Source organism: Panthera tigris, chromosome B4, assembly GCF_018350195.1.
Source record: "Panthera tigris isolate Pti1 chromosome B4, P.tigris_Pti1_mat1.1, whole genome shotgun sequence".
In the NCBI taxonomy this organism is placed as follows: domain Eukaryota; kingdom Metazoa; phylum Chordata; class Mammalia; order Carnivora; family Felidae; genus Panthera; species Panthera tigris.
The window spans coordinates 133,273,364-133,380,017 of NC_056666.1; the positions used below are offsets into that span (position 1 = coordinate 133,273,364).

At 53.1% G+C, this 106,654-nt stretch overlaps 2 protein-coding genes across 12 annotated transcripts; both read left to right on the plus strand.

The window, feature by feature from the left end:
- The first annotated feature begins 8,994 nt into the window (after positions 1 to 8,994).
- On the plus strand, positions 8,995 to 70,713 carry ZC3H7B (zinc finger CCCH-type containing 7B). 5 transcript variants are annotated; one of them, XM_042993369.1, is made up of 23 exons: positions 8,995 to 9,241; positions 35,067 to 35,125; positions 38,920 to 38,953; positions 39,088 to 39,285; positions 40,240 to 40,398; positions 43,285 to 43,365; positions 44,184 to 44,240; positions 50,663 to 50,705; positions 51,248 to 51,441; positions 51,790 to 52,111; positions 53,127 to 53,185; positions 54,013 to 54,112; positions 55,555 to 55,716; positions 57,769 to 57,974; positions 59,047 to 59,147; positions 60,111 to 60,292; positions 62,453 to 62,538; positions 66,034 to 66,167; positions 66,338 to 66,443; positions 66,586 to 66,694; positions 66,959 to 67,092; positions 67,211 to 67,374; positions 67,748 to 70,713. In XM_042993369.1, the coding sequence occupies exons 2-23, from the start codon at positions 35,073 to 35,075 to the stop codon at positions 67,992 to 67,994; spliced, it is 2,931 nt and encodes a 976-aa protein (XP_042849303.1). In that variant the 5' UTR covers positions 8,995 to 9,241; positions 35,067 to 35,072; the 3' UTR covers positions 67,995 to 70,713. The 5 variants fall into 5 exon arrangements, with proteins under 5 accessions (XP_042849303.1, XP_042849304.1, XP_042849302.1 ...); XM_042993370.1 differs by lacking the exon at positions 8,995 to 9,241 and adding an exon at positions 19,231 to 19,504; XM_042993368.1 differs by lacking the exon at positions 8,995 to 9,241 and adding an exon at positions 21,979 to 23,559.
- A 4,254-nt stretch (positions 70,714 to 74,967) lies between these two features.
- TEF (TEF transcription factor, PAR bZIP family member) lies at positions 74,968 to 96,064 on the plus strand. Of its 7 annotated transcripts, XM_042993376.1 has the most exons (6): positions 81,058 to 81,259; positions 82,692 to 83,012; positions 83,354 to 83,482; positions 88,226 to 88,543; positions 93,325 to 93,545; positions 94,757 to 96,064. In XM_042993376.1, exons 3-6 carry the CDS (start codon positions 83,440 to 83,442, stop codon positions 94,970 to 94,972), a joined length of 798 nt encoding a protein of 265 aa, XP_042849310.1. In that variant the 5' UTR covers positions 81,058 to 81,259; positions 82,692 to 83,012; positions 83,354 to 83,439; the 3' UTR covers positions 94,973 to 96,064. The 7 variants fall into 7 exon arrangements, with proteins under 7 accessions (XP_007079508.1, XP_042849310.1, XP_042849312.1 ...); XM_042993378.1 differs by lacking the exon at positions 83,354 to 83,482 and having other exon boundaries at positions 81,067 to 81,259; XM_007079446.3 differs by lacking the exons at positions 81,058 to 81,259; positions 82,692 to 83,012; positions 83,354 to 83,482 and adding an exon at positions 74,968 to 75,098.
- The last annotated feature ends 10,590 nt before the right edge of the window (positions 96,065 to 106,654 follow it).

Here is a 106,654-nt window from a genome sequence, read left to right on the forward strand (position 1 = left end):
AGCAGCCTCAGCCCTTCCGGAAAGGATCCTGTGCACGTAACTTTATTGACAAAGGCTGGAACTGCCGAAGGCAAGCTGGTATATCTGTTCTGCAAGAAATAGGTATCCGTTCCCTCAGAGGAAAGCCTCGCCTTTTTTGTCCCATGAAATTGAGAAGTCATTCGAAACCTTTCACATGAATAACCGCAAATTGTTTGATAATTAAAAAGGGGAAATAATTATCCTATGGTAGAGAAGCTGCGACACCCATCTTAACCAAATGGTTCACGTTAACATCAGTAACTGGACAAACTGACATCCGTCGCACGCCTGCTGATGTGATGCACCGAGAAGGACACGGCATCACCATCCAGTCATCAGTGCATAAAATTAATCTGATCATGAGAAAGCAGCAGACAAACCCAAACTGAGTTACAGTTTATTCTACAACAGAATAACTGGTCTGTACTCTTGCAAAAATGTCTGTGTCACGAAAGACAGAAAAGCTGAGGAACTGTTGCAGATTAAAGGAGACTAAGAAACATGACAACAAAATGCAATCTATGGTCGTGGACTGGATCCCAGGCTGGGGAGGAAGTTACTGCTCAGGGCAGTATGGAGACAATTAGCAAGACTTGTAATAGTATTACAATAGATTGTAATAGTATACAATAGATGATAGTATTGTATCAGTGTTACATTTATTGATTCTTATTATTGTGCTGGGTTATGTAAGAGACTGCCCTTGTTCTTGGAAATACATGCTGAAATAATTAGGGGTGTGACATCAGCAACTGACTCGCCAGTGGTTCAAAAAAATGTGTATATGCATATAGAGAGTGCAAATGTGGCCAGACGTTCACAATATGCGAATCTGGCTGAGGGGTATACGGGGAGTTCTTTGAACACTTTTGCCACTTCTCTGTAGGTTTGAATTTTTTAGGTATCAGAACACAAATAGCTTTTTTATCTTTTCGCAAAGAACATTTTATCCATTATATAAATAACGTGTTTGCTATAAATACTTTAGCCAACATAGAATAGGATAAAGAGAAAAGTAAACATTACCCGAGAAACTCTAGCACCCAGAGATAATCACCATCAACATATGCAGCCTTCTGCAAAGTTACCTCTCACAACTTGGCCCACGCACATGCTTTTGCTTTACCTGCAATTGAAAGTTAAATATATTGTGTGCCAGATCCTTTCACACACAGTTCATTTACTCTTTACAACCACAAAGGAAGCGGGCATCATCGCCACCCCTTCCAGCACAGAGATGAGAAAGCGAGCTCCATACCCTGGTTCGGTTCGCACTGCTGCTGAGATGTGGGTCCTCTTTCCATCCTCCCTCTCCTCTGCATACAAGGCCCATATCAAAGGCCACCTCCTCTGGGAGGCTTGTCTACAGCACTCCGTCCAGAATGAGTCACCTTCCTCTGGGCCCCACAGCAAGCTGCAAGCCCCCACAGCAGTTGATCTGAAGCTCTAAGGGCTTTTCCCACACAGTTAATAGTATTATTGGCAGCTTCCTCAACCTGCAAGAGCCTTGGGGCGGGTACTCTACCCATCCTGACAGCATCTTTTCCGGGATTAGGCTATCACAGGTGCTTCATTTTCCTCATTTGAACTGGATTCCCATCAGAGTTCCCGGATATGTGCTTAAAATGAGTCATCATTTGAGAAGGCCGAGATGCTCCCAATTAGGCCTGGTGCTATTCCTGTGCTGATTACAACTAGGGCTGATCAAATCAGTCTGGATTTCCCTTGGGGTGATTTCCCAGCCTCTTTTTTTTCCAGTTTTACTTCCTGTGGCCTTCCTTGGCCTTCTGACAAAGACTTCCTAAAGGGAAGAGGAAGGTGGAGGTAGAACATCTTAGGTGATCTTTCCTGCCCTCGCCTAGCTGATGGATCATAGGATTTTCAGGACTGGAAGGGATTTTTTTTTTCCCCCTAAGGACTGGAAGGGAATTCTTAGCAGAAACAATAGCCTTCAGGGTGCCTGGCTGGCTCAGTTGGTAGAACATGTGACTGGATCCCAGGGTCGTGAATTCAAGCCCCACATAGGGTATGGAGCCTCCCTAATGAAAGAAAGAAAGAAAGAGAGAAAGAGAGAAAGAGAGAAAGAAAGAAAAGAGAGGTATTAGAAGATAGTGGGGCCTAGTGGAGCTTGTGGAGAGCCAGAGAGTAGATGTTCTGCCGGAACATCTTCACATTAAACCTAAAATCGCAAAACAATCCAGATTCTGTTTAACAATCCAGATTCTGTTTGCTACTCCTGAATCTAGATTCTATGTCAAACCACTTTAAAATGGGAAAACTGGGGGTGCCTGGGTGGCTCAGTGGGTTAAATGTCTGACTTCGTTTGGCTCAGGTCATGATCTCAGCTGTCATGAGTTCTAGCCCCGCATCTAGTTTCTCTGCTGTCAGTGCCTGTTTTGGATTCTCTGCCCTCCCATGCTCATGCTCTTGCTCTCTCTCTCTCTCTCTCAAAAATAAACATGTACACCTAAAAACGATAATAAAATAAAATGGGAAGACGGGTTTAAAAAGGAGGAGGAGGTTACCTGACGGTTCACAGTGAGTCAGAGGAGTCCAGAGCCATCATTGTTTCCAAACAGCAAATTTCTCATCTCTCCTCTCTCTCCAACTCTCTCTTTCCCTTTCAAGTTATCACCTGAGAGCTAGTTTGTTTTCCAGGCTCAGCAAATGGCATCATAGCCTTTGGCAGATGGATAGAGCCATCTTGGGCCACCCCTTTCTTCTTTTCAGCAGACAAGAATTGAGATGTTAAATAATCTGCTCTAATTACACAGTAATTTAGACAAGAGACAGTGGATTTTTTTTTTTTTAATAAACTGTGCCCATCATGGGGCTTGAACTCACGCCCCTGTGATCAAGAGTAGCATGCTCTTGGGCTCAGTCAGTTAAGTGTCTGACTTCAGCTCAGGTCATGATCTCGCTGCTCCGTGAGTTCCAGCCCCACATCAGACTCTGTATTGACAGGTTCAGAGGCTGGAGCCTGCTTCAGATTCTGTCTCTGTCTCTTTGCCCCTCTCCTGCGTGCTCTTTCTCTCTCTCTCTCTCTCTCTCTCTCCCTCCCTCTCTCTCAAATATAAAATAAAACATTAAAAAATTTAAAAAAAAAGTAGCATGCTCTACCAATTGAGACAGCCAGGCACCCCAAGATAAGAGACTGCAGAAGCCAGATTGCTGGGGTCCATTTCAACACACATGCAAAACGAGTCATTTTGTGAGTATGAAGCGGGGATAAGGGGAAGGGGAATGTTTTCGATCTTTCTGTCTCTGTTGTGCAGCTTCCCCCCCCCCTTTTTTTTAAAGAATGTTTTGAAGAGAAAAGCAGGCTGCCTCTGATTAGTTTGGTTTACTTTAACTGAGTGTTTTAAATTCCACTGTGGAGCCTGAAAACAATCTTAATTGCCAATTGTAAATGGAATAAATAACAATATTTATACTGGTTTCCTGAAGAGCAAACCAAGGCTGCAGACTTGCCATTTAGTGAGATCAAAAACAAATGGCTGAATTATGCCAGACATGTGAGGAATGTGGAGAGACATTCCCAAGATCCAACCGGTGCGGGTGCTCCCAAGGCCGCTAGAGAAAGATGGTCCCTCAAGGGTCACCTCCCCTGGTGGGAGGGCTTTGCTAGATCATCTGTTAAAGACCACTCAAACCACATTCTCCCCTGGGTTCAAGCCCAGGGCTCCCCATCAGAATACATGACCTTTTCAAACTTTGATGACTAACCATAATTAAAATAATTCATTCACCCCCACAAATCCTTATTAAGCATCTACTATGTACCAGGCACCATTCCAGCTCTGGGAATCCAATGGTGAATGAGATAGAAACGGATGGCATCTGTAGGGGAGCTGAAATTTGGGTCTAATGTTTACGGAGATTTTCCTGATACCAAATGCTTTCTGTGGATTATTTTCTCTTTTAAGAATTCTTTTGTTCCAAAATGAAAATAATGTTTTAAATGAATACTGACAGAAAATTTTAAAAATAGTATAAATGCAAGAGAGTCTTCAGAATAAAGTTAAGGGTGGGGTGCCTAGGTGGCTCGGTGAAGCACGGGACTTTGACCCAAGTCATGATCTCATGGTTCATGAGTTTGAGCCCCGTGTGGCGTGATATCGAACCCTGCTTCAGGTGAGCCCCTCTTCTCTCTCTCCCTCTGTCTCCCTCTTTGCCCCTTGTGGGATTCTCTCTCCCTCACTCACTTGTGCCCTCTGTCCCTCAAAAAAAAAAAAAAAAAAAAAAGTCAAGGGGCACCTGACTGACTTAATTGGTAGAGCCTGAGACTCTAAACCTCAACCTCGGGGTTGGGGTGGAACCCCATGTTGGGGGTAGAGTTTATTAAAAAGAAAAGAAAAGAAAAAATTAAAAATTACCTGTTTTAGGGGTGTCTAGGTGGCTCAGTCGGTTAAGCATCTGCCTTCGACAGGTCATGATCTCACGGTTTATGAGTTCGAGTCCCACATCAGGCTCTCTGCTGTCAGCATAGAGCCCACTTTGGATCCTCTGTCCCCCCAACTCCCCGTCCCTCCCCCGTTTGTGCGCTTTCTCTCTCTCTCTCTCTCTCCAAAATAAATATTTTTTTAATCTTAAAAAAAAATTGTTACCCGTTCTGTTTTAATGTTTATTTATTTATTTTGAGACAGAATGCTACAGCACAAGCAGGGGAGGGGCAGAGAGAGGAAGAGGGAGGGGGAGAGATAATCCCAAGCAGGCTCCATTCTGTCAACACAGGGGCTGGATCTCATGAACTGTGAGATCATGGCCTGAGTCAAAACCAAGAGTTGGATGCTTAACCGACTCAGCCACCAAGGTGCCCGCCCCTGTTTTGTTTTGTTTTTAACAAAAATGTCATGTAGATTGTTAGGTGGATGGATGGATGGATGGATGAATAGGTGATAAAGTAACATAGCAAACTGTCAACAATTTAGCATAAACTAGGGCATGTGAGTATTCACTTACAGTCCTTTCAGCAATGTGACCATGTTTTTTATTTTAATTTAATTTAATTTAATTTAATTTAATTTTATTTTATTTTATTAACGTTTATTTATTTTTGAGACAGAGAGAGACAGAGCACGAACGGGGGAGGGTCAGAGAGAGAGGGAGACACAGAATCTGAAACAGGCTCCAGGCTCTGAGCAGTCAGCACAGAGCCCGACATGGGCCTCGAACTCACATACCGCGAGATCATGACCTGAGCCGAAGTCGGACCCTCAACCAACTGAGCCACCCAGGCGCCCCTATTTTTATTTTTTTTAAGTAGGCTCCATGGCCAGTGCGAAGCCCAATGTGGGGCTTGAACTCACAACCCTGAGATCAACACCCAAACGGAGATGAAGAGTCAGCCACTTAACCGACTGAGCCACCCTGGAGGCCCGTGGCCTTGTTTTATTGCCTGCATTTCATCTCCTGTATACTAGTCTGGTGGGTAGCCTCTAGGTTCATGGGTCCCTCCCCTTCTCTCTCCCTCTTTTTAAAAATGTTTATTTATTTTTGAGAGAGAGCGAGCGAGCATGTGCACAAGTGGGGGATGGGCAGAGAGAGGGGGACAGAGGATCCGAAGTGGGCTCTGCACTAATAGCAGTGAACCAGATATGGGGGTCATGGGGGTCGAACTCAGGAACCACGAGATCATGACCTGAGCCAAAGTCAGATGCTTAACCGACTGAGCCACCCAGGATCCCCCACTTCTCTCTTTTTAAGTCACTCTCATCTCTGAGAATCTGAATTCTATGATTAGTTCCTAGAAGAACATATTACTTAGTTTTAGTTAGTCGCACATTTATCAATGTTTTGCACGCAAACACTCATTTAATCCTCAGAGTGACCCTATGGGGAAAGTACTCTTATTATCACCAACCTAAGCCTCAAGTTGTACTTCCCTTGCCCCAAGTTAAGATTCCCTGCTGGAGGGCTGGGATCTGGGACTTTCCTGGAGCTGTGGGGACATGGGGTTTCTCTGTAGTCTAGGACCCAGTGTGGGGCCTGGCAATGAACCTTTGTGTTTGTTGAGTGAAGGAATAAACTTTGCACATGGTTGTGGCAAAGGTTGCCATGCACTCAGACTCTCCTCAGTCCTCTCTGGCGGCCAGACCATGGCAGGCCTAAGCTTGGTACAGGAGGTGATCCCTGGAGAAGGGATAAGTGAAAGACATAACTGTCATTTCCTGAAAGGTGAGACCATGAGTGTCTGACTCTCCTTCTCTAGCAACCCTCTCCAGTGATTGGTCCTCAGATGTTATAAAGGATGCATCCAGACTTAAGTTGTCTCCATCATGGCGCAGTGGTCAGGCTTTCTTGGGAGACAGGCCAGGGACTAAATTCTGTTTCTGCCTCTTTCTTAGCTGTGTGACCTCAACCAAATCACTTAACTGCTCCGTGTGTTTTTTCACCTCAAAATAGGTAAAAACAGTCCCCACCTGATAGGGTTTTTTGGGGGGGGGAGGGGATAAGAGAATCAACATGTACAAAGTACTTGGCCCACAGTAAGTAAGCGGTGGTCTACTGCTACTTAGGCTGCCCCATAATTTTGGCAGAGCATTTGCTGCCCCATAATTTTGGGGCTTCCCAGAAAACAGCCTGCTGGTGCCAGCCTCGAGAGTTTTCTTTCAAAAACACCACCACATAGGGTTGACAAGTTGTAAAGGCCATTTACCATCTCAGGCGGTTTAGATAGTTTAGTTGATCTCCAATTGAAAGGGGGAGCTGATGTCCAGCTGAATCCCCTTTAAATGACGGACAGTCTTTTAAGAATGTTATTGTCCTGGCAGATTGGGATGGTGGAATTATATCATTTACCAGCTAGTTCATTTGAAGCAAGATGTGGTGGTCCAACTGGCCTCAGCATTCTCCTCCGTAACATGGGAGTGATAAAAAATAGTGGTGTCTAATCTCATCAACTGTCAAGAGTGTTTCACTGTAAGTTGTAAAGGGGTTATGTTTATTAGGTGTTCTTATCCTTATTTTTAAATTTTTAAAAAAGTTTATTTATTTGCTTTGAGACAGAGAGAGCAGAAGCTTGAGCAGGAGGAGTAAAGAGAGGGGGAGAGAAAGAATCCCAAGGAGGCTCTGAGTTGTCAGTACAGAGCCCGACGCGGGGCTTGAACCCACGAACCGTGAGATCATGACCTGAGCCAAAGTTGGACGCTTAACTGAGCCAGCCGGGCAACCCTGTTCTTGTCCTTATTTTACAAATGAGAAGACTGAAGCTGTGAGACTGTCTAGGGTCCCCCAGCTAGCAAGTGGTGGGAGCTGGGACTCTGACCCACCTTGGCCTTCCTAATGCCAACATACCACCCCACCTCCCTAAATTGCCAGGCTATACATGTGGCTGCCTTCAACCCATCATCTTGGGGACACCTAGGTGGCTCAGGTCATGATCTCACGGTTCGTGGGTTCAAGCCCTGTGTCGGGCTCTGTGCTGACAGCTCAGAGCCTGGAGCCTGCTTCAGATTCTGTGTCTCCCTCTCTCTCTTCCCCTCCCATACTCACACTCCGTCTCTCTCTCTCTCAAAAATAAATAAACCTTAAAAAATTAAAACAAAAGCAAATATGTGGTTTCTGTAAAAAAAAAAAAAAGTTTCATTTTAAACGAACCCCACTCTGAAGGTCTCTGGACACTGCTTTTCATTTTTTAAAATTACATTTATTTGTTTAATTTACATCCAAGTTAGCATATAGTGCAACAATGGTTTCAGGAGTATCTCAGCTTTTCATTTCTGAATAAAAAATCCCCATCCTCTTCATGCCAGAAGCTACCTTTTATGTTCTTTAATCTTAGAGTATCTAGGAGACAGAAAGCACACGCAGAAAAGAGTCTGAGAAATTTCGGATGGTGCAGGTGCATTCCCCACCCCCCCCTTTCAAGGCTACCTTAAGGCAAATAGTAGAAATCGTAGGAGTATGTGTAGAACACACAGGCTCTGGAGTCAGAACTGCCACCTTGGATGGGTCACTCTCCCAGCCTTAGTTTTCCATCTGTAAAATGGGCATGCCAAAACCAACCTTCCAGGATCATTATGAGAATGAAGTAAACAGACACAGCCCCAGGTTCTTGTCCCACCTAGCACTTACCACAGTGTGTTTAAATGTTTAAAATTTGTTCCACCGCTGTATCCCAGCTTCTAAGATGTGTCTGGTACAAATGTTTGGGGAAAAGATAACATTTATAAAAGTCCACCAGGCTCACAGCTGATCTTCAATAAATTAAATGCACACATACACACGTGTATATACACACACATAGTATATATATATATATATATATATATATACACATATATATATATACATACACATACGTATACATATGTGTAAATATATGTGCATATATATGTGTGCACAAAATTAAGAGGTGGAAAGAAGGAAATCTCTCACAGAGATGTGGGAGTCCTCCGGAATCAATGGAACAGGTAGTAAAAGCGTGGATGACATTGTATTGGGATCAGAGGCTCTGGGTTCAAATCCAGTCTGGTCCTGACCAGCTCTGAGGCAGTACCAAGGGTGCAAGAAATACAGCCAGTCTCTCTGGTTAATCTCCCTTCACCTATTGGATCTTCCAAGCAGCCTCAAATCCTTTCTGGAAAGATCTCACACATAAAACACCAGCCGACTGAGGGTCTGATTCCTCTCTGAGCCTCCAGTCGTCATCCGGGAAAAGGGCACAAGCAGCTAAGGTTTGGGGGAGCCTGCAGTGAAAGCACCTGGCAACCCGGGGGGCCTTTTACACCCAGGGGGAAGGGCCGTGGCGCGGAGTCTGACCAGCATCAGTCCAGAAATGCAGACTTGCCCAACGAAAAAGCCCTGAAAGGGCAGGCCACGTTTAAAGAAAATAAAGGTGGATTCCAGGCATGAGCTTACCACGGGGCAGGGGGACTTCCCCGCCCCCAGGTGCGCCGCCCGCGCCGCCCACCCCGGGCGCCAGGCGAGGGAAGCCGCGCTCTAGGACCCGAGGAGGAAGAGCTGCGGGGAGACGGTGCCTCCAGCGGGTGCTGCCGCGAGCGGCCGGCCGAAGGGGCTGGAAATGAAAGTAAAGCGCTCCGGAGCCACATGGACGGAGCTGCCGGGGCGGCGGCGCCGGGAGCAGGATGCGGCCGCCCGTAATTAAATAGCATTTACTCTTATTATTACTAATAATAATAACGTAATCATACCTCTAGTCATAGCATACCATTTATCGGGCTCGGCGCAGGCCCGCGGGGAGCGCAGCCCGGCCGAGGTGAGTGCTGCGCGGGGCCCGAGCCCGGAGGGGCAGAGGCCGGGGCCCGACCGCGTCCCGGCGGCCGGCGGCGGGAGGGCTCGAGGGCGCCCGGGGGCCGGGCCGGGCGGAGGCGCGGGGGATCCGGGCCAGGCCGGAGCCGCGCGGGGCCACCTGGAAAGTGCATTTTGCAGAAATAAAGCAAGAGCCGCCAAATCCTCATTTCCTCCTTTTTGGGGCTTCCCCTCCCCTTCCCCGTGCCTTGCCCCAAAGTTTCAAAGTTGTGCGGCCGGGGGCACCTGCCGCTGGGTGATTTGGCTGTCCCTGCAGCTCCCGGAGGGGGGGGGGTGCTTTGGAATTTTGTGTCGTGGGGGGCTCCCGCCCCGGCGTCCGGAGCTTTGGGGTGCGCGGATGCTTTGCCGGCCCCCGCGAAGGGGGCCGAGGAGGCTGGCAGGGGCGTCTCTGGCAGCGCGCCCCTTCCTTTTGTGTGCGTAGCGCCAAGAGTTGGAGGGACCGCAGCAAGGGCCGTGGACCGCGGCCGCCGACGGGTCGCCTCTGCCGGCTGCCGCGGCCACGCGAGCCCGGGGATCCGGGGCCTGCGGCCCGGCCCGGGGGGAGGGGGTGGCAGGAAAGGGGGGCGCGGTCTGGGTAGGGGGGAATTTCCGGTCGCAGGATTCATCTCTGGGCTCGAAGGAGTGATCCGGCCCGGCCGCCGGGCGGGGAGTGCGCGGGGATTGCGGGGTGGGGGTGGGGGACGCAGCTCCAGCACCTGGGGGGCGCCCCGCGGGGATGGGCGCCCCGGAGCCGCGGACCCCGGTCTCGGACCCTCCTCCCACTCTCAGAGGGCCTCAGGGACCCCTTCGGGCCAGCTCCCTCCTACCCTGCCCCCCCCCTTTCCCCTTAAAATCTGTCTGGCTCGGATGTTTATAAGATGTCTGGTTTGGGGGTCTTTCACACAGACAAAGCAGTTTTCCCAGGAAGAAAAAAAAATCGTAGGAACGATTTACTCTGACCCCGATGGCTGGGGTGCCAACAGGGGATCAACGGGGAAGAGAAGGGGCTGGGGGCCGGAAAGGGGGGCTGGGGAGTCTGGGGTAGAAAAGCATATTGGGCCTGGAGTGGGGGCCTGGGGGCCCACAGCAGCTTTGTTAGGGATTTCATTTCTCTTAGGTTGCACACACAGACTTTGGTGCCTAGGTACCAGACTTTGAACCCCAACTTCTTACCATTTTCCTCAGCGTCTGCAATTCATCCAGCCCCATGAAAATAGCAGAATGCAGATCCTTGGCTTTTCATACAAACACGATAATTATAGTACATTTAGCAACTGTTTAACCCAAAATTCCGGCAGAATCTTTCCGTCTACTACCAAGACTACTACAACCCCTCTCCCCACATACAACCAACCATACCCCCCAAGGTCTTCTTTCCCCATTTTGACATCCCATAGAAATTAGACTGCATACAAGTGATGCATGGCCAAAATGCTATTGGAACAGGTTTGAGGCATGGGATACCTTAAGCTGGGAAGGAGAAACCTATGCTCAGGAGGGATGAGATCTGAGCATGGGAGAGAGATTTTTGTTGGTCCTTGAGCTGGGATGAGGTTTGTGTTCTGTGGATGCTGTGAATTACACGCTGTTGGCTTTTTGTTTGCGATGGACAGTTAAGAATGTGGGTGTGGGTGGATTATTTGGGGCTAAGAAGCTCTGTGGGATGAGCTAGTCTCTAGGTATAAGAAAGTTAAGGCGTCAGTAGGTTTGGCTTGGAGAATCTGAAAATAAGAATCCCTTAAATAGCACTTTTTGGTTTATAACAAAAGGGCTTTCACATATGCTGGCTCATCTGTCCTCCATAGCAACCACATCAGGTGGGCATTTTTCAATCCTCGTTTTCCAGGTGGGAAACCTGAGGCTTATAGAATCAAAGGTCTCTCTGTCACATAGCAGAGCTAGGATTCCCACTTAGTTGTCTGGCTCCAGATCTTCAGTCTTTCCCAGAGTCCTGGGCCACCGTAACAAGTTAGTTTTCAAATGTCTCCTGTGAGCATGGTGAGGTGCTAAAGGGCAGGCTTGGGGTTGAGTTTGTCACTGAGAGCCCGACCGGAACCCACGATAGGACCAGGAAATGCTCTAATACCAGAGTCAATGCAGTGGGAGTGAACAGGAGAGAGAGCTCTCAGGGTAACCCGGAAAAGTTAGGAGAGGCTTCCTCCAGGAAGTGGATCTTGAGCTTGAAAGAATGGGGAGGCTTGGCTGGGGGACAGAAGAGGAAGGAATTCCTGAGCTCACCATGGTTGCTTCTGTGCTGGGAGGTTGACGTACATTCTCTCTGATTCTTACAGTGGTACCATGAGGAGTGGGCATTCTTCTTTTTTTTTTTTTAAGTTTATTTATTTATTTTGAGAGAGAGGGAGAGAGAGAGCGAGAGAGAGAGAGAGAGAATCCCAAGCAGGCTCCACACTGTCAGCACAGAACCTGACGGGGGCTCAAACTCACAAACCATGAGATCATGACTCGAACTGAAGAGGGGTGGGCATTATTATCTCCATTTCACAGATGAAGAAACTGAAGAACACAGGATTAATGCGGCTGGCTCGATGTCACCCAGTTGGATTTGAACCCAGGCCTTTGTGACTGTTGAGTGTGCTACGTTGGAATCGATGTCACAATTGGACCACCTCCATTTCGAATATGTAGAGGCCAGGATAGTGTGACTGGGCAGATGCAGTGGGGATGGGGGCTTAGCCCAAGGCTTAGCCAGCAGGCTCTCCAAAAGGCCAGGGAGTTGTACTGAACTACCGTATGTCCCAGGGCCTGGTCCTGTGAAAGTATTTAGGAGATTTCTGGGGCGCTTGGGTAGCTCAGTCGGTTAAGCATCCGACTCTTGGTTTTGGCTCAGGTCATAGTCTTGCAGTTTGTGGGATCAAGCCCTGCATTGGGCTCCACACAGTCAGCATAGAGCCTGCTTGGATTCTCTCTTTCCCTCTCTTCCTCTTCCTGCTTGTACTGTTTCTCTCTCTCTCTCTCTAAATAAACCTAAAAAAGAAAGAAAGTACTTAGGAGATTTCTGGAAGCATGCCTCGAGAAGGCAGGATGAATGGTGGTGAAGAAGGTCTGGGCCCTGAGTGTGGAATCTTAGTCCATTTCCCTAATGCCCATGGGTGTCTGGCTTGACACCTTGAAGTAGCTTGTAGATTGGAAAGGACGAAGATATGGTTGATTAACCCGAGCTTCCCAAGAGCAGAACTGGGTCTGATTCACCCCCTGTGCCCCAGGCACAAGTGGAGGTGCCAGGAGGACGCTTTCGGCCAGTGTGTTGTCATGTTGAATTATACCCCAAGTGTAGAGGAGGGAGGTTTATTTTGCCCCAGGGTGGAGGGTCTTTGTAGAAGTGCCATTCGAACATTTGAGAGATGGGTTCAGAAAGGCCAGAGAAGGCTTTCTGAGAAGAGGCACTGAGTCGGGCAAAGGCAGCGTAAACGACGGGGCAGGTCACCTGGTGCGGCCACCATGTGGGTGGCAGGCATGAGATCAAGTTCAAGTCAGGCTCTACCGCTGTGGTCCCTTGGGCTCTCTGGGCCTAAATTTCCCTTTCTGAAAGCAAGCCTTGAGGTTTGATAGTGTGTGTGATGGTAAGCTGTGGGAGACGCCCAGTGCCTGGGGATCGGGGCAGGAGAGTCGATGAGAGGAACTGGAAGTGGAGGGGTTTTTAAGTTTGTCATCACTTAGCCATTAACCAATCCAGCAATTACTGATAGTCAAGCCCTGTTGTGAGTGTTTTTTTCCTAGATGAGCTTACTTAATCTTTGTAACAGCCCTGAAGGTAGGCACTGTGATTGTCCCCATTTTACAGATGAAGAAACTGTCAAGGGAGGTTAAGTGGCAGAACTGGAGAGCAGACCCGGACGACCAGGCAGCCTGGCTCTTGACTTGGCCCAGCGTGGGACGAGGGGTGGCTGGGAGAGGTGGGGCAGGGAGGGGAGAGCGACAGGGCCCCCCCCCACAGTGGTAACTTCAGGTGGAAGAGGAGGAGGTGTCCTCTGAGGAGGTCCTACTGCAACCCGAAGCCGGAGCCTTGGCCCAGGCTGATGAAGTGACTGCTACGTGTCTGCTCCCAGGAGCCTCCGCAGAAGCCAGCTCCTTTCATCACATTTAATGGCCCATAGAAAACGGGCTCGGTTTCCTCTTCTCTGTCATCACCAGCTCCGGGGCTCCTTCCCGTCTTATTTATTTCCCTAGGAAGTCTGTTCCCCTGCGAGTACCCTGATGGCTTCTGCAGGTGTACGAGCACTGTGTCTGCGTCAGGCTGTGGGGACCACTGCTGCGTTCCAGAACCCAGCTGTAGCCGACTTCAGTTCGGCCGCACATCCCAAGCCCCGAATCCGAGGTTGACAACGCAGGCTTGATGGCAGCATCGGCAGTAGTGACACCAGCCACCGCGTATTTAAGGCTGCTGTGTGTGGCCTGGCGCTCTCTGGGCCTTCTCTTATTGACTCCGCTTCACAGCTCTTGGAGGCAGGAACACGTATTAGCAGCCCCATCTTGCAGATGAGGAGATTGATGTTCCAGGATCCCATGGCTGTGGTAGAGCAGGGAGTCGGCGGGGAGGGGTCAGACAATGCCAGGCATATGACACCCCTGAGCCCAAGGTCTTTGCTGCTATGCAGGAGAAGTGCCTTCAAGTTATTTTGTCAGTTAGTTAGTAGTCTGTACACCCAACGTGGGGCTTGAACTCATGATCTCAAGATCAAGGGTCGCATGCTCTGCTGACTGAGCCAGGCAGGCACCCCTCAAGTTATTTTAGTCTCCATGAAGGTCTTTTCTTATCCTTCCGGAAATCCCAATTATCTGTTGTTTGTATTGTGCTTTTGGCCATATTCTCATTAATCCTCTTGATGCCCCTTTACGGTAAGAAGTCCCTCTTTTGCAGAAGAAAATCGAGGGGTCCAGCCTCCAGCTCTTGCTACCCTGTCCCTGCTATGACTTTGGAAAGGGGACAGGGTGTCACGTTCCCTTGGACCGAGAGCCACGTCTTCCTAAGTGCTGGGGCCGGCCAGCGAGCATCCACTGAGCACTTCCTGTGAAGGCTGCAGGGGGAAGTTGAGGCTGTGACCCTTCTGGGGTTAACAGAGGTCCATCTGTGCTCTTGTTCTCTGGCGCATTCCGTGTCATGCCCTGTCCCCCTGCAGCCAGAAGAACTTAGGGCAGGGAGTCCAGAGTCCTGAGTTTCACTCCCAGCTGCAGCACATACTAGCTGCATGTTCAGGGGCACAATCATATTATCACTCTTGGCCTCAGTTTCTTGTTCTGTGAAATGGCCTCACTGATTCAGTCCTACCTTCCTTGAGTTTGCTGTGAGGCTCAAATGAAGAGGATTTGAAAACTATAAAGGCCACTGGTGTGACAGCGTGGTTGTGGTGGCCATAACCTCCAGAATGTTCCTGAATCTTCTCCACTGCCTACCTCGATCCAGGCCTGGACCACTGCCGTAGCCTGCTAACTGACCTTCCAGCCTCACCTCTTGTCATCTGTCTTCAGTGCAGCAGCCTAAGTAAGGGATCTTCTCAAGATTTAAGTGGGACCTTGGGGCGCCTGGGTGGCTCGGTCGGTTAAGCGTCCGACTTCGGCTCAGGTCATGATCTCACAGTTCGTGAGTTCCAGCCCCGCGTCGGGCTCTGTGCTGACAGCTCAGAGCCTGGAGCCTGTTTCGGATTCTGTGTCTCCCTCTCTCTCTGCACCCCCCCCCCCCCCCCCGTTCATGCTCTGTCTCTCTCTGTCTCAAAAATAAATAAACGTTTAAAAAAATTAAAAAAAAAAAAAAAAAAGATTTAGGTGGGACCTTGTCACTCCTCTGCTGAAAACCTCCCAGTAGCTTCCTGACTCAGAACACAGTGCTGGCTCCCCAGTGTGGCTTGCATGCAGCCTTCTAACCAGCCTTACTCTGCCCCTCGAAACTTGCTTCCTGCTTGGCTTGCCCTCACTCCAGCGCTGCAGTCACACTGGCCTTCTGTCTTTTCCTTGAACATTCTGAACTTGTTCCCACCTCAGGGCCATTGCCGTTGCCGTACCTTCTGCCGGTGCACGCTTAACCTACCTTCTGTGTTCCCATGGTGGGCTCCATCTTATTTCTCTTAAATGCCACCTTCCTGATGGGCCATCCCTCAACTCCCAGCACCGCTACCCCCTGCCCCCCATCACTCCCTGCCACATTTCCTATTTCAGCGTGTTTGTCACTCTCTGTAGCTTTGTCTTGTGCATTTAACATTGCCCTATTTGTCTTCCCACGCCTGGACCACATGCTCCACGAGGTCAGGGACATTATTAACCCTGTTCCCCCAGCATCTGGCATATAAAGGTGTTCTTTGGTTATTTGTTGGATAAATGAATAATAGTAGCAGGGTGGTCCAGATCAGCCCTTGCCAAAAAGTGGCCTAGATAGATAAACTGCAAAGGAATTGGTGTTGACTGATCAAAAAGCGCTTACAGGGTAATTTTGCAAGTTGCCAGCGCTCTCTGACAGTACAGGTTCAGCAGAAACACAAATTTCTGATCTCCTCTTGGACGTGGGGGTTAGGGGCCCACGATATAAACCTGCAAAGCAGCCTTGCAAGTTGGGTATCATTAGCTCCCTCTTCCAAATGACAAAACGGAGGTTCAGAGAGGTGCCCTGAAAGCCAGCTTGGGGCTGTGGCGGACTCCCGGGCTCAGAGTCCTTTGCACTGCCCCAGCCTGCCTCTCTGTCTTCAGACAGTGAAGCGGGCTGAGCAATCCATGGAACACTCTTGGTGCCCAAGTGGTATGACCACAAGGACTCCTGAGCTTCTGTGCACAGGGCCAGTGACTTCTCAATTGCTCAAAAGAAAAAGCACTCCACAATAGTAAGTGATCACTCTGAGCTATGGGACTCTGGATGATTTCTCCCCGCCCCACCCCCCGTGTATTATATTTGCCCATAATTCCCAAGCCTTTTGCAATAAGCTTCTGTTTCTTTATTTTCTTCCTTCCTTCCACTCTCCCCAGAGCCTGACCATGCTGGTGCCAGCAGTGTGAGAAATATAGAAATGCATCTCTCTTGTTTTTTAAAATTTTTTAAGGTTTATTTATTATTTATTTATTTATTTATTTATTTATTTTTGAGAGAGAGAGAGAGAGAGACAGAGCACAGTGGGGAGGGGCAGAGAGAGGGGGAGACACAGAATCCGAAGCAAGCTCCAGGCTCCAAGCTGTCAGTGCAGGGCCTGATGGCAGAGCTCGAACTCACGAACCGGGAGATCATGACCTGAGCCGAAGTCGAAGTTGGATGCTCAGCTGACTGAGCCACCCAGGTGCCCCGAGCTTCTGTTACCTTTCTTTGAAAGAGAAGTTAGTTCAAACATCTCATCTCCCTTGATAGCTGGGAAGTTGTGAAGAAGCTGGAGCCCGGACCCCTGGAGACACAGATGTGGGATTGAACCCTTCCTGTGCAGTTTGGCCCCCAAGTAGCTGGGAGGGTAAGGCAAGAGAGTAAAAGCCCTTTGTAACTGCTGACTCTTAGTTTGGCTTATGGTGGTGCCGTGGGGGAGGCCTGAGGGAGGTTTCCTGAACTTTGGTTTCTGTTCAAGGCAGTTAAAAGAAAACAAACTGCAAGTTGCTGAGGCCTGTGGGTGGTCCTTTTCTCTCCGTCATTCCTTGACAGGTGGTTTCTGGTGGAGCCTGAGGTGGTACCTATGCTTCTTCTGGCTTTCTTCCTCAGCTGCTGGGTGGCCTTGGGCAAGTCGTGGACTCTCCAACCCTCACCTCTTTTTAAAAGATTATTTTTTTCTTTTCTTTTCTTTCCTTTTTTTCTCCACCCCCCCATCCCCATCCCCATCCCCACCCCCCGTCCCTTAAGTAGACTTCATGTCCAGTGTGGAGCCCAACCCGGAGCTTGGACTCACAACCCTGAGATCAAGACCTGGGCTGAGATCAAGAGTTGGATGCTTAACTTACTGAGCCACCCAGGTGCCCCAAGACTCTATTTTATTTTTTTCAAGCCTAGCTTTTCTGTGGAGAGTGGACATGGTGGCACCTACCTTTGAGATTATTGTAGGGATAAACATGATTCCTTAGGACAGGGCTTCTAGATCATCTCTGTCCTGCAGACCCATTGGGCAGCCTGGGGAAGCCTGTGAACACCTTCTCAGAATACCGTTTTTAACCGCATAAAGTAAAATATGCAGGATTGCAAAGGAAACCCAATTCTCTCGAACCGTAGCTGGGCTTTTTATCAGTGCACTGAGAACCAGATCTGGCAGTGAGTCTAACATAAGCGCCATAATTCTGAAGTTGTGATGAGTGTGAACAATATTTTGTTGTGCCTGCAGTAGCTGAAATGTGAAAGAGCTGGGATTCCTAGCGCGACACTATTGCGGCGTGTTGCCTGCCTTTGTAATTGAAGGGAATGCTAAATACCAGGTAGGGGGTAGTGAAAAAAACTTCTAAATGTTTGCCCATCCAAGTTCATGGACTCCTGAGTTCTCTCTGGGGGCCGCAGGCCTAAAACCCTTGGCATAAAAGGTGGATGACACCCAGCACGTAACTTCCAGAAATGAGCCAAGACCCCTGCTCGGCCTCTTTGGAGCAGAGGGGCCTCAGGTGGACAGACAGGGTGCACGGGGACCGTGGGGAAGGGATTCGTGCAGACCCGGAATTCTGACTGGTGAGGTCGAGGATGGCGAAATTGAACCTTTGCTGGTCTCTGAGTAAGCTGTCCAGGGCCTGGTGAGTCAGGAGAAGTGCCAGGCATCTTTGGAGATGACGTAACCTCAGGTAGTGTTCATGCAGTATACGAGGCCAATCTGCGATACGCGGCCAATCTGGCACCGACCGCTCGCCTTTCATGAAACCTGGGGTAGGTGAGGGCCAGGCTGGCGGAGTGTGAGATGAGGCTGGAGGCAGCCTGCGGGGATGGGAGAGGAGCACCTTTGAGCCGGGAGGTCAGAGCGTGTGGGCTCCAGAGCCCAACTGCCGGGGTTCAAGTCGCCGCTCTGTCCCTTATAGCCTGGGTAACTCTTGCAGGTTAGTTCACCTCCTTGTGCCTCGGTTTCCTCATCTGTAAAATGGGGATGATGATAGTATTTTCTTATGGCGTGTTGTGAGAATTATGTGTCCTATTTAAAGCTCTTTGAACAATATCTGGTAGGCGAGAGCGCTTACTAAAGGACTGAAATCAGCACCTTTGCTGTTATTCGAGGGCCTGTGAGATTCCGCTCACATAGCTGGAGAATAGGTTGGAGAGCGCGGCTTCTCTGTGCTGCCCAGAGATGAATCAGATGCAGCGTCTGCCTTCAGGAAGCTCAGGGTTTAGGGAGAGGGGGACATAAGCGCACGCTGTCCTTTAGCTAGGGTGAGTGCAATGGTTGTGCCGAGCTGGGGTGCTGTGTTAGCTGGGGGTTGGGGAGAGGGTCTTCCCGGTAGAGGAGCCACCTCAGCTGAGCTTTAAAGAGGCGCCGGGCACTAGCCAGGGTGGGAAGGAAGCAGTGGGCGTGAAGGCTGTTCCACACAGAGCGGGCAGCTTGGGTTTGACACTGTCGGAGTGTGACATTCCAGGCCAGTCATGGGGCCGGAGGGGAGGCGAGGTACGTCCTATGGTGTGGTGTGCCTGGGGGGAGCCGCTTGGCCTTCGTCCTCCTGGTAGTGGGTGTCGTGAAGGTTTTGTTTGTTTTTCGATTTTTTATTCACAGGAAGTAGCAAAAACAGTACAAAGAATTCCCTTCACCCAGCCTCGCCTGCTGATGGCATATGGTGGTTGTACATTATCAGAATCAGAAAATCGGCATTGTTTCATTGTGAGACTACCGAGCTTATTCACCTTCCATCTTTAAAAAAAGGTTTTTTTTTTACGTTTATTTATCTTGAGAGAGAGAGAGAGAGAGAACCAGCAGGGGAGGGGCAGAGAGAGAGAGGGGACAGAGGATCCGCACTGACAGCGGAGAGCCTGATGCGGGGCTGGAACTCACAAACTGTGAGATCATGAGCTGAGCTGAAGTCGGATGCTTAACCACAAAGCCACCCGGGTGCCCCACCTTTCATCTTTAAAAAAAACAAACAAAACTGCATTCATCTGTGCGCGCGCCTATGTGCACCTGTTAAGGGTTTTGAGCAGGGGAGTGACGTTGACATGTGTGTTAGGCAAATATCCTCAACCACCAAATGGTAGACTGGAGGGGGCTCGTTGGAGGCTGTTAGCAGGAGATGCTGAGGGCCTGAGACCCGTGGTCATGGAGATGGCAGGAGGAGCTGCAGGGTGGAGGATGTTTCAGAGGTAAGGGTGGAAGGAACTGGGGACTGAGAACTGGATGGCAGTTGGAGCTATGAATGGAGTTTGGGGAAAATCGAGGAGGAGCGGGAGCAGGGGAGGTGCTGCGGAGTTTGGATTGTGGCAAGTTGGAGGAGCACCCGACTGGGATGGGCACCAGGGAGGACTTTGTGGACACATGGGCATCCGAGCTGGGTCTTAACGGATGAATAGGAGTTGGCTAGGTGTGTGTGTAGGGAGAGGGCATTCCAGGTAGAGCGCCTAGGATTAAGAAAGGCATGGAGGTCATGAGCGGCCTGGGTGTTGGACATCTAGGTGGCACTGCCCAGGGGTTAAGAGACATGAATCTGAAATATTGGGGAGGGGGTGAGCCTGGCAGGAGGAATAGATTTGTGAGTCGTCGACGTGACTCACGAGATCATGACATGCAAGAGCTCCTCCGGGGAGAGCATGTAGAGGGAGGAGGACAGAAGTGCTGTCCCTTAAATGGAAGCTCGGGTGCGTTGGTCTTGAGACCTGGGCAGAGGAAGAGGAGCCCCTGACAGAGCAGGAGTGGTCAGAGAGGTGTGAGGAGGACGTGGCAGACGCAGCCGAGAATATACTGAAAAAGGCAAGTGAAGAACTGTCCCTCTACGGGACTCAGCAACTAGAAGGTTCCTGGAATGGGGAGGACCCTTGGCAAGCACCTTCGGTGGAGCGGGACCGGGGCTGCTGAGATTTGGGGGGTGCAGGGGGAGGTAAGGCTCTAGAGACAGTGTGGACAAGAAATGTTGCCAAGGAGGGGCGTCTGGGTGGTTCAGTCGGCTAAGCGGCCGACTTTGGCTCAGGTCATGACCCCGCGGTTCATGAGTTCGAGCCCCACTTCGGGCTCTGTGCTGACAGCTCAGAGCCTGGAGCCTGCTTTGGATTCTGGGTCTCCCTCTCTCTCTGCCCCTCCCCTGCTCATGCTCGCTCGCTCTCTCTCTCTCTCTCTCTCTCTCTCTCAAAAATAAATAATAAAAACATTTTAAAAAGTTAAAAAAAAAAAAGAAAAACAAAGAAACAGAAATGTGACCAAGGAAAGGAGGAGAGGTCGTGTATGATCCAGAAGGGGAGGGAGTTACTTGGAGGTGGCAGAGACACCAGCATGCTGACAGGCTGCGGGGTCCTGGGACTGGGTCCTGTTGCCTCATGGGCAACAGAGATGGTGATATGTGTGGGCCCTGGGGCCAGGCTGCCAGAATTTGAATCCCAGCTCTATCGCGTACCAGCTGTGTGACCTGGGGCAAGTCACTTCACTTCTTTGTGCCTCTCTTTTCTCCTCTGCAAAGTGAGACTAATAGTCTATCTCACAGGGGGTGCTAGAAGATATTATGTATAAAGAGATCTTGACGTGCATAAAAAAAAAAAAAAAAAAAAAAAAAGAGAGGGAGATCACGACAGCCTCTGGCATGAGGTAACCACTCAGAAAATGTTATTACTTGATTATTTCAAGTATTTCTGTTTTTGTCATTTATTTAACACTCATTGGTTCTTTTTTTTTTTTTTTTTTTTTTAACGTTTATTTATTTTTGAGACAGAGAGAGACAGAGCATGAACGGGGGAGGGTCAGAGAGAGGGAGACACAGAATCCGAAACAGGCTCCGGGCTCTGAGCTGTCAGCACAGAGCCCGACGCGGGGCCCGAACTCACTGACCGTGAGATCATGACCTGAGCCGAAGTCGGCCGCCTAACCGACTGAGCCACCCAGGCGCCCCTCATTGGTTCTTTTTAAAAAAATTTTTAAAATATCCATTTATTTTTGAGGGAGAGACAGAGTGCAAGCGGGGAGAGGGGGAGAGAGAGGCAGAGAGAGAGAGAGAGAGAGAGAAGGAGACACAGAATCTGAAGCAGGCTCCAGGCTCTGAGCTGTCAGCACAGAGCCTGACAAAGGGCTGGAACCCATGAACCAAGAGACCATGACCTGAGCCGAAGTCAGATGCTTAACCGACTGGGCCACCCAGGCGCTCCAACACTCATTCATTCTTATCTATATAATGCCTGGGTTGGATGAGTTAATATTCATTCATCCATTTCTTTTGAATTTCTGAGTCTTTCATCTTCAAACTCTTCTCCAAAGTGGGTGGGGGGGGGGGGCGAGGGGGGAGAAACACAAAAAGCAAACAAACAAAAAACCCCTTCATGGTTCTCAGGTCAATGGTTTGGTCTTTTTCTTGGGAAGAACAGCCCATGGACATTCGGGCAGACCTGCAACACTGGGTTTAAAACCAGGCTGCTGGGGCGCCTGGGTGGCTCAGTCGGTTAAGCGGCCGACTTCAGCTCAGGTCATGATCTCGCGGTCCGTGAGGGCTGTGAGTTCGAGCCCCGCGTCGGGCTCTGTGCTGACAGCTCAGAGCCTGGAGCCTGTTTCAGATTCTGTGTCTCCCTCTCTCTGACCCTCCCCCGTTCATGCTCTGTCTCTCTCTGTCTCAAAAATAAATAAATGTTTAAAAAAAAAATTTTTTTTAAAACCAGGCTGCTGGTTCCCACTTGGGCTCTGCCCTACTGGGTTGATCTCAAGTCAGTCATCTCATTTTGCGTTTTAGATTCAAGGTGAATACTTACTCTGTGGGGAAAAAAAATCTAAATTATTCTAAGGTGTACAAAGCAGAGTGTTCTGTGTCCTGTTGCCCCTTGGCGGGTCCCAGTCCCCAGAGAGAACCAGTTAAATTGGAGAATATCTTGCAACCTTCTCGATGTAAACACACATTGCACACAGATGTGATCATACGACACACAGTGTTCTGGAATCTGCTGCTTTTTTTCTTTCTCAATGTTGTATGGCGGCATCTCCATGACGATGCACGTAGATTCAATAGCTGCACTGTAAGGGGTATTGTGTAATTTAACGGATTAAGCTAATTCTCTACTGGTGGACATTAAAGTTCCTTCTAGCTTTTCACTCTGTAAAAAAAAGACATCCTGTGCAAATATAATTGAGTGCTTGTACAAGGATTTGGGTAGATTAAGTTCGCGGAAGTGAAGTTTCTGGGTCGAAAGGGCGCTTTATCATTTAGAAGGAGTTTGGCTGCAAGTAACAATTCCTACCTCAAACCCGGAGTTTATTATAATCTCACGTGATTAATGAGGCGGAGCAGTTCCAGGATCAGCTAATTTATTGGGCCGGACACGTCATTCAACAGCTTTGCTGTGTCTTTGCGCTCTGCCGTCCCAGCGTGTGCATCTTCTCGATACTCCCCGTCCTACAGCAGCAAGTAACAGATCATTGCTGCAGCCCTGTACTAAGTGTGAAGAAAACCGTTCCTTGGCTGACTTCCCCTCCTTTCTCATTGGCCAGGACGATGTCACATGCCCTTACCTAAGCCAATCACTGGCATCCAAAGGGACGGTTGTGATTGGCTTAATCCAGTGCAGGTTCACCTGAGTGACTGGGAAAGGAACAGCCTTTGGGCTGTGCAGGGAGGAAGAGGGGCAAACCCGCCGGCTTCCTGGTTTTGGTAGATGTTGCTACGCCGCTTCTTCGCAGCGATGCTGCCATTTCGCCCTCTCAGTGTATTTGCAGTGTTGGAAAGTGCCCATTCCTGCACCTGCATCAGCTAGGCTCTCTTCTCACCGTGCTCTCAGAGGTGAAAAGTTGTTGCTTATTGTGTGGTTCTTTTATCAGTGAGTTTGAGTGTCTCTTCTTCATGATTCATGTTTCCTGTTTATGTTCTCTGCCCCTCTTTTTAAGTAATCATAATGATTATAAAATAGTAATGGTTGACATTAAATGCTTATCCTGCCCCTGGCATCTCATTGAACCTTCACAACAACCCTGTAAAGAAGGTATTAGTAAAAAAAAAAAAAAAAAAAAAAAAAAAAAAAAAAAAAAGAAGAAGAAGGTATTAGTATCCCTGTTCTAGAGATGCGGCGACGTGAAACACAAAGAACTCAAGCAGCTTGTATACAGTTAATAAGGAACAGGTCTCGAATTTGAACCCAGGTGTGAACCTGGGTATGTGGTCACAGACTGTGCTGACATGTTGGAATTGTTTCCTGTTGGTTCCTTAATTCACGGCTATTTCTGCGAAGAGCCGTTTGAGGTAGGTCCCGCTTGAAATTCCCAAATTGTAAGAACATGGACCTAGAGTAGGGGGGAGGGGACTTCCCCACCTGGCAGTGGGGTCCTGGGGAGACTTGGGCCTGTTTTCTCCTTTGACATTTTTTATCCCTTGCACTTTTTTTCTTTAAAAAGATACAAGATTTGGGGTGCCTGGGTGGCTTAGTCAGTTGAGCATCCGACTTCGGTTCAGGTCATGATCTCACAGTTTGTGAGTTTGAGCCTTGCATGGGGCTGTGTGCTGACAGCTGGGAGCTCAGAGCTTGGAGCCTGCTTCAGATTCTGTCTCCCTCTCTCTCCACCACTCCCCCACTTGCTCTCTGTCTCTGTCTCTCAAAAACAAGCATTAAAAAAAAAAAAAAAAAGACAAGATTTGGGGAGCTGGGCGGCTCAGTCAGTTAAGCATCCTACTCTTGGTTTCAGCTCAGGGCATGATCTCACAGTTTGTGGGTTTGAGCCCCATGTCGGGCTCTGTGCTGACAGCATGGGGACTGCCTGGGATTCTCTCTCTGCCCCTCCCCTGCTCGCTCTATCTCCTTTTCTCAAAATAAATATTACAAAAAAATAAAATAAACTCGTTTAAAAAAAAAAAAGACAAGATTTGGGGAGCTGGGCGGCTCAGTCAGTTAAGCATCCTACTCTTGGTTTCAGCTCAGGGCATGATCTCACAGTTTGTGGGTTTGAGCCCCATGTCGGGCTCTGTGCTGACAGCATGGGGACTGCCTGGGATTCTCTCTCTGCCCCTCCCCTGCTCGCTCTATCTCCTTTTCTCAAAATAAATATTACAAAAAAATAAAATAAACTCGTTTAAAAAAAAAAAAAGACAAGATTTGGGGAGCCTGGGAGGTTCAGTTGGTTGAGTGTCTGAGTCTTGATTTTGGCTCAGGTCACGAGCCCCACGTTGGAATCTGCACTGAGAATGGAGCCTACTTGAGATTCTCTCTCCCTCCCTCCCTCTCTCTCTCTCTCCCTCTCTCCCTCTCTCCCTCTGCCCCTCTCCCCTAGACACACACAGTCTCTCTCTTTCAAAAAAAAAAAAAAAAGACAAGATCCATTTGGCCCATGTGCTCCTTGCTCTTCTAGCAAGTGCCCTGAGCATGTCTCACCCCTATCCTCACCAACCATGCCCTACCCCTACCCTCATCATCAAGGAACTCACCTCCCTCTTCAGCTGAGAACAAATGATCTTTGAACCACTGTCTCAGTCTGCTGGGGATGCTGTAACAAAATACCATAGACTGAGTGGCCTCAACCACAGAAATCTATTTTCTCACAGTTCAGGAAACTAGAAGGCCCAGGTCAAGGGGCTGGTGGATTCAGTTTCTGATGAGAACCCTCTTCCTGGCTTGCATATGTCTGCCTTCTCATTGTGGCCTTATCTGGCCTTTCCTCTGGGTGTGGACAGGGAGAGAGAGGGAGTGCTCTTTAGTGTCTCTTCTAATAAAAACACTAACCCTGTCAGGCCAGGGCCCCCACCTTATGACCTCTGTGGAGGCCCTATTTCCAAACAGTCATATTGGGGATTAGGGCTTCAACATGTAATTTTGGGGGGATACAAGCATTCAGTATATAAATTCTGCCCCTTACCCTCCTCCCAATTCATGTTCTTATCATGTGCAAAATGCATTCATTCTGTCCCAACAGCCCCCAAAGTCTTAACTCATTCCGGCATCCACTCTAAGTCCCAAGTCTCATCTAAATATCTAAATCAGGTCTGAGTGAGACTGGAGGTAGATTCATCCAGAGTAAATTCCTCTCTGGCTGTGATCCTGTGAAACCAGACAGGTTATGTGCTCCCAAAAAACAATGGTGGGACAGGCGTAGGAAAGACATTCCCATTCCAAACGGAATCGGTCGCAAAGAAGAAAGAGGTGAGGTGCTCCAAGGAAGTCTAAAACCTGGTGGGGGCAAATTCCATTTGCTTTGAAGGCTTGAGAATCCGCTTTGGCTTGCTGTGCCTTCTTGCTGGCTCACTGGGGCACAGCACCAGCCCCCCCGACGGCTCTTGCAGTGGGTCACCCCCTGCAGCTCTAAAAAACGAATTGGTGGCCCCACCCAGGCAGCTCTGATGATCTGTGGATCGGGGTCAGACTTCCTTTTTTTTGAAGGATAGAGCGTGTTTGCATCCAGATAGCTCTATGGTCCGGTCCTGTAGAATTCAAAAAGTCCAGCAGCCTTCCTGCATTCTGCTGTCCACTTTTCTCTGACCCCTTTGGTTCTAACGGGCAGAGTTTCTGTTGATATAACCCCATCTCTATTTCTGACTTCTGCCGCTAGCTGATTAAGTCTGTGGTTCACACCCATACTCACCTCATCAAGTGGCTGTTCAGCCACATCCTTACTGTTCTCTTCAGAACACATGTTCCTTTTTTTTTTTTTTTTTTTTTTTGCGATATGAATAGGCTGAGAATTTTCCAGCTCTTCGAATTCTGGTTCCTTTTGTTTAACAAATTGAATTCTTCAATTCATCTCTCATCTCTCAAATTTTACTATAAGTAGGGAGGACCCATGCCACACCTTCCATACTTTGCATAGAAGTCTCTTCTGCTAAATATCCATTTTCGTTGCTTGCAGATTCTACCTCTCAGAAGAAACTGGAACACAATTTATCTATCTATCTATCTATCTATCTATCTATCTATCTAAAGTTTATTTATTTATAATCTCTGCACCCAACATGGGGCTCAAACTCACAACCCTGAGATCAAGGATCGTGTGCTCATCCTGCTGAGCCAGCCAGGCTCTCCACTAGAACACAATTTAGCCAAGTTCTTTGCCACTTTGGGACAAGGATCACCTTTTCCTGAGTTTCCAAGAACTTATTCTTCATTTCCATCCAAGGCCTCACCAGAATTGCCTTTAACACCCTTATTTCTACCGGCCATCCCTTCGTGGCAATCGGGGGTTTTTCTAGCTGCACCTCAAAGCTCCCTGAACCTCCTCCATATGTTTAGGTATTTGTTACAGCAGCACCCCCACCTCTTGGTACCAACATTTGTACTCGCCTACTCAGGCTGTGGGAATAAAGTACTGGCTCAGAGCTCTACCCTAATGACCTCACTTAACTTGAATGATTTCTTAGAGGCCCCATCTCCAATACAGTCCTCCTGGGGATAGGGTTTCAACGTACGTATTTGGTGGGGCCACAAACATTCAGTTCATAGCAACCACCCATACAAAGGTTCTCCCAGAGGAAAGACATTGGGAAGGAGGGAGGGGTGTGGGGACTCAGGTGTTTGCTGGGGCTTGGGGGCTTTTGCTTACTTGGCACTTTAACAAGGCTGTCCAATGCCCATCTCTCCAGGCCCTTTGAACCCAGGCTGTAGGGTCACTGTGTGGCCTTGAGCAACTTTCCTGGCTTCTTGGAACACTTTTTCCCTCCCTGATGGGGTTGTAGTGAAACTTAAAAAAGAAAAAAAAAAAAATCACATTTATTTAACGATGTCTCATTTTCAGGTACGGTAAAGCCAGACACAGAGCTGCTTTTTTGTTCAAAACCTGTGACTTCTCATCTTACTTTAGGGTGAAGCCACGGCCCTTGCTCTGCTGGTGGAGACCTCACATATGGTCAGACCTTCCCATACACCACTCTTCCCACTGCCCACTCTGCTCCATCCACACTGGCCTCCTTGCTCTTCCTCAAATACACTGATCAGTCTCTACCTCAGGACCTTTGCACTCACCATTCTTTCTGCTTGAACACGTTTCCCCATGTGGCTTGCTCCCTTCCATCATTTTGATCTCTGTTCAAATTTCAAAGTTCAAACTTCCCTGAGTCTGCTGTATAATTATAGCACCCTGTCACTCTATCACCTTATTTTTTTCCTTTCCTATGTGTATCCTTCCTGTGTGACGTTATACATTTATTTCTTCTATCTCTCCTCCACCTGCACATATACTCTAAAAGAGGACTTTGTCACTGTTGTTAATTGCTAAATCCCCAGGGCCTAGAACATTTTAGCAATCCCTTAAGGGCTCATCGCACAGGTGGCTGGCTGGCTGCCTCCAGTGAAGCTCCTTTTTCTTCATGTTGTGGCTGTGGCCCTGCAGCCTGGTTTCCCCACTAAACTGTGAGGGGCAGGGGTTTCGTTTCTGTCATGGCTGAGTCCCCTGCCTCCAGAGCAGAGCTTGGCACAATGGAGGAGCCACTCACATTTAATGGCGGACTGAGGTCCTGATTGTTGCTCTGCCCACTTCCCCCTGCTCGCACAGGGCCGCTGCCTGGCAGCTGCTGTGGTTTTCCTTTCCAGGTGGTATGCTTCATACTTTACTTGCCCCTTCCATCTGGGTGTCTGGCACTTAGCAGGTGCTCTTTAGCTTACTTTCTGAGAGGCGCACGACCGGGCAAACCCAGACGTAGTACCCGACCACGCAGCTCTTGGGGTGGTCTGTCCCCCTCCTCGTTAGCAGGGCCCACGAGAGCGACCAGCAGAAGGTCCTTCAATCAGGGAGAGGTGAACCCCGTATCTGGTACGTGGTAGGCACCCGGGAGACGTGGGTTTCCTTCCCTTCCTGCCACCTGACCTTCCGGCTTTCTCCTAGTTGTGGGCCAGGCCTGCTGGCTGACCCCTGTTGGCAGCCTCGAGGCGGGTTGGGGCCTGGGCTTCCCCATCCTCGTGTCTGTGCAGATTGAGGGGTGCCACAGGGACTTGTTGGGGGTGGGGGGAGGCTCGAGCCAGTCTCAGTGTGAGTGTTTCTGGACAGGTGTCCTGTAAGGAATGTCCATTCTCTCCCAGTCTTCTCAAGAAACTTGTCATTCTCCTTCACATCCAGCTCGGGAACCACCTCCTGCAGAGCCTTCCCCGGTTCCCCCAGTGGACCCACCGCTCCTTCCTCTCAGGTCCCAGGCCCTTTGCACCCACAGCCAGCCTGCATCACAGCTGACGGCCCACCTGTCTTTCCCCCTGCCCCCCCGGCACTGGACCAGGAGGTCCTGGTGGGCGGGACTGGGCCTCAGCCACCAATTCATTTTGTGTCTCCCCTGCCCCCACGCCTAGCACCAAGTAGGGAGGGCATAAATGTTGGTTAGACTGAACTGTACCCTCACTCTCCAGGGCTCTCTCAGAGGATACTAACTCATCAATGTGTCGGGGGAGTCAGAAAATCTTCCCGAAGGAGGGGGATTCCCTCCTCATCCTGGGCCCCAGTAAGACCTGGGCCTCCAGCTTGGTGTTAGTTTGTATTACTCTGAATTTTAGCAGTGGTTATACTCTCACTGGAGAGGGGGTGTCTGAAGGCCCAAGCCATATGCATCTCCCCCAAGCATACCTGGTTTCTGGCTGATCTTGCGTATGGTGGCACTTTTTTAACGTTTATTTATTTTTGGGACAGAGAGAGACAGAGCATGAACGGGGGAGGGGCAGAAAGAGAGGGAGACACAGAATCCGAAACAGGCTCCAGGCTCTGAGCCATCGGCCCAGAGCCCGACGCGGGGCTCGAACTCACGGACCGCGAGATCGTGACCTGAGCTGAAGTCGGACGCCCAACCGACTGAGCCACCCAGGCGCCCCTGGTGGCACTTTTTTTAAGCACTGCAAGGGCCCAGCCCCTTGGGACAGCCCTACCAGCCTCTACCAGCCTGGCAACATTGCTTATGAAATAAAATCGGTTTGCCAGCCCTGGCCTAGGGTCTATACTCTCAGCTGAATGACCCTAGAGTGGTCGATAATAGATCCTAGGACAGGACATTGGAAGAAGCATAATATTTTCACACAGAAGTCTTCCCCCAAATTGCCCCAGAGACCTCTGCCTTTCCTGGGCCATGAGTATTCAACACCAAACACGGGCTGAGGTGCCTAGGAAGGTTCCTAAGTGGTTCTACCTCTACTGTACCCTCGAGGAGGGAGAGCAGCAGCCTCTTTCCTGACCTAAAGTCAGCATTTCCAGGCCTGGCCCCCACTTGCTGGCTGCAGGCCTTGTGACCTCTCCGAGCCTCACTTTCTCCATCTCTCAAATGTGGGTCCCAGATCGGCTGAGCCCCGAGGGTCATCAGTCAAGATCAGATAAAATGTGAGAGATGTCAGGGATTTCATGAACTATTGGATGCAGCCTGACAGAAGGCCTTCCCTTCCCTGACACCAATGAGCCAACTCCTATTCACCCTTCAAAGCCCAGTTCAAATGTCGCCCCCTTTGTTTCCCAAATGTTTCAACTTTTTTGTGCCTCATCCCAGCCTGCGTTTACCACAGAAGTCTGGTTTGGGGTGGGGTTGGTGGGATGTTCTTGCCATGTCTCTAATTAGGTTATAAGACCTGGGTGCAGGTGGCCACGCTGGCCTCACCTTATAAAATGGGCCTGTGGCAAATGTTGAATGCCCCCCATAGAAATCCTGACCTACAAGCTACCACTTGAAAAGTGTCTGCTATGTGCCAGGCTCTGAAATGAGGACCCTCGTCTGTATTCAGCCCACCAGGAGGTGCTGTTTGTAATCCTCGTTGTACAAAGCGGGAAGCTGCTAATCAGGGAGGTAGAGTAGCCTGCTCTGGGATTTGAACCCTTCTCCGTGGTGCGGGCACACAGCAGTGCTGCTGCTCTGGGTTTTTGGTGGTCAGAGAGGAGGATCCGCCCGAGGCTGTGTGCGGAACCTCCTTCATAACCACCTGGGGCAGGGAGTATTTTTTTCCTTGGCATTGGATGCAGACTTAGGAATTCTCACTTGGGATGGATCTGGGCAGTGCTTGTTTCTGGTAGGTCTGCTCAGACTCCAGGGCTGGGAGGAGACTGGACAGCACTCCCCTCTGACTGCTGCAGTTTTCTGAGAGAACTACAGGCTGAACAGGGCTGGGGGAGGGCAGGGGGGCAGCCGCTCCCACCTGGTGTGAGCTGGTGTGGGGGTGTGGGGAAATGTGACCAGTGGGAGAGAGTCCGTGAAAGAGACTCGGAATTAAAGAGAGTCATCAGACACTCTAGGTAGGGGAGGGCAGGGTCGGGTTTGTGGGCCTGAAAGCAACCCCCCCCCCCCAGCCGTGATGACCTCAAGGAGGTGGGGGGGGGCAATAAGGCAGCTGGTCCCCTTGGTTGGGGGCAGGAAACAGCCCAGGTGGTAGGGAGGGATGGGGGCTGGATTCTGACCTAGGGCAAAGTGACAGGGCTTGGTGGTCATGGCCGTGACCAAGCCCTGTAGTGCTGGTTGTCTAGGCCCATGGGGGTCTGCTCCCCTGCCGCAGGTCTGCTGCCCACGCTGGGCCACACTGTGTGGTGACGGGTGCACCCTTGCTTCTCCCACCAGGTGAACCTCTCTTCCAGGGCCAGGACTGGTCTCACCCATCTGTGGTTCCCCAGGCTCCCAGGAAACAGGACAAATGGGTATATGATGGTCCCATCAAAGGGAGGGAGAGAGGGGCGCCTGGGTGACTTAGTCGGTTAAGCATCCGACTTCGGTTCAGGTCATGATCTCGCAGTTAGTGGGTTCACACCCCGCGTTGGGCTCTGTGCTGACAGCTCAGCGCCTGGAGCCTGCTTCAGAGTCTGTGTCTCCCTCTCTTTCTGCCCCTTCCTCCTTCCTTTCTCTCTCTCTCTCTCTCTCTCTCTCTCTCTCTCTCATGAAAAAAATAAATTAAAAAGAAAGGGAAGGAGAGAGACTCCATGGAGGAGCTAGGCTTTGAAGGAGGAATGGGATTTCCTTCACAGGATGGCTGCCCAGGTGGAAAGAAGTGCAATGGCAAAAGTTGGGGGACAGGACGACCACCACAGACCGTTCTGGCTGGAGGCCTGGAGGGGAGCTTGAGTGTGGGCGCGTTGAGCACTGGTTTCCTAGACAGGGAAGCTGAGGACAGAAAGACTGACCAAGAGGTGTGCTTGGCAAGGCAAGGTGGTCCAGACCCATCACTGCCTGCCTCCTGCAGGAGAACAGGGTCATCCCAGGAAACACCTGAAGTTTTTTTGCAGGAGGGAGGAACAGGGTTGGATAACACATATCCCCAAGGTTGTTGGACTTTATTTATTTATTCATTCATTCATTCATCCATTATTTTTTTTTTATGTTTACTTTTGAGAGAGAGAGAGCACGAGCAGGGGAGGGGCAGAGAGAGAGGGAGAGAGAGACTCCCAGGCAGGCTCCGCACTGTCAGCGCAGAGCCCGATGAGGGGCTCAATCCTGCAAACCCTGAGATCATGACCTGAACCGAAATCAGGAGTTGGTTGCTTAACCGACTGATCCACCCAGGTGCCCTGTGGTTGTTGGACTTGTCCTGCTCCAAGCGCTCTGCACGTGCTGTCTCCTGAGCCCTCCTGACAGCCAGTGGTGCAGGAGCTGCCTTCAGCCCCATTCTCCCCATTAGGAGACCGTGGCCCAAAGTCACACGGCAGGTGTAAATGCTGGCATTCACACTCCCATCTGTCTGAGTCCAGAGCCCTGACTCATGGCCCTGGCAGGGCAAGCAGATGTCTAGTGGGCACATGGGCCCTGGCCCTGCCCAGTGTGAGGATCTGATGCGGAGTCTGAAGACTCGTGTGGCTTCACCCCTCCCTGGGAAGGACACATGGGAGGAGCGAGATCCAGGGAACCGAGATTCCCGATCTCACACTCTTAGAGCCTCACAGCCACCCTGCCAGGCAGGGCTTATCAGCTGACAAGTTACATGAGGAGGAAAGTGAGGCACAGAGAAGTGAGATGGCCTGCCCTGGCCACACGGTGTCTCACAGCTGTGGGCGTGGCCAAGGATGTGGCGTTTGGTCTAATAGAGCTGTTTGCCTGCTCATTGGTTGAGTGGCCTTGGCAAAGAAATTTCATTCTTTGTGCCTCCCTGTCCTTATCTGTAAAATGGGTTAGTGACACCTGCCCCTCTTACTGGACAGGATTGTGAGGATGTGGTTGACCAGATGGAAATAAAGAACAAGGTAAGGAAGTTTTAGAAGGTATTAACACACTTGCTCCCTCCCCAAAGTATCTGGGTGTTTTTATACCTGTTTTTTTTTTTTTTAAGTATCTTTTTTAAAAAATTATTTATTTATTTTTTAATTTACACCCAAGTTAGTTAGCATATGGATTCTTTAATGCCCCTTACCCATTTAGCCCATCTCCCTTCCCACAATCCCTCCCTTAACCCCGTGTTTGTTCTCTATATTTAAGTCTCTTACATTTTGTCCCCCTCCCTGTTTTTATATTATTTTTGCTTCCCTTCCCTTATGTTCATCTGTTTTGTATCTTAAAGTCCTCATGAGTGAAGTCATATGATATTTGTCTTCCTCTGACTAATTTCACCCAGCATAATACCCTCCAGTTCCATCCACATAGTTGCAAATGGCAAAATTTCATTCCTTTTGATTGCTGAGTAATACTCCATTGTATAGATATACCACATCTTCTTTATCCATTCATCCACCGAGGGACATTGGGCTCTTTCCATATTTTGGCTATTGTCGACAGCGCATGCTATAAACATGGAGGTGCATGTGTCCCTTCGAAACAGCACCCCATATCCCTTTGATAAATACCTAGTAGTGCAATTGCTGGGTTGTAGAGTAGGTCTATTTTTAGATTTTTGAGGAACCTCCGTACTGTTTTCGAGAGTGGCTGCACCAGCTTGCATTCCCACAAACAATGCAAAAAGGATCCTCTTTCTCCGCATCCTCGCCAACATTTGTCGTTGCCTGAGTTGTTAATGTTAGCCATTCTGACAGCTGTGAGGTGGTATCTCATTGTGGTTTTGATTTGTATTTCCCTGATGATGAGTGATGTGGAGCATTTTTTCATGTGCCAGTTGGCCATCTGGATGTCTTCTTTGGAGAAGTGTCTATTCATGTCTTTTGCCCATTTCTTCACTGGATTATTTGTTTTTTGGGTGTTGAGTTTGAGAAGTTCTTTGTAGATTTTGGATACTAACCCTTTATCTGATGTGTCATTTGCAAATCTTCTCCCATTCCGTTGGTTGCCTTTTAGTTTTGATGATTGTTTCCTTCTCTGTGCAGAAGCTTTTTCTTTTGATGAGGTCCCAATAGTTCATTTCTGCTTTTGTTTCCCTTGCCTCTGGACACATGTTGAGTAAGAAGTTGCTGTGGCTGAGGTCAAAGAGGTTTTTGCCTGCTTTTTCCTCGAGGATTTTAATGGCTTCCTGTCTTACCCATTTTGAGTTTCTTTTTGTGTATGGTGTAAGAAAGTGGTCCAGGTTCATTCTTCTGCATGTCGCTGTCCAGTTTTCCCAGCACCACTTGCTGAAGAGACTGTCTTTATTCCATTGGGTATTCTTTCCTGCTTTGTCAAAGATTAGCTGGCCATACGTTTGTGGGTCCATTTCTGGGTTCTCTATTCTGTTCCGTTGATCTGAGTGTCTGTTTTTGTGCCATGTTTTTATGCCTTTTTACACCTTGGTGCCCCTGCTCATGCCTTCGTACCAGCCTTCTGCTGATGCAGGCCCACCTTCCCGGCTGCCCACCATCCTCTCTCTGTAACTACTTGATGGGGGGAGAGTGAGGGCCACACTGTGGGGCAGAGCGTGGAAGAGGCCCGTGAGTGGCCTGGACGGAAAATGCTGGCTTGAGACCAGGCAGCTTCCAGCCCCTTTCCCGCAGGGTGATGGAGCCCCAGGCTCAGGTTCTGACTCAGGAGGAGGCCCACCCCACTCTGGGCTGCCACCAGCTGATCCCAACTGATCTTCTAGCCCATATATAGTGCCACGGAAGCCAGCTGGGCCATCGGTCTGGCGGGGAGCTCCCAGCCCCTGGGGGCTTTGCCCTAAAGACCAAACCTCTAGCTCTACTGCCGAGCCTCCCTTCTCCTTAAGCAGTTTCCACTCGCTGCCTCTCTGGAGCAGGCCCCCTGCGCGTGCTCAGTGCCATTCAATTGTTGTGCAACTTCAGGCCTGTCCTCAGCCTTGCAGAGCCTCTGTCTTCCTCATCCAGAACATGGGCGATTCCCTCCCTTGCCAAGACAGGGCACACACCATGCCACCTGGCCTGCTCCAGGCCAGGCTGGTTCAAAGTGCAGAGGGGCTGCTGGTGGTAAAAGAGGATGGCCTGGGTTCAAATCCTGCCTCAGCTATGAGCGGGCTCAAGACTGGGGCTCCCTGAACTTGTTTCCTCCTTGATAAAATGGAGACAAAATGACACCTGCCTCGTGGCACTGTTGAATGATTCAAAGAAACCCTTATACAAAGTGTGTGGTGCTGCATTGTAGCTATAGTCATTGGCATCGTTTTGCATTTTCCCTGTCTCTTCTCCCTGGACTGAGTTTGCTGTTCAAACAAGGTGTTCTCCTGGGACTTGAGGGTGTCTGGTGCAGCACTGCAGCCCAAGCCATGTGTGAGAAAGGGCAGGAGGCCTCCATGCAGCTCCCTGCCCATCAAAGGAACAGCACAGAACCAGAGTCCAGCGGGGCCTGGGCGTGCAGGGCAGGAGCTGCGTGGTCTGGTTCAGACGGTCTCTATAGGTCACTGCCCCTCAGCGTCACCTGTGAAATGGGATGAGTGCAGGAATGAGAGGGAGTGCACAGTGGGATGGGGACTGCGACCAGCCACCGGCCCCTGCTAACTGATGGACTGTTCTCTCCCCCAGAGACTGATGGAGAGGCAGAGACGGAAGGCGGACATCGAGAAGGGGCTGCAGTTCATTCAGTGAGTGTGGGGCTGGCTGGGCGGGCGGGGGGGCCAGGGACGGCCATGCCCGGGCTCTCTCCAGCTCTCCCTTTTCTTCTCGCTCATCCTTTGCTGCTCAGGCTCCCTTGTGTGCTGGGGAGTGAGGAGGTGGGTTGTGCTTGGAAGGGGCTGGCATGGCAGGGGCTGGGCGGCTGGGGGGCGGTCTGTGAAACCACCCCCATGCACACACACTCCCTGACCCTGGTCACCCTTCAGTCCCACTCAGCATACCACTGTACCTTCGCCCTCCTTACACACTGGCACGCTCCCTGTTAATTCTTCCGCTTGCCTGTGCACAGCTTATAATCAATCAATAAATCAGTTTCCACTTATTAAGCACACCTCTCAGGCTCTGTGCTGGGCCCTTCATGTCCATCATCTTCTTAATCCTCACAACAGCCCAGTGAAGTAGGTGGTCTTTTCTCCATTTTGCTCAGAGACGTTAAGAAACCCGTTTATGGTCACACAGCTATTAAGTAATAGGATTCTTTTTTTTTTTTTTTATGTTTATTTATTTTGAGAGAGAGCACAAGCAGGGGAGAGGCAGAGAGAGAGAGGGAGAATCCCAAGCAGGTTTAGCACTGTCAGTGCAGAGCCTAAGGTGAGACTCAAACTCACGAACTGTGAGATCATGACCTGAGCTGAAATCAAGAGTTAGACACTTAACCGACTGAGCCGTCCCGGCGCCCCCAGTGATAGGATCCTAACCCAGGTCTAGCTGACCCCAAACCCACATTTTTTTCCATTATTTGTCCCTCAAACACATGCCATGTTGGTTTTTAATTTTTTTCTTTACACACAAAATATTTTCAGTAAATTTTTTTTACCTCTTAAATAGATCTCCAGAGGCGTATTTATCACGACACTAATGAAGTGTAAGCTGCAGGGCCCCTGATTTGTGTGGGTCCTTTCCAAAGCCCTGGAAGGCTCCCTTAGCAATTCTTAGTTTCTAATTTTGTGTTCTTTTTCTCTTCTCTCTCTTTTTTTTAATGTTTAATTATTTACTTTGAGAGAGAGAGAGAGCAGGGGAGGGGCAGAGAGAGAGGGAGACAGAGAATCCCAAGCAGGCTCCTTGCTCAGCAAAGAGCCCACCATGGGGCTCGATCCCAGCACTGAGAGATCACAACCTGAACGGATATCAAAAATTGGACCAGGAAAAAAAAAAAGTTGGACCGATATCAAAAGTCGGATACGGGCACCTGGTTGGCTCAGTTGATTGAACCCCCGACTTTGGCTTGGGTCATGATCTCATGGTTTGTGAGTTGAAGCCCTGTGTCGGGATCACTGTTGTCAGCGCAGAACCCATTTCCAGTCCTCTGTCTCCCTCTCTCTCTGCCCCTTCCCCCCGCTTGTACTTTCTCTCAAAAATAAACGAACATTTTAAAAAAAGAAGAAAATATTTTTTTAAAAAGTTGGATGATTGGGGCGCTTGGGTGGCTCAGTCGGTTAAGTGTCCGATCCAGATTTCCGCTCAGGTCATGACTTCGCAGTTCGTGAATCTGAGGGCGCGTGGGGCTCCACGGCAGAGCCTGCTTGGGATTCTCTCCCTTCTTCTCTCTCTCCCCCTCTCCCCCCTCCCCCGTTCACTCACTCGCGTGTGTGCACACGCTCGCTCTCTCTTTCTCTCAAAATAAATAAAGTTAAAAAAAAAAAAAGTTGGGTGATCAACCGACTGAGCCGCCCTGATGCCCCTTGTGTTTCTTTTCTTAAATAGGAATCCCCACAAAACTAGGATTTATGTCTATAAACTCCCCAATTTTGTTCTCTCACACAGACCTCTAAAACACCACCTGCCTCTTCACCACAGACTGGGTCCCTTGTCACACACACGGTGTTCCCATCGCTCTGATGGTGCTTGTGTTGACATTCACATGCTGTCCTTCCTCACCTTGCAACACGGTCACTTTGTCTTGCTCAGGCCACTGCGAGGGCTGTTGGCCCACCTTTCCCTCTTCTCTAGGCCAGTCTTCGTTTGGGGGAGGGATTTTTTTTTTTTTTAAGTTTATTTATTTATTGTGAGAGTGAAAGAAAGTGCAAGCGGGGGAGGGGGAGAGAGAGAGAGAGAGAGAGAGGGAGGCAGAGGGAATCCCAAGCAGGCTCCTCACTGTCAGTGCAGAGCCCGATGCGGGGCTCAAACTCACAGATCGGGAGATCATGATCTGACCCGAGATTAAGAGTCTGTTGCTTAACGAACTGAGCCACCCAGGCGCTCCTAGGGAGGGCTTTGATTTGGGGGGAGTGTTCAAATTTTATTCAGAGGCCAGTCTTGCAGATACAGTGTTTTGTAAGAACTCTGTCTTTAACTTAAGTCACTGATTTCTCTGGAGCTGGACCTTTGAGCCCTGCCTTCTGAGTGCCCCCCCCCCCCCACCTCCCTGGGTGAAGTCCATACCTGCGAAATGAGACAAGGCCCCTTCCCTCACAGAGGCATTGTGCTGGAGGTAAATGGTAGGTCGCTCTGTGTCCTCCTTCCCCTTTCCAGAGAGGAGCTCCTAGAAGGTTCAGCAATAGGACAGCCTCCCGGGAACCCCTATGTTAGTCTCCTAAGAGTTTGCTTTACAGGGTAACACAGTAGGACCTGCTGGTTTTAAAATTAACTTTTATCACATGTAGATTTTGTGTGCTTAGCATTTATTAGGCACCTCTGGGCACGGAGCACTGTAGGAGCTGTGAAGCAGCTTGCATGGGTGGGGTGGCACTGGCTTATGTGGATGAGGTGACCTTCAGGTCAGAGTGTGCCCTACTGACCCGGGAGCTGGGGCTGGAGGGGAGAGGCTGGAGGTGGGAAGCCAGGCAGGCAGGAGGGTAGCCGTGGGGCCTGGCTGGGCAGTACAGGGAACAGAGATGGGCCCTGGTCCCTGACGGTGGAGAAGCAAGGAGGGCAGGATGGGAGCCCCATTGTCACAATCAGGGACACCACCTCCCTCACACACACAGGGGAGGGACCTCGGTGTCTTCTCTCACCCCTTTGGCTGACTGGCTCAGGCTGCTCTCTCTTGCCCAGGTGCCAGCAGCAGCTCTGGGCAAAGGAAAGAGCCCCAGCCCTGTGCTTTAGTCCCGGCTCTGATGCCGACCTGCTGTGTGACCTTGGCTGAGTCACTGTCCACTCTGAGTGTCTGTTTTCACCTCTGTGACATGAAGGACCAGGAGACAAACCCCAGGTGCTCTTCTAGCTTAGCCCTTTAGCCTGACAGATGTGGCTCTGTTCTCCTGGACTGATGCTTTCTTCTATACTGAGCTGGCATTTTGTGGGCCACAGGGGAGGAGAGGGTGCCCACAGCCCCATCTGCTGGGCTGGAATGAGGAGTCAGGCTCTGACCTGGCGTTGGCCAAGGTCATGTGTGTTTGGGGGGCTGGGATGGGAGAAGGGCAGAAGCTGTCCAACTGGGGGGACCTGAGATGGACTTTTCCTGCTGCCTGGGGCCTGCATTTACAAGTTTAGCGTGTCGGGGGCACGGTCATTCCCAGAGAACTGGTTTCTCAGGAAGAGGCCAGCTGGCTGGCCTTCTCAGCATCTGCACCCGGAAAGCCTGGGGCAAACACAAGGCCTTCCTCCCTCCCTTCCAGCAGAAACGGAAGACCAGCATGTGTTGGTCTGGGGAGAAAAAGCTGCTGTTCCCTTACCCCAATCCACCAGGTGACATCTGAGGTCTGAGGTAGAGGAGCCCACTCCTGGAATGATCTGTGGCCTTTGGCTCTGGCTCCTGGGGCCTCCATGAGGCTGAGACCCCTGGGCTCACCCAGACTCTGTGTCTCTCTCCTTTTCCTGCTAGGTCGACACTACCCCTAAAGCAAGAAGAATATGAGGTGAGCATCGGCGGCGGGGCCGGGGGAAGGCAAAGGGCAGGGGTGCCCAGGAGAAGGAGGGTGTAGAGGCCGGGTGCCAGGGCTGGGGCCGCATGCAGACCCCTGAGCCCCCTCTGCACCCCACTCCCTGGTAGGCCTTTCTGCTCAAGCTGGTGCAGAACCTGTTTGCTGAGGGCAATGACCTGTTCCGGGAGAAGGACTACAAGCAGGCCTTGGTACAGTACATGGAGGGGCTGAACGTGGCCGACTACGCTGCCTCCGACCAGGTGGCCCTACCCCAGGAGCTGCTGTGCAAGCTGCATGTCAACAGGGCCGCCTGCTACTTCACCATGGTGAGCCCGCACCCCCCTCCCCTCTTCACCCTGCCCGCCGTTTCCCGCAGATGCCCAGCCAAGCTGGGCCCGCACCCCAGTGAGCCTCTGCAGGCCCGGCTCCTCCACCCCCTCCTGTGGGAGTGTCACCGCCTGCTTCCGTGGCTCTCAGCCCCAGCTGCACCACAGACTCACCTGGAGAGCCCTTAAAGTGCTAACACATGGTACAAAAAGTGGTTTGTAAGGATACGGACGCCTGAGCCCCACCCCTGATGAATTAAGTTAGATGTTAGACTGTTAGACGCTCATCAGGCTGGCCTGGGCATGGATAGGAGTCTGTAGGGAGTCAGGGCTGAAAACCGCTACCCTCATCGTGCACTGCCTCTTTCTGCAAACCCCTGGCCACTCCTGCTCCTTCCTCCTGGGCTCCCTCCCATCTCCCCCCATCCTCCCGAAAGCTCTGGCCTCCTCCTCTTCCCTGTCCTGCTTGCTCACTGACTCGGTCACTCACCAGATCCTTAGGGATGCTCTGCCGTGAGCTCTTTAGAGGACCCCCTAACACCTCTGCAATCCAGAGTGGACTATTCTGGATAAGGTGCCAGGTACCTGTTCACACCGTGTTCTGTACCCTGAGCTGCCTTCTTGATTTCACTTCCTCTCAGAGGTACCTTGATTACTCTTGGGCCGTGAAGTTCTCAGCTGAAGGCAGATATGGAAGTAGGTGTGTCTGAATGGCCAGGCTCATTGCTGCAGAATTTGAAGGCCATCCCCCCACCTCCAGTGGCCTGCCAGTGCCCATTGCAGCCCCCTGAGCTGGACGTACGGTTGCCCTTGACCAGAGTATGAATGTCAGAGGTGTTTCCTGGAGCTCTGGAGCCCCCTCCCCGATCCTCTAGCCTCCCCCGTCTCTGCAGGGAAAGGGGTGGGAGGGAGGTAACCAGAGCTGACTGTGTGGCCTCCCACTCCTCTCCGCAGGGCCTGTATGAGAAGGCACTGGAGGACAGTGAGAAAGCGCTGGGCCTGGACGGCGAGAACATCCGGGCGCTGTTCCGCAAGGCACGTGCCCTCAGCGAGCTGGGGCGTCACAAGGAGGCATATGAATGCAGCAGCCGGTGCTCCCTCGCGCGGCCCCACGTGAGTGCCCTGAGTCCTGGTGCAGGGCTGGGCTCTGCTGAGCCTGTGTCCCCCCCTGTGCCGTGGACCGGCAGATACTGATATTTACACTGAGCTCTGGTTGTGTTTCAGGCACTGCTGAAAATACACAGTGTGTATTAACTCACTTAATCCTTGCATCAGCCCTTTGAGTTAGACGGGGGAACTTACCCGGGAATCACAGCTGTGGGCTGCAGAGCTCACACTTGAACCCAGGCAGTCTGATTCTAGAGTTGGCATTCCTTTTTTTTTTTTTTATTTTTTTATTTTTTTTTAATGTTTATTTTTGAGAGAGAGAGCATAAGCAGGGGAGGGGCAGAGAGAGAGGGAGACACAGAATCCAAAGCAGGTTCCAGGCTCTGAGCTGTCAGCACAGAGCCCAACGTGGGCTGAAACCCACGAACCGTAAGATCATGACCTGAGCCGAAGTCAGACGCTTAACTGACTGAGCCACCCAGGAGCCCCTAGAGTTGGCACTCTTAACCTCTAGGGTTGCAATAAGGACACAAAGGGGTGTCACATGTGTGGGGGTCCTGATGTCCAAGCTGTCACTAGGTGGGAGAGAGGCAGGGAATTGACCAGTAGTGAGCCTTGCTTGCCCTGGCCCACACACAGCTGGGCGCATGCCCCCTCCTCCTTTATTCACCCACTTCTTAAGTACTTAAGTATTTACTAAGTACCCACGAACTACCCAGATCTGTGCCCTTCAGGGACCCACAGTCTGCTGGGAGACGTGGAAACATCCCTGGGGTTTAGGTCTGACTCCACCACCTGACCCCCAGCATGACCTTGGAGAAAACACTTCCCCCGTCTGCACATCAGCTCCTTGTCTATGAAGCACCCCTCCTATTTTATCCCTGAAACAATGAGTGTCAAAGGGCTCATAAAAGGCTCAATTCTGCCCAGGAGTGATCAGGATCTTGGAGGGCTCCCTAGAGGAAGGTGGGCTTGAGTGGGACCAGAAGAAGCAGGAAGGATCTGGTGGTCAGAACAGAGAGTGGGAGGCCATGTGCATAGTGGTCAAGGATGTTGGTGTCAGAGGGCTGGCCTGGGTTTGAATTCTAATCTTGGGTTAGCCACCTACTAGCTGTGTGACTTTGGACCCACAGCTTAGTCTCTCTGAGCCTCGGTTTGCACCCCTGTCAAATGGGGGTGGTAATATACCAGGCATCATAGAGCTATGAGGATGGAATCTGAAAATCATACAGTAGGTTCAGAAAACATTCGCTGTTACTGTCCTTTTGTTTATTATTCATGCTTCTCCGATTCAGCTTAGTTCACAATTGAGAACCTTTCTTATGACAATAGTCCCTGGTCCTACAGCGTTTCCTAGTGTCCCCAGCAGGTCCATATCCAAGTCTCATGTCTGCCATTCCTTGGCAGGCAGGGTGGTGCTTACCTCACTGTACAGGTGAGGACTCCGGGGCCCAGTTAGGGCCTCTGACTCTGAGTTGGGGGATCCCCCCGTGCTCCAGTCTTTGTTGGCAAATACTGGCTGAGCCCTGCTCCGTGCTGGGTACTGGGGACCGGAGATGACTCAGACTCTGGCCCTGGGTTCCAGGAGCTCGTCAGGTAGGGAGGTGGACAAATGCACGGGGTATTACAACATCCCTGTTGCCCCTTTGCTGCCTCGACCACAGTCACGGTTTCTTTTTTACTGGTTAGTCTCTCCCACTAGACTGGAGCCTCCTCGAGGCCTGGGCCCCACCTGCCCTCTGCTAGTGGCATCTCTGGTCCTAGCCCTTGCCTGGCACTTAATGCATGTACAGTAACACAGCCTTGGAGGGAGGAAGGGATGCTGGGTGCTGTTATCGAGCGCTAACTGTGGGCCGGCTGGCTGTGTTCCAAACTTCCCACATTCTCGCTCCCGTGGGCCCGGGCACGACCCACATGTCCTTCCTTGCAAAGAGTTCGGGGACATCGTGTGGTGAAAGCAGCAAGTTGTAAGTCGTAGAGCGATAGGTGTAATGTGATCTCACTTATGTTAAAAAAAAGAAAAAAAATCCTCACAAAACAAAACTGAGCATCCTTTATATCCTTTATAGCGTCCTGAGCATCCTTTATAGCATCCTTTTATATCCTATATAAAGGATAAAGATATATCCTTTATCTGTAGGCACGTTATGCACATTCCTGGAAAAGAGCTGCAGGGCAGCACGTCAGACCACAAGGCATGTTCCTTCCGGGGAGGAGCCTAGTGTGAGGATGGGGAAGGGGGTGATCCAGGGGAGCTCTTGCTCTCCCTGCAACATTTCAACCGTCTACAGTAGAGTGACACTACGCCTTGCTGAATTTTAGAAATAGAAAGATAATTTAATTTTGCCTCTTTTTCAAAAAATTTTTTAAAGTTTATTTCTTTTGAGAGAGAGAGAGAGGGAGTGCAAGTGAGGAGGGACAGAGAGAGAGAGAGAGAAGAGAGAGAATCCCAAGCCAGCCTAGCACTGTCAGTGCAGAGCCCGACGCAGGGCTCAAACTCATGACCCCGTGAGATCCTGATCTGAGCTGAAGTCGGATGCTTAACCGGCTGAGCCACCTAGGTGCCCCTAGAAATAAAAAGATAATTTTAAAATCCAAAGCAAAAATTATTCCTTTCCCCTCCCCACAGTGGAAGGGAAAAAGGGAAGCGTGGGTTCTGGTTCAGCCCCACCACATGCTAGTCGTGTGACCTGGGCAGCCAGTGACCCCTCTTAGGGCCTCGCCTCCTTGTCAGTAACATGGGGTGGGGCGCTCGGCTGGTTCCATCTGTAGAACTTGGGGTAACAGCAGACCCCCCCACCCCTTCCCTGCAGTGCTGTTCAAGGTCTCTGGAGCACAGCTGCATGAGCTAGGGCAGACTAACCCCCTCCACCCTGTGTCTTGCTGTTGCAGGATGAGAGCGTAACTCAGCTTGGTCAGGAGCTGGCTCAGAAGCTTGGGCTTCGAGTTCGGAAAGCGTATAAGAGGCCCCAGGTAGGTGGGCTCTGGGTGCTGGGAGTCCACGGGGGTGGAGATGGGGAGGTCTGAAGGGAGCCCAGGCACCTTTGGGGAGGAGTGGGGGAGGGTGGCCAGGGCCAGGCCAGGACAGAGAGGAATGATAACAGGTGATCTTCCCTCTCTGTTGGCCGAAAGCCCTGGACTGACTTCCAGAACCTTTTGGAAAAAGGAGAGAACAGTCAAAGCTTCCAATTCACCTTAGACACCAGCTGCTAACACCTCCTCCTTCCCCTGCCCTGGCCGACTTAAGCACCCCCGAGATGGCCTGAGATGACACCGGTGTCTTTTCCGCCTCATGTTCTCACATAACCTCTGTATAGTGCAGATATCTATTTGGCTCGTTTAGATCCACACTTATTCACTTGGCACCTATTGTATATGCCAGGAAGCTGCATGTAGGAGAGGGTACGGCTCTAGAGTCTGCTGTGACCTTGAGCAAGTTAGTTCTTTCCCCCCTGTGGTTTTTACATCTGGAACATGGGGATGATTATGCCCATCTCAGGGGGTTCCTGGGCGGATCATCAAAATCAAAGAATGTTTGATGTGGCACCTGGCACACAGTAGGAGCATGTATGTGGAGGTCCGTCCTCTGCCAGGTCACAGTTACAGGAAGAAAACGTCCAAATCTGCTCCAGAGAGAGAACAGGTAACTTCTGACAGGCCTTGGGGCAGGGAGCCTTAGGGCACTATGGACGCCAGCTGCGTGTGTTGGGGCCCCTCAGCTGCCCTAATTGATGGGACCCTGAGCATCTTTCCCGAACCTTCATCTCTTCCCACCTCTCTATTCCCTGCAGGAATTGGAAACATTTTCTCTGCTCAGTAATGGCACTGCAGCTGGCCTGGCGGATCAGGTAGGATGGGGGCTGGGACCCCAGGCCTCCCTCCCTGCCCCCAGTATCAACCTATCTTGGTTCATCCCTCATGAGAGCTTTGGATTCACTCTCTGGGGTATCATGCCCCCAGCAGTGGATCCTGGGCCATTAGACTGAAGGGCTGGGTTCAATCTGTCCCGGCCCCCACTGATGTGAGCCATACACCTGGGTGATAGCCTGGGCCTGGACCAGACTAATAACACCTCTGGGATGCACAGCACCTCCACCTCTTAAGAGGGGCCTCCTGTGACCACAGGGACAAAGTGTGGGGACAGGCCGCGGCCACTATGGGCAGGGAAGTCTCACCCCCACCCTTCTTTTGCTGTTTTCCTCCTCACTGGCCATTCTGCATCTAGGCCTCTGGGTCTCAAATGTCTCCCCTCCTCCATACCCTGCTTTCTCTGCCTTTTCATTTTCAAGGCCCAGCTCAAGTATACACCCCCCACTGAGACCCTTCCCGATACCCCTGCTTAAGCAACTGCCAGGGAGATGCACAGAAGTGGGGGTCAGAGCTCACACCTGAGACTCCTTCACTTGAGCAGAACCTTCACTTCTGAGCCTCAGTTTTTAAAGCTGTGAAACGGGGGTGTTGTCCCTCGCCCAGAACGGGAGTATACCTGGAGGAGTGTGGCACCGAGGGAGCTGAGGAGCAATAATTGCTGAGACTACAGCATTACCCTGGGTTTGGGACGTCCCCACTCCTCGGGGCCAAGACCCTTGTGGCACCACCAACAGACCCGGCTCACCCTCGGGGCGGTGCCAGGGCCCAGCACACACACTGGACTCTCCCACTGCTCACCACACATGCTGAGGTAGACTTCGACGCCTTTTGGAAGACCAGGGACGGGCTCTAAGAGCGCTGGTGGAGGCTGGTGTCCTGCCTTCTTGTACGTAAGGGGAGACTGAGGCACAGAGTGAGGAAGGGACTTGGCCAACATCCCATAGCAAAGCAGCAGCAGGCCCGCCTGCCTTCTTAGCGTTAAGGGTTTTCATTCACTCACTCAGCAAACTCCCAGGGAACCCCTTCTTGGCCCTGGGCTGGGAGCTGGAACATAGCTGAGTTAGGCACATCCTTGCCCTTGGGACTCCTGGGTGCTGAGGGAGACCAGTGTGGATCTGCCCGTACAGCCCTCCTTGTGGATCGTAACCAGATATTATTGAGCCTGGCACATGCTGGATGCTCAAAAAAAAGCTATAGCATTTTGCTCTAACAAATTGCCGTGAACTACGTGGCTTATAAACAACAGTAATTCATTTCTCACAGTTTTGGAGACTGGGGAGTCCAAGATCAAGGTGCTGGCAAATTCAGTTTCTGGTGAGGACCCACTTCCTGGTTCACAGATGGCACCTTCTAGCTGGAACCTCACATGGCAGAAGGGGCAAGGGAGATTTCTGGTGTCTCTTTTATAAGGGCACTAATGCCATCCATGAGGGCTTCACCCTCAAGCTAATCACTTCCCAAAGACCACACTTCCTAATACTATCACTTTGGGGCGTAGGATTTCAGCATATGAACTTGACATTCGTTGAACATATCACAAACATCCAGACTATAGCACTGACTGACTGAGTGAACAATTGCAAATAATTTCACACTGCTTGAGGGAGGTACTGCCTACCCCTATTACCAAGGAGAAACCAAGAAGTTGGGTGACTTGTCTGAGTCCACTGAGCCTGGACTAGGTACATGGAAAAGAAAACAATCGTGGTTCCTGCTGTCAAAGAGCTCACAGTCCAGAGTGAATGGACACTAGCCTGATTATTTCTGGTTACAAACCATCATGAAAGCTGTAAAGACAACGCGTGGGGAGCCATGGGCCATTGGAATAGGGAGGCCTGATTTAGACTGGGCATCAGTGACCTTTAAAATGAGACCGGAAGTTTGCGGAGTAGGCAGCGCATGGGGTGCTGGTAAAACAACATTTCAGATGGGGCGGTATATGCAAAGGCCCCGAGGCTTGGAGGAGCTCAGAGTATGGGAGGAACCCAGAGGAAGGGAGGCAGGGCACTAGTGAGGCTGGAACATTAGATAGAAGTCAGACCACCTACCCCCTGGTGAGGTGAGTCTTTGTCACAGGAGTGTTGGGAAGGTATTGGAGGGGAAGAGTATTGATTCAGTTCATTGATTCAGAAGGGTGGTTTTTTTGGTTTTTTTTTTTTGTAAATGATACTTTGCTTCCTTTCCTTTCCTTTTTTTTTTTTTTTTTTTTTTTTAAGTTTATTTCTTTATTTTGAGAGAGAGAGCAAGGAGAGGCAGAGAGAGAGGGAGAGAGAGAGAGAATCCCAAGCAGGCTCTGCTCTGTTGATACAAACAGATCCCACAAACAGGGAAATCATGACCTGAGCCAAAATCAAAGTTGGATGCTTAACTAAGGGAGCCACTCGGGTGCTCCTGATTCAGAAGGGATTTATTGAGGGCTCCTATGTGCCCAGCATAGAATTGACTGAGGCACTGGAGATACAGCTGAGAAAGAAATAGTCAAGGAGCCCCACCCTTGTAGAACTTACAGTCTAACTAGAGGAGACAACAAATAAAAAGTGATAAGTGCGGTGGAGAAGGGGGCTGGGGAATGCTGGGGCAATTGGGAGGGGTTGCAGTTTTAAACAGTGAGCAGGGAAGACCTCAGTGAGGAGACACTGGAGCAAAAACCTGAAGGTGAGGGATGTGCCTTGAGGAGGTCTGGGGGACCAGGCAGACGGAATGGCTAGTGCAAAGGTCCTGAGGCAGGAGTGTGCCCAGTGTGTGGGGAGAACAGCCAGGAGGCCATATTGGCTAGAGGGGACTGTGCAGGGCTCCTCGTTCCTCTTTCTAGAGGGTTTAGGGAGGCAGGGAGTTATTCAGGCAGATCTTTTTTTTTCTTTTTCTTTTTTTTTTAAAGCTAGCTTCCTTCCTTCCTCCCTCCCTTCCTCCCTCCCTTCCTTCCTCCCTTCCTCCCTCCCTTCCTTCCTTCCTTCCTTCCTTCCTTCCTTCCTTCCTTCCTTCCTTCCTTCTATACAAATAGGGGAGGGGCAGAGCGAGAATCCCAAGCAGGCTCTGCGCTGATCAGTGTAGAGCCCAATGTGGATTCAGATTCGCAAACTATGAAGAGATCATGACCTGAGCTGAAACCAGGAGTCAGCCACTTAGCCAATTGAGGCACCCAGGAGCCCCCAGGCAAATCCGATTCAGAGTTTCTGGGTATCAACAGCTCCTGCCCCATTCCTAGAGCTCAAGCAATGGGGGCTCCCTTCTGTTTTCTGCTGATAGTGACATGTTGTACCTTAAAGGACTACTCTGGGGTGATCCTGGCTAGGTACGTGATGGGGTACCCCTGCTCCTTCCTTCTCTTCCCACGGTGACTGCCCTGGTTAAGGCCACATCCCAGTCTTGGAGGTTGGGCTAGCCTCCCCTTCTTGTCCCCCAGGGTGAACTCTGACAGCCAGGCCTCATGAGTCTCTCCCCAGCATGGAGACCCTCGGTGGTTATTAATTAAAGCATCTGTTTAGAAGTAAAAACTCCGGATACTCTTGCTTGGCGTTCAGGGCCCCCTGCAGTCTAGATCTGCCATCCCTCTCCTTCCTCACCTCCTCCTCACGCACCAGATGGTGTGTGTGTGTGTGTGTGTGTGTGTGTGTGTGTGTGTCCTCGGCTCCTTGACAAGCTCATCTGAGAGCAGGACCATGGCTTCCTCTGTTCAGTGCCTCTGCCTGGCGCCACTTCGGAGTCAGGTCAGGGATGCCCGGCTCCACAAGGGCCCGCCCTCAGTGCCCACTGAGTCTGCAGCCAGGGGACCACAGAGGGTGCCACTCATGGCATTGGGCACCCCAGCCCCTGCCAAACCATCCCCGCATCCCCGCAACCGTGCTGGGGCCCCCACCACATGCATAGGGGCCAGGGCTGGCCATGGGGGTCGGGGTCTGTGAGGAGCCCAAGCAGAGTGGACTCCACAGATCCTGCCTCTGTGGGCCACGTGGTGCTGCGCGTGTCCACATGCACGCACGCACGTGCATACGCCCAGTCACATCCACACGCTTCTGTGTCCACATACTACGCACACACAGCCACATACTTCCATGCATACGTACACACACAGAGGCCTAAGGCTCCGCAGAGTAGTGAGGGAGGAACGTTCCAGCCAGATCCCCTGACCCGGAAGCTTGACACACACACCGTGTGTGAGCCTGGCTGCGGGGATCCTGGCAGGGATCCCCAGCACAGGAGTCGCAGTCATTCAGCCGGTCAGTCATTCCACGTGTGTGACCGGCAGTGGGGACTCACGAGCTGCAGCCACCGGGAGCTTCTTACGACCTGGAGGTGACACGGGCAGGCACGGGGTCCGTGCCAGCGCTCCCGTCGGCAGCGTGAGGGGCGAGACACAAGGGAGGCCGTGAGTTCTAGGAACAGATTAGAACCCGAGGCAGCCTTGGTTGGGGAGGAGAGAGCCAAACGCAAAGACAGAGACACAGCTCGAGCACAGGCCTAGCGGCAGGAGAGAGAAACGCGTATCCCAGGCCACAAGACTAGTTCTGGTTCGGAAGAAGCCAGGCGCTACAGGTCTTGAGCGCACCCTTATCTGAGGTGGCCACTCCACCTCCCGGAGAGCTGCTAGGGCCTGCCATTTTGTGACAGCCACGGGCACAAGGCTCGCCGGGGCGGAGGCGCTCCATACTCGTTGCTACCTGAGTGTCCCTAGCAGGAAGGGGCAGGGAGAGATGATGGGCTGGAGCTGGGTGGCTGGCGGGGGCCCCGGCGAGCCGTGGACAGCACCGAGCAGGGAGACGCCCGGCCGTCCCTAGAGACGTTCCTCTGGCACCTCTGTCCCCACCTCACGTGTTTCATATGCTTCCCGTGGGAGTAGCAGCTCTGACCCAGCACGGCAGCTCTGCTTTGTGCAGCCAACGCCCGCCCCGGACGTTGAACGGCACAACTTCTCCGTGCAGGGCCGGGCTCCAGGGCACAAGAAGGAGGTATTCTGTGCAGGTGCCCGGGCTGGGGTCAGACAGCCCCTCTCTGGCCCCGGAGTGGCCGCGTCCCTGGACCAATGTCTCCTCTGTGTGGGGGAGAACACCTCTCAGGGCACCTGGACCTAGGGCTGCGCTTGTCTGGCTGTAAAGTGCGGGCCCGGCCTGGCGTGAGGCAGGGTCCTGGGTAAGTCTTGTTGCTGTTGGTGCCACTGTAGATCCACGGGGCCACGTGGCTAGCAGTGAGGCTCTGGTCCCCCTGCTTCCCTCGGTGGGTGCACAGAGAACGTGGGGTCGCCCAGGGGCCCCGCTGGGGAAGGGGAGGATGTACCAGGCTCGAGAAACGACTCGGGCCGCAGCCAGAGGGGGACGCCAGGCAGGGACGATGCGGCAGGCGAGTCTGTGGGGACAGAAAGTGGAGGCTGGTGAGCGAAAACACCCAGGCCCCCCAGGCCAGCCTCCTGACAGACACAGAGAGCACTTCCTGTGTGTCAGGCACTGTTCTGGGTTCTATGCAAATGTCAAGTGATTTCAAACTTTTAACTGTCCTAGAAGGTGGGCGACTGTATTATCCTTACTCCACAGAAAAAGGAACAGGCCTAGAGAGGCTGAGGAACTTGGCAAGGCCACAGAGCAAGCTCAGGCCCAGCTTTCCCTCCAACAGCAGGTCCACCAGTGGCAGTGGAATCTCACCAGGGCTCATTCGGCCTGGGGCTGTAATTGGGGGAGTGACACTGGTGATTCGAGGGGTGGCACTTTTGCCATAGAGCTGCAAACTGTCCACGCAGGGCACAGGTGTAGGAGGGCTCAGTAAAATCCTAGCCACCCGGCCCGGGGTATGGACCCTATGCTGTGACGGGTAAGGAAACCGAGGCTCAGAGGTTATATCTCTCCCCGCCCGGGGCTCTCCTCCAGCAAAGGGCAGATGTGAGACTTGTGTGACTCCTGCCTCCTGACTCTTGCCTGTCCAGACCCGAGCTTAATTCCAGCAATAGGGCAACTGGGTGGCTCAGTCGGTTGAGCATCCAACTCTTGATCTCAGCTCAAGTCTCGATCTCAGGGCTGTGAGTTCAAGCCCCACGTTGGGTTCTGCACTGGGTGTGAAGCCTACTTAAAAAAAAAAATACCAGGGCGCCTGGGTGGCTCAGTCGGTTAAGTGCCCAACTTTGGCTCAGGTCATGATCTCACAATTCTTGAGTTTGAGTCCCGTGTCGGGCTCTGTGCTGACGGCTCAGAGCCTAGAGCCTGCTGCGGATTCTGTGTCTCCCTCTCTCTCTGCCCCTCCCCAACTCGTGCTCTGTCTCTGTCTCTGTCTCTGTCTCTGTCTCTCTCTCTCTGTCTCAAAAATAAGTAAACTTAAAAACTACCAACAATGGTCACTGAGGTGGGGTACCGTGGAGGAGGTACCATGGCCTTCCCAGCCCATGTCTGCCTGACCCTCTGTGTCTTTCTTCCCACAGGGAACTTCCAATGGATTGGGGTCCATAGATGACATCGAAACAGGTAGTGTCCCTGATTTGAGGGGACAGGGTGGAGATGGGACCCCAGGGAAGGCTCAGATGCTCCCAGCCTGGGCCTGAGGGCTCCCTGCCCTGGGGTTTCCCCCTCAGGGAGAGGAGGGTGGGGGGTCTGCCACACAGTAAAGTAACACTGGTCTCATGTCCTCCACTCCAGGCCAGCCCCTCTCCCAACTGAGAGTCCCCTTCTCTTCCTCACTGGCTTCCAGGAAGAGTCACGTTTAAAAAGTGTCCCTTAGAGAGGGCATTGCTTAGCCCAGAGGGACAATATTCAGGCACTGGGCCAGGCCCATTGGAGAGATATTGTAGGACTGAAGGACCCTCTCCTGTTTTGTAGAGGCCTTCTTTCACTATGACTGAGCCTCCAGGCATGGGGTCAGGTGGGCGGGACAGGCAGGATTCCTGACAGGAGCTAGGGAAAGGAGGGAAGGTATTGCAGGAGAACCCTAGGGCCCTGGATCACCTCCCCATCCCACCCCCGACCAAGCAGGACCCCTGCAGCTACTGAACCCTCCCTCCCATCCACAGACTGCTACGTGGACCTGCGAGGCTCCCCGGCCCCCCTCCCCTCTACCCCCACAATGCCCCTGTTCCCTCATGTTCTGGACCTGCTGGCCCCCCTGGACAGCAGCAGCAGGGCCCTCCCTGGCACTGAGAGCCTGGACGACTTCTCCGACGGGGATGTCTTTGGTCCGGAGCTGGACACCCTCCTGGACTCACTGGTGAGCCATGCTGCCACCATTCTTCTGTTCCCCTGATCCCCTCCCCCTCCCCAGGGCCCCAACACCTTCATCACCTGTCCCACAAGGGGTGGAGGGAGGGTCCCATTCCCATGTCACAGTTGGGGAAACTGAGGCCTGGGGAGGGAAAGGGACCTGCTTGGGGTACAAACCTGAAGCTCTAGAATACACAACCAGAGGGACCACAGAGATCCTTAGCTCCACTCGTGGGATGGCTCTGGGCTGAGGCACAGAGGAGTTGGCTTGCCTGGGGTCCACAGTGCCTGTCTCTGCCCAGGCCTGGGTGGTCGAGTTCTCCTCCAACCCCTCCCTCTGTTCCCCACCTCGCAGTCCCTGGTCCAGGGAGGCCTGCCTGGCAGCGGCGTGCCCAGCGAGTTGCCCCAGCTGATACCCGTGTTTCCCGGTGGGACCCCACTGCTGCCACCTGTAGTGGGTGGCTCCATTCCCGTCTCCAGCCCACTGCCCCCTGCCTCCTTTGGCCTCGTCATGGACCCCTCCAAGAAGCTGGCCGCCTCTGTGCTGGATGCCCTCGACCCCCCAGGCTCCGCACTGGACTCCCTCGACCTGCTGCCATACTCGGATACCCGGTTGGATGCCCTCGACAGCTTTGGGTCGACCCGTGGCTCCCTGGACAAGCCCAACTCCTTTGTGGGTGAGACCTGGGTGGGCACATTCACCCCCACCCCCTTGACTGTTCAAGTGCCACCACATCGCCAATCTCTGGAGACTGGAGTCAGGATTATGGCTCTATTCGGCCAAAGCCCAGGCCCTCTCACCCCATTGTGGTCCAGAGCCACAATGGCCTCTGAGTTGCTGTGTCTCCTGCAGTGCTCAGCACAGTGTGGGGCTGAGGCCAGAGGGGTTGGGTGTCTTGTTCAAGATCAAACAGCAGAGCTGGGATAATCCAGGACTCCAGACTTGCAGTATGTTGCTCTCTGCCCAGACTTCTGGGGCAGGCTGGTAGGATCCCATGGGGATGTTCCTGAGGCTGGGGAAAGCAGTGCGAGCCTGCAAGCTCCTTCATCACCACTCTGAGCTGGGTGCCAGGGACCCAGAGAGGAAGCAGGTGCCAGGGACCCAGAGAGGAAGCAGGTGCCAGGGACCCAGAGAGGAAGCAGACCTGTCTGGGCCCTTACTGGACCAGCTTTCTGACAGTTGGACCTAGCCCAGGGGATGAATCCCTCGGGGATCCATGAGGCTGCAGGAGCACAGATGTGCTTCACTCAACTCTGGGGTCAGAGGAGACTTCCTGGAGGAGGTAATGGCTGAGCGAGGTCTTGAAGGAGAAGGTCTTAAAAGAGCAGTAGGATATAGGCCTGCCTGATGGACAGACTCTCTGACAAGCAGAGTAGTCAACCAGAGGGGAAGGGCCTTGAAGACCTGAGGCTGGTGTCAGAGGACCTTTGAGCCAAGCTGAGAGCTTGGGCTTTCTCCCAGGGGCAGTGGGGACCACAGCAGGTAAGCACAGGATAGACATGTGCAGGCTGGGACACTTCTCTGTTCCTGGGCAGTGGTCTTGAGAGTAGAGTCAGGGGATCAACACAAATTAGGAGTGGATGTGTGGCCTGGGGGGTTCCTACAAGTTAGAAATGCATACAAAGAAGTCCTCAGAGGGCTTCTCACGCCCTTCAGAGCAGAATAGGTGACCCCTGTGTTTTCTTGCCCAGAGGAAACCAAGTCCCAGGACCATCGTCCCCCAAGTGGTACTCAGAAACCAGCCCCCTCGGTGAGTACTTGGCCCAGATCCACGACCAGGCACTTTGGGCCCTCCCAGGGGCGGCAGGGAAGTGGTTGTGGGCTTGAAAGTAGGGGTGAGCCTTCTGCATGAGATGGGGTACTGCATCTCCCAAGGAGAGGCACCCTCAGAATGGATGGGCCAGAGATGGTCTCTTCCTAGCCCTTCTGGACTGAGCCGCCTGCTGGCAGGGTGAGCTGAGGGCACGGCCCAACCCTTGTCCAACAGAAGAGGACGTTGAGGCCAAGAGGGGTTAAGTAACTTCTCCGGGGTTCGTAACACCCCTGTTCTCGGGACTCAGCCAGGTTCTGAGTTTAGGAGAGCACTTGAGCAGGTGTCAGGCAGCCTGTGCTCTGCACTCTGGCCTCAGCCTAGACACGAGCTGTGTGGCCCTGGGGAAGTAACCTAACCTCTCTGAGTCTTGCCTCCTCCCCCATCTGCTGATGTGTTGGGGGCTTGGGAGATAGAGGCTGGGAGTGGGGAGGGCATGTGCACAGGTCCCAGTCAGGCCATTCCTGTTTCTCTGCTTTCATGTTGGGCTTTTGCTCAAAGGAAGATTCTGGGCCAAGGTCACGGTCACCCGTGTACCCCCACTAGGGTATTCTGATCCCTATGTTATAGATTCTTGGATCATGTTACAAGGAATTCCTTGCCCGGGAGGGTAGGAGAAAGAGGAGGGTAGCACTGAGCTACAGTTCTGATCTTGGGTGGGTTGCGGGGGGCGGTCACGGAGTCCCCCAGCCTCTGGTGCCCAGGCTGGCCCTGGTGGCTCTGGCCATGGTCCAGTGCCCAAGATGGCCACCCTCCTCCCATCCCAGCCAGAGCCCTCCATGCCCAACACCGCCTTGCTCATCAAGAACCCCTTGGCTGCCACCCACGAGTTCAAGCAGGCCTGCCAACTCTGTTACCCTAAAACAGGTAATGTCACTCCTCTGTCCAGAGATATTGGGAACCTGGAGAGTATCACATCCCCAAATAACAGAACCCTCGTGTACCCGTCAGAAGCATGGGAAAACAGAATCCCCGCCGGGTATTTCAAGCAGGTGGGCGGGGGAGTTTGGATGGTATAGAACATGGGAGTTTGGGCTTTCGAAACTGCTAGAAGGGCTGGAGGAGCGGAAGCTGGGAGGCTCCACTGGCCTCTAGGCTGCTCTTCCACAGGCTGAGGACCAGAGTCGGGTTGTGCTGCTCCACACAGCGATCGGGGGGCCGCTGGACCTTCTGGCCTGAACCACAGCCGCCCACAGCCCGGAGGCTGGTTCCTGGCCATGGAGTGGAGGCCCGCCGGCTGCTGCAGGGACACCTTGGCCCACACCTCACTCCACCTCCACCTCTTGGTCCGCTTCTCACGACTGCATCTCCTTGGCGAATGCAAACTTTGCCTGGAACCCAGGTGGCAAAGGAGTCTGGGAAATGTGGTTCCTAAATCCCCAGCTCCCAAATCCAAGGGAGGCTACAGAAGTTTGGAATAGATGCCCAATGCCTAGAGACCATTTTCAGCACACCTGGAATCTCAGAATTCTAGACTAAGACTCATTTGCCAGAAGCCCTGAAGTTTTCATGGGATACTCTCTTGGGATGCCAGGGTTAAAAATCTTAGCAGTCTAGAATTCTCTGTCTCAGGGGTATTAGGGTGAACAGGACCTTAGAGGTTGTCTAGTTGCTGTCGTCTATCCCCTACAAGACCTCCCCCTTCATCCCCCTGCCACGTACATGTCACCCATGAGAGTCATCTCACCGAAGTTCCCAGGGGCTTGCGGGGGTGGGGAACAGAGCGCCATCTTGTCGGATGGCTATGCCCACGCCGAAGTTCTTCCTCACAAGGACCTCGGACTGCCTCCCCAGTCCACACGCCCGCTGCCCCTGCGCTGAGAAGCTGACAAACGCCCCATGAACTGCTATGCACCTGGTGCTGGCACAGCCAGGTCATTCGGGGTCCCCACAAGGGCTGATTCCTCACTGTCGGGGCAGAGGAGGCTCTGCGTCAGAAGACTTGGCAGGAGCAGGGCGGGGGAGGGTGAATCGGGGCAGTGCCACGCTGGGCAGGACCAGAAAGGGGCTGGCCTGCTCTCTGCCAGGTACTGTCTTCACGATACCTTCTAGGGAAACACAAAATGTCTGGCTCACTGGAGGGTCAGGAAGGGGGCTGGGTGCCTTAGAAAGGGTGCTTTGGAGGGGGCCTCCCCTCAACCTGCCTGCAGGGAACGTGTGGCCAGGAAGAGTGTGGCAGGAACTGGCAGGAAGCCCAGGTGAAGGAGGTGTGCTTTTAGGCAGGAGTCCAGTTCCCATGGCTTGGGCCCGTCCACTGTCACCCTTCATTTCTACATCTGAAGTTCGTCTCTGTCCACGTGTACCCACAGGCCCGAGGGCGGGTGACTATACCTACCGGGAGGGCCTCGAGCACAAGTGCAAGCGCGATATCCTGCTTGGCCGGCTCCGCAGCTCCGAGGACCAGACCTGGAAGCGGATCCGGCCCCGGCCCACCAAGACCAGCTTTGTGGGCTCCTACTACCTGTGCAAAGGTGGGTGGGCTGCGGCAGGGGTGGGCGGCACAGCCGGGGCCTCGCTCCTCTCACGCCCACCTGGGCTCTGCCCCTCATCACGGGTAGACGGGTGGCCATTCCCCGAGGATGAATCCCACACCAGAGTGAGCATCTAGCTCCCCACCCCGACAGCTCCACAGACTGGTGGGAATATTCGGGATGTTCCGTTCCAGCTGGAGCCCCTGCTGAGTGGGAGGGTCAAGCAGTTCACAGAGAGTGGTGGTTGTCCCTGCGGGGTCGCAAAGGCTGTTGGAGAGATGTGGAGAGAATCCACATAAAGCATCTAAGACTGGCACATAGTAAAGGGCTTGATGAATAATAGCTTTTATTTATTTGGTTATTTATTTTAAGTTTATTTATTTGTGTGAGAGAGAGAGAGAGAGCACAAGCAGGGGAGGGGCAGAGAGAGCGGAAGATACAGAATACAAAGCAGGCTCCAGGCTCCGAGCTGTCAGCACAGAGCCCGATGCGGGGCTTGAACCCACGAACCATGAGATGATGACCTGAGCTGAAGTCGGACTCTTAACCGACTGAGCCACCCAGGTGCCCCTCTTTTTTTTTTTTTTTTTTTCAGTATCACTTTTAGGTTTTTATTTACATGCTAGTCAGTTAACATAGAGTGGATAATAGTAGCTTTTAAAGCTGCTTATGTTGTCATTTTCCTCACTTCTGGCTCATGTGGATTTGGCCAGTATTTGACGGACGTTTGTCACATACCTTATTCGGGGTCTTCTGTTTCCCGACCAAGCATCTTGGCACAGTCTACGTGGCACTGCGTGAACAGTCATGACCTTGTAAAGCGCTTTATCGTGCCACCCTTCTGTACGCACCATCACGCTCCTCACAACTCCACGTGAGGAAACTGAGACTTTGGGAGGCTCTGCCTTTGTCCCCCCACCCAGCTCATGGCAGTAGCCCCAGGCTTTCTGGACCAGCTCGCTGTCCTCCCAGCAGGATCTTGAGGACATGTCACTCCTGGGCTCAAAGGCCTCAGCTGTCCCCTGGCCAGTGTGGGTGAAGTCCAAATTCTGTGAGCCTTACAAGTCCCCCCCTCTGCCCTAACCACCCCCCAAATACACTGAATCCTGACTCCTTTGCACACTCCTTTGAACTTGGTCAAGCGGCACCCAGATCTTAGGAAGCCACTCCCTGCAGGGCTCCCCAAGGGGTGCAGGACTGGTTCCAGCACAGAGCAGCCAGTGGTGATCGTCTGTGCACCGGCTCACTTGTCCTCGTGTGTCTGCAGCCTGGCAGCAGGATGGGGCAGCGCAGACTTAGAAAGAGCGTGAGCAGGGGAGAGGAAGGAAGAAAAGCAGTTCCTGCCCCCAGGAAATGGCAGGGCTCTGGGTTGTGAGCCTGCTGCCCTCCCAGCTCCCTGGTCCCCAGGAGTTTTTTGGTTTTTTGTTTTTTGTTTTAAAGTAGGCTCCACACCCAACGTAGGGCTTGGGCTCACAACCCCAAGATCAAGAGTCGCACGCTCTACCGCCTGAGCCCGCCAGGCCCTCCTGGTCCCCAGGGGTTTTATTTATTATTTCACTTAACCCTCACAACAGCCCAGTTCTCTGTTTATGGGACCAACAGCTGAGGAATCCCAGGGAATCCCAGCCCAATCTGCCTAGGCCCTTAACCAATGGTATTTTCCTGGTGAATAGTAAGAGAAACACCCCTCCTGTTTATGTAGAGGCTTGTATTCCTCTCCAAAGCCCTTTATCCTACCTTTCATCCTGCCCGACCCACATAAGGCGGCTTTGTGAGGTGGTGGGGTGGGGTAACTGCATGCTTTGTAGATGGAAAAACAGGTCCTCCCCCCAACACAGGTGCAGAGCAAAGAAGGGACCTGGCCTGAGAAGGGCTTCCCCCAGCTCTGCTGCCAGACCCCTCCCCAGTCCTGTGATGAGCAGGCCAACCCCCCCCCCCACCCCCGCCGTGGCGGAGATGAACCTGGGCCCGGCCTGCCGCAGTGGCGGTCCCAGGAGCTCTGCAGGCTGCCGTCCCGCCTGGCAGAACGTGTGTCCTGTTGCCTCTTTGCAGACATGATTAACAAGCAGGACTGTAAGTACGGGGATAACTGCACCTTCGCCTACCATCAGGAGGAGATCGACGTGTGGACAGAGGAGCGGAAGGGCACCCTCAACCGTGACCTGCTCTTTGACCCGCTGGGGGGCGTCAAGCGTGGCAGCCTCACCATCGCCAAGCTCCTTAAGGAGCACCAGGGCATCTTCACTTTCCTCTGTGAGGTATCTGCCCACTCGCCTGCCACTTCCACGGTCAATGGCGCACATGGGGCTGGGGGAGGGGCTCCCCAGTGCACTCCATTATAAAATGTCCGTCTTGGGACCGTGGCTTTGGGAGGCCTGACTTTAGAATCAGTAAGTCCTTGGACTGTCAGAAAGGCCCATTGGACCCTAGCATGCTAGAGCCCAGATCCTATCCAGTCCCTTCATTTGGGGGAGGCTGAAACTGAGCCCAGGAAGAGAGATAATCGTACCCCCTCTTTCCTTGTGACCATCAAAGGCCAGGCTCGGCGCCGGGGGCTTTCAGTACTCATCTTCCCCACACCTCCTTGTCTCACTGTGCTGACTCCAATGCCCATCACAGCTTCCTACCCACTCCCCTGCCTGTGTCCAGGCTGCCTCCTGTCCTGGGAGTACCCTTCCTGTGTTTCTGCATCTCAGACCCTCCGAGGCTCCACTCTGATCCCACCAGCGCCACCAAGTTGTTGTTAGTTCCTTCCCCGAGTTGCCCCAGATGACCCTGCTGGCCCCCTGCTTCCCCCCGCCCGATCAGAGCATGATGAGGGCAGTGACAGTGTCAGGCCCACGTCCGTGGAGTGAGAGCTCCGGATCCAGGCTGCTGGTCCAGCTCAGCCCAACCCCGACCCTTTGCATGGCCGGCCCTTCCCCCCAGCTCTTCGAGCAGGTGGACCAGCTGCTCCCTTCAGAGCAGTCAGCCTGGAATCACCGCTCCCAGCTGGCAGCTGCATGTGCTCTCAAAGCACTCGCCATTCTGTTATGTCCTTTCTGAGCTTCACAGTGAACCCATGGGAGAGCGGGCATGGTTACCCCAGCTTACAGTTGAGGAAACTCGGGCTCAGAGAATTGGAGTTACACCCCCCCGCCCCAGGCATTTGGGGTGGGGGGACCAGAGAGAGCCACAGTCCAGGCTGTGAGCTAGAGCCAGAGAGATAGGGGCCACAGATCCTGGGGTTCCCTTTCTCACTCCCCTGACTCAGGGCAGGGCTTGCAGGGACCCAGTCTGTCCCTCCCCGGGTGGCCATGCCAGGTCCCAGCCCACCCTCTCCCCGGACAGATCTGCTTTGACAGTAAGCCCCGGATCATCAGCAAAGGCACCAAGGACTCCCCGTCTGTCTGCTCCAACCTGGCTGCCAAGCACAGCTTCCACAACAACAAGTGAGTGGGACTCACAGCCCGGGCCTGGGAGCAGGGGCACACAGAGGCTTGGGGTAGTTCAGGTGCCTGGGGAGCAACTGAGGCCAGAGGGTTGACTTAGGGCATCAAGGCAAGGGGCAGAATCCAGCATCCACCTGGAAAGGACGAAACCCCATTTATTGAGATCTATATTCCAGGCATTCTCTCGGGTATTTGAATGGTCTCCTCTGTCTTGCGAGGGAGGAGACACAGTCTCTGTTGTACTGATGAGGCTTGGGAGTAGCTCACGCAACAGGCACGTGGGAAGCCACATCTCCGACTCCCATCTGGTGCCCTCCACTGTCGTGACATTGGCCTTGGACAGTGAGTGGTAGGGGCTGAGTCAGGTCTGGCACCCAACCTTCGCTCCCTCTGACTTCCCTTGGCTCTGCCCCAGCATGGATGATAAAGTCCAGGCCCTGGGGTCAGATAAACCTGGGTTCAGATCCCAGCCTGATCAATGCCTGTTTTATGCCCTGCGTGCAACCCTTGGTTTCCCTGTCTGTAAAGTTGCTAGGGTTGCTGTGAGCGTAATTAAAATTCCTGTCCCAGAGGAGATGCTCCATGATCGTTCCCCTGGCCGCAGGAGTGGCTCTGGAGCACTGAGCTGGGGAACCTGCCCCTTCCCCCATCCACGGGCCCTCCCTTCTCCCAGCCTCATAGCAGGTGGCATCTGTGCCCTCCTGCTGGCGGCTCCACCTTTGAGCTGACCCTGCCTTGAGGCCAGGGGAGAAGCGTACAGCCGAGTGTAGGATCCCCATGTCTTGCCTATTGTGGTGGTGTGTTCTAGAAGTGGTTACTAGGGCAGGAACACCCAGGGGGAAGCCTCTCCCCGCAGGCTTGCCCGGCACCGGGGAGACTGGCCCTGTCCAGAATAGTGGCAATGGGGGTAGGGGGTGTTGGGGCTGCAGACTGCATTGTGCCTTCCGCCCCCATGCCCGCCAGGTGCCTGGTGCACATCGTCCGCTCCACCTCCCTCAAGTACTCCAAGATCCGCCAGTTCCAGGAGCACTTCCAGTTCGACGTGTGCCGCCATGAGGTGCGCTACGGCTGCCTGCGGGAGGACAGCTGCCACTTCGCCCACAGCTTCATCGAGCTCAAAGTCTGGCTGCTGCAGCAGTACTCTGGTGAGCGGGCTGGGCAGGGGCGGGCAGAGGGCGGCGACAATTGGCTGAGGGTGGATGGGCCGGCCCGTGGCAGGCGGCAGAGGGGGACTCGAGTTCAGGAGGGGCAGTTAGCGGGGGAAGGGGTGCCTCTGCAGGAGCCAGTGCTCCCCAGACATCACAGAGGACACAAAGCCTTGCTCTCGGGGAGCTTCCAGGCTTGGAGGGTCCTGGGTTGATCCCTATCCAAGCCGTGCCGGGGGAAACACACATGGAAAAGGGAGAGGGGGCAGAGCCGGGCTGCCTGATTGGTCATCAGCAAGGTCACTTCCCCCTCACTGAGCCTCCGATTGCTCATCCGTGAACTGGTGATCCTAATCTCCACCTCAGAGCTGAGGAGATGAAAAGATATCACTCCCTCCCTCATTCATCTAATAGGATGACGAGCGCACCTGCTCTGTGTCAGGGACCGAGCAAGACTACTCGAGGTCCTTGCTCTCAGAGAACATCTGATATCTGTAAGCGGGGGCAAGGCAGGCAGTGCAACAAGTAGGTAATAAATCCCGTATTCCATCTGTTCGAGGATGCACATACCCCCCCATCCCCCACTGCATGTGGTAATCTAATTAGCATTTGGGGGGGGTGTAACATAAAATAATGGCGCATCTAACAATTGATGTCTTCTTAGAGTTGATGAAATAGGGTTATGTAATTTCAGATGTGCTCAGTGCTGTGAGGAAAGTAAGGCAGAGCAATGGGATGGGGAGGGACTCAGGCTGGGGCATTTGGGATAAGAAGGTCGGGGAAAGCCTCTCTGAGGAGAGTGGCATTTGAGCAAGGAAGGGTAAAGGGAGCATGCCTGGCAGAGGGAATGGCAAAGCTGGAGGCCCTGAGGCCGGAGCAAGCTTGGTACAGAAAGGCTGGCTGTGACAGCCGAGTGGCTGAGCATATGGGGGGAGGAGGGCCTGAGAGGTAGGTAAGGACCCACGTGTGTACAAGTCTCTAGGCCGTACGTAGAGTTAGGATTGTTCTAGATAGGATGTGCAGGGTCTGGAGGGTTTAAGAGGGTAGATAGCGTCTGATCAGTATTTTTAAAAACTCGCTCTGGCTACTGGGTAGAGAATAGAGGGGTGAGGGTGGACAGAGGGGGCCCAGGGAAGGTGTGGCTCAGGCCAGGGTGACAGCAGCAGGGTGGAAGGAGTGATCAGATTCTGGGGATACGTGGACGGTAGAGCCAGTGGAGTTGTTGACGGACCGGATACGAAGCATGAGACAAAGGACGGCATCAAGCAACTGCAAGAACGGAGTGGCCAGAAGGGGAGGCTGTAGGGGGAGCAGGTTTGGGGGGGTCACAGCAGGGCTCGGTGTGGGAAGTGGAGATGTTGAGCAGGCAGCTGGATGTGGAGGTCTGGAAGTTCACCACCGAGGTCTGGGCTGGAATATTTGGGACTCATCAGCCAGCAAGTGTGTGTCAGGGACAGTGCCTGATCCAGACTAAGCCCCAGTGACAAGCAGCCACCATGGAGCAGGAGGCCTAGGACAAGGTCGAAAGGAAATCAGTCTGAGAAAGAGACTGGAGGGGATGGGAGCAGGGTATGCTTCACGAAGAGGCTCCACGCTGTACCTCAGAGGGTGGGCTCGGCGTCAACAGTCAGAGTGGGAGGGTCTGGGCCACCAGGGGATGTCTGCCCTTTGCTGACCTGCAGGGGTCCCTCCATGAGCTAGGGAGCCAGGCTGGGCCAGGCACGGAGCCCTAAGAGCCACTGGGCTAGCGGCTGCCAAGCAGGAGTGAGGCCTGAGGCCCCACTGAGCGAGGTAGAGGCGCTACCTCAAGTCGAGGAAGGGTGCTGAGCAGCTGCCCCAAGAGACGGAGCAGCATGAGGGCAGGAGAGCCCCCACACCATGCCGCAGGGCCAGCCTCTCTCTTGCATTTTCCCACTCTTGGCTGCATTTTCTGCTCCTGCTCCCTGGGAGGGCTTCGAGCAGGTCCCCCATTCCCAATTGCACGTGAACCAACAGGCCCAGAGAGCATGAGTGCTCTCCCCGTACCCCACGTCTTTCTGTGGCAGGGCCCATCTGGGGGGTGGGGGCCTGGGCCTGGGCCTGGGCGTGGCACCTGGAGATGCCCCGCCTTTCTCCTCACTGAGCTTCACGGACGCCTGCACGTGGTCCCGCCCTCCACAGGCATGACCCACGAAGACATTGTCCAGGAATCCAAGAAATACTGGCAGCAGACGGAGGCCCATGCAGGGAAGGCCAGCAGCAGCTTGGTAAGGCCCTGGGTCGGCGCTGGGCGGGGGGGTGGCATCAGGCCCCTGAGGGCCACTCCCCATTCCTTCAATTGAACATTTCAGACTTACCAGAAATTTGTAAGAATAGTACAAAGAATTCATGTATACCCATTTCTCGATTCCCCAGACATGAACCATTTGACCACATTCCACTCTCACTTTGTCCTGGTGTGTGTGTACATCCACACAGAGACACTTATCTACAATTATAACCTACCTTTTTCTGAATCACTTGAGAATGAGTTGTAGCCATGATGCCTCATCATCCCCCAAAACTTCAGTGTGTATTTCCTAAAAATAAGGACACTGTCTTACATAATGACCGCAGTACAATTATCAGCATCACAGAACTAACATCGATGTAATTATTCAGATTATGATGTCCTATTTATTCAGATTTTGTGAATTGTCCCCAAGTCCCAAGTGACACTGCATTTATTTGTTGTGCTGTCTGGTCTCTTTTAATCTAGAGCAGTCCCCCAGTCTTTCTTGTCTTGCATGACATTGATGGTTTGGAGGAGCGGCTGTCTTATAAAAGGTCCAGCCGGGAGCACCCGGGTGGTTCGGTTGGTTAAGTGTCCGACTCGTGATTTCGGCTCAGGTCACGATCTCACAGTTCGTGAGATCAAGTCCCGTGTTGGGCTCTATGCAGACAGCTCGGAGTATACTTGAGATTCTCTCTCTCCCTCTCTCTCTGCCACTCTTTCTCTCTCTCTCTCTCTCAAAATAAATAAGCATTTGGGATTATCTGATGGTTCCTCAAACCCCAGAGGTGATGTTCTTCTCAGTTCACTCATCAGGAAGCACATCATTTCAATTTGTCCCATTACTGGTGATCGCTTGATTAAAGGTGCCTCTACTATATGGGTTTCTCTCCTGTGAAGTTACATTTTTCCCCCTTTGTAATTAATAAGTACATTCTGGGGAGATACCTTGAGACCAGGTAAATATCCTGGTATTCCTCAAACTTTTCACCTACTGATTATATCATTTCTATCTCTTTTGATCCTCATCCTGCTCCTGAGGAAGTGAGCTGTGGCATTTGCAGATGGGGAAACTGAGTCTTAGAACATGCTAGAGACTCACCCAGGGGCACACTTAGTGGAGTAAATGCCTGGTTCTCTGACATCTTGTCCTGAGCTCACTCTGCCCTCCCATAATTGTGCACCATTCCTGCCACCCCTGAGGATTCCTAACCCATAAAATGGGGTCATAATCCTGCCTCCCATCTCCCAGGGTAGGTGTGAGGGTACAGAAGCTGACCAAGCTATAGCTTGCTGGGTCCCTGCTCTGCACCAGGCCCTGTGCCATCCCGATCCTCATATGCTTCCCTAAGAGGTAGGGATCGTTATAGCCGTAGATGACAGTGGGGACAGAAGGGGTGATCTCAGGCCCAATAGATAGCGTGAGCTGAGGCCCCTGTGCCATCCAAGAGGACCCCCTCCCCAGGCCAGCTACTAGTCAGCTTGGGAGAAGGCCGGGCCCCTAGCCCCTCCTGAGGCCAGCATGGGTGTGGCAGTGAGCCAGGGAGCAGGGCAGGCTGGTTGACAGGGCTGCCTGGCCCCCTTGGGACTTCCCTCCTCTCTCTCCCTAGTCCTTCTTTCTGTTCCTTTTTCTTTCTTTCTCTCTCATCTTCTTGGCTGTTTCCCTCCTCCGCCCCTTCCTGTGCAATCCTCTTTTCCCCTCCCTCTCCCCCTCCCTGCCGTGTGGTTTATTTTTTGCTCCTGGCCAGGATCCCGGCTGGAAAACAGTGAGGGGCTTAGGTTGGATCTGCAGTGTTATCTTCTAAGAGAACTCGGAGTCCTCACCGCCTCTACCCCTTCTTCCTACTCAGGGCTGCTGCAAGGGTCCCCAGAGATGGGGGCAGGCCCGGCTGCCCAAAGGTGCCATGACTGACTTCAACCCACTCTTGCTGCCAAGGCCCACCCCGGATACCACCCTTGGGCCTGGCTCAGGAACAGGGCTTCTGTGCCAGTCCTGGCCGTGACCAGGGCATGAGGGGTCTTGGCTGCCATCAGAGGGCAGGGCCAGTAGCACCGTGAGGCCGAGAATGAGATGCCAGGGTGGGAACTGCTGAGGCCCAGTGCCCACGGTGCCATAGCGGCGCCATCCCACAAAGAAGCATGAGCACCCGCCTCTTGCCAGGTCCCTGTCCTCAAGCCACTTACCTGTGGGGGGATTAGTAACCTCTCTGAGCCTCTGCTTCTATCCAGTCAAGTGGGAACAGACCCACCTACCCCCCAGGGCTGCAGCAAGGAGCTGGTGAGGCTGTGCGGTTGTGGAAGGGGAAGGCCAGTGAACTGGCGTGGCTGTTCATTAGAGCAGTCCCCACTTACCCCACCTGTGAAATGAGTTCCCTCAGGCTTCTGGAAGAATCCAGTGGAACACCTAGAAATCAGTAGTGACATGGAGAACCTACTGTCCGCTCTGGCACCGGCCATGCCCCAGCTACAAACATGCCTCTACCTTGTTACCAAGGTGACGTGTGGGTTGTCCTGGGGCCGAGCCAGGCTGCGAGTGTTCCAGCACCAGGCCAGGGTTCAGTTCACACACACGGACAGAGCCCCTTCCTGCTCAAAGACAGGCCCTGAGCTAGGTAGTGCCAGGGACACAGAGTACTCCCATGGGAAGGGACATGTGCCCTCTAGCCTAGAGGAGTGAAGGCTGCCCGGAGGGGTAACCCTACATCTAAGGCTCCAGGGAGGACAGGGAAGCTCAAGGTGACAGGAGAGCTCATAGGTTAGCCAATATAGCTGGGTGAGGGGGTTCAAAGTGGCAGAAGACAAGGCTGGGTGGCCACTTCCCCCACCTCTCCCCCTACCCCCACCCCAGACGTGCAGAAGACCAGGCCCTCCTGTCTGCAAAGGAAGGGCTAGGAGCAGAGGATGGGGAGTGAACAGGGTGGGGCCGGAGGGAATCCAAGGCTGCCCAGAAGTCTGTTCCACGGCCGGCTCCTGTGCAAGTGGCTTCCCACCTGGGCCCTGCTGTCCACAGGCCCGGCCCTTGTAACTAGATAAGTTGATCAACATGAGGTAGTTCGGGTTCTGTGGGAGCCCCTAGGATGGGCAGCTGCCACTTAGCAGAGCCCCGGGGAAGGTGTGGTGGTTGAGCTGAGGTTTGAAAGTTTCCAGAATAAGCCTGAAGCAAAAAGGAAGGGCATTCCAGGCAGAGGGAACAGCATGTGCAAAAGCATGCCACGCTCAGGGAAATGCCAGCAGCTGCAAAGAGCAGACCCACGGGGACTAGCTGGATAAGGCAGAGAGTATTGAGTCAGGAATCTGGAGCCCTGTCCCAGGCCTGGCTCCCACACTGAGAGGCCATGAGCCCTGGGGTGGGGAGGTAACTTCCCTCTGGCAGTGGACTGGCTCATTCTAAGGCTCTAGGTGGCTCTAACGTGGTTGGAGGCCACCTGCGTGACAGACCCCAGGCCTCAGCCCTGGTACCTGTGGATTCACCAGCCCCTTTCCCCAACAGGGTGCCCCTCGGACACACGGGCCCAGCACCTTCGACCTGCAGATGAAGTTTGTGTGTGGCCAGTGCTGGAGGAATGGGCAAGTGGTGGAGCCTGACAAAGACCTCAAGTACTGCAGTGCCAAGGCCCGGCACTGGTGAGCCAGGCGCCACTCGGGGGCCGGGGTGGGGGGTGGAGAGCCCACCCAAGCGCCGTGAGTCGGGAGTTAGGAGGCCGGGGCTCTCTGTGGAGTTCACACAGCCCGAGGCTCTGCCCTGAGCTCTCCCAACCATCTCCCCCCCCCCCCCACCCTGCTCTGCCCTACAGCTGGACCAAGGAGCGGCGGGTCCTTCTGGTGATGTCAAAGGCCAAGAGGAAATGGGTGTCGGTGAGGCCGCTGCCATCCATTCGCAACTTCCCACAGCAATACGATGTGAGCGCCAGGAGTGGGGTGCAGGGTGGTGGTGGGAACTCAGACGTGGGGGCTGAGGGGCCTTCCGAGGGCTTGCCTGCCGGCTGGGGCTGTAACACAATCCAGGGGAGCTCAGCAGGCTCTCCCCGCGCCCACCCGGCAGCTCTGCATCCACGCGCAGAACGGCCGCAAGTGCCAGTACGTGGGGAACTGCTCCTTCGCACACAGCCCGGAGGAGAGGGACATGTGGACATTCATGAAGGAGAACAAGAGTGAGTGGGAAGACTGGGCAGGGTGGGGGCCTGGCCCAGTGTCCCCTCACTGCCAGACACCCCGAGTCATCAGTCGGCCCAAGAGTACCTGCTGTCTCTCCCTTTGCCACCACCCAGGCCCTCCTCCTGCCCCCCGCCCCCGACCGTGCCCGCCCAACCGCAAGGCCTGGGATGCCCCCAGCTCCCAAGTCCAGGGGGTGTCGTGGGGCAGAACGGATGAAGAATCCCCTCTCACCAAGCACTCTGGCCTCCATTGCCCACCAGTCCTGGACATGCAACAGACCTATGACATGTGGCTAAAGAAACACAACCCAGGGAAACCAGGGGAAGGGACCCCAATCAGTTCTCGGGAAGGGGAGAAGCAGATCCAGATGCCCACAGACTACGCCGACATCATGGTAACCCCCTCACGCGTGCGCGGGCCCGGGTCTGAGCCGGACCTGGGAGGGCGTGGGGTGGGAGAGCGGTCCAGGCGGAGGTGCGAGGAACGGGCACCCACGGCGGTTGTGCCCCCAGATGGGCTACCACTGCTGGCTCTGCGGCAAAAACAGCAACAGCAAGAAGCAGTGGCAGCAGCACATCCAGTCTGAGAAGCACAAGGAGAAGGTCTTCACGTCCGACAGCGACGCCAGTGGCTGGGCCTACCGCTTCCCCATGGGCGAGTTCCGGCTCTGCGACAGGTGCTCCGGGGAGGGCGGGACCCGTGGGGCGGGCATGGCGGGCCTGAAGGAGCCTGGCAGGCTGCAGGGTGGGCCTGAGATGAGCCTGGGGTCTGGAGACAGCGCGCAGAGGGTGGTGTCCTGAAACAGCTGCTCCTGGATGTGAGGAGCAGGGGGAGCAGGAGCGGGGTGGGCTCAGAACTGCCAGACCCCTGCCTGCAGCCCTGAGGCAGATCCTCGAGGAGGCTAGGACGTGCCAGCTTTCACCAGGACCGAGGCTGCCCAGGGGAAGGCTTGTCTTGCGAGGGGAGGTTGAGCCGCCGGCCCGAGGTCCACAGCCCGTGGTGGACAGGGCTCGGGCTTGGGCAGTGAGCCTCCTGCTGCCTGCCCGCAGGCTCCAGAAGGGCAAGGCCTGCCCAGATGGGGACAAGTGCCGCTGCGCTCACGGGCAGGAGGAGCTCACCGAGTGGCTGGACCGGCGTGAGGTGCTGAAGCAGAAGCTGGCCAAGGCCCGCAAGGATATGCTTCTGTGCCCGCGGGACGACGACTTTGGCAAATACAACTTCCTGCTGCAAGAGGATGGGAACACCGCCGGTGCCGCCCCAGAAGCCCCTGTTGCTGCCGCTGTCACTGGGGAATAGGGCCATTTGTGGGCCTCGGGTGAAGTCCTAGGGTCAGGGGGCGGGGGTGGGGACAGAGGTCCTGATAGGAGGGCCAGGGCAGGCCAGGGCTGGGGGCGGGGGGCCGCCCTCGTCAGGCAGCCCCCGGCCCCCTGGGGCCCCGTCCGTCCTCCGTCCTCTCTGCCCCCACCACCTGTGTGCATACCCAGGTGCGTGTGCTGTAGCCCTAAGCGGTCCCAGGGTCCTCGTCCTGCTGGAACACCCTGGGCAGACACCCCCAGCCCCCGCTCTCCTGGTTGGGGAGGGAGGGGCCTGGCTGACCCCTCCAGCTTCAGCCTACAGCTTTAACTTCTGTCTGCTCCTAAAGGGGGCCCAAAGCTCAGGGCTGGGGAGCCTGGGGTCCCCACTTGAATCTGCAGCAGGAGGGTCCTTTTCCCTGCCCCACCCTCACCTCATCCCCACCTCCCTGGGGGCAGATCAGTACACAACAGAGGGCTGGCGGCCCCAATTAGCTTTAAAATGCAGCCCCAGGGTGGAGCTGGGAACACAATACTGGTCGCTTGCCCTCTGGGGCCTCAGTTTCCCCTTTGGTTGGAAGAGTGGGAGGGGCTGGGCTAGATGATCTCTAGAGCCTCTCCAGTCCGGCCACCAGCCCAGCCCTCCCCTCCTCCCTTGTGAGGCACCAAATGTAGACTTTAGGTCCTAAGAGTCCTCAGAGATGACTCAGCTCAAGCCCCCCCTATTGCAGATAGGAAGACTGAGGCCTGGAAGGGAGGGGTGATCTGCTCAGGGTCTCCCGCCCACGGCACAAGGTAAAGCCAGAGGCAAACTAGTCAAAAGGCTCAGGGCCAGTTGTCTGCTGGAGCCTCCAGGCTCTTGGCAGGGATATGACAGTCTCTGAATCAGTGTGCCACGGGGGGCTCCAGGCAGTGGAACTTGTTGGCTGAAGAAGGGAGGCTCAGGGGATTGGTCATGGCAGCACCCTGTAGAGGGACGGTCCCCTCCTGAGGATGGTCGTAGCGAGTGTAGCAGCAAGTTGCTTCCCACGCCAACTCAGGGCGGTGGTAACAGGCAGGGCACCCATGGGCTCGGCTCCTGCATGATGCACTGGGAAGAAGGGGAAGGGTGGGGGTCAGGGAACGTGGAGAGAAGGGAGATGAATGCCATGGGCCACTCTAGGATCGCTGAGCACCATGGGTCACTTTAGGATGGGACACAGCTCCTCTTTCTTGAGGACCCAACATGGCCCTCATCCCTTTCTCCCCAGACCCAGACATACAGTCACGCCTGTCTGTCCCAGCCCTCCCTGATTCCCGGCCCTGCCAGCTGCCTGGGACCTCAGCTGACCCCCAGCCCCTACCTCCAGCCACCAAGCCCTTTCCCATGCCTCTCGTCTGACCTGTCTGCGTGCACCCCCTCCTCTCCATCCCACCCTCTGTGGGCAGACCCGGCCTCCCCTGGTTCCTGAGACATTCCAGAACGCCCCACACTGTTGGCACAAGAAGTGGGGCCCCCCGGAAGGAACCGGGGACCACAGCTGGAGTCAGGGGTGGGGGGTGAGACAAAGAGAATGGAATCCCCCTCATTTCTCCTCAAGCAAGGATCGATAGTGAGCAATGATGTGATTATGGGCACCCCAGACGCAGAGAACCTTGTTCCTCCTGCTGTCACTGCCCAGCCTTTCCCAGTAATCGTGGCATGCATCCTTTCTTCTCCCTGCCCCCTTCCCCCAGCAGGCCAGCAGAGTCGTGCTGGTGGCGTGGCTGGAGGGGAGGAGAGACCACACCCGAGGTGGGGGCCGTGGCTGTGAATGTCGATGACACTTGTTTTCCCTGATCCGTGGTGTTGCAGTCTGTCGTCACCAGCCTCGTTTTTAGTGTGTATATATGTCGCCCCCGTGATGCATATATACACAGGTATTAAATATATCGCTCTATATAATATTATATATGTGTGTGGTATCCAAGGAATCACTTCTAATGAGGGCTAAAGATAAAGAATTTGGCCAGAAAATGCAGCCATCCTGGTGTGTAATTAAGAGGGAGTTTTCAGATTCGGGGACTTGGAGCCATGGGTTGGAGGTGATTTCTCAGCAAGGGCAGGAGTGGCCTCGCCTGGGCCCGGTTTCCAGACCACTCCAGCCTTGCCGGGAGAGAGCAGTGGTGCTCCAGGAAAGAAAATGATTGGTGTTTGTCTCCTGCCCAGAAGAATAGGATTAGTGTCCAGATTTTTCTTCTTCAACATGTTACCCATCCAGGGGCCCCTGGGATCTGGGGCTCCCTGGCCTGGCCAAAGCTGGATCCCCCACAGGGTTGGGAAGAGGGCCAGAGGTGGGGGGCCTGGGGACAGGAGTACACTTTGAAGGATGAGGGAGATTATTTCAGTCATGACCCTGACTGGGAGGCTTGGAGAGTTGAATCAGGGGCCCGTGCCTACTGCCAGCAGGCAGGAACAATACTTTAAACATAGTGATCGGGGGGCAGGCGCCCCCAATGTGAGTATCCCTTTGGAGTAGGGCGAAGGAGGGACGCTGCATTTCTCAGCTGGGCAGTAATCAATTTAATGGTCCTTTTAAAATGTCTGTGTATTAAAAATTTAAGAATACCACACTTTAATATTAAATATTCATAAGGTCTAGTATCTTGATAATAATGTAGATGTTTTAATAACAATTTTTGTCCTTCTTAAAATAAAATGAAAGAAACTTGATTCTTTTAGCCTTTGTTCTAGAAAATAAACGTGTGCACTTTGACCTCTGTTCCCGACCTCTGTCACTCCTGTTCCTCCCTGCCTGGAGCTTGTGCCCAGGGGCCTGGGCTGCTCTGTCCACATGGGGCAGAGCTGCCTGGTGCTGGGCATGCCTAAAGGCAGAAATTCCGAGGGGTGAGGGGCAGAAGGTCTGTGTCCCTGTGTAAACAGGGCCACCCAGCTGACCCCAGCTCAGGCAGCGCCTCGGCTGGCAAGGACGAGCTGTGCTGTGTACAAGAGGCCCCAGCAGCCACCCTTCACTGGCTCTCCTGCAGCCTGCCTGCTCACAGCCTTCCACATGGGGGTCCCGAGGTATCCACACCTCCCTGCCTTTATCAAGGACACCGTCCTGAATTCCAGAGGGTCGGCTCTGTGCCCTTTCTGGGTGTGGTTTTTCCAGAATAGCGAGGAGGCGCGCCATGCTTTGGAATATGATTCTGACTGCAGCCTGGACTCCTCGAGACCCAGATTTCTCATCTTTAAAAGGAGAGAGTATATTAGATTGGGAATTCTCAATTCGGGGAAGTCCACATCTGCTGGGATGGGAGGTACTTTCTCAAATCTCTTGGGTTGTGTGTGTTGCAAGGGATGGAGGGGGACCCTGATGGGAGGGGCCGCATATGTTCAAGAGCAAGCTCTCACCAGATAGCTGTCAACCGCAGTGTGGAGTGACACCAGGAACAGGGGGCCAAAGGTGCATAGGGGCTCAGGGGCTTGATAAATGACCGGATGAGCAAGAGAAACCAGCAGCTTGATTGAGCACCTGTGCACCAGACCCTGGATGCAGCACGTCTATTCCCCACGACAACGCTGCACATCTGGTGTCCACATCTTAGAGACATTCAGCAAAGGTTCCAAGGACCTTCAGGAGACAGTAAAACAAGAAACACTGGGAACTGGGTGATTGGCAAAGGTCCCTTCAGCGCTGACGGTCTGGGGTTCTCAGCACCCCTGGTAGCACCGTGAAAAACCAAAGTGGCGTGGCAAAGTACAGGCCCCCAAAGGAAACCTCCAGACCCATCCTCAAGCTGGAGAGATCATGAACCTGCATCCAGACCTCCCATGCGTTCAGAAAATCAAAGACCGTAAGATAAGCAGGACTTCAATGTGCCTGGTGGACTAAACTCTTAAATTCTCTACATTCCCCTAAATTCTCTTCTGGGCCTCCTTCAGCTCAAGTTGGTAAACATTCACTGAGCACCCACTCTCAGATCCTGGGAGCAAGGTTGCTGAAGAAATGTGGCTTCCCTTGAACCCAAGTCCGCCAGGGGATACAGACCTACATGGGAGAGGGCAGGATGGTTTGACAGGCACTGCGGTGGGAGGCATTGCAGGTGCCAGATCGAGGGAGGGCTTCCTGGAGGAGGTGAAACTGGGATAGAGGCTTCAAAAGATGGCTGTCCCATTGTTGTCAATGCTCACTCACTGTCCCGCATCTTTCTTTTTCTCTCAATTGTATTTCATGCGTGTCTCCAAGCCCTGATGTAACTTAGGTATTATGATCAGTGGCCGACACTTTATTCATCAAGGGACCGGAGCTGACTTGAGCAGCCCCCAGTTATTGAACGAACACACGTCTGTTTCTGGTCTTCCTTCCTGTGAGTAAGGGTCACAGTGAGCACCACCACCATCACCACCACGGAGCCCCAGCAGGCTTCTCCCTGCCTCTGAGGAAGCTGCTTCTGAGGGAGGCCCTGGGCAGGTGGGGTGGCTGTCAGGGACCTGCAGATGGTGAAGGGGCTCTGCACCTCTCTAGAGAAAGCCCTTGAGGGCTTTGCCAGAAACTGCATCCACATATACCCCCTCCCAGGGCGGCCATCTCTAGTAGGCATCAGACCTCTGAGCCAGGAAACCCAAGAAATGCAGACAATCCCAACACGCCTGCCATGCGGCCCCTTCCAAGTGTCTCCGGGTTTCTATGCGGCCTCCCCTTTCCCCATCTCTACCCTCTCCAGCCTCTTGACCCAGCAACCTGCTGCTGTGGCCTCTGTGAGAGCACAGGTGACACTGCCAACTGGGCCCCCCGGAGTAGGGGTGCCACCTGGACTGACTTGCAGTGGCATGAAAATTCCCTAAGGGCGGGGACCTGCCCGGCCGGGTTTCTTACTTAACTTTGAATCTCTCACAAAGTCTTGGCTGGTGCCAGGTATGCAGCAAGTAGTCACGTATGGTCTTAGATGCCTAGCACATCTGTACATCGGAAGGGTTCCGCAGAGAGTTCATAGGGACAAATGTCCGAGGACGGAATGTCACTTATCGGGTGGGTATTTTTGCGACACAGGGCGTTTCCTGTTGCCTCTGGAATCATGCTCCGTGGGCACCTACCCACCGCACCTTTGTGGTAAGCCAGTCTAGCACACGAGAGAGTTCTTGGGCCAGGGAGCGGTTCAGTCCGCTCCAGCCTGCAAATCCCAGGTCAACCTGAGGCAACCTGAATGCGAGGCCCACCTCACCCTCGCTGCCCAGGGTCTCGGAAGCACAGGGCACTAGAAGGATAAATAGGAAACTAAATTTGTTATGAGGTAGAGGAATGGGGAGGAAGGACAGGGATAGAAATGACATATGTGCATATAATGTTTATGTATTTTTGAGAGAGACTGGGAGTGGGGGAGGGGCAGAGAGAGACAGGGACAGAGGACCCAAAGAAGCAGGCTCTGAGCGGACAGTAGAGAGCCCGATGCAGGGCTCGAACTCATGAACTGTGAGATCATGACCTGAGCTGAAGCCAGGGGCCCAACCGACTGAGCCACCCAGGCACCCCTGACATTGTATTTCTAAAGTATACCTTTATCAAAAGTGTTGAGCTTCGAGCCATATAATGTTCTTTGTCTTCAAAACTTGAAATTAACTTTTAATTAATTTGGGGAAAGAGCATAGTTTGGGGAAGGCTGTTAGGGAGGAGGGGAGGGTAAGTAGAGGACAGGCTGAGGGCTGTTGGAGAGGCCAGGGGGATTCCTGGAGTATTTTTGCTTCTGTACAAAATATTTTTGGAAAACAGTGAAGAACTGCATAGAAATCATCTATGCGCAGGGAACCAAATGCTTATTGCGTCTACTTGGATCGTCAGAGACATAGAACCAGAGCTGAGAGGAACCTTAGAGGTCACAACACTGAGTAGTTTTGGAACCGAGACCCAGAAGGGCCATGCAACTTGTTCAAGATCCCATGTCCGTGTGCGGCCTGACACCATCCCCCCCACCCCCACCCCCACCCCGCCGGCCGAGTTTGATGTGGGTCTTCAATGGAGGGAGGCATACAAAATCTTGGCTTTGACCACACATTCAAGTGGCCTGGGGACCACAGAGGCCAATGTCCCGGTGAGAGGGCCAGAGAGGGGGGTGGCTACAACAAACAGCCAGTTGCCACGCAAGTCCCCAGGATGGGCTGGGCAGCAGGACATCACCCGAGACCAGCCTCCACCAGGTTGGCAGAGCTTGCTCCCTTTCAGTGGTGCCTGCTCTGCCTGCCCTCCCAGGGCTTGTCTGCTGGGCACCTGCCTCTTTCCCCTCCCCGGAAGACCAAAGGAATCCCAGGCTGCAGATTCTCTCACTTCTTTTAGGAGCGCAGACTTCAGGCTCTGCAGACGGCACAAAGCCGCAATCGCACACACCGCACGCAAACCTGTGTGCCTTGCAGGACACGTGTGCGGAGCATACAGATACCTGCCTCAAAACATGCCAACAAACCTCTCTGGGCTCACGAGCTTGCAGGTGAACGTGTGATGCCCCTTCCCGTGCTAGTGTGTGCCAACACAGAGTATGTCCTCTGTCCTGAGCTGCCCGGGGTGCCAGGGTCTCAGGTTCCAGCCCAAACTGATCTCCGTGGCCGGCCCTGCCCTCTGCTGCACTTGGCCCCCGGGGCCCCTCGGCCGAGCGTGCCTGAGTGTGCAGGGCACACTTGCTGTGGGCGTGGAGCCATCTCCCTGTTCTCACCTGGCAGGCCCCGGTTATGGCTCCCAGCCTGGGGGAGAACTTCCCTTTGCAAAGTTAGATAACAGCCCGGGCTCTCTGTCAGAGGATTGGCGCGGCGGCTCCACGTGCTGCGCCTGGCGCAGAGCCAGGCCCGCCCTGCCAGGCAGCGGGAAGGGAAGGCCTGGCTGCAGCCGGAGCTGGCGGGTGGCCGAGCTGGGGGCGGACGGGTGGGCCGGGGCCCCTACTGCCCATTGGCTGCCTCGGGCTCCCGCCCCGCCCGCCTCCAGAGCCTGCGGCTCCCGGGCCAGCTCCTGTCTCTCTAGCTGCTTCTGAACTCCCGGAGCAAGCACCTCCTGCCGGGCCATGTCGAGCTGTGACCGGATTGGAGTGGCCCCTGCCATGGACATGCCTGAGGTCCTCAAGTCCCTGCTGGAGCACTCTCTGCCTTGGCCAGAGAAGAGGACAGGTAGGAACAGAGGTGGCCTGCGTTGGCTGGCTGCCCATGTGCCCGAGGGGTGGGGGCAGTCACAGGCACCAGTGGCAGGACAGGCGTCTCCGGGCAAGGGAGGGTCCTCGGTGGGGGTCTGCCCTTGGCCCCTTCCCGGGCAGGCGGAGGGCTGGGTGCAGAGAGGGACACAGTGGGGGGGGAGCGCCACTGCAACCCGGGGGCTGCCTCCGAGGCCTGCTAGCTTTGGGAAGCCACGGCCAGTGTGTGGCCGCTGACAGGTGCTGTGCTCACGTGGGACGAGGGCAGGACCGGAGCGCCCTGCCCAGAGAATGCACTGAATGCTGACTGCTTATCTGGTTCCTTCCCTCCGCACGTTGGGATGGCAGCGGGCTGGCAGAGACTGTAGATGTGGGCAGCCTCCCGTGTCTGGAGAAGAGGCTTTCCTCCTTTCGCCTGCTTCAGCTCCCGCTCGCTGGAGGGCTGAACCCCTGGATGGGATGGAAGCCGTTATGTAACAGGACCACAGGCTCGCAGCCCCGGTTCCTAGGATACACAGGCAAACACGGGGCCAGGGAGCCAGCAGAGAGGGCGTGGACCGAGGGGCAGCGCCAGCAGCCAGCGCCAGGTGTCTCCTGAGTTCTGCCTGAGACACCGAAGCCCACGGCTAGATTTGGGGGCCAGGGTGCTCGGAGTGCGCCCTCCTGATACATCTCTCTCCAAATCTCTTCTAAGGTGTCCGGGGCTCACACCCAGGTCCTCGGTGCTCAAAATCCACATGTGCCTTTAAAGGAGCCCAGCAGTCCTCTGCTGCCGGTGTCTGACTTAGGAGCCCCGGGTGTCCCCTCAGGGGACCTTTCTTAGGCTCTCCCTCATCCTGCTGTGCTGGCGCCAGATCTGTCTCACCACCAGAGCCCTGGTTGTCCCCACAGGACTTCCTTACAAAGGACTCTTAGCTATTCCCAAACTCTGGAGCCTGAAGACAGAAGCCACAGCCCCTGCCCTCTTTCTCACCCCACTGGGGAGTGAGGAGACGCTGCCCAAGGCGGGGAAGGTGGCTCCCAGAGGTCAGGGCACGGTCCCTGTGGGCTCTCTCACAGAGCTCTGGGCCCAGGCCCCTCAGACCACTCCCCGGTGGTTTTGAACGCTGAGGCAGTCGGGGCCACCCCCAGAGGTGGGTATCATAGAAGGAGTTGGCTCAGGCCCCCAGCTGTTAACCAGGAGAGGCCCATCTTCCCTGGAAACCCTCAACTCAGCCTGGGCGATAAAGCTGCAGCTGACTTTTTCTTGACATCTCTGAAGGGCCGTGTGGGTGGATGAAGCTAGAAGTCCTTGCAAAAGCTAGATGTAGGTCCAGGCACCCAAGGAAGGTAGGGTGTCCCCGGATGGCCCAGTGCACGCACAGGGAGCACCTGGGCGACCAGCAGCCCTGCAGGGACAGCTGTCAGCTGGGCAGGGAAGGGTTCTCGGGGCAACTCAGGACCAGGATGACAAGGCTTTAGAAATATGACAGCAGCTGCTGGCCGCTGGCTTCCAGCTGGTCCCTAGAGCTAACGCTGGAAAGTCCCCATTGCTTTCTGTGGATGGGCAAAATCGGGGTCTGGCACTGAGGGGGCTTGCCCAAGTTCTCAGGCCGAGCTTTTCCAAGAACTGGCGAGTTCTGGCTGAAAATCAGTTTGGCTGGTACGGCTGCGTTGGTCCAAGGGTCATGGACCAGATTCTCATGCCACCTCCTATCATGTCCCTCTCCTCATCTTTGATAAAAATGAACGTACCTACCTGAAAACCAATATTCCTTGGTGAAAAGAATACACGTGCCACACAGAATGAGAATCTCCAGCAGTCATGCAGCGAGTACTTTATAAGTTTTCTTCCCCTGTGTCCCCTGACACTGGCATCTGCGCTCAGTGGGAGAACAAAAGGGTCGGCTAGTCGCCCCAGAGCGCGGCCGGTCCTCGGGATTGCTCACCCTTTGCTTTGGTGTGAAAGGGGTGGTTTCTCCGTGGGGGACGGCGGCCTGTTTACAAACCGCCCCCCCTTCCTCCAGCCCAGTGACCGCTTCGGCACACATTTAGGTCACATGCAGAGCATATCTTGCTCCAGCGTGAGGGAATTTTAGAGGCAAGCCGTGCACGGTGTGAAAAAACCCAGGTGTGCTCTCAGGAGACCCTCTTCTCCCTGCAGCCGTGTTCTAGTATAAAGATGCTCCCTAGCACCCAACCTCGGGGCCCCTCTCCCTCTTGCTGCCCTGGGCCTCCCACCCCAGCCTGCGCTGACCTTCACCTCTTTCCTGTCCCTGGTCGAGCAGACTTTCTCCAGCACAGCTAACCAGGCTGGAGACTCCCATGGCTTCAGGTTCTAGTGGCCACCTGGTGGACCCTCACTCTGGCCGCCAGGGTGACTGACTTTCCTGAGGGCAGACAAATCCATATCCAGCCAAAGAGGGGGTCTGTACCCTAAGCCCTGACTCAGTCTCTTCTCTGTCTCTGGTCCCCGATCCCTAAGGATTATTCTTGCTTCCACTCCTGCTCTTTCTCCTGAGGCTCCTCTATCTCTCACTTTCTTCTCCAGCTTCTGGAAAGACCCCGGTTCCCTCAACCACACTTGGGTCTTTACACCCTATCCTTACCTCAACGCACGGGGCCTCAGCTACGCTCAGAGGCCGGCCCCCCATATTTCTACCACCTTTGGTCCCTCGGGCCTCCTTTTCAGGGAGATAAGTAGCATGAAAACACACCCAAGGTCGAACAAGTCCCTCGCTTTGAGCCGGGCAGACAGGGTATCTGCCTCAGGGAGCTTTTGACTAGAATTGTTTTTTAATGTTTATTTATTTTTGAGAGAGAGAGAGAGAGCATGAGCAGGGGAGGGGCAGAAAGAGAGAGACGCAGAATCTGAAGCAGGTTCCAGGCTCCGAGTGGTCAGCACCGAGCCTGACTCAGGGCTTGAACTCGTGAACTGTGAGACCATGACCTGAGGGGAAGTCGGCCGCTCAACTGACGGAGCCACCCAGGCACCCCTTGACTAGAATTACTTGTGGGCCACCCAGCAGGGGAGCCTGGACATGTCCCCCCTTCCCCCCCTCCCCCCCAGTCTGTAAAAGGGCAAAAAGAACACCTGCTTCCCAGGTATGTTGCCAGGATTAGAGGAGTTGTCCTATGTGGAAGCCTTTGCCACAGTTTTCTCTGCGAAAGACAAAGAGCAGCTGAGCCTGGTAGTCTGCTCCTTCCACCAACATCACATTTGTAATCTGACCCTCATTCCCTGCTTTCCGCCCTCCTTCCCATGGATATTCTCCTTGAAAGAACTGGATGTTGTAAGTTTGTGGGAGCACACACACACACACACACACACGGCTGTTTCCTTGGAAACACGAGCTGAGGCTCCCAGGGCATGGTGCCATCGTCTGCACCTAACGGTGCCAGCTGTGCTGGCCAGAGAAAGGGCTGAACAATAGGCTGGATCCTAGGGGGACTTGCTAGGGCAAAGGCAGGGGTGCACAGGAAGGGCCTGGGCGTCCTCCCCTTGGAGGACTGAGTTAAGCGGCCCAAGAGGTAGGCTCAATGCAGCCTGGGCTGTCCTGAGTTTGGCCTCAGTAAAAGTCCATGTGGTTGCCTCCACTCCCAGCCTGGCGGAACCAGAGAAAAACTGGGAAATCGGGAAGTTTGCTTTCAGGGAAAAGGAGGGGAGCTGGTCTTCTCTGCACTGGGCTTGTTACCTCCTTTAATCTTCACTGCCGCTTTTAAATGAGGAAGTGCACTCAGAGGGATCGGCTACCCCCCGGCCCCCGGTGTGTGGGCCAGCCTCTCTTCTTCCCTCCTACCACAGGGACCCAGAGCCTTCTTTTCTGTATGTTCCCCACCATCACCGGGCAGAGGAATGTGATAAACTCATCCTCATCCGGTTCCAGAAACTATCAGTTAGTGTCCAGGAGTGCCCCTTCCAGGTGGCTCTGCATCTTTATGAGCTTGGCCCAAGGCTAGGTTGCCAAGGGAATGAATCCTGATTTTAAAAGCGCTGTTTCCCGAGTGTGAGCTTTTACATCCCCGTGCGTGAAGTGGCTTTGCAAGGGGGTATGATTGTCCATTCCACAACGAGGAACGCTCAGGAGAGGGAAGGCCGCATGCTTGTCAGGAGTCCCAACCCAGCTCTGCCTGCTCCCAGGCTCCTCCCCTCCCACGGGATTCCCCAGGGTCTCTTCAATCATCCAATCAGATGTCTTGACTGCTTATTGAGCGTTTGCTAGCTTGTGGCACAGGGGCCAATGAGGCAGACACTGCCCCCTCGCCTGCGTTTGCATTCCAGTGGGGAGAGGCAGACCATCAGCCAGCAGGGGAGGGTCGCGGCCAGCCTCCCCGAGGGAAGGGGGTGACACTGGAGCTGAGGCCTGGAGAGTGAGGAAGAGTGAGCAACCCCAAGAACTTTCAGGCTGAGAGAACAGCACCTGCAAAAGCCCTTTCCTAGGGGAGGAAAGACACGTGTCTGGGGCGTAAAAGGCCACCATGGTGGCCGAAGGTGAGCATGGGGGAGAGAAGGAAGAGGTTAGGTTGGAGAGACCCGCAGGGGGCAGAGCCTGCAGGGCCCTGAAAATCATAAAGGAGAGTGAAGCTGTTACCGCCCTGCCTGAAGGTCGCCGCCCACCCCCACTTTTCTTGGGGAAGTGGCAAGTGGGGACGAATGAGGTATTCCCAGAACAACCCGAAATGTGATTACGCTGAGTTAACTTCAATGGAGCGCTTGCTCAGTGCCAAGTGCTGTTCTCCGCAGCATGCCTGCATTGTCTCCTTTTGACATTCAGGCACAGAGAGGCTAAGTAATTTGCCTAAGGTCACACAAGAAGTAGTCAAAGCAGGAACCGGACCCAGATGGTCTGGTTCTAGAGCCCACACCCTACCACTGTGCCGTCAACACAGCTTTCACTGGAGACACCGTGGCTGTCGGGCGGTGGCTGTTGAGACGTGGCACAGGCTGGATGGAGGTGATGGCTTGTCTGGAAATGGCCCTCTCAGGGCAGCTCTCCATCTGTAATCCGAACCCTGGGAGTGGACAAGATGCAAGCCAAACAGGAAACTCGCATTGAAGAGATGGGCAAGAGTTAGTGAAGAGCCTCCACCCACCACTTCTCCCCTAGAACACGCTGAGACCAAGGTACACACCACAGCCCAGAACTATGCAGCCACAGGTATGTGGGTCGTTGGCCAGGCTTGCGCTGGGGGATTTGCCACAAGGATGGCTCCTGTTTGTTATTCCAGGTTCCACTGTGAATCAACACGACGACTGTTCCTTAACGTTAATAACATTCCAAATGTATATGACTTGGCTCTGAAAGATTTTGTTAACCTTCCTACCAGCAGCACTGCCAACAAAGCCAGCCAACAGCTATTTATCTACTACCTTGAACCAAGTTTTGTGCCCCCCTGCGTTGGGTGTTGGCAAAGCACACAGATAACCGGGCTTTGTTGGAGCTCTGGGGAAGCCTTCTCATTGTCCTGCTCGCACACGCACCACGCTCACGTCACATCTCAGTAGGCCAGAAGATGAGGTCTGTCCTACCAGATGCTGAGCATGTGGCCAAATAGATCATCGTGGGGTATCTGGCCAAAGGCTCCCTTGCTGGAGTTCTAGCTCCTCTGAACTTCAAGCTTAAATAATAATACTCCAAGTCTACACAATGGCTTAATGAAAGGTACTTGTCCTGTATATGCTCAGTTAAGTTTTGAACTGGGGTTGGTTAGCAGGTTTCCGGAACACTAGGGAGAATTTAAAGCCAGCCTCGCTATGGAAAACGGTCATTTCACATCCGTGTCTCTGCTGTAGTTTGACTCTAGAACCCAGCCTCCCCAAAATAATTCTGCTCCTGACCCAACAGCACCTGAATGAAGGGGAAGGGTGGAGGCCCACCCACTCCATGCCATACACTGTTCAGGTGGGCACCTGAGAGCGCTTGTCACACATTATCCTCATAACCGCTCTGTGACGTAAGCAAACCCATCTGTTTCCAAGAGAAAAAATCACCGAGACTTAGGCAGGAGAAGCCACTTGCCCAAGGCCAGGTGGCTAGTCAGCGGGCTGAGGGGAGACCCAACCAGGCCTGCCTTCAAGCCCACAAATTCACTGCCGCCCCCCGGACCACGCTTCCCTCGAGACGTCACTGAATTCCAACCCTGTCACTAAAGAACACTGAGGTACCGCTTCATACCTTTAGAGTCTTAGCCATGTGATGACATGTTCTTTTTATGGAGATTTTCTTCTTCGTAGGGCTCCCAGACACTGTGGAAATCAGCTAATTACTCCTCACAACACCTATCCCTCCTCTAGGAGCAGGGGTGAGGCCACGATGTTGTTCCCACTTTACTGATAGGAGACGGGGGTAGACGGGGGGCTACCGGCCAGCTGGAGAAGGGAAGCCCCAATGGAATGGCTCCCGCCCCACCTCCAGGGAGGTGCTGTTGAAGCTGCCGGTCCACAATGTAGCTAACCTCCTAGTTTACAAGCAAGCACGAGAGAGAACACGTTTGTAGTGTTCCCACAGTGTTTGTGACACACCATTTAGCCTGCAGTTATCCAGGAGGAAAAAAAAAAACCCTTTCTAGGGAGTGCCAGGACACGAAAAGAGAATGGAATCAAAACTGAGTTGTAAAGCCCTAACCTGCTTGTCTCGCTCACCAGTGTCGTTGGCCTGTTAGGTTGGTCGCTCCAGGCTGGGTGGTAAGTGGAGTTGGCATTATGCCCTCTGGATAACTGTAGCTTACAAAGATATCTAAATCTTTACTCCTTCTTACTACACCCCACCCTTGTTATAAGCAAATGTTAAAACTTTCCACTGTTAAATGATCACAAATCCAAACATTTTTTTCCCCTTCAGTGATGTCATATTAGCCATGAAAATATACATTTAACTCTAAAGCAGCAAGTCTCTCCATGGTCAATCTAGCCATTTTTTTTTTTTTTTTTTTACTGTTTATTTATTTTTGAGAGAGAGAGAGCGCGCGCAAGCAGGGGAAGGGCAGAGAGAGAGGGAGACAGAGGCTCCGAAGCGGGTTCTGTGCTGACAGCAGAGAGCCCAATGCGGGGTTCAAACTCCCGAATCGTGAGATCCTGACCTGGGCCGAAGTCGGCTGCTTAAACGACTGAGCCACCCAGGCGCCCCAAAGTAGCCATTAAAAAGAAAAAAAAATCATGTCTATTTCCTTGGGCTACCCTTTGAAATGTGTTTCTAAAAACCTCTAGGTCAGTTTCTCCTAAAGATATCCTTATTTTTAAGGATTTTATTTGTAACTAATCTATACACCCAACCTGGAGTTTACAATCCTGACATTAAGAGTCCCACGCTCCACCAACTGAGCCAGCTGGGTGCCCCCTAAAGATTCCGTTGCTCGGCCACACTCAGAACTCTCACGAACAAGTCTGCAACACAACAGGTTTTCTGTGCACAATTTTGGTATTTCTACTAAACAGAGAATCACATGGGCATACATCAAGCAGTAGAGATGTACCCAAGAGTTTTAGTAAAATTACGAAAAATACCATTTGTTGCAGGGTTACAGTTGTGCTAGTGCATTGGCTTATGGAAACCCCACAACGTAGATCCTGTCCTATCTCCATTTGATATATTAGGAAAGGAGGCCTGGCGAGGTGAAGCCATTGGCTGGAGGTATGAGCCAGAAAGTGACCGAACTCTAATGAGCATGGCAGTCAGAACTTGAATTTGGAGTCAAATTCCATCACCCTGTCCCAACCATCCCCCAGAGGCCCTTCAAACCTCCTGCTTTCCAGGCCTGCTCAGGGGCCCAACTTCTTTCCTCCTCAACTCCCAGCAAAATTCTGATTGCATCAGCTTGACAGCTTTCAGCTAGCTGAGTGTTGCACCTACACCCAGCCCCAAGGACTGCAAGCCGCCATCCCCCAGCCTGACTACTGGAAGGCCCAGGCTCACTGGTGAGAAACGGGATAGACGGGCCAAAGCGCCCCCTCCCCACCCACTCCTACCCGGCTCTGGGAGTTTAGACACGGAGAGTGTAGTACTGTTTGGGTGCAAAGCAGAGCATCATTTATGCTTTCATGAGATACAAAGTTCCTGGGCGCTGTGTAGGAGCAGCTTCCTCTACCGTCTCCACACTTTGTGGACCCTCTCACATATTACATTTGTACGTGTTTCCGGAAGAAGTCCCGGGGAGTTTTTGTGTCTTTTTAAGGGGGAAAAAAAAGGAGGTTCTCCCACAAAGCGTGTAATCGGTACCCTGTGCAAAAGAATATTGTTTTGCTTCGCTTTTCCCCAGGAAAAGGAAGGAAAGGTCCTGCAGAGGAACAGAATTTCAGAGCTGTACAGGATTTTACAGATTAGCCCAACCCCTGAATTGTATGGATGAGGAAACAGGCTCTGAGTGAAGCCACGAGACTTTCCCAAGGTCATAAGCTAGTAAGTGGGAGGGCGGAAGCGTGTACCCGGGCCCCGGCTCGGCTCGGGGCCGGCCCTTTCTCTCCACCCGCGGGCCTCAAGAATGCTCCCTCCACGCTAGTGTTTATCTGGCCGCCACACCCGCACCAGAAACCCGGATCAGCGGGGAACCTGACACCTCCCCCGCCCCAACCTCCCCAGCAGCGGCCAAGCTAGCTCTGGCCAACCGTACGGGCAGGGCAGGTCGCCGTCTGCGGCCCTGCCCTCAGCCAACCTCTGGGTCGCGGGGGAGGAGCGGTGCCACCGCGCTGGTTTTGCGTTCTTATCCCACGACCCTGGGCAGAGTCCCCGGAACAAAAAGGCCCGGCCCTCCCCTCCGGGCCGCAGCCCCGCACGTGCTGCGCCTCGTGCAACGCCCCGGACCCCGCCCCCGCCCTCCATTGGCTGCTCGGTGCCTTCCTCTTCTTTCCCCTCCCCCCACTAGGCTAGGGCTGCGGCTCCACGTGACCCGCGGGGGGACGGCCGCGCGGCCCGAGCGGGCGAGTTGATAGGCTCCCTCGGCCGGCCTGGCCACTCCCAGCCCAGCCTCTCTTCAGTGGCGCGTCGGGAAGGTGGCGAGATTGCGATGAGAGTGAAGGGGAAACGGTTACGGTGGTCTGGGAGGAGAGCGGGGGTTATGAAGAGGGAGGCGATGGTGAAACCACTGGTAGAGGGTAAGGGGCTGCGGCGGAAGAGGGCCCGTGACACCGACTCCGGCAGGCGCCAATCAGGTGACACGGGCGGACGGGGCGGGGCCTCCGGCGTTACTCCTCACCTGGCCCCACACGTGCCTCGCTTACCCCGGCGGCCTAACCAATCACGGCCCAGAAGGCTGCGCCTGCCCTCCTCACAGGGTGGACCAATCCAAAGCTGCGATCCGGGGATGCTGGCCTGGCCTCATGAATAATTAATGTACCAGAGCCAGTCTGCAGGCGGGGTAGGGATGGAGGGAGGTGGGGGTGCCGCTGGGCGCCTGCGCAGTAGCTGCCCGTGTCGGCAGCTGCGGCGGGTCGCACGGCTCCGGCCCATCTCGGGGGGCGGGCGGGGGAGGCGAGGCGCGCGAGCAGAGCGCGGGGCACGATGTCGGACGCGGGCGGTGGAAAGAAGCCGCCTGTGGAGCCGCAGGCGGGGCCGGGCCCGGGACCGGGGCGCACCACTGGAGAAAGGGGCCTGCCGGGCTCCTTCCCACTGGTCCTGAAGAAGCTGATGGAGAACCCCCCGCGAGAGGCGCGCCTCGGTGAGGGGAGGGGGTCCGCGCGCGCCTGGGGGCGGGGTTTCCGCAGGGGCGGGGCCCTGTGAGGGCGGGACCGGGAGGTCGGAGGTCAGGTCCTAGCTGTCCTGCGGAGGGGCCTGCAGGGCGAGGCAAGGGGGTTGGGAAGAGAAGGTCGGGGTGAGTCGAGAGAGGCTAGGGCAGATGGGGGTTGGCGGGGAAGGGGCAGGAGGGAGAGGGTGGGGTGGGGGTCACGGTGAGGAGGTTCATTCGGGCAGCTTCACGGCGCGCGACGTGGAAGGGTTACTGAGAAGGCTGATGGGGGTCGTAGCAGCCACTTAATAAAGGACGCTCCAGGGCGTCCCTGAGGATGTCTGCACCAGAATCAGTTGGGATGCTAGTTTACAATGCTGGTTCCGGGGCCCCACCCATCGCCCACCCAATCTGTGGCTGTTGGGACAGGAATCTGCATTTGAAGGAGCACCCCACCTCTGTGATTCCAAAGTCCACTAAAGTTTGAGAAGCGCCAATTGTCTTTGTCTATGGACTTCCCCGATCCTGGGAGCAGGACCTTACTTCGTCCCTGCGTGTGCCTATCCCCGGCTACTAGGTACACACGGGAGATTTTCTGCTGCTGAGGTGGGGGAGGGGTGTCAGGAGAGGGGATGCGAGGCGCTCTCCCAGGGGGAGAATGGGGCCAGGCAGGAGGCAGGTAGAGGGACGAGGGTCAGAATGAGGCCACTGTGGCCCTTCACCTGGTTGTTTGGGGCTGAGTCTAGACTTCGGGGCCACTATAGCAGGGCTGGGCTTCTTCTGGTTTCCTAGGCCACAAAGGTCCCTGGGGCCTGTGTGGAAAGCAGGTTTGGCCCTGTTTTTTGGCCTGAGAACATGAGGTTCAAGGCACAGAAGGAGTGCCACCTATTGTGGGGTTTTAGGGGCACTGAGGTCTGCTTTCTGTCGGAGATCTTTGCATTTCTAAGAACCATCAGTGTAGTTCAAGGATTTGGGAAGGAAAATAAGCCCTCTGTGAATGACCTGTTTTGAGTTTATTTTCTTCTTAAAAATGCCATTTCTCTTGTTTTTCTGGGTGTGTTCTGAGGCTCCCATCTCTATGGCTGTCATTGTTGGGTTATAAATAGATTCAGCACATCAGGTAAGGCCAGGCTCCCCCCTCCTGCTTTGGAACCTCATATGCACAGACCCTTTTCTTTGTTTTGAAGGCACTGCATTATCCCGGATGTGAGGATGAGACAGGCTGCTGGAACAGGTGTACACATCTCTCAGGTTCTTATTCAAGATTGCCAAGTAACAATCATCCATAACAATAATTCTGCCTTACATTTGTATAGTGCTTACAAAGCACTTTGACATAATCTTACTTAGTCTTCCATACTAGTCCTATAAGGTATTATCCCCACTTCCCAGATGAGGAAAGCTGAGGCTCAGAAGTGAGGATGCTTCCTCAAGGTCACCTAGCTAGGCCTTACAGCTCGCAGTCTGGCCTGGTGCTTTTTACTGTATCACTGGCAATCAGTGATGTCAATCCCTGTGTCCTGAGTGATGGGCCTAGTTCTTTATCATCTCTTATAATTAAAAGTCCATCTTATAAAAACACTGATTAAAAATATTCTTGGGGCTCCTGGCTGGCTCAGTCAGTGGAGCATGCAACTCTTGATAGTGGGGTCCTGAGTTCAAGCCTCACGTTGGGCACAGAGCTTACTTAACAATAAATTTAAAAATAAATAAACTTAAAAAGTAAAACCTGAAAAAGGTATCTATTCTTAATTGCTTAGGCCAGGTAAAACCTCGAATTTATTGTTACTTGTCCTTCAGTATAGCTGTTTTTCTACCTCTTTCCTTTTCCTACCTCCTTTGATCCCCATGATCCCCCCCAGCACTGGTCACAGTTACTTCTGAACAGAATGTAGAGTCAGGATTTCAGAGGAGGAGAACAGGGAGGCCATCTGGCCCACCCAGCCCACCAAAGCTTGGCTTTCTTACTTCCCATTTGGTTTTAAACCAAAGCTTGGTACAGAAGGCAGTTGCAACAATTCAAGTTAGAAGCCATGACCAAATTCGGTTTGTTAAAACCTCCACCTTTTTAACACACTGGGTGTGTCCATTTTTATTGGACCAACAGGCTGCTTTTTGACTGACTGTGGCCTAGGAGTCCATGCATGACTGCTTTATTTCCAACATAATCATGTTTGATTTCTCTTTTTCACTTCAGAATCCAGAGTTCAAAGTTGTCTCCCTCAATTTGAAAGCCCATTATGAACTTGTCATGATTTTATCTCCTACTTCCCTGATTAGCCTCCCTGTCACTTTGATTTCCTTCTAACCTTGTCACATTTCTTTCATCTTTTTTTCTTAATTTGCCCTTTCTTGGATATCTACGTGCATAACTTTTGGGCTGAGACAGTTGGGTGGGATCCGGTCTCCACTAATTGATTAGCTTTGTTTTGAATGGAAACAAGCTTTTCTTCTTCAGCTCCAGCCTCTCCTTCTTCCCAGAAAACCTGCCTTCAGTCTTCTCTGCTTATTCAGGGATAGAGGTCTCTTGAAACGGTTGCTCTGAAAAAGGTCCTGAAAAGACAGCTCCAGGCTCTCTCTATCCAATAAACCTAAAGGGAGGCAGGCAGTTCGCAAACCCAGCATTTTTCATTCAGTATGCTCATTTTCCCTCCGCTTGCTCCTGTAGTGGCCCTTGAGGTCTAGAAACGAGTCAGACATAGTTCTTGCCCTCAATGAGCTCACAGTAACAGCAGATGCCTGCTGTGTGCCGGGAGCCCTACAGGACACATATCTCTAGGGGCGCCTGGCTGTCTCAGTCGATGGAGCATGCAACTCTTGATCTTGGGGTTGTAAGTTCAAGCCCTACATTAGGTGGAGAGACTACTTAAAAACCAAAACCTTAAAAAAAAAAAGTTACCTCTAGTCTTCACCAAAGAGTCTGCTTTATCCTTACAGTGGAGTCCACTGAGGCCAGGAGAGGTTCAGTAACATGGCTAAAATCACACATCATAGCAAGTGGGTGGCAGAGCTGGGATTCAAGCCCTATTCTGGGTTGCTGTGGAGAAGAATAGCTGGAGGGGACAGGACAGGAGAACACAAAAGTTCTTGGCCTGAAGAATCCTAAAATATCCTTTCCTAAAATATCACTAAGATACCAGAAACTCCATTTTTTTCCCTGAAACCTGTCCCCTGCAGATGCCAGTCCCACAGCCTATTCTGAATTAAACCTGGGGCCACATCAGGCCCTGGAACTTGTGAACATTCTGGCAAGCCCAAGCATGGATGAGGTCATGCAGCCATCTCTAAAGGAGGCCAGTGGGCCTGGGTCAAACAACAGGTTATAACTAGAAGGCAGAGGGGGCTCTTGAAATTGATGGGATGGATCAGGGCTCTGAGAGAGATGAGTCAGCCCAGGGAGGCCCACTGCTTGCCTCCTGGGATTGAGTTACCCTCTTGTGTGGTGTCTCATCACAGATTCTGTGTCTGCAGATAAAGAAAAAGGGAAGGAAAAGCTGGAGGAAGATGAGGCTGCAGCAGCCAGCACCATGGCCGTCTCAGCCTCCCTCATGCCGCCCATCTGGGACAAGACCATTCCGTACGATGGCGAGTCTTTCCACCTGGAGTACATGGACCTGGATGAGTTCCTGCTGGAGAACGGCATCCCCGCCAGCCCCACCCACCTGGCCCAGAACCTGCTGCTGCCCGTGGCCGAGCTAGAAGGGAAGGAGTCAGCCAGCTCTTCCACAGCATCCCCACCGTCCTCCTCCACTGCTGTCTTTCAGCCTTCTGAAACCGCGTCCAGCACAGGTTAGTGCCTGGCCACCTGTCCCAGCCCAAGAAGCCCAGTTCCCACTGAGGGCTGCTCGAGTCCACACACCCAGGGAGGCCTTTCTCTCGGAGCAGGTCCTAGGGGGCTTGCCGTGTGGAGAAATCCTCTGCTCCCCACCCTTCAGCGCAGTCCGCTAAGGCTGGGGATAAAAATAGAAGTTCCTCAGCGCAGTTGCTGCCTTTCTGTTGGTTGGTGTGCTGCAGATGGTTAGGACAGTGGAGTGAGCCCTTCCAGCCTGAGCCTTACAAGACAGAGACCCCATCCTGCATCTCCTCGGCACTGCTCTTTACCTCTGCGTGCACTTGGCCACAGCTTATTGGGAAGCTCGGGCAGGAGTAATAATAGTAGTAGTTGTAACACTGGTAATAACAGCAACAACAATAACACCAACGAGATCAACAACAACAACATCAGCTAACATTTATTTACCACTTACTCTGTACCAGGCATTAACACATAATCCTCACAAGAACCTTAAGAGATTGATACTCTAAAACCTGTGATTTTAGGTGAGGAAACCAAGAAGTTAACTAACTTGCCCAAGGTCACACAGTTGGCAGGCAGTGGAGGCAAATACTTAAAGCCAGGATGCCTGACTCCATAGCCACGTACTGCTTAGGCACTGGCACAAGGAAGGCATTCCTGCTGCCAGGACAGACATCACCTTCAGGACTCCTCCTTTATCCTCTTGTCCTTTTTCTGTTTTACCTCTGGGGATGGGTGGGTTGGTGGGTTGCTTGGTTGGTTGGTTTTCATGATGCTTGGACATGAACCCTTCACAAGAGACATGGTCCCTGCCCCAGGGAGCCCTACAAAGGCATACAGACCAGTGGATCCCGGGAAGGATCCCAGGAGCCAGTATGGAACCCAGGGGACCCACACCCAAGGAAGTCTCATGCTCTATATTTATTTACTTTATTTTTTTACTTTTTATCACGGAAAAATTTTCAAATACAAAAGAGACTACTATAATGAACCTTCATGTAACCGTCATTTGGCTTTCATAATTCTTAACTCATAATCAGTCTTGTTTTCTATAGCCTCTTCCATTCTCTCACCTGATGATTTAAAGTCAGATCCTAGATACTATATCATTTCACCTGTAAATATTTCAATATGTATGTAAAATGTAAGGGTTCTTTCAAAAAACGTAACAAAAATACCCGTTTTCCATATAAAATTGACCATAAATCCATCAGCATTCAAATTTCCAAAAAGTTGTCTCATAAATGTTACTGTTTTGCAGTTTGTCTGAATCAGGATCCAAACAAGACCCACACATTTCATTTAGTTATGTCTCTAATCTTCTGTAATCTACAGGGTCCCCTCTCCTTTTTTTCTTTGCAATTTATTTGTTGAAGAAACTCAATCATTGGTCCTGTAGAGTTTTACACGTGCTAGATTTCTCTGACTGTATCCCCGTAGTGCCATTTAACATGTTCCTCTGCCCCTTGTTTTTCTCCTGTAAAATTAGATCTAGAGGCTTCAGCTGATTGCAGCTGAATTCTTGCTTGAAGGCAGCTCATTTTGTGCTCCTCAGGTTATCCTGGAAGGCTGGGTCCGTGGGTGGGGAGGGGGCAGATCTGTAAATGAGCCCACATTTTATACCGTAGGCAATCTAGGTAGCGAAGCATTTGCCTTTGTTTTGTTTTTAAGTTATCCTTCTTAACGAAATACGGCATACAGAAGTGCCCATATCACAGCTCGGTGGATCTTCACGAAGTCAACCCACCCACGTAATTACCACACAGATCAGGTTATAGAGCACTGTTGGTATCCAGGAAATGTCTTGTGGCCCCATTCAGTCATTACTACCCAGAGATAATCACTGTCCTTATTTCCATCACCAAAGATGCATGGAATTGTGTATATCATACATGGAATTGTACATTAATTGAATATATGTGTATATTATATGTTACGTTTGTTTTTACCTATTATAAGTCAATTATGTTTATATTCTGGCATTTATAGGTGCTTATAGCTAGCTTGATAATACACATACAAATTATGTGGGCATCAAAATCTTTTTTTTTTTTTTTAAGTTTTATTTATTTTGAGAGAGAGCATGAGCAGGGGAGGGGAAGAGAGAGGGAGAAAGAGAATCCCAAGTAGGCTCCGCGCTGTCAGCACATAGCCCAAGGCAGGGCTCAAACTCACCAACCGTGAGATCGTGACCTGATTCGAAATCAGGAGTCGGATGCTTTACCGACTGAGCCACCCAGACACCTCAGAGTTTTGGGTTTTTTTTAATTTTATCTATTATTTTTTGAGAGAGAGGATCCCAAATAGGCTCCATGCTGTCAGCATGGCATCCAGCATGGGAATCAAACTCACAAACCATGAGATCATGACCTGAGCCAAAATCAAGAGTCTGACACTTGACCAACTAAGTCACCCAGGTGCCCCCAGAATCTCTTTACACTAACAAAACATATTTACGAAACATGCTTATGGAATAGCTCTGTGGCAGAAGAAAACCACAATACAGGTAAAGTAAGATTGATATTGAAGAATTGTACACGTGGTAGAAATGAAAGTAGCATTTCCTCTTCTAATTTTTCAGTTCCTTGTGTTAAAAGACATCAGTGGTATGTGTGCTCTGTCTCGCTGCTTTTCTCAGATTTGTGAGAATCGTGCCTATGGCAGTTTGTTCATTTTCGTTGCTTGGATGATATTCCCGTCGTATGATCACACCACAGCTTATCCATTTTGAGGCTGATGGACATTGGAGGTGTTCCTAGTTTTAGGTTATGCGTGGCACTGCCGTGAACATTTATGTGTGTGTCTTTTGGTAAATACATCTGTGCATCTCTGTGGGGCATTTACCTAGGAGTGGTATGGCTGGGTCATCAGATATGTATACTTTCAGCTTTTGTAGATCCCTCCAAATAGTGTACAAAGTGGTTGTAGCCATGTCTGCTCCTCCCAGCAGGGAGTGGGAGTTCTAGTTGTTAGTCTTTGGCACCTTGGCTCTTTGTTTTACAGGTGTAGAATTTGAGGGCTGCGCTATTCCCATAGTTACCACATTGGCCCCTGGTCATTTCACTCTCCTGATTACAATTCTTTGTAATTAACTTCCTCTAATAGGATCCAGTGAGTTTACGTACATGATCTGGTGAAAACCTATCATGTCACACCTCCACTCAGAACCCTCCAGTGGCTTCTCCCATCTCAGGACAAAAGTCAGAATCACTGGCACTATTGACATTTGGACCAGATAATTTTTGTTGTTGTTGGGGGCGGGGGAGGGACTGTCCTGTGCATTATAGATGTTTAGCAGCATCCTTGGCTTCTACCCACTGGATGCCAGTAGAACACCCCCCCCTTCTTTTTTTTTTTTTTTTTTTAATTTTTTTTCAACGTTTTTTATTTATTTTTGGGACAGAGAGAGACAGAGCATGAACGGGGGAGGGGCAGAGAGAGAGGGAGACACAGAATCGGAAACAGGCTCCAGGCTCCGAGCCGTCAGCCCAGAGCCTGACGCGGGGCTCAAACTCACAGACCGCGAGATCGTGACCTGGCTGAAGTCGGACGCTTAACCGACTGCGCCACCCAGGCGCCCCTCCCCCCCCCCTTCTTTTATGTGGACAGAATCGTCCCTGTTGAAAACCACTGCTTTATTGGGATTAAAAGCCCTATATTTTATGTTTTGGACCAATCGTGTCAGTCTGTCTTCTCACCCTTTTGCTTCAGCCACATTGGCTTCCCTTCTGTTTCGTGAACATACCAGTGCTTGCCTGCGCACATCCTGGTACACTTGATGTTCATTCTTTCTGAAATGTTCTCCTCCCAAATAGCCACATGGCATCCAACACTTTTATAGATATTTTTAATTTATCTTGTGTAATGTCAGCCTTCCCCCGCTAGAATAACATTCCACGAAGGCAAGGATTTTTACTTGTTTTGTTCACTGGTTTGTCTTTGCAAGGACGGTACCTGGCATATGGTAGATATTTAACAAATACCTACTGACTGAATATTTTGTGTATTCCTATCAGTAGCACTGAATGAGCAAGCCAAAGATACAGTTTTTTTGTATATAACTTATTTCTAATAATACACAACTTTTGAATTCTGAAAGTGCCTTTAATCCAATGTCCACTCTAAAATGGTAGCCAGAAAGGGCAGAGAACAGGATTCAGAGTCAGCTAGACCTGGACCCAAATTGTAGTTGGGTCACCTACCCTCTGTGTGACCCTGGGAAAACCAGGTTGTTTGTCTGAACCTCAGTTTCTTCATCTGTAAGATAAGGTTAACACCTGTCTCCCTTTCAGAGTTGTCCAAAGACTAAATGAGCACAGTGACTGATATGTCTCAAGGGACTCAAAAATGGAAGCCATTTCATTGTTCAGTCTGTGTCCTTAGCTCATAGTATTTCACAGAGAAATTCAGCTGTTTCTCATTATTTGAGAACTTGAAACCACAGGAAGTAAAGGGGGTATAATGATTTAATGTTTTGCTTAACATTTCTGGGGGGAAAAACACAATCGGAAAATCCTGTCTTTTTTTTGAGAACCTCTGTTTCCTTTTGAGCATTTTGTTCCTAAAGGAAAGAATTCTTTCCATATTTGTGTTGTTGAATTGAATCACTTATGCCAGTCTGGCTTGGGGGTTGATGCTGCTGTGGTTTTTCTTCACTCCAAGTGGCAGTGGCTGGTGCAACCTTGAGATTCAGGCAGGTGTCTGGGTGTGTGACATGAGTGAGTCTTTCCGTCCAGCGGGCTGCTTTGGGAACCCCTGCCTCTGTGTCTTTCAGAATCCTCCCTGGAAAAGGAGAGGGAGACACCCAGTCCCATTGACCCCAACTGTGTGGAGGTGGATGTGAACTTCAATCCTGACCCAGCTGACCTGGTCCTCTCCAGTGTCCCCGGTGGGGAGCTCTTCAACCCTCGGAAACACAAGTTTGCAGAGGAGGACCTGAAGCCCCAGCCCATGATCAAAAAGGCCAAGAAGGTCTTTGTCCCCGATGAGCAGAAGGTAACCTGATATCTGTTATAAATGAAGGTACAGTGTTGGTTCAGGAGCCCAGGGGCTGTGTTTCTTCCCATTTGATTTTATGTGGAGGACCCTCTCTCCTCGCAGATACTATTTAGAAAGGCATGAGTTCAGAGCATAGAGTCATATCCTGCAGCAGTTGGTAGAAAGAAAGGGAGTCAGGTAGCATTTGGCCCAGTGCGACTCCCTGTACCTTCTGTCTTTTCTTACCGGCCACCACTGTGTTGATGTTCCCACTTCCCTGGCTTTAGCCCAGCCTTCGGGCAAGAGCTCACCAGGCCACAGGAACTGGGGTTGAACGAGCCCTTGCTTTGAAGGACAAAAGATAGTTGTATGTTGCCATCCCCAGGGAGGAGCAAGCAGCTTTCAAGCTGATGCTTTTGTAGGAACTCAGAGAGGGGGAGAGAGAGGAGGATTTTGTAGTCTTTCCATCCTTTTTTATGAAAAACTCAAAGGAACGTATTTCAAGGTTTGGAATCAGGCAGACCTAGGTTCAAACTCTACTTTGCCACCTAAGCCTAACTGAGTCTCAGAGTTCCATCTGTAAAATGGGAATAACCATACCTGCCTCTCAGGTTTCTGAGGCTTTAATAATAATGACAATGAAAATGGTAAACATTTGTATATGTTTACCTTCTATGTTATGTAAACCTTACTATAAGCCAGGGACTATTGTAAGCACCTTGTACATGTTAACTCATTTAATCCTCAAACAACTCAGTGAGGTAGTTACTGTTCTTATCCCCCATTGTAAAGATGAAGGACAGGAGACATTGAGAGGTTAAGGAACTCAAACAGTTCCAGCACTGATAAGAGGCAGAGCCAAGATTTAAACTCAGGGGACCAGATGCAGGGATGCAGGCCCTTAGCCATAACCAAAATATGCAAGGCAAGTGCGCATACAGCCAGTGCCTTACGTTGAAGTAGCACAGAGCAGGCTACCAGTGAACCCCCTTCCCTCCACCACATATCCTACCCTAGGACTTCTGTTTGTTATTCCACCCTCCTGGGGAAAGGTTAGGGCCCCTCCATGTCCTTGACACATGCAACTCCTTCCCTGGGGTCCCAGCTTTCGTCTGGCCGCACCAGGTGTGTTTTATGAGGAGCATGGAGTGTGGGGTGCGGCAGGAGGGGAAAGGTTGGGTTCCCTCCTGGGGAAAGAGGAGAGACCCACAGAGAACACTTTCCCACAGGATGAAAAGTACTGGACGAGACGCAAGAAGAACAATGTAGCAGCCAAACGGTCCCGGGATGCCCGGCGCCTGAAGGAGAACCAGATCACCATCCGGGCAGCCTTCCTGGAGAAGGAGAACACAGCGCTGCGGACGGAGGTGGCCGAGCTGCGCAAGGAAGTGGGCAAGTGCAAGACCATCGTGTCCAAGTATGAGACCAAGTACGGGCCCTTGTAACCCGTGCCCCTGCTTGGGCAGCACTGCCTGCACCTCAGACCTCTGCCTGGGGGCTCCCTGAAACCCCACACACGCGTGGAGACTTATGACTCGTCACGGTCGAATGGTGGCACACCTGCTCCAGGAGCGTTCACGTTCAAGCTTCATTATCACACGGCCAGCGCACGTGGCGACTTCTCTGGGGGGCCAGCCTCCTCACCAGTGGGGATGCGAGAGAATCTACGTAGACGGGTGAATCAGCCTTAGTTTCTATTCTTGGATGTCCCAGTTGAATCGGAAGGGGACCTCTGGGGTACAGATCTCCTTTCACAGGGCGCTCAGGCTTCCCTGACTCTCCCTCAGTCTCCGGCCTAGGCCATCGAGCCTTTCTCCACAGAATGAGTCGTGACCCTTGTCGCCCGATGTCTTCTCAGGTAGCGGGGCGCATTTCCAGGTGGGGTGTGTCTGTCATCCACCTCACCCTCCCCAGAAAGTCGTTGAGAGAAGCATCCGTTCCCATCCCCCTCAGAGGTAGAAAGACACAGCAGCTCCTCCATAGTGTCCACATGGGTGCCAGGCCACAGGAGCAGGGTCTCTGCACAACGGGATGGGGTGTGGGTCTGGGGCCTGCAGCACAAGTGCACCCAGCTATTCTTAGCTCCCACACCCCTTTTGTCCTGTGGCTCTGAGGCCTGGAAGCCAGGGAGGAGGCCCTGGTGATGGTCTCTCTCCACTTGCCATCTGCTTTGGAGGAGGGACTCCCTGGGCGGCTGGTCTTCGAGTCTTGACCACAGTGCAGAGGGAGGCCTTCTCATTTCCTCTTCTCCAGGTCGGTCACTCATGGAGGCCACCTGAAACTTCTTTGTCCCACTACACTGGGCCTCTGGGCCTGCTGTTTCTTTTCACCCAGTGATCACGCTCAGATCTTGGATTTAAAAGGAAAACCCCCCTCGCCTAGGAAGCTTAACTTCCTGGAGCCAGGATGCACCTTCCGCATGGTGTTTAGAAAACCGGCCTCCATAGCCCCTTACACTGTGGGCGGAGAGCTGGGGCATGTTTCTCAAGAAGTTCCTGTTTTTTCTTGCTCTGCTCTCCAGTATGGGCCAGGCCAGAGTCCACTTTCCCTAAAAACAGAAGAGGGCTTCCCAGTTCTTGCTTCAGGACCCCTCCCCCGTGCTAGCTGCCCGGAGTGTCAGCCAGCAGGACCTGGTGAGGGATCACCAGGAGCACAGCTCAGCTCTTACACGGAATAGCAGCCTCTTGGGCCGTGCAGTTGGGCTAGGGTCCCTTCTGTCTGCATCCCAGGAGACACGGGCCGCCCACACAGGCCTGGCTGTGGTGTGGAGGGGAGGGGTCTTCGCAGCTGTGGCTCTGCTACCTCACAGCTGCTCCTTTCTCTTGTGTCGGCGGACCCAAGTCGTCCTTTTTCTGTACCTGGAAGATTGAGGAAAGCCGTGGAACCCTCTGCTCACTGTGGTCAGCAGGGGTACCTGGAGATGGGTGTATTTATTTGCTCAGGGCGGGCAGCCTGTGGTAAAGAGGGGTCAGAGGTGAGAGGCGCACTTTGTCGTGCTTAACCACTGGCTTTATTTAAAGTGGTGGCTCCGAGTCTAGGCCCTGACCCTAAAAGACTTTTCATAACAGATGTTAAGACTGGGGGAAACCATGCACTGGCCATGGGCCACACCCCAGGAGAATGCCACGGCCCTCTGGGGACCTGCACACCTGCCCTTCCAGGGTACTTGACAAGGGTCCCCGAGGCCAAGGGAGGCCGCCCCCTCCCTCTTGATTTTTACTTTGTGGTTCTATAAAAACCGTGTTCACTTTCACTGTATTGTAACCACAACAGGGCCGTTGCATCCGGCATGTCCGTGTCCTGCCCCGGGCAGCTCGCCCGCCCGGGCACTCTCTCTCTGGTCTGGCTACCCACCAAGAGGGCAGTTCTCACTTTGTAATTGGTAGAAGAGCCTCCAGCTTAAAAGCTCTTCATTTTCTTTGGCCAGAAAGTATATGGCTCGTGTTTGTTTTGTTTTGTTTTGTATTTTTAAGGATGGACATTTAATCTCCGGATGGTGTCCATGTTCCGACCCCAGCGGGTGGAATGATGGCCTGGTGTCTCTCCTCTCTGTCTCACCTTCTGCCTGTTCATTGCCCTCCCTTTCTTCCCCGCCAGGCAGTGGGTGTCTGGTTCCTTCCCAAAGTGCTTACTTGGAAAGAGTGTGGCTGCTGACCTCTTTTAGAAGAGCTCCTTTGAGTTGGGAGCCTGGCAGGGACAAGAAGGGGAGGTCCACAGAGGTTGACATTTTGAGGAAGAGGAGTGCTCAGGTAAAGCATGTATCCTTCCCAGGCCTAAAAATCGGGTGCTTGGAGCAGGAGAGGCCTGCCGCCTGCTCAGTATCCCGTCAGGAATTGAGAGTCTCCTTGACTCTCTCCTGGACCCTTTCCGTCTTGGGGCTGACAGCCAAAGAGTGAGGCTCCTGTGCTCAGACCTTTGACGTCTTTTAAGAAGCACTGGAGGCTAGGGAAGCCAGCTAAACGGCTTTCCATGGGTCTATGATAGCTTGGGGAGCGCATGCCTTCCTAAGCTCCCTGTCTTCAGCTTCATGGCAGCCTCATTGCAACCTCAGAACAGACAAACCAAGAATGAGCTAGAATGTTGAAAGAATATACATATAATAAATGTATATCTAGATACAGAAATATATATATATAGATATATATAGATATATATTTAGAGAGAGAGCTTTCATGATGGCTAGCACCTTGTGGAGGACCTGGGTAACTCGTACCCTTGGCCAAAGGAAGAGGTTTGCCCGTGTGGGTCCTGAGGTTGGGGAGGGCACTTGGCAGTGACCCTGAACTCTGGGTAAGCGTTGCCCTGTGAAGGGGGCTGCTGTGGCCCCAGGCAGGCAGCTCATACAGTCCTCTAGCCTGAGGCGGGGTAGCAGGCCTGGGAACCGGCAGGGGAGAGCCCCTTCGTGCCGGGCAGCTCTCCATCCAGGCCCCTGGGGGCTCTGCTCCAGGTGACACAAAGGGCCAAGAACCCCTGGTTTTCGTGGCAGAGCCCCACCCCAGAGCTCCTTTGACATCTGTTAATTAAGTGCAATAAATTTTTCTAGAAAATGGCAAAGATGACTTCCAGGTGGATATTGCTATCATATGGTGTTGGGGATGCCAGAACACCACTTGGTTTTATTTTTCTAAGTGCATGTGACAGAGTGTGTGGGGCTCTGCACCCTCCCCTGGGAGCTGGCATTCCAGCGGGCCCCTCGCCCCTTTACCTTTGGTGGGGGAAGGAGGCAAGGAGAAAACCCCTTCTTCCCAGTTGGAGAGGGCAGAAGCAGACTGTAGCCCATTGGCCTTATGTGCGTGTGTGCGTGCGAATGTGTCAGTGCTGGTGGGCCGGAGTGATGTGGCAGGGAGGGAAGCCGGGAATGTATCCTTTTCCAAACAAAATTAAATATTTTGAGATGAGAATTGTGGGGCTGTCTCTTCTGTCCTCCTCCCTTCCCATGTTTCCTCTGGGTGCATTTCAGCCTAGGAACCTGAGGGACGTCCAGGCACCCATGTGTCACCAGCTGGGTACTCTCGGCCAGGTCACCCAACCACGCTGTGCCTCAGTTTCCTCATCTGTCAGATGGGAGCAATTCTGCCTGCTTACCTCACAGTTCATTGAGGAACAACAAATACCAGATGAGAAGCAGTTTGAACAAGTAAAAGTGCCGTACACATACTAGAAAGACAGGGAACTGCTCAGGAAGACTGCTCAGGGAGCAGTGGGCGGCAGCTCGGTAAAAAGGAAAAAAGCACACAGACTGAGAGTTGGGTCCTGATGGTGGGATTCTGGGGGGTTTCCTTTTCTCCTCTTGCTGAATATTCTGTCTGTGGCCATCAGACCATCACAATTAAAAGGTAAGTTTATAGGGGCATCTGGGTGGCTCAGTTGGTTAAGTGTCCGACTTGTGATCTCAACTCAGGTCATGATCCTAGGGTCAGGGTCACTGAGCACTGTGCTCCGTGCTGGGTGTGAAGTATACTTAGAAAAGAAAGAAAAAGTAAACACAAGGGTGCAGCCACTTGGGACCCTTGTTGTCACTACTGATTTGCTCAGCATTGGTGTCCCCAGGTCCACATCCCCTGCTCAGGGCTGGCCTGGGGTCCCTGGGGGCCTTCATCGGGGGTGGGGACAGGATAGGGTGCACCATCCGACTCAGAGCCTGCTGCAACTTCCCATCCTCCTCCTGCATCTCCGCCCTGTCCTCGCCCTTCTCCCTCGGCCCCCTCTGTGCGCAGAGCTGCAGAGCCGGTGGCGCCTGCTTCCCCCAGGAGGCCTGCAGCTGCCTGTTTAAAACCAAGACTGTTCTGCCCTCTGCCTCCCCGTGCTGCATGGTAGAAGTGCTGAGGGTCGCTGTGTCTTGAGGGACCAGGAACCAGCCCTATTTTGTTTCTGAGGGGGAAAAGTCTGCATTTAGTTTGGAGACGGCAAGGTGGACTTTTAAAAATGGCCATTTTACAAATAGAAAAGCAAAGTGATATGCCCCAAATAATAGCAGTGGAGCTGAAATTCAAACCCAGAGTGGGTTTCGAATTTTCAAGTTCAAATTCCCTGAACAGTAAAGGGAGGCAGACTGTTGTTGGCCCTGGGGTCAGGGCAGTACCATATATCCTGTCTTTTAACCAACTGCACCCGTGGGTCTTCCTGCCTCCGCACAGCTTACAAAGGCCTTACAGCCCAGCCTCCTGCTCATGCCAGCTCCCAATATCTTGAGTATCTTCAAGTATCTTCTTTTAAACATTTTTTTAAATGTTTATTTATTTTTGAGAGAGACAGAGTGTGAGCCAGGGGAGGGGCAGAGAGAGAGGGAGACACAGAATCCAAAGCAGGCTCCAGGCTCTGAGCTATCAGCACAGAGCCCGACGCGGGGCTCGAACTCATGAACTGTGAGATCATGACCTGAGCTGAAGTTGGACACTCAACCAACTGAGCCACCCAGGTGCCCCACTTCTAGTAACTTCTATAGCCTCAGCCAGGGCTTGGTGTTTTGAGATACTATCTTGTCTGAACTTCACTGGGGGTGGGAGGAATGTTCAGCCCATTGTACAGAAGGGGAAGCCAAAATTTAGAGAAACCTCATCCAACAAATATCTATTAAGTGTCTATTCTGTGTCAGCTCCGCCTCCTGCCCTCACAGTCTGCTAGGAAAGACAAACATTCCACAGACGAAAATAGGGAATGATGGATTGTACTAAGTGATGTGGCTGTAAAGACTGGGAACTACGAGAGAGACCAGTCCTACTGGAAGGGGTCAGGGAAGACCTGTCTGCAGGCAGCATTTAAGCTGAGACCAGAAGGGTGAATGGATGTGACTTGCCCTTAAGACTCACAAGTTGGGCACAGCTGAGTCCTGTGGGTGGCTTCTGACCTCTGTCCGTATGCCTGTTTCCTGGGCAGACACGGCCGTCCTGCTGTCTAGAGGGGTGAGGCACAAAGAGACCAGTTAGGGGAAGACCCAAGGTGAGTGGAACCTTGACGCTCCCACCCTCTTGTCATTGAGGTTGGGAATGGGACACCAAGAAGCCTGGGAAAGCAGATGTAACTTAAACCGAAGCTCGGGCCCAGCGGCAGAATCCTCAGGCAAAGGCATTGTGTTGGCCTTTCCCCACCGCCTGAGCCACCTCGGGGTCTTCAGAGGGCTGCTACATGGTTACTGACCCAGCCCTGGACACAGTTCATTGGTCAACGAGTAAACATGTGACTAAACCGGGCCTATAGGGTCCTTCCCTGAAATCTGTTTCTCCCTGAAGGTGACCTGCCCTAACCCACTACTCTGTGCTCTCATACGGATGCTCCCACCCAAAGCAGAGGTTTGTGCAGCCTTGGGAGCATAGGGGATTCGGGCTCAAATTATGGCAAAGCTACAAGATCTCTGCCGAGCACGTGGCAGGTAAGAACACAGACTTTGGAGTTAGTCCTGGGCTCAAACCTTGCCTCCATCACCAATTCAGGGTGTGATCTTGGGCGAGTCACTGCCCCTGTCTGGGCTTCTGTTGTTTTGTTTTGTTTGCCTTCTTTTTCTTTTTTTCTTTTTTTTTTCTTTCTGAGAGAGCACAAGTGGGGGAAAGGCAGAGAGAGGGGGGCAGAGGATCCAAAGTGGGCTCTGCATGCTGACAGGCTGACAAGCACTGGGCTTCTGTTTTTTTTTATCTGTAGAGTGGGACACCAGCTTCACAGGCACCTGGGAAGTGCTGACGCCACTGTAGCAATGGTATAGAAGGTGCGACACGGACCAGGCCTAGCAGCTGGTCAGTGTGGGATGCAGCCAGGCTCAGACCAGCTGTGTGGCCTGGGGTGAGTTATTCCACCTCCCCAGGTGATTTCTCTGTCTGCACAAGGTGAACGTGCTACACAGAGGATGTGTGAGTGCCTAACACCATGCATTTCTCCCTCCCACCTCACCGGAGGACAAACTTCCAAAGCTGGACACACACCCCCTTCCTTAACTGTACCCAACTACCAGACAGCCCTGGTACATCTCCCAAGGCTATGCCAGGCCAGCCCCGCTGGCAGCTCCTGACGTCAGCTGCTAATCCGGGAAAGCTGCCAGCCAGAGGTAGGGGTGAACAGCAAAGGAAGTCAGAAACAGGTTAGAAGGTGGGTGCCCCCAGCCCCTGGCCCCCAGCCAGCCCTTCCTGTGCTCTCATCAGCTTCTTACTTCAGCAAACCCTCCCAGCCTCACAGGCTGATGCCCGGACATGGTGGGGCAAGGGCCTCTTCTTGTGAGCCACCGGCTCTGAGGCTGCAAGTGTCTCCAAGCTGGGTAGGGGGCATCCTTTTCGGCCTGGGTTCCAGGCTGACTCTAGCTGGTGCCATGTGGGCTGCAGAGAAAGCAGAGGAAGGAGGAATCTCAGCCAGTTCTCTGAGCCTAAGCCAGGGACGCCATCCCTCATGGTCTCCCGTCATCTCAGCCTCACACCACCCAGGAAGTGCATCGTTTTACAGAGGAGGACGCACTGAGGCTCAGCCAAGTCCTATGTGACTTGCGCAAGATCTCATAGCTACTAAGTATCAGAGCGAGATTCTAACCCAGACCAGGTGGTTCCTGAGCCCAAGCTCTTCCTAGGTCACAGCCATCTCCTGGCCAAGGTGCTGTGCTGCCTCGGCCTGTCCGCGTGCAAAGCACACCCCCACCCGCCACCTCCCTCGGGCCGGCGGAAGTCAGCCAGCCAAAGCAGCCAGACCAAGGCCCGGTCTGACATCTTCCCATGGACTGTCCAAGCCACCCTGGCCAGCAGTAGGGAGGCCAGGCCCAGCTGCTGGCGAGGGGGAGGAAAGACTAACGTTTGTCCCACACACTGGGCCAGGACCTTCACAGTGTCCCCCATTGGACAAATGTGGAAACAGGTTTGGAGAGGGGAAGTGACTTCCCTGAGGCGATTCTGCTTCTCCTCCCCACCCTCCTCCCAACCTCTTCCTTGGTCCTCACCCCCCGCCCCCGCCCCAGACCAATGTATTTCCTTCTCCTTCCCTTACAGCATGTCCTCTCCTCCTCGGTGCCAGGGCCAGAGGCTCTGGACCACAAGGACCTTAGAGGTTATCCTATCCAGGCCCTCCTTGAATGGATGGGCAAGGGACCCAGAGAGAGAGAGAGGAGCTACCCAAGGCCACGGAACAAAATGAGATTTGGGCTAAGGGATCTTGCATCTCCATGTTTCCTATCTCCCTGAGATCACATCGAAGCTGGGTGACCCTTCACTCAGGAGGGCACTGGCTGTCCCTCTTCGTACCCAACCACAAGGTGGTCACAAAAACCTGGGCTCACATGGAACCAGCCTCATCCCAGGTCCATCTCCAGCTTGCTGTGTGCCCTCCTGCAAGCCACATCCCTCTCTGAGCCCCTTCTTCATCAGTGCCATGGGATCAGAATCCCCTGTCCTGCCCACCTATCAGGGTTGCCATGAGGATCCTATGAGGTGCTGGATAGAAGCCCCTTGTAAATTGCAAGGGATGGGACATAGGACAGCGTCCCAGCCCAACACATTTGGGACCCAGAATATGATAGATGCCTCACTCCACCCTCACCCCCACCTCACACACAAATCACTTCCCCATAGACTTGCCAACGCGGGCTAGTCCACCATTAGAAAAGCTGTCTGGAGGGCAGAGACAGGTAGGTAGAGGCAGGAGATAAGGCTGGAAGTCAGCAGGGCCAGGCCACTCAGGGCTAAAGAGCATGGCTGTCCTCCTGAGGTCTGAGTCCACAACTGCTTTAACCACATCTGTGGCAGGCTGGGCTATACCCCCAAGCCTGTTACTCTGAGAAGCTGCTGGACTGAACTCAAATCACCTTGAAATCCTATCCTAGAACTTTGCTGAGGCCCCAAGTGCAAGTCTCAGGGGTGTGACCAGAGCAAGTGGAAGCACCCAAAGCCGGGACTGGAGTCCTGGGCCGGGAGCCAGTATCCAGCCTACCAGTTACTCACTGAGGCCCTCCTTGCTCTGGGTGTCAGTTTCCCCATGTCCCCAAGGATACTGGAACTGTGGGTCTCAGCACTGATGTTCAGATTCGGCAATATAGCATCACCAGGCCTTTGTCCATACTTGGGCAAGCCCAGCCTTCCCTTCTGCCTTTTCTCTGCCTCACAAATTCCTACTCATCCCTCCAGGTCCCAGTCAGCAGTCACCTCCACCGGGAAGTCTTCACCAACACCCCTGGGGACACGCTGCCCCTCCTGCATGATTCCACACCTTCTTCGGCAGGCCTCCAGTCAGACCCAGTCCTGCCCTCAGACTTGAGGTGAGGCTCCAATGAATTAAAACACATGAAATCTGAAGAGCCTGGTTACTTCCGTAGCTTAAGTGTCTGACTCTTGATTTCAGCTCAGGTCATGATCTCACAGATTTGTGAGTTCAAGCCCCAAGTCGGGCTCTGACAGCACAGAGATTGCTTGGGATTCAGTCTGTCTCTCTCTCTCTCTCCCTCTCTGCCCCTTCCCTGCTAATGTGCACACATGCACTCCTTCCCTCTCTCAAAATAAATAAACTTAAAAAACTAGACCTGAAATCCTTAGAATAGAGTAACACAGAGCAAGCAGCCAGACAGATCATCTATACCCCAGCAACCTGCCCTGTGTACCTCCACCCACATCCCCTCCCCTAAGCTCCACACACTAATCTGGCACCTCCATGTGGACGGCTCACAGACATTTCCCCTTAGCCTGCCCAGAGGCTCCTGGTCTCCCCCAAACCCGCTCCTCCTATGTCTTCCCTTCAAAGTAGAGGGCCCACTGTTCCCCAGGTGCTTAGACCAAAACCTAATTCCCTGCTTTATCTCACAGCCCCATCCAACCCATCCACAAGTCCTATCAGCTCTAGAATCCAGTGGCTCCGTACTATCCCCACTGCCACCCCTGGTGTCTGAGCTGCCTCTGTGTCCTACCTGGATGGTGGCAGCACTCCCTCCCCCCAACTTCCTCTTTTTTCACTGCCCAGTTTGTCCCCTTCATGGCACCTTTCAGCTATCCACCATATCCCACGGCTCCCATCACGCTCAGAAACAAATCCCAACTCCTCACCACAGCCTGAAGGTCTCTGTGACACCTGCCTGTGACTCTTTCTTGCCTCCCCCTCCAGCTCCAGCACCAGGCTCCAGCCACTTTGCCCTCGGGCTCCTCCTGGGTCATGCCCAGCTCCTTCCCATCTCAGAGACAGTGCACTTGCTGTCCTGTGTGTTGGAGTGCCGTCCCCCAGATCTTCTGGGCCTGGTCTCATTCTCGTGCCTGGCCTGCCCGGTCCTTGGCACACGGCAGCTGCTCACTGAACGTCTGCCAAACCTACAGGGGATCGGGGACAGGAACAGGGCTGGCCCAGCAGGGCCGGGTGTCGGCTGGAGTGTGGTGTCACCACCAGGTGGCGCTGCAGACACAGCTCCGGGCTGCGACCTGGGGTCCAGCCTCCAGATTTATTCTCTCAGCAAAGCCTCTGGGCCTCCTGTGCCAGGCGTGCCAGGCGTGCCAGGCGGTGCTGTCGGGCACCAGCTGACTCGGCCCCCGCCCTACCCGTCCTCCAGTGGCTGGCTACCGTCGGATGTGGTCCAGGGGTGTCCACAGAAGGCTGGGAGGAAGAGAGGGAGGGCTGGCTGCCCCCAGCTTCCTCATCTGTCAGCAGGGACAAGATGGGACCCAGGACTGAAACCCTGTGGCAGGGAGCCGAGGTGGGCTGCTCTAACACAATGAGGCTGAGGGGCTTTCTGAGGGGGCCTCCCCAATGACGCGTGAGTGGGTGGTGTGTGCCTCTGGGGAAAAGGCAGGTGGACAGGAAACCAGCCGCCCCTGGGGCCTCACCCTCCTGCTGCATCAAACAGGGAAAGTCTCTAGGGCCTCCCCTGCCATGAGCCCTGTGACCTGAAGAGTGGGTGTGTATGTATGTGTGTGAGAGAGAGAGAGAGAGAGAGAGCGTCAGAGTCCCCAGATGTATGTGTTTGTCTATGCATGTGTTTAAGTGAGTGAGTGTATGTCTGTGTGTGTCCACACCTAGGAGCCCCTGGGTGATGACGGGCTGCCTCTCACCTTGGCAGAGGAGGATCAGGGATTCCAGGGAACCCGGGGCTATCATCTCCCTGCCAAGAGGGGCCCTCAGGGCCTGGAGCACCTGCTCAGTCAGTACCAGGGCACCCACTTCTGTTCCAGCCCCCAGGCACCTGGTAGCTGAACCTTCTCTCTCCATCGCTCCCCAAGAGCAGCTATGCTGCCTGATTTGCATGCATTTGCATTCAGACCCCCCCCCCCCCCCCCCGCCGGTCCCCACTCTCAATCTTGTCAGCGCAGTCAAGGAGGCTGTAGACTTCCCGTGGGTGAGGAGCCTGGGGTGAAGTTGGAGAGGCCTGCCCCTAGCCTGCCCAGACCCAGAGAGTCAGCCTGGCTCTTTCCCTTCTCAAGAGATACAATGATTAAGCACGTACTGTGCCGAAGTAGGCCACCAGATACTTTATTCACCTATCCATTACATCTTCACAGCAGCCCTAGAGGATATCTTTATGCCCATTTCACAGAGGAGAAAATTGAGGTTCAGAGAAATGAAGTGACTTGGCTAAGATCCCACGGTAAAAGGGATTGGAGCCCAGCCCTGGCAGACTTTCTGCCGGCACACTGGGGTGTGCGTATGGGAAGGGGGGCACAGGCTCTCTTTCTTGGCTGAGGACTGGTGACAAGCCATCTGCCTGGCCACCTGGCTCTTACTCTTTTCACTCAAGTGACCCCCTGGGGAGATGAGGGTGGTGGTGGTAGTGATGACGGAAGACAAAGGGGCTGCTGAGGTTTTGGGGGTTCCTGAGCTGATTCTGGCCTCCCTCCACACACCCACCCCGGTCCAGCCAGAAGGTTTTCTCTACAATTCTCCCTCCCAGACCAGCTGAGCTAGCTGTCCCCCAGCTCCTGGTGGCCCTGCCCAGACGCTGTCTGAAGAGGCCAACCTTTCAGGCCCAGCTTCAAGGTGAAGATTCAGTGACCGTTTGCTTAGGAATAATAATAATAATGATAATAATAATAATAATAATAATATCTGCTGTCAGTTGAGTACTCACTAAGCGTCCAGCCTTGTGCCCAGTGCTTTTCAGGCAGTCTCTCAAAGCAATATTTCGCACAACTAGAATTGCATCATATTATTATCCACATTTTTCAGGGGAGGAAATAAGGCACAGAGAGGTG

Excerpts from the sequence above, each read along its gene's own strand:
- ZC3H7B (XM_042993368.1), top strand. The coding sequence starts at position 23,497 with ATGTTGGAATTGTTTCCTGTTGGTTCCTTAATTCACGGCTATTTCTGC. Across the intron at positions 35,126-38,919 it reads AAGGGGCTGCAGTTCATTCA|GTCGACACTACCCCTAAAGC; the intron begins GTGAGTGTGGGG and ends TTTTCCTGCTAG. Across the intron at positions 66,168-66,337 it reads AGTGCCAAGGCCCGGCACTG|CTGGACCAAGGAGCGGCGGG; the intron begins GTGAGCCAGGCG and ends TCTGCCCTACAG.
- TEF (XM_042993373.1), top strand. The coding sequence starts at position 84,592 with ATGTCGGACGCGGGCGGTGGAAAGAAGCCGCCTGTGGAGCCGCAGGCG. Across the intron at positions 88,544-93,324 it reads TGAAACCGCGTCCAGCACAG|AATCCTCCCTGGAAAAGGAG; the intron begins GTTAGTGCCTGG and ends TGTGTCTTTCAG. Across the intron at positions 93,546-94,756 it reads TTGTCCCCGATGAGCAGAAG|GATGAAAAGTACTGGACGAG; the intron begins GTAACCTGATAT and ends ACTTTCCCACAG.